This window comes from Canis lupus, chromosome 15 (genome assembly GCF_003254725.2).
Source record: "Canis lupus dingo isolate Sandy chromosome 15, ASM325472v2, whole genome shotgun sequence".
NCBI lineage: Eukaryota > Metazoa > Chordata > Mammalia > Carnivora > Canidae > Canis > Canis lupus.
In genome coordinates, this window is record NC_064257.1 from 8,605,075 (window position 1) to 8,722,856 (window position 117,782).

The following is a 117,782-nucleotide window of genomic DNA, read 5'->3' on the forward strand; positions in this document are numbered from 1 at the left end:
GCTACTCTGCCCCGGCCTGGTTCAGGGCTCAGTTGGGGGCTGTTTACCCCGTGAGGCCCCAGGAGGAACCACAGTGGTGGGGCCAGCTCTGGAGCCCTGACTTCAGCCCTCGCAGTAACTCCAGAGCTCTCGGTCTGCAGGGCCTGGAGGCTCCGGGGCTGGGGCCGCTGATCTGCTCAGCTCCGAGCAGGAGCGTCCTTGCGGTCCTGGGCCCTCCCGGCCTCTGCCTGTCCCGGGGTGAGGCCGGATCCTGGGCTGTGACCCGGCGCCCTGTGCTCTGGGGCCTGCGCTGTTGGATTCGCTCCCGGGCAGCGCAGCCCCCTCCGTGGAGTCGCCGCCGGAGCCCACCCGAGCTGCTCCGGGTCCCGCCGTGCGCGCTGCAGCCCTTAGGGAGCTCGGCGCACTCTCCCGGGGCGCAGGTGTCTGTTAGTGTCCCAAGGAGCCTGAGGTCATCCCCGCCCTCCTGGGGTCCTGCTCTAACTCCCTGGGAGCCCCTTTCCGCCCGGGAAGGTTGGTGCAGCTCCTGCTTTTCCAGAGGGAGCTCTCCTGTCCTGGGGACACTCGCCCCGGCCTCAGCCCGGCTCCTCGCGGGGCCCCTCCCCCTTGGAGGCCTTTTGTTTCTTTTTCCCCGTCTCCTACCTTGATAGAAGCGCGAACTCTTCTCACTGTAGCATTCCAGCTGGTCTCTCTTTAAATCTCAGGCCGAATTCGTAGATTTTCAGGATGACTTGAAGGTTATCTAGGTAATTTGGTGGGGACAGGTGATTTGGGGAACCTACTCTTCCGCCATCTTGCCCCTCCCCTCTCTTTTAAGATTTGTTTATTTATTTATTCAGAGAGAGAGAGAGAGAGAGGCAGAGACACAGGCAGAGGGAGAAGCAGGCTCCATGCAGGAAGCCTGATGTGGGACTCGATCCCAGGTCTCCAGCATCACACCCTGGGCTGCAGGCGGCGCTAAACCGCAGCGCCACTGGAGCTGCCCCCCTTTTATTTTTCTTTTGGTTTTTTTTTTTTTTTTCTGCTTTTTCCATTACAACTCGTTTTTATATCAGACTAAAAATTTCCAATATTTTTTTTCTTTTACCATCTTAACTACAAGATTTTACCACCTCTTCATTGTCAAGTTTCTTCCTTTTTGAATTTCATATTTCTACAATTACATGTCTTAGATATAGTTTTCCCTTTTGGATTCATTTTCAATGTATTCAATTTAATTTTGGGAGATAGTTGAGATAGGGGTTTTCTTTTTGTTTTTTGTTTTTTTTCTCTACCTCATTTTGTTCTACAATGGTGGAAATTAATGCCTTATAAAACATGACCATCATGCATCTAGAACCAAGTGGTACACAGTGTTGGTTCATTCTGTGAGATTATATTCTCTCTTCCTTCCCACTCTGCCCCTCTTTTACCTTATGTTTTGGTGGTCAATGGTAGGGCCTTCAAGTATTGCTGGTTTATATAAATTTGGTACTGAGCAGCTTCCAACATACAGAACTTAATACAATCAAAACCAAAAAGATCACCCTCTACGACCCCTCAGGTAGATAATGTTCTCTCCACTACAACTTCTTCACCACCACCTATCCCCCAATTTTTCTCTTTTTCCCCTTTTCTTCACTTTCTTTTTTCTTTATTTGTGGTATTTGCCTCTTTATTTTTACTAATTTGTTTTAAAATTTGTTTTCCACTTTAGTGGTCCTTTTGTTTTATTTTGTTCTGTTCTTTTTTTACTTTTATTTTCTGGTCTCTGATGCAAAAATTCTCAACAAGATGCTAGCAAATAGGATCCAAAAGTATGTAAAGAAGATTATTCACCACGACCAAGTGGGATTTATCCCTGGGATGCAAGGCTGGCTCCACACCCATAAAACAATCAAGGTGAAGGATCACATTAACAACATAGAAAAAAAAAAAGAACCATATGATCTTCTCAACAGATGTAGAGAAAGCATTTGACAAAATACAGCATCCATTCCTTATCAAAACTCTTCAGAGTGCAGGGATAGAGAGAACATTCCTCAGCATCTTAAAAGTCATCTGTGAAAAGTCCACAGCAAATATTCTCAATAGGGAAACACTGGGAGCTTTTCCCCTAAGATCAGGAACACCACAGGGATGTCCACTCTCACCACTGCTATTCAACATAGTCCTAGAAGTCAGCCTCAGCAATCAGACAACAGAAAGAAATAAAAGGCATTCAAATGGGTGTAGAAGAAGTTAAAATCTCCCTCTTCGCAGATGACATGATACTGTACATAGAAAACCCAAAAGACTCCACTCCAAGATTACCAGAACTCATATAGCAATTTGGCAGTGTGGCAGGATACAAAATCAATGCCCAGAAATCAATGGCACATCTATACACTAACAATGAGACTGAAGAAAGAGAAGTTAATTAGGGAGTCAATCCCATTTACAATTCCACCCAAAAGCATAAGATACCTAAGAATAAACCTAACCAAAGAGGTAAAGGATCTATACCCTAAAAACTACAGAACACTTATGAAAGAAATTGAGGAAGACACAGAGATGGAAAAATACTCCATGCTCATGGAGTGGAAGAATTAATATTGTGAAAATGTCAATGCTACCCAGGGCAAGTTACACGTTCAATACAATCCCTATCAAAATACCATGGGCTATCTTCAGAGAGTTTGAACAAGTCATCTTAAGATACTGTGGAATCAGAAAAGACCCCAAATAGCCAGGGGAATATTGCAAAAGAAAACCAGAGCTGGGGGCATCAAAATGCCAGATTTCAGGTTGTACTACAAAGCTGCGGTCATCAAGACAGTGTGGTACTGGCACAAAAACAGTCACATAGATCAAAGGCACAGAACAGAGAACCCAGAAATGGGCATTCAATTCTATGGTCAACTAATATTTGACAAAGCAGGAAAGACTATGCACTGGAAAAAGGACAGTCTCTTCAATAAATGGTGCTGGGAATATTGGACAGCCACATACAGAAGAATGAAACTGGACCATTCTCTTTTACAAGACAAAAAGATACACTCAAAATGGATGAAAGATCTAAATGTGAGACAAGACTGCATCAATATCCTAGAGGAGGACACAGGCAACAACCTTTTTGAACTTGGCCACAGTAACTTCTTGCAAGATACATCCATGAAGGCAAGGGAAACAAAAGCAAAAATGAACTATTTGGACTTCATCAGGATAAGAAGCTTTTGCACAGCAAAGGATACAGTCAACAAAACTAAAAGACAACCTACAGAATGGGAGAAGATATTTGCAAATGACGTATCAGATAAAGGGCTAGTTTCCAAGATCTATAAAGAACTTATTAAACTCAACACCAAAGAAACAAACAGTCCAAACATGAAATGGGCAAAAGACATGAACAGAAATCTCACAGAGGAAGACATAGACATGGCCAACAAGCACATGAGAAAATGCTCTGCCTCACTGGCCATCAGGGAAATACAAATCAAAACCACAATGAGATACCACCTCACACCAGTGAGAATGAGGAAAATTAACAAGGCAGGAAACCACAAGTGTTGGAGACGATGTGGAGAAAGGGGAACCTTCCTGCACTGTTGGTGGGAATGTGAACTGGTGCAGCCACTCTGGAAAACTGTGTGGAGGTTCCTCAGAGTTAAAAATAGATCTGCCCTATGACCCAGCAATTGCACTGCTGGGGATTTACCCCAAAGATACAGATGCAATGAAACGCCGGGACACCTGCACCCCGATGTTTATAGGAGCAATGTCCACAATAGCCAAACTGTGGAAGGAGCCCAGTGTCCTCGGATAAAGAAGATGTGGTTTATGTATACAATGAAATATTACTCAGCCGTTAGAAACAACAAATGCAGGGGATCCCTGGGTGGCTCAGCGGTTTCGCGCCTGCCTTTGGCCCAGGGTGCGATCCTGCGGTACCGGGATCAAGGCTCGCGTCAGGACTCCCAGCATGGAGCCTGCTTCTCCCTCTGCCTGTGTCTCTGCCTCTACATTAATAAATAAAAATAAATCTTTAAAACAAACAAAAAAGAAACGACAAATGCCCACCATTTACTTCAATCTGGATGGAACTGGAGTGTATTATGCTGAGTGAAATAAGTCAATCGGAGAAGGACAAACATTATATGGTTTCATTCATATGGGAATATAAAAATACTGAAAGGGAATAAGGGGAATGGAGAGAAAATGAGTGGAAAATATCAGAGAGTGAGACAGAACATGAGAGACTCCTAACTCTGGGAAACAAAAAAGGGGTAGTGGAAAGGGAGGTGGGCAGAGGGTTGGGGTGACTGGGTGACGGGCACTGAGGGGGGCACTTGATGGCATGAGCATGGGGTGTTATGCTATATGATGGTAGATCAAACTCCAATTTAAAAAAATACCAAAAAGAAAGCAAATTTCTTTTTGTGTTTGAGTTCTAGTTTCAAAGTGTTTCAAAGTGTTGTGGTTCCCTGAAACTATGCTGAGGACAATCCCAGTCTTTTGGTATCCGTTGAGACCTGATTTGTGACCCAGTATGTGGTTTATTCTGGAGAAAGTTCCATGTGAATTTGAGAAGTTGTATATTCAGTTATGTTTGGATGGAAAGTTCTGTGTATATCTGTGAAATCTATTTGGTCCAGTGTATCATTCAAGGCCCTGGTTTCTTTGGTGATGTTCTGCTTAGAAGGTCTGTCATTGGCTGAGATTGCCGTGTTGAAGACTCCTACTATTAGTGTATTATTATCTAGTTATCTTTTTACTTTGTTATTAATTGATTGACATACTGGTGGCTCCCACTTTATGGACAATTCGGCAGTTTGGCAGGATACAAAATCAATGCACAGAAATCAGTGGCATTTCTATACACTAACAATGAGACTGAAGAAAGAGAAATTAAGGAGTCAATCCTTTACAACTGCACCCAAAGCATAAGATACCTAGGAATAAACCTAACCAAAGATGTAAAGGATCTATACCCTAAAAACTATAGAACACTTATGAAAGAAACTGAGGAAGACACAAAGAGATGGAAAAATATTCCATGCTCATGGAGTGGAAGAATTAATATTGTGAAAATGTCAATGCTACCCAGGGCAAGTTACACGTTCAATACAAATCCCTATCAAGATACTATGGACTATCTTCAGAGAGTTGGAACAAATAATCTTAAGATTTGTGTGGAATCAGAAAAGACCCCAAATAGCCAGAGGCACTTTGAAAGATAAAACCCATGCCTGAGGGCATCACAATGCCAGATTTCAAGCTGTATGACAAAGCTGGGATCATGAAGACAGTGTGTACTGGCACAGAAACAGACACAGATCAATGGAACAGAATATAGAACCCAGAAATCGGTCCTTAAATCTATGGTCAACTCATATTCAACAAAGCAGGAAAGACTATCCACTGGAAAATGGACAGTCTCTTCAATAAATGGTACTGGGAAAATTGGACAGCCACATGCAGAAGAATGAAAGTAGAGCATTCTCTTACACCAGACACAAAGATACACTCAAAATGGATGAAAGATCTAAATGTGAGACAAGAGAGGAGCCCTGCGTGGTTTAGGGCCTGCCTTTAGCCCAGGGCCTGATCCTGCAGTCCCAGGATGGAGTCCTACATGAGGCTCCCTATATGGAGCCTGCTTCTCCCTCTGCCTGTGTCTGCCTCTTTCTCTCTGTGCCTCTCACGAATAAATAAATAAAATCTGAAAAAAAAGAAACATAATGAGATACCACCTCACACCAGTGAGAATGGCGAAAATTAACAAGAAACTAGACGATGTGGAGCAAGGGGAACCCTCTTGCACTGTTGGTAGGAATGTGAACTGGTACAGCCACTCTGGAAAACAGTGTGGAGGTTCCTCAAGACATTAAGGACAGAACTACCCTACAACTCAGCAATTGCACTACTGGGTATTTACCACAAGGATACAGACAGAGTGAAACGCCTGAATGCCTGCACCCCAATGTTTATAGCAGCAATGTCCACAATAGCCAAACTGTGGAAGGAGCCTCGGTGTCCATCGAAAGATGAATGGATAAAGAAGATGTGGTCTATGAATACAGTGGAATATTACTCAGCCATCAAAATAGACGAAAACCTACCATTTGCTTCAATGTGGCTGGACCTGGAGGTTATTATGCTGAACAAGTCAATCTTAGAAGGACATTCATCATATGGTTTCACTCATACGTGGAATATAACAAATGTGAAAGGGATTATAAGGAAAAGGAGGGTAACTGAGTGGGAAAAATTAGAGAGGGTGACAAAACATGAGACACTCCTAACTTTGGGAAACAAGCAAAGGGTTGTGCAAGTGGTGTTTCGTGGGGGGATGGGGTAACTGGGTGATGGGCAATTAGGAGGGTACTTGATGGTTTGAGCACTTGCTGTTATACACTATGTTGGCAAATTTAATTTAAATTAAAAAGTGTAAAAAGAAAAATAGTTAAGAAATAAAAGCTTGTTTCTCACATTTAAGTACAGTGCATTTCCAAAGTCCCTCCATACCTACTTTTGAGAGATGTCCTAACTCCCATATGTGAGAGGCTAGGCTACTTGAAAGCTGCATTCAAGGAAAGCTCAGAGTTAAGTATATCCAATATCCACTGCACCTCCACATCTACTGTTGAAATAGGTTTTATCTCCTTTAAGTGAGAGGATAATGAAAGCTGCATTCTAGGAATGCTTGTTTCTCAGAGTTAAGTACATCGCATTTCCATTGTGCCTCCATTGTGCCTCCGCAGCTACTGCTTGAAAACGATCTAACTCCCTTATATGAGAGGCTAGGTAAAAGCTTCACTCAAGAAAAGATTGTTTCACAGAGTTAAGTACAGCTCATTTCCATTGCACCTTCGAGATACTTTATTTTTGCTTTAATTTCAGACCATTCTTGTTTTACTCAATGATACCAACATGCATCATTATACTCTAAAAAAAAATGTAATTCCATTTCCTTTGGTAGATCTAAACCTTGCTGCTGCTTGTGGACTGGAGTAACATTTTACCATATCTGAATGTACCAATGATTTGAGCAATGAGTGGTTCAACCCTACTCTTAAATTGTGCTTGAAACAGCACCTCTAAACCACTGCAGAGGTAACCTTGAAGGCACCAAGTACTGTTACATTCCAGTATACTCATGTAAAAGGGAGGCCTAATAGATTCTAACTGTGGACACTAGGTCAATTATGCCTCATAATTTTAATATACACATCTACTATATTTTAGCCAGATTCAAGACCTTACAGATGATTCTGTGCTTAAGTTAGATACATAATTTTAAGAACTATCCCAACCACAAAGGCACTACAATTTTTCTATATGGGATGTGATCAATTATTTTGCTTTTAAGAAATATTCCACCATTACCAATGCTCAAAGTAGTAAATTTAAAATTAATTTTAAGTATTTTTGAGTCTTCATCTATCAAGTTATTCTGAATAATGAAGGGAGTTATTATTTTCTGTATCTTTTTAGCTAATTCAAAACAATTTGTAAAGATAAAAACCTAAGATTAGCCTATAGGGAACATGCATTTTTGTCTTGAATAGGATATAAGAGAAACTTCAAGCCAAACTTCTCAAACAGGTTTTCCCTTAACTATACAAGCTAAGAGACCTGGAGATAGTTAACATAGCTAGCAATTCCAAGCTAGTGTAGGCCATCCTATTTTCTAAATTTTGCCTTAGACATTAAAATCTGGAAAAAAGGGGGAAAGTTAGAAGAATTTTCCACTTCCCCTGAAATAGACAATCTGTGAAAATTTCTTGTGCCTATAAAAATTCCTTAAACCAATTAAGTCAGAAGTAATCCAGAATATGGTTTTTAATGGTTCTAAATACCTGTTTTCTTTTAGTTTAAGTTTTCATCCCTGTGAAGGAGTATGAAATAATTCAAGTATGATTTCTGTGACAGTGGTTTGAAATACATATATCAAAAATGTTATCAGCGTACTAATAAGCCAGCTCCTCTCTAAATAAAAATGCTTCTGAATAATCACCATCATTTTAAACATACCATTTAAATCTCTATTGAAAACATTTTGGCCATCTATGAAGAAAACAGTCATCGGAAATTGTCACTAACCTTATTCACAAACTAAAATTTTAAATGGAAATTAAGTTTCTTGGTGACTTGCTGCCTCCCAGCTGTCATTATTAATATAATGAGAACTGATTCTTTACTATGCTGTAACAAGTATCATAAAGGAAAGGCAACTGTCTAAAAAATAACTCATTAAAAAATATTTCCTCTTATGCACCACAACTAGAATCATTACATTTAACAATAGCCTAGTGCTTCTCATTCAATTTTGGCAGTGAGATATGGACATCTTTCTCTAACATGAGAACGTTAAGATACAGGTATTTTGAAACAAAAGAAAAATTTAACTTCTTGTGACAGAATTTACTGTTGTTAACTGTATTTTAACTGAGCAAGTAATACCATGTGTAATCTCTATTTCACTGAACAAAATGACTTTGAAATAGAGGGAAAAGAAAGGTCAGTTTTAACAAGAGACAATTTTATAAAAATTCACATTTTCACAACAGTATGATGTATAGAGATTCAGACAGTTAATCTTTAACACAGAATGCTGTAATATTTTACACTGTGATGCCTGGGGAAATATTTCTAGAGTAACCAGCAGTCTGTGTAGGAAGCAGCAGCCCATGTTCCCAGGAGTAAATGTGAAGAACAAGCTACTGCTCACTACCTCAGGAGAGGCAGGCTCTGGAAGGATAGCTTGTCCCAGTTTAAAAACTATACTATAAGAGCATGACCTTTCTCCAGTTCCTAATCTCCCCTTACTAGTTTTCTTTCTAATATATTTTTCCTGCCAGCTACCCAGGCTCCAGTCAGTGAGTAGCTTTCAAAGAGGACTCAGATTTCTGTTCTTTCATACTAAGAAGGACATCTTATAAAAGGTACACAGACACAGAATAAAGGCATTTTATACAGAAGCAGTATAAAACTTACAACTGAAGCAGTGCCAGAAATCAGGTTAACAGCTTATCTGAAGCTGCAAATTGACTGGAAGGGACCTTAAGATCAGAAAAGTCTGGCCTAAGGGTTCATGCAAACTTTATCATAAAACTGTAGAATTCCAAGCACAGATAAGTTGAAACACAGAGAGATGTGGGAAATTTCCTAAAAGGCAATGATGAAGGAAGAGATCCTTCTTGCCCCAGAAGTTAAAAATCACAAGACAAATTAGAGACTGTTCACATGGGCAGTACTGTACACCATCAATCCCAAAATGATCTTATGACTCTTGTCATAGAAACCCCTAAAACATCACAGAGGATAAGATATTGCAAATGAACCTATCACAAAAAGGATTCCTGTGATTCAATTATCCAATTACCTATGGCTATCAATTTAGTCTAGCCTGGGGCTGCTTTTTACAGGGAGGAGGTCTCCCATGGCGCACAATGTGTTTTTCTAAGCTGTCCAGAATGGCCACAGCAATCTGTTGGACATGGGGATCAGTCTGTTCATGTTCTTTGATGTTGTATAAATGCTGCAATCCTCCTTCCTCAATCAGCATGCTGCAATACCTTGAGGCTGAAAAAGAGGAGAGACACTTAAAAATTATCCCACATGCAAAAAAGCTTTTTTCATTTAAATTTTAGATATTTTGTTATTTACTACTAACATATGCTACAGCTTGATAAATACCTTTGTAATGATGTTATGTCTATATTGTGAGGCTCCACAAATAATAAAGATTTTCTCATTCCTATATATATGTGTGTGATTCTCATATTCATATATATATGGTTCTCTTATCAAGGCTACCATAACTGGGGGCAGGGGCTGTTGGTCCCTCACATCCACAAGTCTCTATTTGGTAAGAAAGGAGAGCAGAAAACTGCTTAGAGAGCTGTTTTAACCAAATCTCCTCCTCCGTATCCTGGGATGAGGAATACAACTGGGATGGAGGAAATAATGGAGGTATGTGCAAATTTAAAGCAGTTATATGGAAAAGCGTAGGCAATTACTTTAGACATGGTAAAAGAAGCATTTCGATGTTCTTAAAATCAGTTTGATAAAAGTACCTTTCCATGGGGCAGGTAGTATGTTGATTGGTTAGGTTGGATAGATTTCTACCATGTATTTTATACAAAAATGGAATTGATAAACCATTTTTTATCAAAAAAATAAATAAAAATCATAACCTTAAAGTGCAGACAATCCAGAAAAGAAGATTTCTTTGATCTCAAATCACAGGTAAGATAGGTACTGTTACACTTTTATGCATTTCCTATATGTTTTTCTTTTAATTTAATGGTATTCATATTACACATGCAGTACCCTTTATTTTTAAATATATTCTTTGCCTTGTTTTCAAGTATTACTTCTTCTTCCATACATGACTTTTTGAAGTTTTTTAATTTTGGGGTGCCTAGGTGGCTCATCTAGGCAGTGAACCATCTGCCTTCAGCTCAGGTCATAATCCTAGGGTCCTGGGATTGAGCTCCTGTCTCTCCTCGGGCTCCCTGCTCAGCAGGGAGGCAGCATCTGCCTCCCCCTCTGCTCATGATCTCTTTCTCTCAAATAAAATCTTAAAAAAGATTTTTTTTAGTTTTAGTCATATTTATAAAGCATGATTTATACACAATATACCCAATTTAACATATAACTTGATGACTTTTGGCAAATGTATACATTTGGGTAACCACCACCACAATCAGAATATAGGATATTAAAAAAAAAAAAAAAAAAAGTTTCCTTGTGTACCTTTGAGGTCAATCTCTTCTGCAGCCTTACCCGGGCAATGACTTTTCTAATTTCTATGATATAGACTATTTTTTGCCTGGTAAATAAAATCATACACTAAACATTCTTTTGAGTTTACTTTTGCTCAGCATGATGTTTTTGAGATGCATCCATATTGTTACATATATATGTAATAGTTTTAGGGTTTTTTTAAAAGTATTTTTAAAAATTTACGTATTAAGTACAAGTATTTTAAGTATTCCAATGCATTAAATATGCTACATGCTTTTTATGTTATTGTACAAATGAATATTTGTTGCATTCTTATCCCCCAGTGTTTCGTTACAATGAGTAAATATTAATTATAATTATCCTTGCACAAGGTTTTGCAGGCTTTTCAATGATCTTGAGGAAATATTTAGAATGCAGGGCAAATGCTAAACATATGCTTAACTTTATGGGAAATCACCAAACTGTTTTCTAAAATGGCTGTATAAGGGAGGAGGGGCAAGATGGCTGAAGAGTAGGGTCCCCAAATCACCTGTCCGCACCAAATTACCTAGATAACCTTCAAATCATCCTGAAAATCTAAGAATTCGGCCTGAGATTTAAAGAGAGAACAGCTGGAATGCTACAGTGAGAAGAGTTCGTGCTTCTATCAAGGTAGGAAGGGGGGGGATAAAGATACTAAAGGCATCCAGGGGGGAGGGGGCCCGCGAGGAGCCAGGCTAAGGCCTGGGGAGTGTCCCCAGGACAGGAAAACTCTGTCCAGAGAAGCGGGAGTTTCCCCAAGCTTCCCGGGCGAAAAGGCACTTGCAGGGAGTTAGAGCAGAACCCCAGGAAGGACGGGGATGCCCTCAGGCTCCCTGGGACACTAACAGAGCAACTGTGAACCGGGGAGAGTGCACCAGGCTCCCTAAAGGACTGCAGCGCGCGCACGCATCGACCCGGGAACAGCTCGGAGGGGCTCGCCCGGTGGAGAGGGGGCTGCGTGCCCCGGGACGAGCTCGGATGCGGCTCCGGCAGAGGAAGAGGCTCGGTGGAGGGGGCTGCGCGGCTGGGAGCGCGAATCCAACAGCTCAGGCCCGGGAGCACAGGGCGCTGGGGCACAGCCCAGGATCCGACCTCCCCCCGGGACAGGCAGAGGCTGGGAGGGCCCAGGACATCAAGGACGCTCCTGCCGGGGGCTGAGCAGATCAACGGCCCGTCCCTGGAGCCTCCAGGCCCTGCAGGCTGAGAGGTCCGTTGTTCCTGCGGGGTCTGAATCCAGGGATCCAGAGCTGGCCCCGCCACTGTGGTTGTTCCTCCTGGGGCCTCACGGGGTAAACAACCCCCACTGAGCCCTGCAGCCAGGCCGGGGCAGAGTAGCTCCCCCAAGGGCTAACACCTGAAAATCAGCACAACAGGCCCCTCCCCCAGAAGACCAGCTAGAAGGACAAGATCCACGGGAAGTCAAGGAACTTAAAGTATACAGAATCAGAAGATGCTCCCCCGTGTTTTTTTGTTTCTTTGTTTGTTTATTTTGCTTTTTGATTTGTTTGCTTCACCCACCATTTTTTTCCTTTCTTTCTTATTCTTTCTTTCTCTTCGTTTTTCATCCTTTTTTTTCTTTTTCTCTTTTCTTTCCTTCTTTCTCTCCTCTCTTTTTCTCCTTTTCCCTTTACAACTTGTTTTTGACCACTCTGCACTGAGCAAAATGACTAGAAGGAAAACCTCACCTCAAAAGAAAGAATCAGAAACAGTCCTCTCTCCCACAGAGCTACAAAATCTGGATTACAATTCAATGTCAGAAAGCCAATTCAAAAAAAAAAAAAAAAAGAAAGCCAATTCAGAAGCACTATTATACAGCTACTGGTGGCTCTAGAAAAAAGCATAAAGGACTCAAGAGACTTCATGACTGCAGAATTTAGATCTAATCAGGCAGAAATTAAATATCAATTGAATGAGATGCAATCCAAACTAGAAGTCCTAACGACGAGGGTTAACGAGGTGGAAGAACGAGTGAGTGACATAGAAGACAAGTTGATGGCAAAGAGGGAAACTGAGGAAAAAAAGAGACAAACAATTAAAAGACCATGAAGATAGATTAAGGGAAATAAACGACAGCCTGAGGAAGAAAAACCTACGTTTAATTGGGGTTCTCGAGGGCGCCGAAAGGGACAGAGGGCCAGAATATGTATTTGAACAAATCATAGCTGAAAACTTTCCTAATCTGGGAAGGGACACAGGCATTCAGATCCAGGAAATAGGTCCCCCCGCCCCCCTAAAATCAATAAAAGCCATTCAACACCTTGACATCTAATAGTTAAGCTTGCAAATTCCAAAGATAAAGAGAAGATCCTTAAAGCAGCAAGAGACAAGAAATCCCTGACTTTTATGGGGAGGAGTATTAGGGTAACAGCAGACCTCTCCACAGAGACCTGGCGGGCCAGAAAGGGCTGGCAGGATATATTCAGGGACCTAAATGAGAAGAACATGCAACCAAGAATACTTTACCCAGCAAGGCTCTCATTCAGAATGGAAGGAGAGATAAAGAGCTTTCAAGACAGGCAGGAACTGAAAGAATATGTGACCTCCAAACGAGCTCTGCAAGAAATTTTAAGGGGGACTCTTCAAATTCCCCTTTAAGAAGAAGTTCAGTGGAACAATCCACAAAAACAAGGCCTGAATAGATATCATGATGACACTAAACTCATATCTTTCAATAGTAACTTGGAACGTGAACGGGCTTAATGACCCCATCAAAACGCGCAGGCTGTCAGACTGGGTAAAAAAGCAGGACCCATCTATTTGCTGTCTACAAGAGACTCATTTTAGACAGAAGGACACCTACAGCCTGAAAATAAAAGGTTGGAGAACCATTTACCATTCAAATGGTCCTCAAAAGAAAGCAGGGGTAGCCATCCTCATATCAGATAAACTAAAATTTACCCCGAAGACTGTAGTGAGAGATGAAGAGGGACACTATCTCATACTTAAAGGATCTATCCAACAAGAGGACTTAACAATCCTCAATATATATGCCCCAAATGTGGGAGCTGCCAAATATATCAATGACTTAATAACCAAAGTTAAGATATACTTAGATAATAATACACTTATACTTGGTGACTTCAATCTAGCGCTTTCTACCCTCGATAGGTCTTCTAAACACAACATCTCCAAAGAAACGAGAGCTTTAACTGATACACTGGACCAGATGGATTTCACAGATATCTACAGAAGTTTACATACAAACTCAATGGAATACACATTCTTCTCAAGTGCACATGGAACTTTCTCCAGAATAGACCACATACTGGGTCACAAATCGGGTCTGAACCGATACCAAAAGATTGGGATCGTCCCCTGAATATTCTCAGACCATAATGCCTTGAAATTAGAACTAAATCACAACAAGAAGTTTGGAAGGACCTCAAACACGTGGAGGTTAAGGACCATCCTGCTAAAACATGAAAGGGTCAACCAGGAAATTAAGGAAGAATTAAAAAGATTCATGGAAACTAATGAGAATGAAGATACAACCGTTCAAAATCTTTGGGATGCAGCAAAAGCAGTCATAAGGGGGAATACATCACAATACAAGCATCCATTCAAACACTGGAAAGAACTCAAATACAAAAGCTAATCTTACACATAAAGGAGCTAGAGAAAAAACAGCAGATAGATCCTACACCCAGCAGAAGAAGAGAGGTAATTAAGATTCGACAGAACTCAACGAAATTGAGACCAGAAGAACTGTGGAACAGATCAACAGAACCAGGAGTTGGTTCTTTGAAAGAATTAATAAGATAGATAAACCACTAGCCAGCCTTATTAAAAAGAAGAGAGAGAAGACTCAAATTAATAAAATCATGAATGAGAAAGGAGAGATCACTACCAACACCAAGGAAATACAAACGATTTTAAAAACATATTATGAACAGCTATACACCAATAAATTAGGCAATCTAGAAGAAATGGACGCATTCCTGGAAAGCCACAAACTACCAAAACTGGAACAGGAAGAAATAGAAAACCTGAACAGGCCAATAACCAGGGAGGAAATTGAAGCAGTCATCCAAAACCTCCCAAGACACAAAAGTCCAGGGCTAGATGGCTTCCCAGGGGAATTCTATCAAACGTTTAAAGAAGAAACCATACCTATCCTACTAAAGCTGTTTGGAAAGATAGAAAGAGATGGAGTACTTCCAAATTCGTTCTATGAGGCCAGCATCTCCTTAATTCCAAAACCAGACAAAGACCCCACCAAAAAGGAGAATTACAGACCAATATCCCTGATGAACATGGATGCAAAAATTCTCAACAAGATACTAGCCAATAGGATCCAACAGTACATTGAGAAGATTATTCACCATGACCAAGTAGGATTTATCCCCGGGACACAAGGCTGGTTCAACACTCGTAAAACACTCAATGTGATTCATCTTATCAGCAAGAGAAAAACCAAGAACCATATGATCCTCTCATTAGATGCAGAGAAAGCATTTGACAAAATACAGCATCCATTCCTGATCAAAATTCTTCAGAGCGTAGGGATAGAGGGAACATTCCTCGACATCTTAAAAGCCATCTATGAAAAGCCCACAGCAAATATCATTCTCAATGGGGAAGCACTGGGAGCCTTTCCCCTAAGATCAGGAACAAGACAGGGATGTCCACTCTCACCACTGCTATTCAACATAGTACTGGAAGTCCTAGCCTCAGCAATCAGACAAAAAAAGACATTAAAGGCATTCAAATAGGCAAAGAAGAAGTCAAACTCTCTCTCTTCGCCGATGACATGATACTCTACATAGAAAACCCAAAAGCGGGGCAGCCCCGGTGGCGCAGCGGTTTGGTGCCGCCTGCGGCCTGGGGTGTGATCCTGGAGACCCGGGATCGAGTCCCACTTCGGGCTCCCTGCGTGGAGCCTGCTTCTCCCTCTGTCTGGGTCTCTGCCCCTCTTTCTCTGTGTCTATGAATAAATAAATAAAGTCTTAAAAAAAAAAAAAGAAAACCCAAAAGCCTCCACCCCAAGATTGCTAGAACTCATACAGCAATTAGTAGCGTGGCAGGATACAAAATAAATGCCCAGAAATCAGTGGCATTTCTATACACTAACAATGAGACTGAAGAAAGAGAATTTAAGGAGTCAATCCCATTTACAATTGCACCCAAAAGCATAAGATACCTAGGAACAAACCTAACCAAAGAGGTAAAGGATCTATACCCTAAAAACTACAGAACACTTCTGAAGGAAATTGAGGAAGACACAAAGAGATGGAAAAATATTCCATGCTCATGGAGTGGAAGAATTAATATTGTGAAAATGTCAATGTTACCCGGGGCAATTTACACGTTTAATGCAATCCCTATCAAAATATCATGGACTTTCTTCAGAGAGTTAGAACAAATTATGTTAAGATTTGTGTGGAATCAGAAAAGACCCCGAATAGCCGGGGGAATTTTAAAAAAGAAAACCAAATCTGCGGGCATCACAATGGCAGATTTCAGGTTGTACTACAAAGCTGTGGTCATCAAGACAGTGTGGTACTGGCACAAAAACAGACACATAGATCAATGGAACAGAATAGAGAACCCAGAAGTGGACCCTGAACTTTATGTTCAACTAATATTTGATAAAGGAGGAAAGACTATTCATTGGAAGAAAGACAGTCTCTTCAATAAATGGTGCTGGGAATATTGGACATCCACATGCAGAAGAATGAAACTAGACCACTCTCTTGCACCATACACAAAGATAAACTCAAAATGGATGAAAGATCTAAATGTGAGACAAGATTCCATCAAAATCCTAGAGGAGAACACAGGCATCACCCTTTTTGAACTCGGCCACAGTAACTTCTTGCAAGATACATCCACGAAGGCAAAAGAAACAAAAGCAAAAATGAACTATTGGGACTTCATCAAGATAAGAAGCTTTTGCACAGCGAAGGACACAGTCAACAAAACTAAAAGACAACCTACAGAATGGGAGAAGATATTTGCAAATGACATATCAGATAAAGGGCTAGTTTCCAAGATCTATAAAGAACTTACTAAACTCAACACCAAAGAAACAAACAATCCAATCATGAAATGGGCAAAAGACATGAAGAGAAATCTCACAGAGGAAGACATAGACATGGCCAACAAGTACATGAGAAAATGCTCTGCATCACTTGCCATCAGGGAAATACAAATCAAAACCACAATGAGATACCACCTCACACCAGTGAGAATGAGGAAAATTAACAAGGCAGGAAACCACAAATGTTGGAGAGGATGTGGAGAAAGGGGAATCCTCCTGCACTGTTGGTGGGAATGTGAACTGGTGCAGCCACTCTGGAAAACTGTGTGGAGGTTCCTCAAAGAGTTAAAAATAGATCTGCCCTATGACCCAGCAATTGCACTGCTGGGGATTTACCCCAAAGATACAAATGCAATGAAACTGCCGGGACACCTGCACCTCAATGTTCATAGCAGCAATGTCCACAATAGCCAAACTGGATGGAGCCTCGGTGTCCATCGAAAGATAAATGGATAAAGAAGATGTGGTTTATGTATACAATGGAATATTACTCAGTCATTAGAAACGACAAATACCCACCATTTGCTTTGAGGTGGATGGAACTGGAGGGTATTATGCTGAGTGAAGTAAGTCAATGGAGAAGAACAAACAGTATATGGTCTCATTCATTTGGCGAATATAAAAAATAGTGAAAGGAAATAAAGGGAAAGGGGGAAAAATAAGTGGGAAACATCAGAAAGGGAGACAGAACATAAAGACTCCTAACTCTGGGAAACGAACTAGGGGTGGTGGAAGGGGAGGAGGGCGGGGGGTGGGGGTGAATGGGTGACGGGCACTGAGGGGGGCACTTGATGGGATGAGCACTGGGTGTTATTCTGTTTGTTGGTAAATTGAACACCAATAAAAAGAAATTTATTAAAAAAATAAAATAAATTAAAATTTAAAAAATAAAAAACAAAAACAAAAACTGAAATAAGGGGAAAAGGAGAAAAAATGAGTGGGAAATATCAGAAAGAGAGACAGAACATGAAAGACTCCTAACTCTGGGAAATGAACTAGGTATGGTGGAAGGGTAGTTGGGCGGGGGGTGGGGTGCCTGGGTGGTGGGCACTGAGGTGGGCACTTGACGGGATGAGCACTGGGTGTTATTCTGTAAGTTGGCAAATTGAACACCAATAAAAAATAAATTTATAAAAAAAAAAGATTATTGCTGGTACATTACCATGGTTCTAGGCATGAAAACTATAGAACACTTGACAAATTTAAGTGTCATTCTTGTGTATAGGCCATGCTAATCTTCTCTTTATCTTTCTAATATTAGTATATGTGCTGCCAAAGTGAGCACTTAAGTTACTTTTCTATTATTACCATTCACTTGGGGTCTACTTTAATCGTCTGATTTTTCTCCTGGTTATAGGTCACATTTTTCTGATTCTTCTTTCATCTAGCAATTTTTTAAAAGATTTTATTTATTTACTTATTTACTTATTTATTTATTTATGAGAGAGAGAGAGAGAAAATGCATGCGTATAAGCAGGGGAAGCGGCAGAGGAAGAGGGAGAGAATCTCAAGAAGATGCCCCACTGAGCACAGAGCCCAACATGGGACTCAATGTTACAACCTGAGATCATGAAATGAGCTGAAATCCAAGACCAGATGCTGAAGAGACTGAGCCACCCAGGTGGCAACTTTTATCAGATATCAAACATGTTAAGTTTCTAGATTTTGTCATCTTTTTTTGTAAAGGAGTGCTTAGTTTTTCTCTGACAATAGTTAGCTGCCCACAATTATATGGTCAACTAATCTTCAACACAGCAGAAAAAAATATGCAATGGAAAAGTCTCTTCAACAAATGGTGCTGAGTCTGGGAAACTAACAAGAGGTAGTGGAAAGGGAGGTGGGCAGGCGGTTGGGGTGACTGGGTGATGGGCACTGAGCGGGCCACTTGGCGGGATGAGAACTGGGTGTTATGCTATATGTTGGCAAACTGAACACCAATAAAAAAAATTTTAAAAATACACACACAAAAACAAATCGTATTGAGAAAACTATACTACTTTCTTACACTACACACAAAAATAAATTCAAAATAGATGAGGGACCTAAATGTGAGACAGGAAACTATCAGAATCCTGGAGGAGAACACAGGCAGCAACCTCTTTGACCTCAGTTCAAGCAACTTGTTACTAGACATGTCACTGGGGGCAAAGGAAATAAAAGCAAAAATTACCTACTGGGACTTCATCAAGATAAAAAGCTTCTGCATAGTGCAGAAAACAACAAAACGAAAAGCCTATGGAATGGGAGAAGACATTTGCAAATGACGTATCTGATAAAGGGTTAGTATCCAAAATCTAAAAAGAACTTATCAAACTCAACACCCAAAAAACAAATAATCCAGTTAAGAAATGGGCAGAAGACATGAAGAGACACTTTGCCAAAGAAGACATTCAGATGGCTAACATACACGTGAGAACATGCTCAACATCACTCAACCTAAAGGAAATACAAATCAAAACCACAATGAGACAGCAACTCACACCTATCGGAATGGCTACAATTAACACCACAGGAAGCAACAGATGTTGGCAAGAATACAGAGAAAGAAGAGCCCTCTTACATTGTTGGTGGGAATGCAAACTGGTGCAACCACTCTGGAAAACAGTACAGAGGTTCCTCAAAAAGTCAAAAATAGAACTACCCTATGATCAAGCAATTGCACTACTAGGTATTTACCAGAAGTATACAAAAATACATTCCAGGGGTGCATACACCCTGATATTTATAGCAGCCTTATTAACAATAGCCAAACTATGAAAAGAGCGTAAGGGCCCATCAACTAATGAATGCATAAAGAAGATGCAATACACACACATACACATACACACACACACACTGGAATATTACTCAGCCATCAAAAGTAATGAAATCTTGCCATTTGCCATGACATGGATGGAGCTAGACTGTATTATACTAGACAAATTAAGTCAGAGAAAGACAAATACTATAGGATTTCACTCATATGTGAAATTTAAGAAACAAAACAGATGAACATATGGAAGGGGGAAAAAAAGAGCAGAGGAAACCGGTTGACGCAGGGAGGTAGAAGGGGGTTGAGCTACATGGGTAATGGGTATTAAGGAGGGCACTTGTGATGAACCCTGGGAGCTATATGTAAGTGATGAATCATTAAATTCTACTCCTAAAACCAGTATTACACTATGTGTTAACTAACTAGAATTTAAATTAAAATTTTGGGGAAAAAAAGTTAATTTATTTTCAGAGCAACTTAACCATTAGCTATTTCAAGACTTGTTTTTAAGCTTTGTTAGGACTGTCCTAGAGAAGCCTTTATTTCAGGGCTCATTTAATCTTTTCTACCACCTGTATTGAATGCCTGGGCTATTAAGTACTCTAATACTAGAGTTTCAAACAGTATTGGAACTCTAGTATTTCTAAACCCTGTGTGAGCTCCAAGTGTTATTTGGTTAGCATCTCCTTGGTATTTGTTCTTTCTTAAACCTCAAGGAGTCTTACCCGAGGCATTCACTGCTCACTAATCAGCCAAAGACTCAAGAAACACTTAGGAAGATTTCTGGAGGCCTTTCTAGATGTAGCTGTCATCTCTGCATTACTTTGCCTCATAAATTCCATAAATTTTGTCCCATACCGCAATCATACCAAACTCTTGATTTCTGTCTCCTCAGTTCAATGAAATTGCCGCACTGTATACTTGGTTCTCTTTCAGGGATGGGAATCTTTGCTTCCTTCTGCATAATGCCTAGAAAAACTTGTTTTGAATCTTTCCTACCCCACATTTCCTATTACAAATGGCTAGAGGGCTAGTCTCGTATAAGTGACTATGTCATGGCTCCGAGAGCGTAAGTTTCTACTTATATAATTTTCTATCATGTCTTTTTCACTTATAATAACATGCAAATATACTACTGTCTGGTTATTTCAACATTATTTAACATTTCTCTATTGCTGGATCACTTGGTTAGAGTTATTTGCTATTGTAAATAATAGTGTGATGAAGATCTCTTACTCAAACAAATGTTTGGATATAATTTTAAAATTAAAAAGGTAGACTACTTAAATGTTTATCAATAGGGAAGTTGCTATTTAAATTACTCCTAAAAAAATTAAATAAATAAATTACTCCTACATTCATTTATTATTAAGTATAGAGGCATATGTTAAGGGTTGAACTATGTCTCCTAAAAAGAGAGGTTAAAGTCCTACTAATCTCCAGTATTTCAGAATGCGACCTTATTTGGAAATAGAGTTGTTCCTACTGTAGTTAAGATGAAGTTATTAGGGTTACCTTAATATAATAGGACTGGTGTTCTTTGATGAAAAGGGGAGATTTGAACACAGATATAGAAAACAGTGTAAAGACACACAAGAAGAAGATGGTTATCTGACAGGAGTGATGCATTTACAAGCAAAGGGATGCCAAGGGTTGGCAGCACATACCAGAAGCTAGAAGCAAGGAAGAACCCTCCCCTACAGCTGTCAGAGAAAACATGGCCCTAATAACACCGTGATTTTAGACTTCTAGCCTCCAGAACTGAGAGACAAACATTCCTGTTGTTTTAAGTCACCGGATGTGGAACTCTGTTATGAGTACTAGGAAATTAACACGTCATACAATAAAGATTATGTGATTATTAAAAATCATGTTAAAAAACTTTCTAAAATATGGGAAAACGCTCATCACAATGTCTGAAATAGGTACTATTATTATTCCCATTTAACAAATATGAAAAATGAGATCCCAGGCTTAATAATTTGCCTAGGTTGGCTGCAACATGATTTGAATCCAGGTAGACCCCTATGTGCACTTAACTTCTATGCCATACTATCTCTTAATTATTAAAAGTTGTAAACAGCATTAGAACTCTCAATGCAAACTGAGAAGTCAGTTCTATTTAAATATAAACAAAATAAGCCTGGGAAACAAGAATGCAGAAACCTGAACTGAGCTGGAGATAAAATACTCTAACATTCACCAAATACAGTGCATTTTACTCATTGTCTTTTTTTTTTTTTTTAAGTAATCCCTATTCCCATTGGAGGGCTTCAACCTATGATCAAGAGTCTCATGCTGTACTTACTGAGCCACCTAGGTGCCCCTACAGTGCATTTTATTTATTTTATTTTAATTTAATTAGTTTATATTAGTTTTTTTTTTTTTTTTTTAAGTAATCTCCACACCTAATGTGGGGCTTGAACTTACAACCTCAAGATCAAGAGTTACATGCTCTACCAACTGAGACAGCCAGGCACCCCCATCTACAGTGCATTTTATTTTTTTAATTTTTAATTTTTTTTCAAATACATTTTTTTTTAATGCATGAGAGACAGAGAGGCAGAGACACAGGCAGAGGGAGAAGCAGGCTCCATGCAAGGAGCCCGATGCAGGGCTTAATCCCAGGACCCAGGGACCAGGGACCATGCCCTTGGCCGAAGGTAGATGTTCAACCACTAAGCCACCCGGGTGTTTTTTTTAAGATTTTATTTATTTATTCATGAGAGACAGAGAGACAGAGAAAGGCAGAGGCAGAGGGAGAAGCAGGCTCCCCATGGAGCAGGGAGCCCAAGGTGAGACTTGATCCCAGGACTCCAGGATCACAACCTGAACTGAAGGCAAATGCTCAATCAACTGAGCCACCAGGTGCCCCTACAGTCCATTTTAGAATAAATTTTTCAGAGTGGCCAATCCACAGGGTAAACTTAAAAGAACACCTATACCTAAAAAGTAGTCAGAATAATAAACACTTCTATGAAAATACACTATTCTTTGTTATGTTTTATTTTCTCTTATAAAACTGTGAAAAGTCCATTCCTTGAGTAACGAGGAAAAAAGCCTAGAGATTAGAGGCTGAGTATACCATGGGACAGGCCGTTAAAAAAACTAGAGAGATCTCAGAACCTGTAGGGATAAAAAAAGGAAATTTTTCTATCACAGGCAGCTTATGTTTATAAATGAACTGGGAAATTAGTAGAAAGGGTCAGAAAAGCTTCTAGGTAGAAGTTTAGTTGAGAACAAAGCAGTTTTATATGTCACATCCCATTCCCTAAACCCTCCTCCCCTACCAACTGGACATAAAAGAGCTTTTACTGAGTTGTCTTTTTGAAGTATGCACTGAATTTTCAGCAAAGAGTAAGAAAGTATCTAATAAAATGTTACTGCTATTTCTTACAATACTATTGTTAAAAATAACGCTCATGTTGAGGCCGTTTTTAATATCATCCCTATTGAGGTCCTATAAAAAAAATTTATCTCCCTATGAGGATACGGAATGGTTTTTCCTCCTTATATAGAAAGAGAATCATGTAGCTGATTATTCGCAGCGCATCACAAAAAGAACATGAATCACCATGTATGGTCTACATATTTATATTCTACTATTTTCCTTATAGACTTTAAATTCCTTTTCAAATTATTTTTCCTTGATCTTGATTTCTTTTTTTTTCTTGATCTTGATTTCTAATTTCAAATATTGTAATTAATACTCAATTAAAGTGTTTCTACTATTAAAGTGTTTCTTGTATAATATTTCAAATCATTTATGGAATAAGTTTTTACTAATAACCAACCAAAGAGTTGTAGCACAACCTTCAAAAGAGTGATACAGAATCTGATCTAAATTCTTGCTACTCTAGGGACGCCCGGGTTAAGCAGTTTGCCTTTGGCTCAGGGCATGATCCTGGAGTCCCCGGATTGAGTCCCACGACGGGCTCCCTGTATGGAGCCTGCTTCTCTCTCTGCCTGTGTCTCTGCCTCTCTCTCTCTCTCTCTCATGAATAAATAAATAAAATCTTAAAAAAAAAAAAAGTTTAAATTCTTGCTACTCTAGAGACCATGGGTGCTGAGAGCAATGTCTTAAACAATGGAATTTTACATAGATGAGGGTTGGGCACTGGAATGAACCATAAACATTGGATCACCATAAAATTTTTGCTTAGCCTATGGGTCCACTGTAGGCTCCTAATCTTCATATTCCATGAGGTCAGAACAGTGCCTCATTCAGTGTCATTCAGTACCTAGTATTACTAAGCTAATTCTAAAAGAATAAATTTAGTTTATACTCTAACCTTCTCTCTCTTTTTAAGTAATCTCGCTGCCCAATGTGGGGCTTGAACTCATGACTCTGAGATCATGAGTCACATGCTCTAATGACTGAGCCAGCCAGGCACCCCTGAAGATTCTCTTATACTGTATCTTTTAAAATCTGTGTCCTTAAAAAAATCACTTCAATATACTATTTAAAAATGGTTTTCCTGTCTAAAGAGAATTTCACCGGAAAAAGAAAAGCATAGTTCTTTTTGGTACATACGATTCTTGCTGCAGACATGTTGCATGGCCCAAACTGCCCATAGCTGGACTCCTGGTGTTGTAAAACAGCCAAGTAATGGGAAAAATGGATTAAAGGACCTAAAATTTCAAAAGATAAGAGAAAAGTTATATCCTATACTTAGTGTCATTTTCTAAAGCAATAATTCCTAAGCTTTTCATTCTAGAAATTTCATCCTACCATTATACTAATATAAGTGAACCACAGAACATCTTTTCTTTGTCTTAGCCATTTGAGAAAGAAGTATATTTGGATAAAAGTCTTGGTACAAAAGATGGAAAGTGATCAGAACAAGGTACTAACAAAAGTATTTTTTTTTTCAAAATTACTCTTTTGGGGGCATCTGGGTGGCTCAGTTAAGCGTCTGCCTTTGGTTGAGGTCATGATCCCAGGTTTCAGGGATCGAGCCCCCTAACCAGACACCCTGCTCAGGGAGAGTCTGCTTTTCACTCCATCCCTCCCTCTGCTCATGCTCTCTCTTAAATAAATAAATAAAAATCTTTTTCTTTTTTTAAAAAAAAGGACTTTTTTCTTTGGTCTTGAAGATAAACATTTGAAGAGTAGCAGACCTTGATTTGGAAACTTAGATAAGGAGAAGTCAGTTGATAACAAACTGATAGAGAACACCATGACGGTCTAGAATTAGCCTATTTTTACTGGTCTTCTGGTCCAAATAGGTAGAACACAAGTTGGGGGAATCAAAAATGTTGGCAGTATCAGCATTTATGAAGTAGAGAACAAAAATAAGATAAAATAATATTATTTATGTAGCAATATGGAGTACTTCAGGTAATCTGTAACTTAGCTATCAAGTCACCTAGTTGTCATAAAGAGTTAGACATCCTATATGCACCTTAAGAAATTATTATAAACTGTTTCCCCAAACTAACCTGCTGCTACTTCTAGTCCTTTCAATGTGTCATCTTATCCTGGACCTCTTTTCATTAACACATATTTCTTCTTCCTAAAATCTCCTGCCCCTTAGTTATCTCTCAAAACTCAGCTCATAATCTACTTCTTCTAGAAGCTTTTTACCACTTTCCAATGCATTTAAGTTTTGTCATCTTTACTTTCATAGAATTCTATTCATATAACTAGCTTAACAGTGAATTATATCTGATTCACATTTTGTTGTCCCTCACTAGACTGTAAGGTTCTTTTATTTTCTTAAAAAAAGACTTATTTGAGAGTGAAAGCATGAATGGGAAGGACAGAGGGGGAGAGAAAATCTCAAGCAGACCCCACCCTGGCTCCTCACAGCTCAAACTCACAACCCTGAGATCACAACCTGAGCTGAAACCAAGAGTTGGACACGCAACCGACTGTGCTACCCAGGCATCCCAGCTGTAAGGTTCTACTGTGTAGGCAACATATCTTACTCATCTTTGAATTTCAAGAGCACAGAACAAGTCCTTGGCACTTGGCTTCAATAAATGTGGAATGAAGGAAGAATTAATGAATAATAGGTAGCAGAAAAAAGTAAAAATACTTTGATCTTTTTAAAAGCCAATAAAAGGATAGATGCCTGAGGGAAAATGCATTATACATCTAGTAAGAATGATCTCTAAGCAAGCAAAATGACAGTTACTAGCTTTATATTAGTTTTCTTGCTAATTACCTGTATGCTACCATCTCACACTCTGGAGTTGGCCATTTCAAAATAGCTGAATGCTGCAAGACATAAGACACACACACAAAAAATACAATATTTATTTGGCACTGCATTATTGCATATGAGACTCTGATAGTTTAACTATTATTAATGCTGTTTGTATGCTTCTAGAAAATACCAAATGACCCTACCAGATCATCCAGAAGAGAATTCCTCTGGCTACGGCTCAATGTCCAAGCTTGTTCCCCTCTAGATATTAAATGGGCAATAATTCCAGCTGCGAAGTAACTAACTTCCACTTCAACACTATGTAGGAGGCTACTGATGTGGTCTATAAAATCTTTCCACATTAATTCAGAATGCAATTCTTGTACTTCAGCTATATTATTCTGGAAAAAAAAGAAGATATAAAAATTAAAGTCATATGAATATGATCCTCTGCATTCTAAGAAAAATCCTGCTCTACTAAAATAACTTCACCTTTTGTGCATATGCCAATACATGTTTAAATCATTGCAATCTTAGAATGGCTTCCCTTGGAAGTACATAACAACACCTCTATTCACACGGGAAACAACTGAGGTGGCTTCCAATTTATTTATTTATTTATTTATTTTTATTTATGATAGGCACACAGTGAGAGAGAGAGAGGCAGAGACACAGGCAGAGGGAAAAGCAGGCTCCATGCACCGGGAGCCCGATGTGGGATTCGATCCCGGGTCTCCAGGATCGCGCCCTGGGCCAAAGGCAGGCGCCAAACCGCTGCGCCACCCAGGGATCCCCCGGTGGCTTCCAATTTAGACTGTGGTTGATCTTCCAAAGGATGTAACATCTAACTTACTACTCTGGAGATTAATCCTCATTCTTTAAACTTCATTTGATCTACTATGAAATAGTAATTTTCCTCCTAACATGTTGATTCCATTTCTTAAGAACCAAGACCCTGAACCTTTGATTGTTAAGAGACTAGTCACTCCCTCAACTTAAGTCATTCTAGAATAAATCAAAGTGAAAGGCATCTTTCAAGTATATACTTTGTAAGAACTAACAAGTTTTCTTCTTCAATATGAAAAAGAGTGAGGGTAGAAGAGACAAGTTTAACTCTAAGCGTTTTTGAATGTGTATAATCTATTTAAATGTGTATAATCTATTTTCTACCAGCATCAACAGTTAATCATTGCCCTTCTCTAATCTCACATATTCAAATAAGAAAAGACATTTCAGGGGCACCTGGGTGGCTCAGTGGGTTAAGCATCTGCCTTTAACTCAGGTCATGGGAACCGGCCCTGAGATGGGCTCCCTGCTCAGCAGGGAGTCTGCTTCTTCTTTCTTCTCTGTCCCTCCCCACTGTTTATGCTCTCTCTAATGAATAAAACCTTTAAAAAAGAAAAGAGGTGCCTGGGTAGCTCAGTCAGTTAAGCATCTGCTTTTGGCTTGGGTCTTGATTCCAGGGTCCTGAGATCGAGCCCCATGTCAGACTCCCTGCTCAGCAGGGAATCTGCTTCTCCCTCTCCCTCTGCTCATGCCCTCTCAAATAAATAACTAAAATCTCTAAAAAAGGGATTTCACATTCATTTTTCATATTCTTCCCTATTCATATGTTTCACATAGGATTTTTTAAAAGATTTTATTTATTCATGAGAGACACACAGAGAGAGAGAGAGAGAGAGAGGCAGAGACATAGGCAGAGGGAGAAGAAGCAGGCTCCCTGTGGGGAGACTGATGTGTGACTCGATCCCAGGACCTGGGGATCACGCCTTGAGCCAAAGGCTCACCACTGAGCCACCCAGGTGCCCCCACAGTATTCTTATAGTGACCAAAAAAAAAAAAAAAAAAAAGAAAGTAAAGAAACAAAGACCCTATGAGAAGGACACACTTTGAACTTAAAGCCCCACAGAAGATGATGCATCACAGTGCTAAGTTACAATTTGCAATGAAAACAATCCATAATAAGTAAGAATCATCAAACACAATAGTAGACTCCCCTCCCCAAACCTCATATGGCTGCAACTCTTTTTAAGATTTTATTTATTTACTCATGAGTGAGCACAAGCAGAAGTGGCAGAGTGAGAGGAAGCAGACTCCCCATTGAGCAGGGAGCCCAATGCAGGGCTCCCTCCCAGGACCCTGGGATCATGACCTAAGCCGAAGGCAGACATTAACCGACTGAGCCACCCATGCACCCTGGGCATGCAATACTTGATCTTGGGATTCTAAGTTGGAACTCCATTTGGGGGTAGAGATAAGTTAAAAGAAAAATAAGGTTCTTAAAAAAAAAATTATGGCCATTCTTTCCTGCCATAAACAAGTTATTAGAAAACCAGACAAAAATATATGGAGAACTATTTTCTGACAGTGAACAACAGGTATATAAATAAGCATGTATATATCTGGGAGAAGGTACTCATATGGGGCAGTTTCCAGGATTGCTGTGCAAGTAAAAAGAGCCGAAAGAGAATATGGCAGTTACTGCCATATTGCCAAGTTGCTGAGTTGAAGAGACAAAGATCTGTGATCAAGGTGGCCAAGGCAGCAAAAATATGTAGAACAGAGTACTAGAAAGGAAAAAGCTCCAGAGAGAGAGAGAAAGACACCTATAGAGGGATTCCCTCAAATCTTGCTGAGTAATGAGGCAGTGAAACTCCATGAGGCTAGGGAAAGAACTATCAGAAAGCAATACATGAACACATCCCCAATCACACAGGGTTAGAACAGTTCACATTCCCATGAGCCAGAGAGAAGACATCACATAGTAAACAAAGCATTGCATAGGAATGGAGCTAAATTATATATCAGTTCTAGGATAAAGTCTAATATGGAGCCCTATAACAAAGCAAATAAATAAGCTTTGAAAAGAACAACTTGATCTGTGAGGAGCTTAACCGCATGCCAGAAAATAGTCCAAGACTCTTTAAAGAGAAACAATAAAATCCAGTGATAATCAATGTAAATTCCACAATGGCATCCAGCCAAAAAATTATCAGGCATACAAAGAGTCAGGAAAATATGATCCAAAAAAAATATATATATGATCCAAAACCAAGAGAAAAATTAATCACTAAAAATGGACTCAGAAATGACAGGGATAATAGACTTAGCATACAAAGACTTAAATCAGCTACTACAAATGTTATAAATATGATTCAGGATGAAAGGAAAAGATAAATGTGAAGAGAGAAAATGAAGCTATAAAAAAAGATTTAAATGTAGCTTCTAGAAATAAAAAGGATACATATAATCTGAAATGAAAAATATGCCAGATGAAATTAGCAACAGATGAGATGCTTCAGGAAAAAAAACCCCTAGTGAAATAAAAATCATAGCAATAGGAAACATCCAAGCCAAAGCACAGAAAGAAAAAAAAAACTGGGAGAAAGGCCAGTAGGTTATTTCGCAACCAATGAGACAATAATAGCAATCTCACATACCTTTTTTTTTTTTTAAAGATTTTATTTATTTATTCATGAGAGAGAGAGAGAGGGAATGGCAGAGACACAGAGGAGAAGCAGGCTCCATACAGGAAGCCTGATGCGGGACTCGATCCCGGGACTCCAGGATCACGCCCTGGGACAAAGGCAGGCGCCAAACCACTAAGCCACCCAGGGATCCCAATCACATACCTTTTATTGGAGTCCCAGAAAGAGGAGATGAGACAGGGTACCAAAGCAAAACAAAACAAAGCAAAACAAAACAACCCACATATATATTTAAAGAAATAAGGGCCAAAATTGTTCCAAATTTGATGAAAATCATAAGCCAAAAATCCAAAAGAAAAAAACAATGTCCATTTAAATCTCAATAGCCAGCAGATATCCCATGTCCTTTTTTTTTTTTAAGACATGTATCTTTTGAAAATAAAGCAAGGTTCTTTTTTATACAAACAAAACCTGAGTGGAAAATTCATTGCCAGCATACCTACACTAAAAGAAATATGTAGGTAAATAGAAAAGACACATTTCTCTTTTTTAATTCTATTTGATGGAAGACTAATGAGGATACCTACTTCTGGCCAAAATGAAGTAAAGGGGGCCAGAGTTACTTTTCTATCTGAAACAACTGGAAAAACAAACATCAAACAAGTTTTCAAGACACTGGACATTAGGTAATAAGATATATTGACCTTTAGATATGGAAAACAAGGTGAGATCTGCTTTGAGTTCCTAGGCTGTGGCATATGGATGTAGAACTGAAGCAGAACCCATGGAGTTGAAGAGATGGAGCTGAGAGTTCAGGGAGACCAAGGCAATTCATAGGACAGAATGCCAGGTAGATGAGAACTACACAGAGACAGAATCCAGAGAGCCACAGAGAACACCACTGAAACCATCTGAGAGCAGGAAATGATAAAAATTTACCCGTAAGTGACACAGGTGCTATAATTAGCAGAGTAGAATGGTGAAACAGTTATTGTATTTCTTACGTTCAAAAGTTAAGCAGAAACATGAAAGATATAATAAAGACCCAAACTGAACTTCTAGAGAAGAAAATGACAATGTCTAAGATTTTTAAAAAATCCACTGGATGGTATTAATAGCAAATTAGACATTGCAGAAGAAATGATTACTGAATTAGAAGGCACAGCAATGGAAAACTATCCAAATTGGAACGTACACAGAAAAATGAACAAAGAAAATTAAGAGCACCAATGAATTATGAGACAATTTCAGGCAATTTAATATATGAGAAACTGTAGTCTCAAAGTCTCCAGTGAGTTGGGGGCAAGAAGAGCAGTACAAAAAAAATTTTTTTGAAGAAATAATGGCCAAAAACTTTTCAAACCTGATGAAACTATAAACCTATAGATCAAGAAGCTCAATGAATCCCAAATACAGGAACCACGATGTAAATTACATCAAGACACATCATAATCACATTACTCAAAATCATTGCTAATCTATATCTTAAAAGTAGCCAGAGGAAAAATCATGTACATAGAGAAGAATAAAGATAATAATGACATTAAAATTTTCATTGAAAATGAAAGTAAGAAAAAAGGTAATCAGTATCTTTAAAGTCAACTTAGAATTCTATATCTGGCAAAGATGCCTTTCAAAGATGAAGGTTAAAAAATTTATTTGTAGGGACACCTGGGTAGCTCAATGGTTGAGCATCTGCCTTGGCTCAGGGCATGATCCTGGAGTCCAGGATCGGGTCCCAAACTGGACTCCTTGCAGGGAGTCTGCTTCTCCCTCTGCCTATGTCTCTGCTTCTCTCTCTGTGTCTCTCATGTATAAATAAATAAAATCTTTTAAAAAATAATAAAATAGGGATCCCTGGGTGGCGCAGCGGTTTAGCGCCTGCCTTTGGCCCAGGGCACGATCCTGGAGACCCGGGATCGAATCCCATATCGGGCTCCTGGTGCATGGAGCCTGCTTCTCTCTCTGCCTATGTCTCTGCCTCTCTCTCTCTCTCTGACTATCATAAATAAATAAAAATTAAAAAATAATAATAATAATAAAATAAAATAAATGTAAATGATCTAAATAGCCCAAATAAAAAGCAGATTTTTAGACTAGATAAAATAGTAAGATGCAAAGTACACAGCTGTCTACAAGAAACACATTTTTTTTTTTTTGAGAGAGAGAAAGACCGTGTGCGTGTAGGTGTGTATATGTATGTGTGTGTGTGACACATCTGGAAGGAGGGGCAGGGGGGGAGAGAATCTTCAGTAAGCTCCATGCCCAGCACAGAGCCCAACAATGTGGGGCTCGATCTCATAATCCTGAAGTCATGACTTGATCTGAAAGCAAAAGTTGGACACTGAACTGACTGAGCCACCCAGGTGGCCCTCAAGAAACACACTTTAAATTAAAGGCATATACATGTTAACAGTAAAAGAACTGAAATATTAGTATTAGTTAATATTAGTCAAAAGAAAGCTGGGAGGACTATATTAAAGGAGACAGGAGATTTCAAAGTAAAGAATATTGCCAGGGATAAAGAAGGTCATTTCATTACTTAATCAAGAGGGCATACAATTCTAACAGCTTAAGAACCTAGTAACAGAGCTCAAAATACACAAAGCAAAAATTGATAGAACTGTAGAAGAAAAAGATAAATCAACAATTATAGTTGAAGATCTCAAAATTCCTATCAATAACTGCTAGAACAAGCAGGCAGAAAATCAGTAAGGATTCTTGAACAATAACAACCAACTAGACTGACTGACATTTATAGGACATTATACTAAGAACATACACATTCTTCTCAAGTGCACATGGAACATTTACTGAGATAGATCATATTCTGGGCCATAAACAAGTCTCAATAAATTCTAAAGGATTCTAATCAAAGTAGTGATTGGAGGCTGGGGATAGAGCCTTAAGCTTTTTAAATACACTTCTGTACTATTTTGTTAGTTATAAAAGCATGTATTCTTTTTGGAATTTAAAAAAAAAAGCAATTTTAAAGCCCTATGAAAACTCTCTAAATACTTAAACTCCACTTCTCCTCTTGAGTGACATGAACCAATTTTTGTATCTAATAATCCTGTGAATCCTGAATAAAATGATCAAATACTATGATCTATTTAATACTTCCCAATTTCTGGGCATTTAGGTCTTTTTATATTTTCTACTTATATAGCTAAAGCTATAGTGAATAGATAATTCACTATAATTCTTTAAATGCCAGCCCTTAGCTTTCCCAAAAATCCACTCATTGTTCAATATTTCATACTCTTACATCTGTAAAACAAACATTAAATCTATATCATTTTTTACTCATTCATCTATGCCTTCTATTATCTAATTCCTCAAGAGCAGAGAGGTCTACTCTAAAACAGCTTTTACCACACAGGCACTTTTCCTATTGTAGTGATTAAAATTAATGAAATATTTGATTCTTCACTTTTGCCTCAAAATCCTACAGGGCTCCCTTTAATCTATATCCAATATATTTATGAAATGTCTAATTTGTTAAGCAGTCTTTTAAGTAGTGATTATTAATTACCAGACACAGCATGTAAGAATATGCATAGGTTGGTGACATTTTTAAAAAGATTAATCATTTATTTCTTTGTTTGTTTGTTTGTTTGTTTATTTATTTGCATGGGGGCGGGTGAGGGGCAAAGGGAGAGGGAGAGAGAGAATCCCATGCAGACTCCTTGCCAAGCATGGAGTCAGGCACAGGGCTCAATCCCATAACCCTGAGATCATGTTATGAACTGAAATCAAGAGTCTGATGCCTAATTGACTAAGCCACCCAGGCACCTCAGTTAGAGACATTTTTTCATGAGATTTTTTCTTCTGTTTATAAAAGTAAAATTGTTCACAGTGAAGCTTTGTATTATACCAAAAAATATATATAATAAAGTATATAACATGTTTTTCCTTTTCATGTGTTGAGAATCTTAAGTGTACGCATTGCTTAGAGTCTACTTTTCTTATTTTATTATATTGTGTATATTTTCTAATGTCATTAGGTGTTTACAAATAGAGAAGCAACTTTTTTTCCTTTTTCAGATTTATTTGAGAGAGAGTGTGTGTCAGGGTAAGGGGGTGGTTGAAGGGCAAAGGGAGAGAGAAACCTAAGTGGACTCTGTGCTGAGCATGGAACCCCACATGAGGTTCAATCTCACAATCCTGAGGATCAACCTGAGCTGAAACCAAGCATTAGTCACTTAACCAACTACACCACCCAAATGTCCCAAAAAACAACTTTCAGTGTATTGCCTCAGAAGAAGAAGAATTAATTACACCTTGGAATTTAGCAGGAAATGTTATCTTACCAAAAGTCCTAGGACTTTCTGTTGAATGGATGACTCAGTTGGGAAAGACTATAAAAAGAAAGAGAAACCTATAACTACCTAAAGAATCAAATATGGTAAGTGAATACTTAAATCAATCAAGCAATGGCAAAACTATAGGCTAAATTCCCATTCTAACCTCTAGAACCCGCATGAAGAGTTCTAACCCTTGGTTTTCAATAAAATGTCTGCAAGTGGTTGGAGATTCATCTGTGAGGTTCCAAAGTGCACTCAAAGTAAACTTCAAAGTGGTGTCCACTGAATTTTGATTGGTTTTTTGCTTCACTATTTGAAGAAGTTGCTGAAAGAAGGAAAATAAAATGAATTTCTCATCATGAAACTCTTATTATAATTAGTAGGGATAATGATGTCATGAGGATTGGTCTCATGGCTTAAAACATTTCCTATAAAGGTTATTTTAAGTACAAGAAACAGCTTCTTAGATTAGATTTTTCCTTCAACAAGAAAAAAGTAAGGGATCTTCAGAAATATTTTATCACTCTGATGATACCTATAATCTAATACCGTGTAAATAAAATAAAAAGCAAAATGATTAAATCTTAGGAAAACTATCTTACCCCATCAGTCAAAACATATATTCAGTTCAGATCCTGGGATAAAAAAAAATTAGAGGGGCAGAAGAGGAAAGGAAACTAACATTTATTAAGTATCAGTAAAATATATCCTATATTATAGTATTGTTATGTCCATTTTGGGGGAGAGGAAACTGTGAGAAATATTAAGTAATTTGATCCTAGTCAACTTAGTAAGAGAAAATAAGAATTGGAAGAACTACTTCTAATTCCAAGTTTTCCTTAAGAAAAAAAGGAATGGACAAGTTACATACAAATAGTAAGAGAATTAAAGTCTATATTGAATTTGAAAAGACAATAGCTTTGAAATTCCATTTGTAAATTATTTCTATCATAGCCTTAACCTGAGAAATTTAAGTTTCAAAGATAAATGTTTTGAGACCTAGATAAGTCAACCATAATTCCATTTTTAGATTATAATTTGGGGGGTAAAAGGAAGTTCTGCTCAAACAGATATAAGAAAACATCAATGATCACTATTACATAAAGTTACACACAATTCAGGAAAAAAATTTTAAGAAATGAAAACATTTAGGTACAATTCTTTAACTCAATAGCACAGTGGCTAGGAGTGTGGCACTAGAATCTGCATCTGCGTAACCTTGTTTGCCAATTTAATCCTTTGTTTCCTCATCTGTAAATTGTGAGTGAAAAGAGATTAAAAAAGCTAGTGATCATCATAATCACTACTACTACAGCTGCTACTAATTCCTGCTTAAACTAAATTTTCCCCAAAACCATATAAGTGGACTTAAAATCTTCCTTAAAATCTTTGAATATATCTCCAACCAAAATTACTAAAACAACATATAGAGCAATAAAAAGCTCTATTTAAGATTAAAATGTCATCCCTGAAAATAGTAAAAAATAAAATCAGTATCCCTTTTCTATTTATCTAACATATTTTGTGCTAAGCACTTAGCATATATTACTTCAATTAATTTTTTTTTTAAATAAGCTCTATGTCCAGTGTAGGGCTTGAACTCACGACCAGGAGATCAAGAGTCACATACTCTACTGACTGAGCTAGCCAGGTGCCTCCCCTTCAGTTAATTTTCTTTTCCTTTTCATTTAATCTTCTATAAGGACTGTATAAGGTAGTTTATCACCCCTAAGTAAATTTATGTGACTGCCCAAGCTAGTAAGTGATAGAATTGGGAATAAATCCAGACACACTGGCTCCACAATTCCTACTCTTTCCATTATACCACCATATCCTTCTCCTCTCTTTACATTACTCTGTTCATTCATATTGCTATTATTATACTTATTAGACTGTATTACAACCAACTACATAGCTATTCTCTCTAGTACTTCTTATAGACAGAAATTATAGATATAATTCAATGTGAATCCTAACATCTAATAAGGTGGTGGGTACCTGATAAGTACTCTACACATAATTATCAAAGAAATGATCTTCTCATTACAGACATAATATATAAATCATAGAAAAAGGGAGCCTTTTGGGGCACCTGTCTGGCTCAGTTGGTGGAGCATGTGACTTTTTGATCTCAGGGTTGTGGGCTCAAGCCCCATGGTGGGTGTAGAGATTACTTAAAAATAACATTTAAAAAGAAAAAAGAGAGAGTCTTTCATTTGACTTTTCCATCTATCATTATTGTTCAAACACTTCATGCCAGGATTTAGCAAGAAACTCTGAAGTGGATTTTTTTTTTAACTCCAGTCCTCCCTTGTTTAGATTTATTCTCTTTAAAGCTTTTTAACTTTTCACTGTTCATTGTATCATCTCCTTAACTGTAAGCAAATAAAATAATTTGTCAGTTATTTAAATCATCTTTCTCCCCAAAGCATCTAGAGCGATTTTATGCCTACAACAGTCTCTACATTTTCTTCACAAATAACAAAATAACAGAATTTTAGGTCTAGATAGGATCTTAAGGCTTATTTAGGCTCAGTGGTTCACATAATTTGATAAGTACACAAACTGAGGTTACAGTTAGATCCTAGGTCATCTGACTCCTACTTCAGAGCTCTTTCCATCTCAGTTAAGGAATAAAGTTGCCTCTACAAAAATAAACGAAGATAATGTTTTGAAATATAAAATGTCAGAAGATACACAATACTGCCTGAAAACAATGAAAATGAAAACTGTCTAGTGGTCTGCACAGAAGATAATAGACTTACCCTGACAATGAAGAGCTCAGCACCAAGCTGTGCAGTTTGTTCTGTAGAAAGCTGAAAGCAAGCAAAAGACAAAGTAAATGTCCAAGAACTCACTAGCGTGACTTTAATACCATTCACTGTAACAGACTCCAAAGGTCAAACTAAAATCTCTGATCAACATGGAATTCTGCAATATTGAATGGAGCTTGAATAAACAGGCTGGCAAAAAGGCTTACTAACTTTTCCTGCACATAGATTTTGAGGAAAATAGTAATTGTTAACAGGAAATAGGTGCCTATAGAAAATTGTTCAATAATAGGAGTTCAGGTACCTTGGCAGCCAAGATGGAAATGATAGCAACTGCCATCCTTTGCATGTTTTGATCTTCATGGTTGCAGAGCCACTGCATGACAAGCTTGGCTGCTTCAAACCTGAAAATACACAAAGGGTTTCATGAATGGATTCTGGAGGTACAGGCAGTTTCATAGCTCTAGCTGGGAACTGATGCTACAATTTAAGTAGGTAAAAAGAAAGTGGAAACTCCTCTTAACCAATAAAGAATAACAATTATACTTGAGTGTTTTGGAGACGGTGCCTCACTGTTAATTCTGACATTTTGTAAAGCAACAAGATTTTGGGAAATATGATTAAAACTATCTGGCATTTATCTTCTAGAATTTTAACATATTTCTATTCTATAGTAATTTCTATATTGTATTATTTTCTGGATCCCTATAGTACCTATCACAATAGAAATATTCATTTATTCATTCAGATTTATTGAGTCCCTGCTTTGTGCCAGATAGTGTTCCAGTACAGCTTAGTATGGAAGACAGATAATAAATCTAACAAGTAAGTAATATATGTGGTATATGCTATAGAGAAAAAAAATTAAGCAGGTAAAGAGAGGATATGAAATGTTGAGTTAAAAAAAAAAGAAATGTTGAGTTTTAGGTAATGTGACTAGGCAATGCCTCACTGAAACTTCTGAGAAGTAAGAGAGCTGGCCATGTGGCTATCTAGGGAAAAGCATTCTAAGCAGAGGGTTAGAGACATAAGAGACCCTGAATTGGGAGTATGCCTGAAGCTTCTGAGAAATAGCATGGAAGCCAGTGAGAACCAGAGCAGAGGGAACAAGAGTAGTACTAAGAGATGAGGTCAGAGGTAAAAGTGAAGCCAGGTCATAGAGTCTTTGTAAAGAATTAGCTTTTATTTGGAGACAGAAAGCCATAGAAATATTCTGAGCAGATATATGGCATGAACTGACTTATGTTTTTAATAGGATTATTCTATTAGCTGTGTTTAAAATAAACTTGAAGAGGGCAAAGAAAGAAGCAAAGAGAGCAGTTCAGAGGCTACCACAGTAATTTAGGAGAGAAATCACTTTTAGTCTAGTCCAAGTGGTAGAAATGGAAATGAAGAGAAATGGTTGAAATTCATGATATATTTTGAAGACAGCTGGATTTGTCAAAGGACTGAATGCGGTGTATGAGATAAGGAGAGAAATCAGGATGACACCAAGGAATGTATCTGATTGTCTTATCCATAATTTCATCTTTCAAGACTTGGCTCAAATATCACTTCCTCTGAGAAGCTTTCCTTGACAAGTTTATCACTGCTTTCTCACTGCTCCTTAGCATTTTTATGTAACTCTGTCAGACAGCTGTAATTATCTGTAGCCCCACCTGAATCCCCCATTGGCCCATGAGTTCCTTGAGGTAAAGGACCATATCCTATTCAGCACTCATACCAAGAACCCAATACAGAGCTTTATACATGGATGATATTAATATATGTCGGCTGAATTAGAGAAATATAAATTACTCCTCTGCAAATTTCCTCAAATTTACTATTACCTCCTTTCTAGTCTCAAAGCCACCTCAGATTCTTTTACAATAGATTCCTAAGGAGCCATTCTGCCTCCACTGTTTTCCCTTCAATTTGTGCCCACACAGTGGTAATATATAAATCTGTCAGAGAATTTAGGTAGGATTTCATTCCTGAAATCACAGTATTTTTGGACTCTAACAATGGGCCGGTACTTTCAAACTTTTTTCCTGCCTACCCTGTGCTTACTGCAAAATGGATTGCCCACAATTATGATTAAGATAGTCTGACTGTTAAGAGCACGGATTCTGAAGCTCCTTGTATTTTGGGGTTTGAATTCTCATTCTACCTAATGTTGTTGATAATAATAAAATACATTATTTTATCACAGGAAGCAATGCAGGAAAGTCCTTAAGAATATCACACACTCTGGAGACAGCCCAGTTTTAAATATCACTTCTACCACTTACTAACTTTGGGAACCTGGGGCAATTTCCTTAATCTCTCTGAACTTCAATTTTCTCATCTGTAAAATATAAGATCTATTCAATAGGATTGTTGTGAGGATTAAGTAATATTACACATAAAACTTAATACAGAACTTAGCACATACCAAGATTTTGATGAAGGCTTTTTTTTTCTAGTATTATTAACTTCCTCTGTGCCTATAATGGTGCAGTTCCTATAACATAAAACACTTCAACCAGCCCTCATCTTCAGAGCAACACAGCAGGGATGTAAAAAGTAGAGGTTCTAAAGTCATTCTGGATTTAAATCTAAACTTGGTACTTCCTATCTTATCACCTGGAGAATTACTAAACCTCTCTGTGTCTCTGTTTCTTCATCTATAAAATGAAGACTACAAGAGTAACAATTTCACAGGACTGTTGTATGGACTGAATAAGCATATATAAAACACTTAGCACAGTGCTTGGCAATAGGAAGTGCTTTATACAGGTTAGTTGTAATCTTTATTATCTCAAATGCCGTCACTAACATGAAATCTTTAATGATCACCAATCAGATGAAATCTTTCCCTCCTCGTTTGGGGGCCCAATGCATTGTGTCATCCTCTTCTATGAAAAATTCTGTCTTCTGTCATACTCATTTTTCATTCATTCATCCATCAAACATCCACTTAAGCACTAGAGACAAAGAGATTAACCAATCACAGTCTCTGACCACAAAAAAGCTCAAGTCTAGCAGAGTGTATTGGCTATATCAGAGGTAAGTAAACCACAGCCTACATATAGTGATTTTATAGCTGTGGGGCCAGCTGCCTCTCTTCTAAAGTTTTACTGGAACATAGTAAAACCATTTGTTTATATAAACTTCATCTACTGTTTTGGAGGTACAATGGCAGAGTTAAGTAGTTGCAACAGAGACTCTATGGCTAATAAGCCCAAAATATTATTAGTTAACCCTTTAAAAAGTTTGTCAACCCCTAGATTAGTCGACAAGTTTCTTTAGGAGAGTGACTATGTCTTTCCTACATACAATTTCATGTAACCAGTACAGATGCTCAGTATTTATAAAATAAAATTCGTAACCTGCATGAGATATATGTAGTTATATTTTTATCCAAACTATTTATTTCAAATAGTAAATAGTAAACGAAACACTTCATTCCTCAGCTGTGTCAGGTAACAGTGTACTGTTACCCAAATAAATCACAGTAAAATTGCTGCTTGAGAAATACACTTTTCATTAAGTCATTTTTTTAATACCATCATTAAAAATTACATTTAAACTAGTAAGATGACAAAAATCCCTTTTAGCTCTCAAATCACATCTTAGACAAGGGAAGAACACTTTATACTTACTTGAATCCAGCTATATAGCCTCCCTTAACCTCCATTTAAAATTTTTCTTCTATAATTCAGTATCAAATAACAGTAATAGTAAGAGGTATGATACAGAGAAATGACGCTGGACCTAGAACTAGAAGACTTGAGTCTTTCTAGCCTTGTAGTTCCTAGACACAAAACTGTGGGCACTGACATTGACTCTCTATGCCTCAGTTTCTTTAGCCTACAATAGTGTGTGGATATTCTAAAAACTGTAATATAAATTTTTAGGCAAAGGGCTATGAAAACAGGGGTCAATCTGCTATCAGGAATGTCAAAGCACTAAATTAAAGAAAATAGTCAGTATTCTAAGGTAATGCAGAATCCCACCCACTTGATTAATTGTGGACGTGAGACACCAAAAATATGCCAACTGGTAAGAAATGGCCCAAGACACAGTTCTATTTTGCCCCATTTTAAGTTCTAGGGCTATCACTTGCCTGTTGAATGGAACATCTTGAAGGATCCGGTCACTGCAAAGTGAAAGGAGGCAATTCTTCTGCAACTAAAGAACCAAAAGGAGAAAAAAAAAATCCTGAATAAAATACTGTTTTGTGGGTTTTATTGTTTTTGGTTTTTTTTTAAGATTTTATTTACTTATTCATGAGAGACACACACGGGGTGGGGGGAGGTGCACAGAGACACAGGCAGAGGGAGAAGCAGGTTCCACACAGGGAGCCTGATGTGGGACTCGATCCTAGGACTCCAGGATCACGTCCCGGACCAAAGGCAGGCTCTAAACCGCTGTTTAAAGGCTACCCTGTTTTGGTATTTTTTAACTAGGGGGTAGCCTTTTATAAAAAAAGGAAGATCAGTGATGAAACACCAATAATTTCTTACATATTTTGCTCTGCCTACCTACTACTGAAAGATTGACTTCTACTGGACCCATATAAGTTTACTTGCACATATTCTTTGTCTTTTCTATTTGATGAGACAGGATAATAAATAAAATATCAGCTTATCTCCTTCCCTTCTGGTGGTCTTTGGGTGGGTCCTGCTTTGTCCTCTATCCACCTGTCATGGTCTCAGGGTCCTGGGATCAAGCCCCCTGTCGGCTGCACTCTCAGCTGGGAGTCTACTTGAGGTTCTCTCTCTCTCTCTCCCTCTGCCCCTTCCCCCATTTGTACAGGTACATGCTCACTCTCTCTCTCTCAAATAAATAAATCTTTAGGGACACCTGGATGGCTCAGCAGTTGAGCATCTGCCTTCAGCTCAGGGCGTGATCCCAGGTCCAGGGATCGAGGAGCCTGTTTCTTCATCTGCCTCTATCTCTGCCTCTCTATGTGTGTCTCTCATGAATAAATAAATAAATAAAAGATTTAAAATAAAAATTAAAATTAAAATTAAAATTAAAAAATTATCTTTTTAAAAACCAACCAAAAAAAAAAATAAATAAAAGCTTAAAGTTCATCCAGTTTGGCAAACTACCCTCAAGAGGGAAGCTGGCTTTAATGATCCACTCATCAATCTAGATTGCCATTTTCAGTTGGTTTTTGACCTCTATTTTTTATTAATTTGCCAATTGGCTGCTAAGTTTTAAGAATTAAAAATATAATTTGGGGGATCCCTGGGTGGTTCAGCAGTTTAGCGCCTGCCTTCAGCCCTCAGGGCGCCTCAGGGCGTAATCCTGAGGTCCTGGAATCGAGTACCGCATCAGGCTTCCCTGTGTGGAGCCTGCTTCTCCCTCTGCCTGTGTCTCTGCCTTTCTCTCTCTCTCTCTCTCTCTCTCTCTCTCTCTGTCTCTCATGAATAAATAAATAAAATATTTTTAAAAATAAAAATATAATTCAAGCAGCATTTTTAGTTTTCATCCTGAGGATAGAACAGGTTATGTAGTACCATACAACTAGAAGTAGAAAATCCACGTCTTGCTCATTTCTGTATTCCAGTACTCGATAGTGCCTGACCCAGAAAAGATGTGCTATGGCTATTTGCTGAAAGTACCACAACCTCAAGATTGAGGTGGAAGATGAGTTTTTTTATGGTCTGCACTATTTCCCACCAACAATTGGATTTAAATACTTTTAGGCAGGAAGTATATTCTTTACTTTTCTACTTATCTGTTTTCCTATACTCAGTCATACCATAAAATTATTACTTTACAACCTGCAAAGGCATTTGAATTTCCAGCCTTGGTCTACTAAATTGAACTATAATGGAGGATGGGACAGGATGGGTAGGGGACACTAAAAGGACTATGTGAATAGGAATCCCCACATGCTTACCTGCTGGTGATTGGGAAAATGTTCCATGGCTTTGAGCAGCAAATGGGTCACATCAGCCAGGAGTCGGACAGGCATTCCTGCAGCAAGATCCTGTTTAGTTAAGTTAAACACACAGGCACTTGCAGCAAGTTGTACTGGCAAATTCATAGGGTGGTTTCTCATCCCAGTAACCACAAGCTGGAAAAAAAATTAGTTCTCTTTACTCACATTATTAATACAAGATAACAGGGTGGTTAAGTCACTTCTGGCTCTGCCACTAACTTACTGTTATTTAACCTCAAAGATCTTTAGGTAAAAAAAAAAAAAAAAAAAAAAAAAAAAAAAAAAAAAAAAAAAAAGATCTTTAGGTACACAATTTGTAAAATAAAAGATAAAACTATTTCTTGGGAGTATTGTGCACACTAAATGAGGCATCAAATACAATACAGTCCTACTACATTCACTGGTTTCAAATGTGTATTAGGATTATCTTGGGGGATTATTAAACATGCAAATTCCTGTACCTCATCCAGTCCTACTGAATCTAAATTTCTCAGAGTGGGATTCACAAATATGCTTTTAAAAATAAATAATATTCCAGGACCACATTCTGATAAACACGGCCCTAAGCAATCAACAAAAATTAAGAATCTTCCTTTCCTGCTCTTCAAAAGCTATCTTGGTTAAAAGATTTTAATTGGGAAATATCATGAATTAATTATGAAAGCACAGGTGGGTCATAAGCAGCATGGGAAGGTACCTTATGGAATTCCAATATTATACTTCTTTTAAAAGTCTATATGGAAGCAATAGAATGCAGCACCATGATTCCAGTCCTAATACTTCCATTTTCTACTGTAAATGGTGAAAAAAAAAAAAAAAATCACAGTGGTCACTGGTTTTAGGTAAATATGAAGTGGAACGCATTTATATTGCTTACTGAGACTACTATAAAACGTTAATAACACTATACAACTATCTTCTCTCTCGTTTAGGGTTAACAACTGAAATCATACATCATCAATCTCATTATCAAAAAAAAAGCAGAAGACTAAATTCAAATTTTCACTGATTTTCTTCACAAAGCCATCATGTGTATCTAGGGAAATAATTTCAAATTTTTCATATCCAGTTTCTTACTCTTACCTTTAAAATTTCTGGCTTTGTTTTTTCCATCACATGAGTCAGGCTAAAAAGGTGAAATAGAGCTTCCCGGACGAAGAATGCCCGTTCACTGTACCGCTTCAATGCTTCTGCAATTTGAGTTTCATTGGCTTCTCCAGACACCTTTGAACACAGCCAGAAGATTAGCTTTTAGGATTTCTTCTGCCTTCTAACTTTCTCTTTCTCTATATGTATAGATGGCATCCAGAATAGCTATGTAAGGCTTGAAACAAATGGGAATGATTACTTTTTCAACCCACCCAGAATAGTCATCCTATCAAGGTATACATATGCTAAAGAGATGTATGTTAGATAGGCTTAGACTCTGCTATAAGCTTGTGAGTAACATTTTCACATTTTCACCTAAAGAAAATCTTTTTTTTTTTTTACCTAAAGAAAATCTTAAGATATTTCACACTATAAAGCCTTACCACATGATTAGGCTCTCATCTGTCTCAAGGTAACTCCTTAATTTCCCTTAACTCATATTAAAGCTACATTGGCCTTTTTTTCCTGATCTTTCAATAAACCAAGCTCTTTCCCAGCAAAAGGCCATTGTATGTTTGTTTTTAAAGGCCGTTATATGTAACAACCCTCTCTGACTGAAACCTTCCTCTCTCTGACTAATCTCTACTCATTCTTCCCAATTCAAATGAAATGACACTTCTTTAGAGAAGCCTTCTCTCTCTGACCCACCAATCTAAATCAGGTCCCCCTGAAACTTCTCCTTCATAACCATTATCATAATCCCCCCCCTCACTCAACTGACCCACTCACCACTGTACCAGAACAATTAGCAATATCTGGGTTCAGAATAATCACTCATTAAATATTCATCAAATAACTGTTAATTAATTCCCCCAGATTTATCTAGCTCCCATCCAGCATCAAGATTCTGTTCAAGGGGATCCCTGGATGGCGCAGCGGTTTGGCGCCTGCCTTTGGCCCAGGGCGCGATCCTGGAGACCCGGGATCGAATCCCACTGTCGGGCTCCCGGTGCATGGAGCCTGCTTCTCCCTCTGCCTGTGTCTCTGCCTCTCTCTCTCTCTGTGACTATCACAAATAAATAAATAAATACCTTAAAAAAAAAAAAAAAAAAAAGATTCTGTTCAGGGACACCAGGCTGTTCAGGTAGAGTATGACTCTTGATCTCAGTTTTGAATTTTAAGCCCCACATTGGGTGTAGTGTTTAGAAGAAAGAAAAGAAAAAAAGAAAAAAAAAAGAAAAGAAAAGAAAAGAAGAAAGAAAGAAGAGAAAAGAAGAAATTCTGTTCAAAATTAGGTCTATCAGGCAGCCGGGTGGCTCAGTGGTTTAGTGCTGCCTTCAGCCCAGGACGTGATCCTGGAGACCCAGAATGGAGTCGCACATCAGGCTCCCTGCGTGGAGCCTGCTTCTCCCTCTGCCTGTGTCTCTGCCTCTCTCTCTCTCTCTCTGTGTATGTGTCTCTCATGAATAAACAAACAAAATCTTTTTAAAAAAATTAGGTCTAAGGAATGTCCCATTTCACAGATTCATACATTTATCTTAAAATTGTGGTTCACATAGTACTGAGTAACCAAATGTACATAATGGAGAGTGACTTTCCGTAAATGTAATCCAACTAGAAAGTGAAAAATAAATTACTAGAATATCACCACTGATCTCTAATGAATTAATGGAACTAGTGTCAACAACCACTAACATCACAGAATAAAAAAAACAACCATACATTATGTACTTCCTTACTGAAAGAGCACAATACCTAAGAGAGCTGCCAAAGTGATCAAATATGAGTCTCAATTAAGCCTCCAAATCTAGCTACTAATTTGCAGAAAATACAAAGACACAGAAATATGAATCATGAGTATACAATCAGGAATATCCAGGGGGTGGGGATCCTTGCGCGGCTCAGCGGTTTAGCGCCTGCCTTCGGCCCAGGGCATGATCCTGGAGTCCCAGGATCAAATCCTCTATCAGGCTCCCTGCATGGAGCCTGCTTCTCCCTCTGCCTGTGTCTCTGTCTCTCTCTCTCTGTGTCTCTCATGAATAAATAAATAAAATCTCTAAAAAAAAAAAAAAAAAAAAAGGAATATCCAGGGGCTGGCTCAGTTGGGAAAGCATGCGATTCTTGATCTCAGGGTTCTAAGTTCAAACTCCTCACTGGGTGTAGAGATTACTTTAAATAATAATAATAATAATAATAAAGAATATCCAGACTGAGACAAAGTCTACAAGTCAAAAATGCTGGAATTTTTTTTAAGATTTTATTTATTTATTCATGAGAGACAGAGAGAGAGAGAGAGAGAGAGAGAAAGGCAGAGACACAGGCAGAGGGAGAAGCAGGCTCCCTGCAGTGAGCCTGATGTGGGACTCGATTCCAGGACCCCAAGGTCACACCCTGAGCCAAAGGCAGGCGCTCAACTGCTGAGCCATCCAGGAGTCCTGGGCTGGATTCTTTAATAGACAAATTATAAGGAAAAGAAGGAATGGAAAGGGAATCTGTAAATTAAAGGATATTCAAAAGACATACAATTTTGAAAAATAAGCAAGATTAACTAAATAAATGCCTAGAGATAAACAGACGGGTCATAAATCTATTTAAAAAGCAAGACATGATTATTATTAATATCAGGACAGAAGTACTTTTGTGGAAGAGAGAGCTGTGATCAAGATGGGGCATGTGGAAGAACTTTAGGGCAGCTGAACATTCTATTTATTAACCTGAGTAATGGCCTCAAATGTGTTCATCTTATTTGCCAATTCTTTTTTTGAGGCGGGAGGTAAGGGACAGAGGGAGAAGGAAAATCTTAAGCAGGCTTCATGCTGGATGTGGGCCCCACGCCATGGGGGCTCAATCTCAAACCCTGAGATCATGACCTGAGCAGAAAAAATCAAGTCAGATGCTTAACTGACTGTACCACCTAAGTGTATCTTTATTTGTACTTTTTTTTTAAAGATTTTATTTATTTATTCATTCATAGAGATGCAGAGAGAGAGAGGGAGGCAGAGACACAGGCAGAGGGAGACGCAGGCTCCATGCAGGGAGCCCGACGTGGGACTCGATCCCGGGTCTCCAGGATCACGCCCTGGGCTACAGGCGGTGCTAAACTGCTGCACCACCGGGGCTGCCCTTTATTTGTACTTCTTAAGCTACACATTTGTTGTTTATGATCTTAGCAATTGTCTTATTTATAAGAAGGTTAAAAATGCAAAAACAACAACAAAAGAAACCTGTCATTCAGAGATATAACCTCTAAATTGGAAGACTCAGACTACAGTACAGATGTGTGCCAACTGACACAAGAGCACATATTAAGTAAGCATATGTAAGATTGTAGAAATAACAATGGAAGTTTCTTTTTTAAAAAGAAATATATTTTTAAACAATCTGTGACCATTCTTCTGTTTCTCCTCACTCAAATAGCTAACACACGTCACCCTTGTAACAACTGCAGAAGCTGACTGAGTGGGGTAAATGAAGCTGGTACTGGGTGTACGGCTGTTCAAGGACCAGGTCAATGTACTACGAAGACAACTCAGTGCCCAGCGAAGTCAGCCCTGAAATGCTATGCCCTCAGGCAGACACCCACATCCTAGCCTAGACAATAATCATTGTTATGTTCACACACCAACTACTAACTGGGTGCTGCCTGGCTGTGAGAAAAATAACTAGCGGTCACTTGAACTGCAAAGCATCTTCTCTCCCTGAGGGCAGAACAATGGATGCTTCTTGACAAATGCCTTTTAAACTATGTGAAATAGGGGCACCTAGGTGGCTCAATCAGTTAAGCATCTGACTCTTGGTTTTGGCTCAGGTCATGATCTCAGGGTCATGAGATGGAGCTCTAAGTGGGACTCCTTGCTCAGCACAGTCTGCTAAAGAGTCTTTCCTCCTCATTCCCCCTCTGCTCCTCTACCTGCTCATGCTCTAATATAAATAAATAAATAAATAAATAAAATATTTTAAAACAAAAACCTATGTGAAATATACATACATACATATTGGTCTTGATTATGTATTCACATTGTAAGCATATTATTATTATTGAATAATAAAAATTTCCCAAGTGTTCAGTTCTTTTTGAATTATCCTGAACTTTTTCTTAGATTTTCTTATATTTGTAAAGACACTGAAATATTATGTGAAATAAAAAAGATTGTAAGAGGGAAAATGTTTAACAATGATCTCTGTAAGCCTTCATTTACCTATATTTGGTTGATTCAACTGCTTTATAATATCTATATAAAATACAGTCTCAAGTTATCTTTGAATATAAAATTAAAGAAGTTTTGTTACTGGAATGTTAATTACTCTAAACAAATTTCATTGCATATATGTTTTATTCAGTGATCAATACTTCTCTAGCCAGTTATAAACCCTCACATCAAGAAGTCTGGCTCCACAGGACACCTGGGTGGCTCAGCGGTCGAGCATCTGCCTTCAGCCCAGGGCGTGATCCTGGAGTCCCGGGATCGAGTTTTAGGCCACACTAAGGAACTCTGGAAAGAGAGACACTGTGACTCCCCAGTATTCTCCCTCTGCCTGTGTCTCTGTCTCTCGGTGTGTCTCTCATGAATAAATAAATACAATCTTAAAAAAAAAAAAAAGTAGTCTGCCTCCTCAAATTACAAGTATCTTCATTTCAACCAATTTTATATGCTAGATGTTTAAAAAAAAACAACAACAACAAAACAAGTACCTGCATGTACTACTTACTGCAAACAATTTAAAACAGAGATGGGGCACCTGTGTGGCCCAGTCAGTTAAATATCCAATTCATGGTTTTGATTTAGGTCATGATCTTGGGGTCATGAAATCGAGTCCTGTGTCGAGCTCCATGCTCAGCACAGAGTCTGCTTAAGATTATTTCCCTCTTCTTTTGCCCCCTCCCCTACTCGCCCTCTAAAACAAATAAATAAAAGAGAAAATTCCATAACCACTAAATTAAGCCTTGTTAATATTTAATATACTGAGTAAAACTGAAACACTGGGAAGTCACAGTGTCTCTCTTTCTGAATTCCTTAGTGTGGCCTAAAATACCAAGGCATATAAAACCAAAAACCCATCCTCAAGTACTTTTTTTTTTTTTAAGATTTACTTATTTATTTATTGAGGAGGGGGTGACGCAGAGAGAGATGGAAAGAAACCCAAGTGGACTCTGCACTGACCGCACAGCCAGATTTGGAGGCTGGGGGTGGGAAGGGGGTTGATTTCATGACCCTGAGATCACAACCTGAGCCAAAACCAAGACTCTGACACTTAACTGCCACTCAAGTGCCTCCTCAACTAATTAAAAGCATTACAATACTAAGACAATCATTTCAGACAAGTTTTTCAACAATTTTGCTAAACTGGATGATTTTTAAAAAGGAGATGTGGAAATCTCAGCTCTCCTCCCTTAACGTGACTATTTTTCATTCTCAAATCAGTTGTTAAATGATTTAAAAGGAACATCGATTTTTGTATATAGTTGAACAGGGAAAGTTCCAATGATCTCTTTTTAAGTTTAAGTTTTGTTTTTTTAGTAATCTCTACACCCAATGTGGAGCTCAACTCACAACCCTAAGATCAAGAGTTACATGTTCTTCCAACTGAGTCAGTCAGGTGCCCCGAACGATCTTCTTTAAAAAAAAAAAAAATTTTTTTTAAACAATGATTCTCAACATTGGCTGAATATTGTAATCACCTAAGGAGATTTAAAAAATACTGATGACTGAGTCCCACCTCCCCGTGGTTCTGATTTAATTGTTCAAGCTCCACATGTGATTTAACTAAAAAATTTTCCCAAGGGTGTGTGGCTGCCTCAGTTGGTAGAGCATGTAACTCTTTTTTTGGTGGGAGGTGGGGAGGAGAGAGAATGGGAGAGGAGGGAGGGGGCAGAGAAAGAATCCTATGTCCAGTGGGAAACCCCATATGAGGCTCCATCCTACAACCTGGAGACCATGACCTCAGCTGAAATCAAAAGTCGGAGGCTTAACCTTCTGAGCCACCCAGGTGCCCCTAGAGCATGTGACTCTTGATCCGGGCATTGTGAGTTTGAGCTTCACAGTGGGTGTAGAGTTAACCTAAAAATAAAATCTTGGGATCCCTGGGTGGCGCAGCGGTTTGGCGCCTGCCTTTGGCCCAGGGCGCGATTCTGGAGACCCGGGATCGAATCCCACATCGGGCTCCCGGTGCATGGAGCCTGCTTCTCCCTCTGCCTATGTCTCTGCCTCTCTCTCTCTCTCTGTGACTATCATAAATAAATAAAAAATTAAAATAAAATAAAATCTTAAAAATAAATAAATAAGTAATAAATATAGATAGATAAATATTTCCCCTTGCTTAATCAAGATATAATTGACATATGACATTATGTAAGGTTAAGATGTACAACATGACGATTTGATACATGTATATGTTGCAAAATGACTACCATGATAAGGTTGGTTAACCTGTCATCTCACATAATTACACCCTAGGTGATTTTAATTGTAGTCTAGGTTGAGAATCACTACTTCAATGTTTACAGAGGTAGAAACTAGATAATGATAGCAAATAAAGTCGGTGTTTCATATTGCCAAGACTTCAAACCAGTAACAGTTCCATTTGTGAAATCAAACTTGTTTCACAGAGGCATTGTGGAATACAGATGTCTTACTAGCCTCAATTTTGTAACTTAGGCTAATTCAGTGGAGGGTTTGTTGGCTGTAAGAAGAAATCAGCAAAAACTGTATTGCTTCTGGGATCATACCTATTATAGGATCTTCCCCTTGAAACCATTATTTAGCTTAACATACCAGGGACACATTCCTTTTATCTTTCAGGATGAAGGTCAAGATCACCTCTTCTGGGAAATTCTCCCTCAACTCCCAGCACACAAGGATTTCTTCCCCTTTTAATATTTATAATTCTTTACTACTAGACCAATTTGTTAGGCAGTTAAGTAACATTACAATTTACATTTTTATACTTTCTTCATCAACAAGCCCTATGCTAAAAAAACTGTCTTGTTCAATAACAAGTTGTTAAGTAAGGTCTGGACACTTCTTTTTGCCCTGCACCTGGCTTATGCGACCCTCAAGCCTGGCGCTGGTATCTACTTTTCCAGCCCCATCTCACTGCTCTGTGACTTCCTACGGTTGAGCTCTAGCTACAGTGCCCTTTCTTTCAGTTCCTTGGATATGCCATGTTCCTTCCTACCACACATATTTTTGTATATATTATCCTCTCTGCCTGGAATGTTCTCTACCAAGCTACTCACCCTTAAGATCTCCACTCATTCATCAATTCTTCAGAGAAGCCTTAAGTCTATTAAACATTCTCATATATAATATTGTGTATCTTCTAGATTGTTAGCACAATACAGTTTAAAGCATATATATACAGGTATGTATCTATAATATTCATAAATATATATGTATGTGATGTATATTTAAATGTATTATATGTATATACATATTTAAAGCACGTACACTATTGGCACATGGCATTTGATTGATTGACCCTCTCTAAATTACAGGCTCCATGAGGACAAAATCATGCATGTTTGGTCTCACTATCAAATCCCTGTGCCCAGCACACAGTGCCCAATGCACACTCTCACTTGATAAAATATTAAATAATAAAAAAGAGTAATTCAAAATCATTTTCTACATTCTATTTTTTAAGGTCTAAGTTTACAAATAACCTAAGAACTGAGATGTTTATATTTACAACTAACCTTTTCTTCTCCTTTTTTGAGTCAGTCATGATTACTCAAAAAAAGATACCATGTGGGTCACAATATCTACTTCTAGGCCATCCCTGACTCTGCTCATGGCAGGATCAAAGGATGCGTCTGCTCAAGCAGTGTAGGTAGTAGGGGGAAAAATGGGGCTCTGGAATTAGATGTAAACCCAAATGTTCGCTCTTATTAACTGTAAATTGTCAAATTTCTTTTTAAAGATTTTATTTATTTATTCATGAGAGCCAGAGAGAGAGAGAGAGACAGAAAGAGAGAGGCAGAGACACAGGTGGAGGGAGAAGCAGGCTTCTCAAAGGGAGCCTGATGTGGGACTCAATCCCAGGACCCTGGGATCACGCCCTGAGCCAAAGGCAGATGCTCAACCACTGAGTCACCCAGGCGTCCTGTAGATCATCAAATTTCTGAGTCTATGTTTTTCATCTATAAAATGGGGGCTACTACGACCCAGCAATTGCACTGCTGGGGATTTACCCCAAAGATACAGATGCAGTGAAACGCCTGAACACCTGCACCCCAATGTTTATAGCAGCAATGTTCACAAGAGCCAAACTGGAAGGAGCCTCAGTGTTCATAGAAAGATGAATGGATAAAGAAGATGTGGTTTATGTATACAATGGAATATTACTCAGCCATTAGAAATGACAAATACCCACCATTTGCTTCAACGTGGATGGAACTGGAGGGTATTATGCTGAGTGAAATAAGTCAGTCGGAGAAGGACAAGCATCATATGTTCTCATTCATTTGGGGAATATAAATAATAGTGAAAGGGAATAGAAGGGAAGGGAGAAATGGGTAGGAAATATCAGAAAGAGAGACAGAACATAAAGACTCCTAACTCTGGGAAACGAACTAGGGATGATGGAAGAGGAGGAGGGCGGGGGGTGGGGGTGAATGGGTGATGGGCACTGAGGGGGGCACTTGACAGGATAAGCACTGGGCACTATTCTGTATGTTGGCAAATTGAACACCAATAAAAAATAAATTTATTATAAAAAAAAAAAGAAACGACAAATACCCACCATTTGCTTCAACGTGGATGGAACTGGAGGGTATTGTGCTGAGTGAAATAAGTCAGTTGGAGAAAGACAAACATTTTATGGTCTCATTCATTTGGGGAATATAAAAAATAGTGAAAGGGAATAAAGGGGAAAGGAGAAAAAATGAGTGGGAAATATCAGAAAGGGAGACAGAACACGAGAGACTCCTAACTCTGGGAAACAAACTAGGGGTGGTGGAAGGGGAGGAGGGCAGGGGATGGGGGTGAATGGATGACAGGCACTGAGGGGGGCACTTGATGGGATGAGCACTGGGTGTTATTCTATATCTTGGCAAATTGAACACCAATAAAAAATAAATTTATTATATAAAAAAAAAAAGAAACGACAAATACCCACCATTTGCTTCGACGTGGATGGAACTGGAGGGTATTATGCTGAGTGAAACAGGTCAGTTGGAGAAAGACAAACATTTTATGGTCTCATTCATTTGGGGAATATAAAAAATAGTGAAAGGGAATAAAGGGGAAAGGAGAAAAAATGAGTGGGAAATATCAGAAAGGGAGACAGAACACGAGAGACTCCTAACTCTGGGAAACAAACTAGGGGTGGTGGAAGGGGAGGAGGGCAGAGGGTGGGGGTGAATGGATGACGGGCACTGAGGGGGGCACTTGATGGGATGAGCACTGGGTGTTATTCTGTATGTTGGCAAATTGAACACCAATAAAAAATAAATTTACAAAAAATAAAAATAAAAAATAAAATGGGGGCTAATATCTATCAATGTAAAGCATTTAGAGTATAGTGTATATTAGGAAAATACTAGTTTTTCCTTAAACTTGTCGTAATTCTATCCTTTAAGATCTGACTCAGGTACCACCTTTTCCATCAAGCCCCAAATTCTCTAGCTAGAAGAAATTTCTCCTACTCTCTTACAGCAATTACACTGATCTTTGGCTTTATACTTATTTATGACTGTATCATCATCACTCCTATCAGACTAAGCTGCTTGGAGGCAGATCTTGTATCTTTTTCATCTTTGAATCCCAAGTACCAAGCAGATGAATTTAAACCATTAAGCATGGAAAACCTTAAGAAAAGCAAAATTACATCATTTTTACAGAAAAGATCTCCTTGGAGAACTTGACTTCTCAATATATATCAATTCAACAAGGTGTATCTGATCCATTAGAAATGGCATGTTTCAGTTGTTCAAAATATCGAAATATTACCATCATGAGAACTATCATTTATCCAGGGCCTACTAAACGACCTGTACTTTACACATACAATTAATCTTTAAAAGAATTCCATGCAATAGAATATGTTTTATAAATAAAGAAATGGAAATCCAAAAAGTGACATCATATCTTGGTCTGGGTCATGAAGCAGGTAAGCCAGGATTTTAATTGGGACTCTCTGACTCTAAAGAAGGTTTTTTCCACAATACAATGCCATCTTTCACAGACATGTGCCATATGTTGTTAGACATGCAGCTTAATGTAGCTTTATGCACCTAAGATGTTGGTCAGCCTGATATAATAATACATTTTTAAAGTCTAACCTTCAAATGTCCTTCGCCAGTGAGGATTTCAGAGTAACCTGCATCAGTGGCCAGCAAACCTACAAACTGCATGCTGGGCCGTTGTTGTATAAAGGCTTCAACAGCTTTATCTGTCACATGCTTTCTCCCAGAAACATCTAGGGAGACGAGGTTGGGTAGGATGTCCTTTTGTTCTAGTAAGCGAAGAGCTATGTCTGATGTAAACTGTTTATCATCTGAAATATCAAGATGATTCAGATGTTTTAGTTCCCGAACAACATCCAGTATTTGGGTAGTTGTCATTTTTAAACATTTCAAGTGGTGCATGGTTAGAGACTTGAGTCGGTCTTTGCAGGCCAGCAAAGCTGTGATGTCAGTGATCGAGGTGTTAGAAATATCCAGGCTCTCTAATCTTGGCAATGAGGCAACTTCAGCCAGGTCTTCATTATAAAAGAGAACATTGGTGATGCTTAATGCTCGAAGGCCAGAAAGCCGGCTGAAGCACCGCTCATAAGGATCTTCGAGGGAGAGAGTTAATGAGTTCAGCACTAGGCACTGGAGATTTTGCTGGATCCATTTGTTACTGCCAAGCCCACTGATGATGTCTGTAATTGTGATGTCTGCATTCACACCTGTAGCATCAAGTTCCACTAACTTGTGATGGCAGAAGGCTTTCCGGAAAGCAACAGCAGAGATCTTGGCTTTGCGAATACAAGCACGCTTTAAGCGCATCTGGTTGCCCCTGAAAATACCTACAGTTCCATCATTCAGTAGACCTGGAAAAAAATACAAGCAGCACTTTAATTTCAAAAAATGATTAAAGAATAGCTAAAATTCCAGCATACTTTACATTTTCAGCACATCCATATAACAATACTTCATTTAATATACATAACGATTCCATGAGGTTAGAATATTATTATCTACAAATTTTAGATGAATAAACTGGGACTCAGAAAAGTGGCTTTCCAAGATCACAGAGCTCGCAAGTGACAGTACAGATATTCACTAACATCTAGTTCCACTTGCCTTCCTGGACATGCAGACAACTACATTTCCCAGCCTACCCTTGGAGTTAGATGGGGCCATATGCCTAGTTCTGACCAACGGCCTATAGATTAAGGCACCTGAGAGTCAGTGCATGATTTCCTATACTATCTTTTCCTGCTATGACAAATAAAGAGTCTTCAAGTTCTAGACAGTACAGATTTCTGAGAGTAGAGCCTCCATCAGCTTGGATCCAAGAGTGACTGGAGCAGAACCCTCCATGGACTTGCAGCATTTATGTACCATGAGCTAGGTATAAACATACTTTGTGTTAAGCTATTGAATCTGGGGATTACACTCTGGAAAACTGTGTAGAGGTTCCTCAAAGAGTTAAAAATAGACCTGCCCTACAACCCAGCAATTGCACTGCTGGGGATTTAGCCCAAAGATACAGATGCAATGAAACGCCAGGACACCTGCACCCCGATGTTTCTAGCAGCAATGTCCACAATAGCCAAACTGTGGAAGGAGCCTCGGTGTCCATCGAAAGATGAATGGATAAAGAAGATGTGGTCTATGTATACAATGGAGTATTACTCAGCCCTTAGAAACGGCAAATACCCACCATTTGCTTCGAGGTGGATGGAACTGGAGGGTATTATGCTGAGTGAAATAAGTCAATCGGAGAAGGACAAAGATTTTATGGTCTCATTCATTTGGGGAATATAAAAAAATAGTGAAAGGGAATAAAGGGGAAAGGAGAAAAGAATGAGTGGGAAATATCAGAAAGGGAGACAGAACATGAAAGACTCCTAACTCTGGGAAATGAACTAAAGGTGGTAGAAGGGGAGGTGGGTGGGGGTAGGGGTGACTGGGTGACAGGCACTGAGGTGGGCACTTGATGGGATGAGCACTGGGTGTTATTCTATATGTTGGCAAATTGAACACCAATAAAAAGTAAATTTATTAAAAATTAATTAATTAATTAATTTTTAAAAAGAGAGAAGAAAAGATCAGCTAGGGGCATTGGGACCCAAAAAATGATGCAGTGAAGTTTCTGAGTTTTTCTTGCTCCATATAACTCAGACTTAAAGTGAAAAAGTTGGTAACCCAGAAATGCTGACATAGACCAAAAACCCCCACAAAAAACGAACAAAAAAATACCTCCAAAAAAACCTCCTCGTTCTAGCTAAAGAATCAAGAAGGAAGCAGTTTAGCAAAACAGAAAACATCTAGACAAGAACTACTTTACTTCAGCAAACACCACAGAAAAGATTGTGTTCTCATCTTCCCCCACACCAGCAAATGCCAAGAGGGGAGCCCAGACTTTTACCCTTGCTAGTTGTAACTAGTTGCTCCAATCTCCCCTTAGGGAGGTGTTAGAGAAGGCTGAGTAGGGAGCCAGGACTTTCATCTCTGGTGGGTGGTAAGAACCACTCTCCCCTGTACTGTCAACAGATACAATGTGGGGGACCTGGACTTTCACATTCATTTGGCAGTAATGAGGTGCTCCTCCTCCCTGCTGGGTTTCATAGAAAGCCTGATAAAATCAAGACTTTTACTACTGTGCAACAGTAATGAGGCCACCTCACCCCAATATGGTGTCAGTGGAGGCCAACTGGAGAGACAAGTAAAGTACTCACACCTAGGGAGTAATTCTGTAAAATCCTAGTGGGGAACCAAAATGCCATCCCCTGCATCACAGTAAGGAAAAGCCCCATGTCTTGGATGTCAACAGAAGACAAGTGGAAACCAGAACGTTTACCCCAAACTGGAAATAACAAGGCAATGCCGCTACCCTCCACTGCTAGAGTGGTGTCAGAGACACAAACTAAAACAGAAAGGTCTCAAAATACCCTAAATGTCCAGATTAAAAAAAAAAAAAAAATCACTCATCATACCAAGGACCAGTAAGATCTCAAAATGAAAAAAAGATTATATATGTCAACACTGAGATAAAAGAAATGTTATAATTATTTGACATTGTAAAGAAGCCCTCATCAAAATGCATGTGAGCAATTACAAACATGCCCAAAAGAAATGAAAAACAGAAAGCCTCAGCAAATAAATAAAAAATACAAAGAACCAAATGGGGCACCTGGGTGGCTCAGTCGGTTAAGCGTCTACCTTGGGCTCAGGTCACGATCTTGAGGTCCTCAGATTGAGAGCCCTGTGTCGAGCTCCCTGCTCAGTGGGGAGTCCGACTGTTCCTTTTCCTCTGCTGCTCCTACACCTCCACTCCTGCTCGTGCTCCCTCTCAAATAAATAAATAAAATCTTACAAAGAAGAAAAAGAAGAACCACCAAAGGCAAATCTTAAAGCTGAAAATAAAATAATGGTTGGGTTCAACAACAGAATGGAAAGAATAATAGAATCAGTGAACTAAAGGATAAAACAATAGAAATTATCCAAATCTAAATAACAAAATAACAGCGGAGAAAAATAGACTGAAGAACAAATTGATCAGAGCTACTTGTGTCACTGAAGTCCCAGAAGAAGAGAAAGAGGACAGGGCTTAAAAAATACTTGAAGAAATAATGGCTACCTATCAGAATGATTCAAAAAACAGTAATAATAGCAAATGCTGGCAAATCTGTGGAGAAACTGGATCAGTTATATATAGCTGGTAGAAACATAAAATGGAACTGGGACTCTGGAAAACAGTTTGACAATTTCTTAAAACTTAACATCCAACTACCATACAATCTGGCAATAGTATTCCTGGGAATTTACCCCTGTACATTAACACAAGACCTGCAAATGGATTATTTTAACATTATAATAATATTCATGAGATATTATATTCATAATAGCTAAAAATTGGAAACCCAGATGTCCTTCAGCAGATGAATGTCAATACAAATCAATGTATTCCAAAACATGGACTACTACTCTGCAATAAAAAAGAATGGACTGATAAACTCCATGTGAATCAACAATTATCTAAAAATACAAAGTTTAATGGGACACCTGCCTTGCTCAGTTGGTAGAGCGTGCAATTCTTGACCTTTGAGTTATAAATTTGAGCCCCACATTGGGTGTAGAGATTACTTAAAAACAAAATCTTGGGTTGCCTGGCTGGCTCAGATGTGGGGCATGCAGCTCTTGGTCTCTGGGTCATGAGTTCAGGGACCCATGTTGGGTTTGGAGATTGCTTAAATAAATAAACTTAAAAAAAATAATCTTGGAGATCCCGGGTGGCTCAGTTGGTTAAGTGACTGCCTTCAGCTCAGGTCATAATCCCAGGATCCTAGGATCAAGCCCCAGATCAGAATCCCTGCTCATCGGGGAGCCTGCTTCGCCCCCCGCCCCCCTCCAGCTCTCTCTCAATATCTCTCTGTCTCTCAAATGGATAAAATCTTTAAAAAGAAAAATATCTTTAGGAGGTGCCTAGGTGGCTCATTGCTTAAGTGTCTGACTCTATATCTCAGCTCAGGTCTTGATCTCAGGACCGTGAGTCCAAGCCCTGAGTTGGATTCTATGCAGGGCACGAAGCCTACTTTAAAAAAAAAAAAGAAAGGGGGGGCAGGACAAGATGGCAGAGGAGTAGGAGTCCTCAACTCACCTGGCCCCACCAACTTACCTACATAACTTTCAAACCATCCTGAAAACCTATGAATTCGACCTGAGATTTAAAGAGAGAACTGCTAGAATGCTACAGGGTTTTCACTTCTAACAAGAATCATCTAGGGTGAAATTTACTTAGGTCATGGTTGATATTCTTGACTCAGCCAGCCCATACAGCCACTCTGCACAGAGCAAAAAGACTAAAAAGAAGAACTCACCACAAAAGAAAGAATCAGAAACAGTACTCTCTGCCACAGAGTAACAGAATTTGGATTACAATTCCATGTCAGAAAGCCAATTCAGAAGCACAGTTATAAAGCTACTAGTAGCACTATAAAAAAAAAAGCATAAAAGAATCAAGAGACTTCATGACTGCAGAATTTAGATCTAATCAGGCCTAAATTAAAAATCAATTAAATGAGGTTCATCCAAACTGAAGGTCCTAACGACGAGGGTTAAGAAGGTAGAAGAAAGAATGAGTGACATAGAAGACAAGGGCTTGGCAAGGAAGGAATCTGAGGAAAAAAGAGAAAAACAATGACAAGATCATGATGAAAGGTTAAGTTAAATAAATTTGAGCCTCAGAAGGAAAAATCTATGTTTAATCAGGGTTCCAGAGAACATCAAGAGGGCCAGAGGGCCAGAAAGCATATTTGAACAAATCATAGCTGAGAACTTCCCTAACTTGGGGAGGGAAACAGGTATTCAGATCCAAAGATACAGAGGTACCCCCCTAAAGTCAATAAAAAATGTTCAATACCTCGACATTTAATAGAGAAACTTGCAAATTCCAAAGATAACAAGAAAATTCTTAAAGCAGCAAGAGACAAGAGATTCCTAACTTATATGGGAAGAACTTTTTTTTTTAATAAGAAATTTAATTTTTATTGGTGTTCAATTTGCCAACATACAGAATAACGCCCAGTGCTCATCCCATCAAGTGCCCCCCTCAGTGCCCACCACCCATTCACCCCCACCCCCCGCCCTCCTCCTCTTCCATCACCTCTAGTTCGTTTCCCAGAGTTAGGAGTCTTTATGTTCTGTCTCTCTTTCTGATATTTCCTACCCATTTCTTCTCCCTTCCCTTCTATTCCCTTTCACTATTATTTATATTCCCCAAATGAATGAGACCATATAATGTTTGTCCTTCTCCGATTGACTTCCTTCACTCAGCATAATACCCTCCAGTTCCATCCACATTGAAGCAAATGGTGGGTATTTGTCATTTCTAATGGCTGAGTAATATTCCATTGTATACATAGACCACATCTTCTTTATCCATTCATCTTTCGATGGACACCGAGGCTCCTTCCACAGTTTGGCTATTGTGGACATTGCTGCTATAAACATCGGGGTGCAGGTGTCCCGGCGTTTCATTGCATCTGTATCTTTGGGCTAAATCCCCAACAGTGCAATTGCTGGGTCGTAGGGCAGGTCTATTTTTAACTCTGAGGAACCTCCACACAGTTTTCCAGAGTGGCTGCACCAGTTCACATTCCCACCAACAGTGTAAGAGGGTTCCCTTTTCTCCACATCCTCTCCAACATTTGTGGTTTCCTGCCTTGTTAATTTTCCCCATTCTCACTGGTGTGAGATGGTATCTCATTGTGGTTTTGATTTGTATTTCCCTGATGGCAAGGGATGCAGAGCATTTTCTCATGTGCGTGTTAGCCATGTCTATGTCTTCCTCTGTGAGATTTCTGTTCATGTCTTTTGCCCATTTCATGATTGGATTGTTTGTTTCTTTGGTGTTGAGTTTAATAAGTTCTTTATAGATCTTGGAAACTAGCCCTTTATCTGGTAAGTCATTTGCAAATATCTTCTCCCATTCTGTAGGTTGTCTTTTAGTTTTGTTGACTGTATCCTCTGCTGTGCAAAAGCTTCTTATCTTGATGAAGTCCCAATAGTTCATTTTTGCTGTTGTTTCTTTTGCCTTCGTGGATGTATCTTGCAAGAAGTTACTGTGGCCGAGTTCAAAAAGGGTGTTGCCTGTGTTCTCCTCTAGGATTTTGATGGAATCTTGTCTCACATTTAGATCTTTCATCCATTTTGAGTTTATCTTTGTGTATGGTGAAAGAGAGTGGTCTAGTTTCATTCTTCTGCATGTGGATGTCCAATTTTCCCAGCACCATTTATTGAAGAGACTGTCTTTCTTCCAGTGGATAGTCTTTCCTCCTTTATCGAATATTAGTTGACCATAAAGTTCAGGGTCCACTTCTGGGTTCTCTATTCTGTTCCATTGATCTATGTGTCTGTTTTTGTGCCAGTACCACACTGTCTTGATGACCACAGCTTTGTAGTACAACCTGAAATCTGCCATTGTGATGCCCCCAGCTATGTTTTTTTTTTAAATTCTATATGGGGAGAACTTTAGATTAACAGCAGACCTCTCCACAGAGACGCGGCAGACCAGAAAGGGCTGGCAGCAATCGGAGAAGGACAAACATTATATGGTCTCATTCATTTGGGGAATATAAATAATAGTGAAAGGGAATAGAAGGGAAGGGAGAAGAAATGGGTAGGATATATCAGAAAGGGAGACAGAACATGAAGACTCCTAACTCTGGGAAACGAATTAGTGGTGGTGGAAGGGGAGGAGGGGCGGGGGGTGGGGGCGAATGGGTGACGGGCACTGAGGGGGGCACTTGACAGGATGAGCACTGGGCGTTATTCTGTATGTTGGCAAATTGAACACCAATAAAAAATAAATTTATTATTAAAAAAAAAAAAGAAAGGGCTGGCAGGATATATTCAGAGTCCTATAGGAGAAGAACCTGCAGCCAAAAATACTTTATCCAGCAAGGTTCTCATTCAGAATAGAAGGAGAGATAAAGAGCTTCCAAGATAGGCAGAAACTGAAAGAATATGTGACCACCAAACCAGCTCTGCAAGAAAATATTAAGGGGGACCCGTTAAAAGAAAGAGGAAGCCCAAAGAAATAATCCACAAAGAGGAACTGAATAGGTATTATGATGACACTACATTCATAGCTTTCAATAGTAACTCTAAATGTGAATGGGTTAAATGATCCCATCAAAAGACACACCATTTCAGACTGGATAAAAAAGCAAGACCCATCTATTTGCTGTCTACAAGAGACTCCTTTTATTTTTTATTTTTTTAAAAGATTTATTTATTTATTCATTCAGAGAGAGCGAGAGAGAGGCAGAGACACAGGCAGAGGAAGAAGCAGGCTCCATGCAGAAAGCCCAATGTGGGACTCGATCCCGGGTCTCCAGGTTCACACCCCAGGCTGCAGGCGGCGCTAAACTGCTACGCCACCAAGGCTGCCCAAGAGACTCCTTTTAGAGGAAAGGACACCTATAGCTTGAAAGTGAAAGGTTGGAAAACAATTAACATTCAAATGATCCTCAAAAGAATGCTGGGGTAGCCATCACATATCAGATAAAGTTTATCCCAAAGACTGTAGTAAGAGATGAAGAGGGACACTATATCATACTTAAAGGATCTATCCAACAAGAGGACCTAACAATCATGACTATTTATGCCCCTAATGTGGGAGATGGCACATTATATATTTTATCAATCAATTAATAACCAAAGGAAAGACATACTTAGATAATAATACACTAATAGTAGGAGACTTCAACATGGTTCTACTGCATAGGACAGATCTTCTAAGCACAACATCACCAAAGAAACAAGAGCTTTAAATGATACACTGGACCAGGTGGATTTCACATATATTTACAGAACTTTACATCCAAACACAATTGAATACACATTCTTCTCAAATGCACATGGACTTTCTCCACAATAGATGATGACATACTGGGTCACATATCACGTATCAATGGATACCAAAAGATTGGGACTGTCCCCTGCATATTTTCAGGCCATAATGCTTTGAAACTAGAACTCAATCACAAGAAGAAATTTGGAAGAACCTCAAACATGTGGAGTTAAAGAGCATTCTGCTCAACAAAACCAGGAGTTGGTTCTTTGAAAGAATTAATAAGATAACCCATTAGCCAGCCTTATTAAAAACAAAGAGAAAAGACTCAAATGAATAAAATCATGAATACAAAAGGAGAGACCTCAACCAATACCAAGGAAATACAAATGATTTTAAAAACACATTATGAGCAGCTATACACCAATAAATTAGGCAATCTAGAAGAAATGGACACATTTCTGGAAAACCACAAATTACCAAAACTGGAACAGGAAGAAATAGAAAACCTGAACAGGCCAATAACCAGGGAAGAAATTGAAGCAGTCATCAAAAACCACCCAAGACACAAAAGGCCAGGGCCAGATGGCTTCCCAGAGGAATTCTATCAAAAGTTTAAAGAAGAAACCATACCTATTCTACTAAAGCTGTTCCAAAGGATAGAAAGGGACAGAATACTTCCAAACTCATTTTATGAGGACAGCATCACCTTAATTCCAAAACCAAAGACCCCAACAAAAAGGAGAATTATAGACCAATATCCCTGATGAACATGGATGCAAAAATTCTCAACAAGATACCAGCCAATAGGATGCAACAGTACATTAAGAGGATTATTCACCATGACCAAGTGGGATTTATCCTCGGGATGCAAGGCGAGTTCAACACTCGTAAAGCAATGAGCATGAGAGATTATATCAGCAAGAGGAAAAACAAGAACGATATGATCCTCTCAATAGATGCTGAGAAAGCAGTTGACAAAATACAACATCCATTCCTGATCAAAACTCTTCAAAGTGCAGGGATAGAGGGAACATTCCTCAGCATCTTAAAAGCCATCTACAAAAAGCCCACAGCAAATATCATTCTCAATGGGGAAACACTGAAAGCCTTTCCCCTAAGATCAGGACCACGACAAGGATGTCCACTCTTACCACTGCTACACAACATAGTAGTAGAAGTCCTAGCCTCAGCAGACAACAAAAAGAAATAAAAGGCATTCAAATTGGCAAAGAAGTCAAACTCTCCCTCTTCGCAGATGGCATGATATTGTACATAGACAACCCAAAGACTCCATACCAAGATTGCTAGAACTCATACAGCAATTCGGCAGTGTGGCAGGATACAAAATCAATGCAGAGAAATCAGTGGCATCTCTATACACTAACAATAAGACTGAAGAAAGAGAAATGAAGGAGTCAATCCCATTTACAACTGCACCCAAGGCATAAGACACCTAGGAATAAACCTAACCAAAGATGTAAAGGATCTATACCCTAAAAACTACACAACACTTCTGAAAGAAATTGAGGAAGACACAAAGAAATGGAAAAATATTCCGTGCTCATGGATTGGAAGAATTAATAATGTGAAAATGTCAGTGCTACCCAGGGCAAGTTACACGTTCAATACGATCCTTATGAAAATACCATGGACTTTCTTTAGAGAGTTGGAACAAATCATCTTAAGATTTGTGTGGAATCAGAAAAGACCCAAATAGTCAGGGGAACATTGCAAAAGAAAACCAGAGCGGAGGGCATCACAATGCCAGCTTTCAGGTTGTACTACAAAGCTGTAGTCATCAAGACAGTGTGGTACTGGCACAAAAACAGACACATAGATCAATGGAACAGAATAGAGAACCCAGAATGGGCCCTCAACTCTACGGTCAACTAATATTCGACAAAGCAGGAAAGAGTATCCACTGGAAAAAGGACAGTCTCTTCAATAAATGGTGCTGGGAAAATTGGACAGCCACATGCAGAAGAATGAAACTAGACCATTCTCTTATACAAGACACAAAGATAAACTCAAAATGGATGAAAGAGCTAAATGTGAGACAAGAATCCATCAAATTCCTAGGAGAACACAGGCAACAACATCCTGTTTGAACTTGGCCACAGCAACTTCTTGCAAGATACATCCATGAAGGCAAGGGAAACAAAAGCAAAAATGAATTATTGGGACTTCATCAAGATAAGAAGTTTTTGCACAGCAAAAGAAACAGTCAACAAAACACAAAGACAACCTACAGAATGGGAGAAGATATTTGCAAATGACCTATCAGATAAAGGGCTAGCATCCAAGATCTATAAAGAACGTATTAAACTTAACACCCAAGAAACAAACAACCCAATCATGAAAAGGGCAAAAGACATGAACAGAAATCTCACAGAGGAAGACATAGACATGGCCAACAAGTACATGAGAAAATGCTCTGCCTCACTGGCCATCAGGGAAATACAAATCAAAACCACAATGAGATACCACCTCACACCAGTGAGAATGGGGAAAATTAACAAGGCAGGAAACCACAAGTGTTGGAGAGGATGTGGAGAAAGGGGAACCCTCCTGCACTGTTGGTGGGAATGTGAACTGGTGCAGCCACTCTGGAAAACTGTGTGGAGGTTCCTCAGAGTTAAAAATAGATCTGCCCTATGACCCAGCAATTGCACTGCTGGGGATTTACCCCAAAGATACAGATGCAATGAAACGCCGGGACACCTGCACCCCGATGTTTATAGGAGCAATGTCCACAATAGCCAAACTGTGGAAGGAGCCCAGTGTCCTCGGATAAAGAAGATGTGGTTTATGTATACAATGAAATATTACTCAGCCGTTAGAAACAACAAATGCAGGGGATCCCTGGGTGGCTCAGCGGTTTCGCGCCTGCCTTTGGCCCAGGGTGCGATCCTGCGGTACCGGGATCAAGGCTCGCGTCGGACTCCCAGCATGGAGCCTGCTTCTCCCTCTGCCTGTGTCTCTGCCTCTACATTAATAAATAAAAATAAATCTTTAAAACAAACAAAAAAGAAACGACAAATGCCCACCATTTACTTCAATCTGGATGGAACTGGAGTGTATTATGCTGAGTGAAATAAGTCAATCGGAGAAGGACAAACATTATATGGTTTCATTCATATGGGAATATAAAAAATACTGAAAGGGAATAAGGGGAATGGAGAGAAAATGAGTGGAAAATATCAGAGAGTGAGACAGAACATGAGAGACTCCTAACTCCCTAGGACCCAGCAATTGCACTGCTGCGGATTTACCCCAAAGATACTGATGTAGTATCTGTATCTTTGGGGTAGGACACCTGCACCCCAATTTTATAGCAGCAATGTCCACAATAGCCAAACTGTGGAAGGATCATCAGTATCCACTCGGTGTTCATCAACAAATGAATGGATAAAGAAGATGTGGTCTATGTATACAATGCAATATTACTCAGCCATTAGAAGAGATGAATACCCACCATTTGTTTCAATATGGATAGAACTGGAGGGTATTATGCTGAGTGAATTAAGTCAATAGGAGAAGGACAAACATTATATGGTTTCATTCATATGGGGAATCTGGGAAACAAGGGGTAGTGGAAGGGGAGGTGGGGAGGTAGTGGAGGTAGTGGAGGGGTGGGGGGGAGGGGTGACTGGGTGACAGGCACTGAGGAGGGCACTTGACAGGACGAGCACTGGGTATTTTATGTTGGCATATCAAACTCCAATAAAAAAAATATACAAAAAAATTAAAAATAAAAATAAAAATAAATAAAGCTTTACAAACAAATACATAATACAAAGTTGAATTTAAAAAATCACTCTGAGGAAAATTTGAAGGCATGCTGACATGGAGTTAAGGCAATTCCATCTGATGACTTCAATTTTCTTGCTTAGAGTAAATGATAGAAAATCTATGAAGAGCAAAGAACATATGAAACAACTGTTAGGAATACTGAGTTGCTAGCTGATCAGGGAAAAATCAAAAACTCCTGGGCAGTGCTGCGAGGCCCTATCTTTTATTATTAACCTGCCTCTTCACCACACAGGTCTCAGCCTAGTTATCACCTCCCTGGAGAAGCTGTCTCTGACCATGCAATCTAAAGCAGACACCTTCTCTTTATTCTCCATGAGAGAACTATGTTCTTTCCTCTCAGAGAACTCATCGCAAGTTGTAATTCCATTAATATTTATTTGCTCCTTAGCTATAGTTAAGAAAGAAGTCCCACCGAACTATGTATGATCCACAAGAGCAAGATTCCTGTGTTCAGTATTATACACTCAATACCTAACATAGTGCCTAGCACACAACATGTGTTTAATAATTTTCTTCTCTGGAGCTTCCTTCCCATACATTTTATTTCTATTGGGCCTCTTCTGAACTCACTAGTAACTCCTTCCACACATACATTAAGGATTTTGAAGAAGCCTTGTACAAACCAAAAATGGAAACAGACCCTGAGTTAGGATCAACGTTTTCCTGTTTACACCACAAAATATATTTACACATATTTTTAATGTTAGTTTTGTCTTTTAAGGATGAAACTTTATAGACTCCTCAGTTAATTAAGACTGATTTTAATCTTATAGTGACTATGACAGAGTCTTACAAACTTTGTTCTCAAGTCTGATATCATACACATACATGTAGTAAAATAATAGGTTACTCCTGGCCTCTCAGGGTCAATCTACATTAAGTAAATTTTTCTAGTAACTAAGTTTAAGTTTCTACATTTAAGAGTACTAGGATTAAAAGAGCAAAAATCTTTTAAAAGAGCATGAGATATAGAATCAGTCCAATGTTAAGCCCCGGTTCCAACATTTATTTCCTATTTCACAGTAGATAAATTATTCCACAAAGCTAAGACTCCTTATCTGTAAAAGATAAGATTCTTTATCTACTGTGTGCCATGCACCTATGCTAGGTTTTGAATTTCTCTCACAGGGACTGCTGTGAAGATTAAATAAGACAATATATATATAAATCATCTTGGAAAGTGAAAACACCACACAAATGTCATTATTATATCTGAAGGAAATCTTTCTAGATTATCTTCCCCTTCTTTCAAAAATAAACATACTGAAGAATCACTTATCTTTTTTCCAAGTCCAATAATTGTACTTGCTACAATGTATTTAAGCTAAATCTTCCATTACTGTCATATTATCTAGTTGGGCTGTTAGTCAGCAGCCTGTGCCCTTTAGATTACTGTTTCTTAATGTGTTATGGTTAAAAAACCAAGGTAATTAGAACCATGTACACCTAAGAATATGCTCTAGGTTATCTACACTGATATGGGTGTTACTAGATTATCTGTGGGATGAGGTGAGCTTTAGGATCCTCCTATTCTGCCATCTTTCTCAGTACTCTCATTTAATAATATGCTCTAAATGAGGGTTCCTCAAGAGCTTCTTTCAAGGAGTGAAGTACAGAAGCCTATATGTAAGGATTTTGCCCCAAAGTATTTTTTGTTTCTTTCTGGTTTAGGCTATAAACAGCTGAGATGACCAGCAATGTGACCTCCAGAGAAGTAGGGTACTACTTTGGGAGTATAAGCCCTCACCTAGAAAATCTAGTTGACTATTCAAGGAGGCAATCCATAATATTTCAAAAGATAGTACTCTTTTTTTCCTCCAAAAAGTATTACTCTTTTCAATTTAATCCCAAAACAGAAGGCTAAACACGTCAAGGTGTATCAATTTAGGTTAGGTATACAATATAACACAGAGGCATTATCATTAGATGGCAAAAATCTTATTCTGATTCCTAGCTCTTACACATTTCCTGGAGAACTTTTAGCACCATGACACAGAATAAGCAATGATTGTGACATGAGAATCAAAGATCTTATAAGTAAAACTCTTTAGCATTGGGCTTATTTTAATAAAAACTGCTACCAATATTATTACTCCTTTGAATTGGGCAAATAAGAAAAAAATCTTGAATGTAAATAAGTTAAGATTTTCTAAAATTATTAGAAAAAATATATTATAAATTTTAAAAGTAATCATAGAACTTTTTTCCATTTTATTATGAAAATTTTCAAATACAAAAAAAACTGGTGAAACAACTTTTAAAATTGTGACAAGAATTGGCAGTATGTTCTTTTGCATATTGTCAGTAGTATCTCTACTCTTTTTTCAATTTTTTATATATATATTTTTTATTTTTTATATTTTAATTATTACCTATCTTAATCTACATCTGACAAATTCCTAAATTGAATTTCAAACTTGTTATGTAAGAGTTACCATAAGGCTTTATTTTTTCACAAATTGCTTTTTTAATTTTTATTTTTACTACTGAAGTATAGTTGGCATACAATATTATGTAAGTTTCAGCTGAGAAGTACCTACTCTTGCTTCTTTTGCAAAGAGATTAAATAACTCAGAACACTTTTTGGTGAATAAGGCAGGAAATCACATTGGTATGATACAACTGGGGGCAGCCACTTATTTCTGACTCTCAGTTTCCTTATCTGAAGGCAGCTTGAAAGAGGTATTTCTGACCTTCAGTTTCATTATCTGAAGGCAGCTTGAAAGAGGTAGAAAACACATTCTAATTATGCATATAGTCCCTCCAGGACACCACCCTGGAGGATAATTATTTAGTTACACTTACTTAAAAACTACTTCCATTATTTTACCCATATAAACCATTTGCCACAGTGCTAGTAAATAATAAGTATTCAATAAATGTTGGCTACTATTATTAGCTATCAATAGTTATATTTCAAAAAGAATCCGGTAAAGTTAGACTTTAGTTAACACTTATTTTTTTTTACTTATAAGATTAACATCTCTATATGTATATATATTTAAAATGAATATGTTAAGCACAGTCATTAAATTGAGACCAGAAAGAAATTAAAGCAGTGGCATAATCTCTTAAAATTATTGTGCAGCTTTGTAAGGGTCTTTTAACCTTACCATATATAGCACCTATTGAAATTAACCCAGTTTCTTTGGCAGGCTGAAAGAATTTAAAAAGACTACAGACTTGAGCAATTTAGTTAAAATCACGGAGTACAAATGTCTTCTTTCCAAAATTATTCCAAAATGTCTCTACAGCCTTACTTCTCCCACCTTTCCTTGGATTTATACTTTATATGTATATATATAGTCACAGCAAAAGTGAAAGTATACACCATTATCTGGCATCTAGGAACAGGGATAGCTCTAATGGGGATGTATGAAGATTGTGTGGCAGTGAAAACACCAAAGATTTGGAATCACACATACTTTCATTTGAACTAGACCTGTACCATTTACTAGCATTATGACCTTTCAGTTACTTTCTGAATTAGTTTCCTCATCTGTATATAAGTAGGATAAAAATGCTATTTTATAGGATTTTTGAGAAAATTCAAGGAAAACATAAAATGCCTGGCATGTAACAGCAATCAGTAAATGAGTTATTATTATTGCCACATTTTCATTCCATTTTATAGCTGTGAACTAATTTTATTAGTTAAGAGAGTATAGAGTTTATAAGCTAGAAATAAAAAAGACATTAACTCAGGATGCCTCAGTGGCTCACTGGTTGAATGTCTGCCTTTGGCTCAGGTCGTGATTCTGGGGTCCTGGGATCAAGTCCTGCATCAGGCTCCCCGCAGAGAGCCTGCTTCTCCCTCTGCCTGTGTCTGAATCTCTCTGTGTGTCTCCCATGAATAAATAAATAAAATCTTTTTAAAAATGGCATTATCGGGATCCCTGGGTGGCGCAGCGGTTTAGCGCCTGCCTTTGCCCAGGGCGGGATCCTGGAGACGCGGGATCGAATCCCACGTCGGGCTCCCGGTGCATGGAGCCTGCTTCTTCCTCTGCCTATGTCTCTGCCTCTCTCTTTCTCTCTCTCTGTGTGACTATCATAAATAAATAAAAATTAAAAAAAAAAAAGAAAATCTTAAAAAATAATAATAATAAAAAATAAAAATAAATAAAAATGGCATTATCTCTTTTAACTTAAAACTTAATCAGAAATAACAAAAATCGGGATCCCTGGGTGGCGCAGTGGTTTGGCGCCTGCCTTTGGCCCAGGGCGCGATCCTGGAGACCCGGGATCGAATCCCACATCAGGCTCCCGGTGCATGGAGCCTGCTTCTCCCTCTGCCTGTGTCTCTGCCTCTCTCTCTCTCTGTGACTATCATAAATAAATTAAAAAAAATAAAATAAAAAATAACAAAAATCCTCAATATACACAAACAGAATTTCACAGTAAGAGTTTTCCAATTTATTTTCAAAATTTGTTTTTGTTTTGTTTAATAAATCTTTAAAGATTTATTTATTTATTCAGGAGACACACGGAGAGAGAGACAGAGACAGGGAGAGAAGCAGGCTCCTCACAGGGAGTCGGATGTGGGACTCAATCCCAGGACCCCGGGATCATGACCTGAGCCAAAGGCAGATGGTCAACCACTGAGCCACTCAGGCATCCTTTGTTTTTGAAAACAGAAGTACTGAATTAAAACTATGCTTTCCCAATTAAAAGGTCAAAAGCAGAAATTAGTTTTCCCATAATAGTATTTACTTATTTTTCCCACTGCCAGATGAGGATGTAAAGTATTTTATACCAGCAAACTTCTAAATGGATATTTTGAAAGAGAAGTTATTTTTGCCATGAGAAAAGTTGAAAGAAAAGAAAGAGAAAGAAAGAAAGAAAGAAAGAAAGAAAGAAAGAAAAGAAAAGAAAGAAAGAAAGAAAGGAAAGGAAAGAAAGAAAGAAAGGAAAAGGAAAGAAAGGAAAGGAAAGGAAAGGAAAGGAAAGGAAAGGAAAGGAAAGGAAAGGAAAGGAAAGGAAAGGAAAGGAAAGGAAAGGAAAGGAAAGGAAGGAAATGTTCCTAGATTAGAAAAGAAAAATGCTTATTTCAAATTACATAGTAAGTAGCAGGACAGACAAAAACAAATGCATTCCTTTTCCTGGAATTAGGCTCATCTGTCCTTTTCTAAGAAAATAATTAAATGGCCACAGCAGCACTTCAAAATCCAATGCCAATTAACAGCACATAATTCTGGTTTACTCTGCTTATTTTATTTGTTACCATGAAAAGCCATGGTCTGAAGCAGTCGATCAGCCACTTCCTGTGGGAATACTCCAGGTTCCTGCAGACACAATGTTCCATCCTGTCTTGCTGAACAGAACTTCTCAAGGTGAGTAGTCAGGAAATTCAAGCAGATATCAAGTAAGGAATAGGGAGATGCCTCCTCCTTGGAGCCCAGGAAAAAACATAAAGGGAACACAAAAGCCAACAAGTTAGTTTCCAGAAAAGTAGAGAATAAAACATTCATTTACTTATTCAACAAATATTTTTACTCAGTGTCTACCATATGTTAGATACTATGTTAGGCAGTGAGAATATAACAGGTGACCCATGTCCTCAAAAAGAAAAGAAACATTTAAACAGGTATTTACATAACATTTATAAGTATTATATTACATACTATATTAGAGAAAGTAATAGATAGTATGTAAGTACAGGCAGGGTGCCCTAATCAGTCAAGGATGGTCAGGGAAGACCTCAGAGGTATAGCAGATTAATCTTCCTAAATTACTACCCATGACCCTCCCCTGCTCAAACCTTCCACAGACTTCCATGGGCCTGAAGACAAAAGATAAAATTCTTAGACTGTTAGACGATGCCTGAGTCCTTCCAAAATCTAGACCAAATTTACTTTGAAACTTGATCTCCCACAAAATCACCATCCCAATCTGAATGAATCTATTGGGTAAAAGAATTTGCTATAGGTGTTAGCATCCTCAAAATAGAGAAAGGTTAACCCAGTTATTCCGGTTTGAAGAATAAAGAGCTAATCAAACAAGCACAAAGATTTAAGAGTAAGGGTTTTAACTACAGAAATAAATACTCTATATGTTAATAATAATAACAATAATATAATTAAAATATAATTATAGTAGCTATCACTCATTAGATGCTTTCCATATGACTGTACTGAGTATCTTACATGAATTTTCGAATATTTATTCTTTCAACCCTATCTTAAAAAGTAGTCAAGTATTATCTTCATTTTTAAAGTTTTAATTGAAAACTGGCTGACATTAGAAACAACAAATACCCACCATTTGCTTCAACGTGGAGGGACCCGGAGGGTACTATGCTGAGTGAAATAAGTCAATCGGACAAGGACAAACATTATATGGTCTCATTCATTTGGGAAATATAAAAACTAGTGAAAGGGAATAAAGGGAAAGGAGAGAAAATGAGTAAAAATATCAGTAAGGGTGACAAAACATGAGAGACACCTAAATCTGGGAAATGAACACGGGGTTTTGGAAGGGGACGTGGACGGGGGGTGATGGGCACTGAGGCGGGGCACTTGGCGGGATGAGCACTGGGTGTTATGCTATATGTTGGCAAATTGAACTCCAATAAAAAAAAATTTTTTAAAAAAATGGCTGAGAAAAGTAACATCTTTCTCAGCATTCTGTACCTACTGATAAAAGTATATAGTTTCAAATTAAAAGCTGACTCAGGAGCACAACTCTTCTAATATATATATATATATATATATATATTTCATTCATTCATTCATTCATGAGACACAGAGAGAGGCAGAGACATAGGCAGAGGGAAAAGCAACTCCCTGTGAGGAGCCTCATGTGGGACTCGATCCCAGGACCCCAGGATCACAACCTGAGCCAAAGGCAGACTCTCAACCACTGAGCCACCCAGGCATCTTAATCACCTTAATTATACATGTGATATTTTAATGAAAGTCATTAAAAATTATAGTTCAAAGATATACTAATCACACAGAAAAGTATTCATAACGGGAAGGTAAAAAAAATAGTTTATAGAACTTCCTCAACATGAAAAAAAGAACTTACTTAACCTGATAAAGATCATCAATACTAAAAGATAACCTAGAGAATGGGAGAAGATATTTGCAAATGACCTATCAGATAAAGGGCTAGTTTCCAAGATCTATAAAGAACTTATTAAACTCAACACCAAAGAAACAAACAATCCAATCATGAAATGAGCAAAAGACATGAACAGAAATCTCACAGAGGAAGACATAGACATGGCCAACACACACATGAGAAAATGCTCTGCATCACTTGCCATCAGAGAAATACAAATCAAAACCAGAATGAGATACCACCTCACACCAGTGACAATGGGGAAAATTAACAAGGCAGGAAACCACAAATGTTGGAGAGCATGTGGAGAAAAGGGAACCCTTTTACACTGTTGGTGGGAATGTGAACTGGTGCAGCCACTCTGGAAAACTGTGTGGAGGTTCCTCAAAGAGTTAAAAATAGACCTGCCCTACGACCCAGCAATTGCACTGTTGGGGATTTAGCCCAAAGATACAGATGCAATGAAACGCCGGGACACCTGCACCCCGATGTTTATAGCAGCAATGTCCACAATAGCCAAACTGTGGAAGGAGCCTCGGTGTCCATCGAAAGATGAATGGATAAAGAAGATGTGGTCTATGTATACAATGGAATATTACTCAGCCATTAGAAATGACAATACCCACCATTTGCTTCAATGTGGATGGAACTGGAGGGTATTATGCTGAGTGAAGTAAGTCAATCGGAGAAGGACAAACATTATATGTTCTCATTCATTTGGGGAATATAAATAATAGTGAAAGGGAATAGAAGGGAAGGGAGAAGAAATGTCTGGGAAATATCAGAAAGGGAGACAGAACATAAAGACTCCTAACTCTGGGAAACGAACTAGGGGTGGTGAAGGGGAGGAGGGCGGGGGGGTGGGGTGAATGGATGATGGGCACTGAGGGGGGCACTTGATGGGATGAGCACTGGGTGTTATTCTGTATGTTGGCAAATTGAACACCAATAAAAAATAAATTTATTATAAAAAAAAGATCATCAATGAAAAACCCAGTTACTATCATACTTAATTTTATTTTTTTTAATTTTTATTTATTTATGATAGTCACACAGAGAGAGAGAGGCAGAGACATAGGCAGAAGGAGAATCAGGCTCCATGCACCGGGAGCCCGATGTGGGATTCGATCCCGGGTCTCCAGGATCGCGCCCTGGGCCAAAGGCAGGCGCTAAACCGCTGCGCCACCCAGGGATCCCTCATACTTAATTTTAAATGTCTGAATATTTCCCCACTAAAATCAAGAATAAGACAAAGATAGGGGCTTTCACCACTTCTATTCAACACTGTACTGAAGGTCCTAGAATTAAGCAAGAAAAAGAAATAAAAAGCATAGAGATTAGAAAGAAGAAGTAAAACCATTTCTATTTGTAGGTGATATAATTTTGTATAAAGAAAATCCCCCCCAAAAAATTTAAAAAAGAAAAAGAAAATCCCAGGAGCATTTGGGTGATTCATCTGCTTTGGGGTCAAGGTCATGATCTCAGGGTCCTGGGATGGAGCCCCGCACTGGGCTCCCTGCTCAGTGGGGAGTTGGCTTCTCCCTCTCTCTCTGCCACTCTCTCTCTTTGTGCTTTCTCTCCCTCTCTCTACCAAATAAAGTATTTTTAAAGAATTAAAAAAATACAAAGAAAGAAAATCCTAAGGAGGGGTGTCTGGGTGACTCAGTTGGTTAAGTGTCTCCCTTTAGCTCAGATCATGATCCCAGGGTCCTGGGATGGAGCCCCATATCAAGCTCCCTGCTCTTCCCTCTCCCTCTCTCCCTCCACTCCTGCAGTCTCTCTCTCTCTCAAATAAATAAATAAATAAATAAATAATATCATTGAAAAGTATTAAGAAAATCCCAAGGAGTTGACAACAAAAACTATCAGAACTTAAAAAAAAAGGTTAAGCAAGGTTGTAGGATATAAGATCTATTTTATTTACAATATATAATATCAATTATGTCTATACACTTATACTGAACAATCTGAAAGTGAAATTATGAAAACAATTCCAGGGATGCCTGAGTGGCTCAGTCAGTTAAGGGTCTGCCTTCAGCTCAGGTCATGATCCCCGAGTCCTGAAATTGAGCCCTACAACTAGATCCCTGCTCAGTGGGGAGTCTGCTTCTCCCTCTCCCTCTGCCTCTCCCACATGTCACTATCTCACTCTCTTTCTCTCAAATAAATAAAACCTTTTTTTAAAAAATTCCATTTACAATAGCATCAAAAAAATAAAATATTTAGAAATAAGTTTAACAAAAGAAGTATAGAATTTTAAAAATAAAGACCTAAATAAATAGAAAGACATATTCATAGATTAGAAGACTATTGTTAATTGGTCTACAGTTTCAACACAATACCTATCAAAACCCAGCTTTTTTTTTTTTCACAGAAGTTAACAAGCTGATCTTAAAATTCATATGGAATTTCTTTTTTCCTGAGTTTTAACTATGAGTTCTACCTGCTTTTTCTATTTTCATGTACCATCTTCCTAAATATTTAAAATTCATCAGCCAGATGAAGCAAGCTACACTTTCACCTGAGTTCATAAATTCCAAAATAATCTATTTAGTTTGCAGAAGAGAAAATAAATGCAAGTTGTGTAGCCATCAGAGGGAAGATATATAAACCTTTTGAGAACATATTTTTTTGCAAGACACTTAGCAAAATAAACCCAGGAAGTAATATATGAACACTTAAAATATTTAAGTAATCATTCTTTATCAATTAGTAAAATGTGTTCAACAAGGAGATTTTGGACCCCACAAATTTTCCGTTTCCAAGGAAACTCCACTTTACCTTAATTCCTATTGATAAGCCAAAGAATTTTCTTTCTTTCTTTTTTTTTAAAGATTTATTTATTTATTCATGATAGAGAGAGAGAGAGGCAGAGACACAGGAGGAATGAGAAGCAGGCTCCATGCCAGGAGCCTGACGAGGGACTCAATCCCAGGACTCCAGAATCGCGCCCTGGGCCAAAGGCAGGCGCTAAACCGCAGAGCCACCCAGGGATCCCCAGCCAAAGAATTTTCTATTTAGCTACTCTTCTGTTGGGAAGTGTATCTGCCTAAGAGTTAATAACTTGGGTTTTGGAGCTAGAGTGCACATCCCAAGTTTCCACTTGCTAACTGTGGCACTATACACATTACCCAACCTTTCATTCCTCAGTTTTCTCACTTACGATACTGATAAGCATAATACCTATCTCATGAAGTTTTTGTAAGGATTAAATGAGATAAAGCAGGAACCAGAGAACTTAAAATAATGGCAGTGTGTCTGGAAATACACAGCTTGCAAAGCCAGAACTGAGACCCATGAAATGTGGCTCCAAGAGCCTATGCCCTTATCTACCACACTATACTACCTATTCAACTTTATACACCAGTTTTGAATATAGTATCTCACTTGATACTCAAAGCAGGCCTGTGATATGAACAAGGATAATCACTTCCATTTAAAGATGAAGAACAGAGAGGTTATGTATCAAGCCAGTGACAGAACCAGAACTGTACTTAAGTTATCTGAGACCTACTCCAAAAACCTAAACTGCCATGATTCCCCAAATCCTAGTAATTTAAGCTAACACAGAAGTATTGAGAGATCAGTGCGCTCCTACTTTATTTTTATTTTTTAAAGATTTATTTATTTATTTATTTATTTATTTATTTATTTATTTATTTATTCATGATAGAGAGAGAGAGAGGTAGAGACACAGGCAGAGGGAGAAGCAGGCTTCATGCCGGGAGCCCGATGCGGGACTCGATCCCGGGATTCCAGGATCACGCCCTGGGCCAAAGGCAGGCACTAAACCGCTTAGCCACCCAGGGATCCCCTCCTACTTTATTTTTAAACAAATAGCAGCACAGGAAGACTAAAAAAGAAAGGACAAAGCAGAAGCTGGAATTCAGTGTCTAAATAATTCATCTCTCAGAAATTTCTGCTCAGAGAGATTTTCCTCTTTACCAACTAGGTACACTCCAGCCAGAATACAAATACTGCTCCTAGTAAAATAGCAAAAGACAGAGGAAGGAGGTCAAGTCTGACTTCATTTGGATCATTAAGTAAAAGTTCTTTTTAATTAACTGTAATAATGCATTTTACTCAATCCAGCCTAACTCAGGTCTTTAACACACAGCTCTTATTGGTACACTAAACTGTTACTTAATGCAACCCACTACTTAAAATGGTTCCTTAAGCAGGCACTTTGACACCTCTAAGCCTTTTTTTAGATTAGTACTTTTATGTGACAAAATCTCACATGACCTTCAAAATTCAGTCAAACATTACTAGTTCTGTGATGCCTTTGTTGATTTCAAGGCAGAATTTTACTTTCAGCACCTGACAAATTCCAAATTTCACATAATAGCTATTAGGTACTGAATGAAAGCTGTGTGGTACTAGGCACTAATCTAGCTTTATATATGTTTGCAATCTTCAAAAGAAGTTTGTGTGGAACAAGGTAGGCTCAGAAAAATTAATGTACATGTCAAAGATAAAACAGCCAGCAGATAGCAGAGCAAGGATAAAAATTATAATAGCTATTTTTCATAAAATACTAAGCCTTAGGTTCTGGTTCAGAGTTTGTTAGATACCTCAGTTCTTTCCATTTCTACATGCTATGAACCAAGCACCATTATAAGAAGCATTTTAAAAATGAGGAAACTGAGGTTTAGGTTAAATATCTTCCTTTTATTCACATGGGCAAGAGATTGCTAAACTGGGACTCCCAATCAAGAATGAGGCAACAGTCTGTATTTTTAAGCTTTAACCTCTATGCTATCATATCATAATCATAATTATTGAACTCATATTACCTTTTAATATATGCTATATGCTATAACTATGTTAAGTGCTTTACATAATTTTTTTCATAATTTCATTTACATCTCATAAAAATTCTAAGTTAAATTCTATCAGTATCCCCATTCTATAAAGATGAGGACACTGAGGTTTTGAGGGGTTAATTTACCTACATTGATATAGCTAAGAAATGCCAGAGCCAGGATGATACCAGGCAATCTGATTGTAGAGTTATTTGTGCTTTAATAAATCACTACATAAGCTTCCATTTATATCTGACTCCAAATTTAGGTTTCTTTTACAATCCCATGTTAACCACTGTTTTTTATGACTGCATGTCTCCCCCACTAGACCATGATGTTCTTCAAGTTCAAGAAACCTAGGGCAGCCTGGGTGGCTCAGGCTCAGTCATTTAAGTGTCTGCCTTGGGCTCAGGCCATGATCTAGGGGTCCTGGGATCCAGCTCCACATCAGGCTTCCTGCTCAGCAAGGAGTCTGCTTCTACTCCTTCTGCCTTCCCCCACCCACACCCCTCTCACTTGTGTTTTCTCAAATAAATAAAATCTTTAGAAAAAAAGAAAAAAAGCAGGGCCAAGACACAACCCAGATCTGTTGATAATGAAGTCCATACGTTTTCCACTATACCATACCATCTCTCAGAGCAATTATTAGTTCGGCACTGATATAAATTCCAAAAAACAATTGGGACCCATTGGTTGTTAACAATGGCTCAGACATGAGGTGATGATGCTGTGGATTAGGGTCGATGCAATGAAAATGGAAAAATAAATCAACGGTGAAAAATAATTTGCGGGAAGAATTAACATGAGGTGAGCATTTCTGAACCCCCGTATCTAGCACAATGCCTAGCTCAACAGGCGAATGTTCTTTGAAGGACTGACCAACACTCATACAGCATACTTCTGACACATATTATCTCAGCCCTCACAACATGGTGTAGTGGACATCATTTTGTACAGGAGGACACCAGAGCTCAGAAAGAGTAACAGACCCAAACTCATCAAGTCAGAATGTGAAAGAATTAAGCCTTGAATCAAGATATTTAATTCCAAACATTACACTCTTCTTCTCATCTCATACAGCACGCTCTAGTGAGGGAGCAAGGGAGGTGGAAGAGGGGAAGCGCAGATAAAATAATAATAATAATAATAATAATAATAATAACTCCAAGATTTAAAGTAGAAGTTAACCAGGGAGAAAAAAGTGTGTGTGTAGCAGACGAGCAAGATAAAGCAAATGGGATAAAATGCTACACATTTTAAGCAATTTTGGTGATTGCTACGTGAGAATTCTTTGTATTATTTTTGCCATTTTTTATGTCTGAAACTGTCAAAATGAAAAGTTAGAAAATAAAAATTTAAAGAAATGGTGATTAATACTCCTATAATCTCACTGACAAAACTGGTAAAAAGACTAAGCAAAGGATTATTTCTTCAGAGGAAATTTGTTGTAGTCATGGAGAGTCCTGTCTGCTCAGGCAAATACAGAAAAGGAACTAATGCTCTGGTGAAAGAACTAAGCTGAATGTGCAGATTTAAATAGCATCCCCTAGTGGTGACAGCTGAATGGTAAGAATAGATAAATTCTCAGGAAGAGTGATCTCTTGAGGTAACTAAGCCCTGTAATTAACTATCCCAAGTACAGCAGGCAGAATGACATGGTTCCTGAACAATGGCTAAAAAAAAAATACCCTACGGCAAATAGGAAAAACAACAATTCCAGTATGAAACAGCACAGCTCTTTTTAAAAAATTTTAAAAGATTTTATTTATCTATTCACGAGAGACACAGAAAGGCAGAGACACAGGCAGAGAGAGAAGCAGGCTCCATGCAGGGAGCCCGATGTGGGACTGGATCCCAGGACTGCAGGTCATGCCCTGAGCCAAAGGCAGATGCTCAAACTGCTGAGCCACCCAGGCATCCCTTTAATTTTTTTTTTTTTTTTAGTTAATGTGGTGTTATCTGGAACAGGATATAACCTTGACATAATAAGTTAGCCCAGAATGGTCCTCTCATACACTACTGGTCAGAGTGTAAACTGGCACAATTTTTCTGGATATGAATATTTTAATAATAATCTTAAAAACACCCACACTCCAATACTTCTTCATCTAAGAATTTACCTAAAAACTAATAAATGAGATATTAACAACAGTATTTACACAAAGGGATAGATTAATTTTTCTAGCAAAAAAATCCATACAGCCCACGAAGCTAGGCGTTGGTGAAGTCCAAGCTGTCCTAGAGGAATAAAAGCTTACGTTTCAAAAAAAAAAAAAAAAAATCCATACATACAAACACCTAAAATAGGAGGAAATGGTAAGCAAATCATGGTATATCAATTCTATATAATACTACACAGCAATATGTATGTTTCTGATAATTTTCAATGACACAGCAAAATGCTAAGAGTAAAATATTATTAAGCCAAATAAAAATTATATGTAGCAGGATTTCAATTAAACATCTATACAAGTATAGGAAATTATATTGTCTGAAAATCATTTCAGAAGATTAGAAAGCTACCTCTGAACTAAATATGTTGTGGTATATCTATAAAGAAGAGCAAGGGAAAGATATGAAATAAAAAAGGATAGAAAATACCTTGAGGTCATAGAAAGGGAGGTGGGCAGAGGGTTGGGGTGACTGGGTGACGGGCACTCAATGGGGCACTTGGTGGGATGAGCACTGGGTGTTATGCTATATGTTGGCAAATTGAACTCCAATAAAAAAAAAAAGTATGACTTAAGAACCCAAAAATAAATAAAGAATAATAAAGTAAAAAAAAAAAAAAAAGATACCTTGAGGGTAAGGGCATGTGGCATAGAGGAACACAGATGAGATGGCAGAGGTCATGTTTTACTTCTTGAGATGGGATGCCAGGTTTTTACATATTTGTTATATTCTATGTTTCATGACTTACATAAATGTTTCATATGGCTTTTTGAATATATCAAAATTTTATTTATTTATTCATGAGAGACACAGAGAGAGAGAGGCAGAGACACAGGCAGAGGGAGAAGCAAGCTCCACGCAGGGAGCCTGACGTGGGACTCGATCCCGGGACTCCAGGATCAGGCCCTGGGCTGAAGGCGGTGCTAAACCACTAAGCCACCCAGGCTGCCCTCAAAAATATTATTAATGCAAATATACATCACCACACACTAGATTAACCAAATAAAACACAAGTGATACCAATAATAAACTTAATAACAATTCATAATTAAGATACAAAACTAGCAACCATAAAAAAAAACTACCAACTGAAGACACTGGCTGATGTACTTACTACAAAGCTCTAAGAAACTACAGGAATTCCAATAAACTACATTCATACATCTACAGTAGGAGCTTTGCAACAGTTGCAAGTGTCAAACTTCTTCATAAAAGACTGGAGTCTTGGGCAGCCCTGGTGGCTCAGCGGTTTGGCGCCGCCTTCAGCCCAGGGCATGATCCTGGAGACCCAGGATCAAATCCCACATCTGGCTCCCTGCATAGGGCCTGCTTCTCCCTCTGCCTGTGTCTCTGCCTCTCTCTCTCTCTGTGTGTCTCTCATGAATAAATAAATAAAATATTAAAAAAAAAAAGACTGGAGTCTTCAATAAACTCTTAATCTGCTAACTTTAGCTTCATGATTACTAAATTGTAGTAATTCTTAGTAACTTACTAAGTAGTTCTCTAGTATGGAGCCCTTAGTATATAAAAATTAATGTTTGAGGGACTGCATCATTTACCAGCCCCTAGGAGGTAGAAAGGATTTTTAGAACAGTTCATCATCTATCAGAAGGAGCTCAATGCCCCATATACTAAAAAGGACTGGGGTTAAGACTCGTGCCTTATCCATTTTTGCGTCTCCTACTCTGGCACAGAGCAAAAGATCAGTGTCTAGTGAGTATGTGAATAAATGAAGTACCTGATAAGCAGATTCCTTGCTTTTGAAACACTGCTTATTATAAGAACAGGATACAGTTAGGGGTATGGGATAATGAAGACAGGGCAAAAAAAGAATAGCTCCTCAAACCAGCTTTTCTACTTGACTACTTTCTAACAGCAAGGAAATGTCTTACTGAGATATCAACTCTCTCTCTCTCCCTCTCTTCAGAAACGACATGCATGCACTTATAGCAGTATATCTTTTTGGATGGCTTTCCATTTCTTCAGAACCCAGCTCCATACCTCCCCAACAACTAAAAGGATCTCTTCCTTATCTATTATTCATTAAAATCCTAGGTCCAGTATTCCTTCTGCTAACTACAATGCCTCTGTAAAAGTCATTTCATTTTGTGCCTCGGCTTCCTTTTTCTGTAAAATGACATTTGTAATATTTTCCCTTTCACTTCCTAAGTTATTTTATCAAAAATGAAGGATTTGAATATGCTTTGTTTACTCTAAGACATTCTTACCAGGGACATCCATAAAGTGTATTTTCTTTGTAATTAATCAAAAGAGAAACCTCATTACTGAGAGATTCTGGAGGCCACAGGGTCTGGTCTGTCTTTGAAGAATCTCATATTGACCCTCATTAGCTCTTCTTAAACCTTCTCATGGCTTTCTTTTTTTTATTATTAATTAAAAAAATATTTTTTATTTATTTATTTGAGAGGAAAAAGAGAGCACAAGCAGGGGGAGCCAGAGAAGGAAAGAGAGAAGCAGACTCCCCACTGAACAGAGAGCCCAAGGTGGGGCTCCATCCCAAGACCCTGGGATCAGGATCTGAGCTGAAGAGAGATGCTTAACTGGCTGAGCCACCCAGGTGCTCCTCGTGGCTTTCTTTTAATCATTCCTAATTTTTTTCTTTTTTATATTCTCTTTCCTTGAAGTATTTAGTCATCTATACAACACTCAGCTAAAGACATTTTTAGTCATTTCCCCATGACTTAGTTATCTATTTTGTAGGTTGTTTCATGATTTTTAAAGTTTCATCAATTACTATGTTGCCAGGGTCATGGTAAAGCAGCATTTCGATACTCTAAGCAATGGCTCATCTATTTCTACCAAGCGGGGAGGGGGAGGACACTGAGAATTGTCCATATATCACAACAGACTATTCCACAGTCTGTTGGAAGAGACTGGGGCTTCCACTGCTGCTAGTATGACAAAAAAATGAGAGATCAGGCATCTTCTATCCTTGGAACTGAAGCCCAATAAAATGCATCCAATAAATTATTTCTTGAATGAATTAGTAAATTACTAGATTGTAACATGTTTCAAAACTCATTTTATTTCTCCTATTGACACTACTTCAGGAAATATCTGGTATTAAAAGTATTAAAATTGTCTCCTCAGGACAGACCTTGTGGGATTCAGGATCCCTGAATATTGAGGTCTCTCTTTTGGTTAATAATAAGAAAAAAAATAGCTTATGGATGATACTGGTAACAATGTCTTACAGTAAACAGAGCGAGCTCACATCCTTTATTTCATTTGATACAATAATCTTATGAAATGAAAGGAGAAATATTACAAATTTCACTTTACAGATAAGGAAGCTGAGGCACTTTGGGACTTTCTGAAGTCCCTTTTCCAGAGGCATTGTAGTTAGTAGGAAGAATAGACCTAGATTTGAATTCTAGGTGGTGTTACACTACAAATTATCTGGGTTTCCTGATCCTCAGTTCTGTCCTTGGTAGAATGGGGATAATATTGGTACTTATCTCATGACGCTATTATCAGGATGAGGTGAGAAAGTGTGTTTAAAACCTGTAACACAATGCCTGACAGAGTAACTACCCAGTAAGCACTCCTTTCCTATTAGCAACCATCTCACAAAGTAATATAAATTTAAATTTCAGGGATCCCTGGGTGGCGCAGCGGTTTGGCGCCTGCCTTTGGCCCAGGGCGTGATCCTGGAGACCCGGGATCGAATCCCACATCGGGCTCCCGGAGCATGGAGCCTGCTTCTCCCTCTGTCTGTGTCTCTGCCTCTCTCTCTCTGTGACTATCATAAATAAATAAAAATTAAAAAAAAAAAAATTTAAATTTCAGACACATAGGACAGCAGGTTCATGGTTATAAATTCTCAAGAGAGTTTTCCCATCCAGAGTCCATATCAAGACAAATAAGCTATTTTGTCTCCCTATACCATCAAGCAGACATTTTTTAGTCTACCTTTTGGGATCCTGGCTTTTTGTAGTTGTCTCAGTTCTAATTCATGTGAAACAGGCTCAAAATCTCATCTCCTACCTGAAATGTTCTTAAACCTGACAAATCCTCCAAGAGAAGACAGAGCTCTAATAGTGCTTTTTTTTTTTTTTTTTTGTATACCTGGATGATTTTTTTTCTTAAGACTGAGCCAGAAACCAGTGAATACAAAGATTACAAACTTGATACTTTTATGATTAAAAACAGTTTATCGACATTTATCTGGAGGATTGTGTAATATTGTTCTGAAAAGTAATGGTATGGGAATCAGCCTTCCTAGTTTAAAGTGCCAGCTCTATTACTTACAAAATGATATAATCTCAGGGAAAGTACCTAATCTCCCTGCACCTCAGTTTTACGAACTGTAAAATGCAGACATTAACAGTATTTACATCATAGGATTATTGTCAGAATTAAATAAATTCTAAGTGCAAGACACTGAGAACAGGGATAAATTAACTACTCAGTAAATACTACCTATTATTATAGAATATAAAGTCTATAGAACAAAGCTGTGTTTTGTTCACTGCTGTATTCCCAGAGCCTAAAATAATCCTACAACATAGTGGGCACTCAATGTTTATTGAATGAACAAATGAACAGTCAAGCACAAATTTATTGATAAGTATATTTAAAATACATTTTCCCCTAGATAAAAAAAGATTGTGTGTCCATAGAGAAATATTAAGTCCTAAGTCTAGCCCTGAAATTAAAGCATGGGAATGAAAGACAGACAAGTGTCATGAGTTCATGGGTATAAGAAACTTCAGGTATTGGACAATCTTTGACTCCTCATTTTAGTAGTAGTCCATGGGAAATCTCTTGTTAGTTTATTGGTTTGGGGCTGGGGGCCGGGAGAGAGGAGGTGTTTTGTTTTGTTTTGTTTTGTTTTTGTATTTTCTACTACTGATTCAACCACCTCAGACTTTTAGCAATGAACATCTAAGATAACCTTAGATACGATCTAAATCCTTTATCTTCTCCTTCCCCAAACACAACCAGTATACAAATAAGGAAGAAGTTCAAGAAAGTAATACCAAAGGCACAGATATATTGTGTTCAAAGGTACAGATATATCAAACTATTTGGCATGGACTATGGGGACTTATTTTTCTTTTTTAAAAACCATTAACTACTCCTAAAAGATCCCTAGATGCTGATAAAAATGCACGTAAGGCAAGCTTCTTACATGTATCACTTCAAGGTCTGGCCAGTGTGACAAGCAGCTATGTGCTAAAGGGCAAGGAGCTATAGTTCTATCTTTTTAGATCAAGGCCTGGAAAGGTAAATAAACTCCCTTCCCTTCCACCTTAACTCATGTAATAAAACAATCTAAGAAACAAAATAAAAATTCAGGTCAGTAATCACTAAGTATATGAGCAGATCATAGGAATGGCAAACTCAGAGATACTTCAGCATTATTTTTCTCTTAACTGCTAGCATGAGTTTTGAAATACAATACGGTAAACAGAGAAGCCAGGTTAATAATGGAAAGAACTGGGCTTGCAGTCAATTCTGGCTCTGCTACTTACTAGCTGTGTGATCTTAAGAAAATAACTTCTCAGTTTTCTTATCTGTAAAACTGGTGCTAAACTTCTATCTTGATTACTTCACAAAATGGTAATGAAGAATAAGTGGGATATGCATATGAAAATGCCTTTAAAATGCTAAAGTACTATGCAAATATTAAAATAAAATTTTTTTTGTGTAAAAAGTTAGGTAATATATTCATGGAGATCAGAGCTCAAGTACCCTGCTCCCACAGTACCATAGATAATAGAATGTATCTTTATCTTGCTAGAATCTTGCCATATTTTTTGAAGAGGTGTAGGGGATCATAGAGAAGAAATTTACTACAATTTTTTCATTTTAGAGATTTTTTTTTTTTACATTTTTATTTATTTATGATAGTCACAGAGGGAGAAGGAGAGAGAGGCAGAGACATAGGCAGAGGGAGAAGCAGGCTCCATGCACCGGAAGCCCGACGTGGGATTCGATCCCAGGTCTCCAGGATCGCGCCCTGGGCCAAAGGCAGGCGCCAAACCGCTGCGCCACCCAGGGATCCCCGATTTTAGAGATTTTTATATGGAAGCATAGAGAGTGAAATGATTTGCCAAAGGTTAGAAGTTCTATGAAAAGAGAAAAACAAAACAAAACAAAAAAAAAAAAAAAAAAGGGATCCCTGGGTGGCGCAGCGGTTTAGCGCCTGCCTTTGGCCCAGGGCACGATCCTGGAGACCCGGGATCGAATCCCACGTCGGGCTCCCAGTGCATGGAGCCTGCTTCTCCCTCTGCCTGTGTCTCTGCCTCTCTCTCTCTCTCTATGTGACTATCAAAAATAAATAAAAAATAAAAAAAAAAGAAAAGAAAAGAGAAAAACTGATATTATATAACCAAGAATATTCGGACTTTAAAAATGTCCCTAGCAAAGGAGAATACTACATTGCACAGGTATTAAGATGCTAGAGAGCTAAGAAAAATGTTTGTACAAGGGAGAACTAGAGAGTTAAAAAGAAAAAAAACAGATGATCTTTATACAGAGCTAACAAAATGTCTAAATAATTAACTACCCCTCTAGATTTACGAGTAACTGATTCTTTACTATCTGTGTTTAAATATTCTATTCTCTGAAAAGACATCTCCACAAATTAGACAAATAATTTGAAAGTGGGCAGCCCGGGTGGCTCAGCGGTTTAGTGCCACCTTCAGCCCATGGTGTGATTCCTGGAGACCCAGGATGGAGTCCCGCATCGGGCTCCCTGCGTGGAGCCTGCTTCTCCCTCTCTGCCTGTGTCTCTCCCTCTCTCTCTCTGTCTCTCATGAATAAATAAATAAAATCTTTAAAAAATAATAATAATAATTTGAAAGTGTTTATACAAAAACATTGCTTAGCAATTCATCTCAAAATCATTTGGCTTCCTCCCCAACTCTTCCTCCTTAACTCTTCTAGACAGAAACATACATATAGCCCAGATCGAAAGTATCACTTGGACTAGTAAGAGAAACTATCTGATCCAAAATTTCTTGCCCACCAAACCTCTTTTTTCCCTAAGGGGATCTGCACAAGAGTATTCACCTTTTTTTCTCTCTTTCATTACTCACATCTCAGTTAACATTACCTTATGCTATTCTCTACAAAGTGCACACACTCTTTTACTAAACAAATATTTATCTACTTCTCAGGCATTATGCTAAGTGCTTAAAACATGCAGTTAAGAAAAACAGGAGGCTCCGTTACTGTCCTTGTCCTCAAAGAGCTCACAATCTGAAGAGATAGCCACTTTCCTTAACAAACAATACGAAGTACAGGAGAAGCATATAAAAAGGAGCAACCCAAGGCTGCTTGGAGGTAACCGAAGGCTTTGCAAAGAAGATAGGCCTTAAAGGGATTCTGAAGGTTTAATAGTCAAAGAGTCAAAAAAGGGAGACAGCATTCTTGACAAAAGAAACAGTGTAAGGGGGGTGGGGTAGAAACAGTGTAAGCTAAATTTAAGGGCACAAAAAACTCATAATGTGTGCTCAGTGTTACAGAGCAGAAAATGCAAAGACTTTTTTCATAAAATGATTAGGTCATTAGATTAAAAGATTAGATAAGAGTCCTAGTATACTATGCAAAACAATCATTTTACAACTATTTGCTGAGCCCCTACCATGTGCTAGACACTGCCAAGAACACAGGATACAGATCTTTGTAGACCCACTGTTGTACACATATATGGTTGCCACCTGAGTTGAGCAGTACAACCTGTGTGGCCCTAGCAATCCTATAAGGCCTCTATAAACTAGGAGGACTCAAACTGCAGGCTCCTTAGTATGGTAGAGTGCACAATACTACACACATACCAAGTATGCTCTCTACACAATAAAATTTTGAAATATACACAACTTTCAATGTTGTTAAAATTAAGAGTGCAGTATCATTTTAAAAGTTAAAAACAGAACTATCATGTTATCTAGCTATCACACTACTGGGTATTTACCCAAAGAACACAAAAACACTACTTCAAAGGGATACATGCACCCCTATGTTTACAGCAGCATTATTTACAATAGCCAAGACATGGAAGCAGCCCAAGTGTCCATCAATTGATGAATGGATAAAGAAGATGTCATAGGGATGCCTGTGTGGCTCAGTGATTGAGCATCTGCCTCTGGCTCAAGCATGATCCTGGGGTCCTGGGATTGAGTCCCACAACAGGCTCCCTTTGGAGAGCCTGCTTCTCCCTCTGCCTGTGTCTCTGCCTCTCTCTATTTCTCATGAATAAAATCTTAAAAAAAAAAAAAAACAAGATGTGATATATGCATTGTGTATGTATACACACATACATACACAATGGAATACTATTCAGTCATTAAAAAAAGAAAATCTTGCCATTTGCAATGCCATGGATGGAGCTAGAAAGTATAATGCTAAGTGAAATAAGTCAAAGACAAACACCAAATGATTTCACTCATGTAAAATTTTAGAAACAAAACAGAGACAGTCAAAACAAAAAACAGACTTTTAATTATAGAGAACAATCTGATAGTTACCAGAGGGGAGAGGATCGGCGTATAGATTAAATAGGTGATGGAAATTAAGGTGTGCACTTGTGATGAGTACCAGGTGATTTACAGGAACTGTTGCCATTACTATACTGTACACCTAAAACTGTTAATTAACTGGATTAAAACAAAGACTTGGAAAAAAAAAAAAAAAAAAAAAAAAAAAAACAAAGACTTGGGATCCCTGGGTGGTGCAGCGGTTTGGCACCTGCCTTTGGCCCAGGGCACGATCCTGGAGACCCGGGATCGAATCCCACGTCGGGCTCCTGGTGCATGGAGCCTGCTTCTCCCTCTGCCTGTGTGACTATCATAAATTTAAAAAAAAAAACAAAACAAAACAAAACAAAAAAAAGACTTAAAAATGAAATAAAAAAAAAACAAAACTAAGAAATGCAGTGATAGTTACATCCAATTTGACTTTAAAAAAAAAAGAGAGATTTTATTTATTTATTCATGAGACACCCAGAGAGAGGCAGGGACATAGGCAGAGGGAAAAACAGGCTCAATGCAAGGAACCTGCTGTGAGACTCAATCCTGGGACTCCAGGATCACACCCTGAGCCAAAGGCATCTATCTGCTCAACCGCTGAGCCACCCAGGAGTCCCCAATTTGACCTTTCATTTATTGAAAATGAACGGTCTATTCTTCCAATATTTTATTTGTGGAGACAGGCCTACAAGTAGCAGCCTAAAACTACTCCTTTTGTCATACAGAAATAAAACAGAATAATTTAAAAAAAAACCTTTTGATGTTTTAAGTATAAAAATGTGAGAAATTCACATTTGTTAAAGTCAGTTATCTATTTTAATGCCATAAACATAGTTAAATTCAATCTACATGGTAATATATACTCATTTTAAAATATGACAAATAATGCTTTATCTTACATTAATGTGTCGTTAAATAGAAAAAGGCTGAAATTTGTTTTATTATATTTTGTTCAATATACTATTAAGTGAACTACATAAGTAATTTATTTTTTTTACATAAGTAATTTAAAAGTAAAGTATATTTTACTTAAAATTACTCCTTATACCAGAGAAAATCTATTTTAAAAAAACAAGTAAGTTTGTGAAGTGCTGATTCTTTTTACATGACCTAATATATGACCTTTGGGAGACCTGTTTGTAAATAAAAGACTTTGTATAGTAAATTTTCTTTAGAATTCGCATAAATCCCTAATAGCAACATATATGAAAACTGAGGGAATGCCTGGATGGCTCAGCGGTTAGGTACATCTGCTTTCCGCTCAGGGCATGACCCCAGGATCCGGAATCGAGTCCACATCGGGCTCCCTGAATGGAGCCTGCTTCTCCCTCTGTGTCTCTGCCCTCTCTCTGTGTCTCTCATAAATAAATAAATAAATATCTTTAAAAAAAAATAAAAAGAAAACTGAGGCTCAGTGAGCAAAACTGCAAAAGCTATTAGTGATTCTGTGCTTCTTCTACAACTCCGTAATAATCCCTCTATGGAAGATTCACTTAGCCAAAAAGTGGTGTACTTTAGCACCACTCTAACTTCATATTTTTTTTTCCTTATATTCTCCTTCCTCCATTTAAATCACCACCACCAGTGGAGATGCAGATCACCATGCATCTCTCATGAATAAAATAAATAATAAATAAATAAATAATTAAAAATTGAGAAACAAATCACCACCATAACAAGCCTAGGGTGAAAGTTCACACACTTATTTTCACCTGGAGTAGTGTAAAGCTCTTCCCACCCCAAACCATGTTTCATATTGATTTAGAGTAATAACCTTCAAAATCTCTTATTATATTCCTTCAGACAAGAAAACCTTCCAAGATACTTTGAGTCTTTACAGTGAGGCCAAAACTCCTAAACCTATGACTTTTTTTTTTTAATTTTTATTTATTTATGATAGTCACACACACACACACACAGAGAGAGAGAGAGAGAGAGAGGCAGAGACACAGGCAGAGGGAGAAGCAGGCTCCATGCACCGGGAGCCTGACGTGGGACTCGATCTCGGGTCTCCAGGATCGCGCCCTGGGCCAAAGGCAGGCGCCAAACCGCTGCGCCACCCAGGGATCCCCTAAACCCATGACTTAAGGTCCTCCATGATCTGACCCTAGCCAAAGCTCAGCTAGTCTCTTCTTCTCCCGTCCCCTCAATACTAGAGCCATCCATTTCCCAGAATACATCATGCCTGTTCTGGTCCCAGTTTTTATGCTTAAGCTGGTCCCTTTGCCAAGAATAACCTTCCTTCCCAAACTCTTAGCCAAACTTAAACCCCGCTTGTCAAAACCCCCAATTCAAATGTTCCTTTTTCAACAATGCCTCCATGACTTTCTGATCATCCCCAAAGTCATTAATTCACTTAGCAAATATTTACTGAGCACATATAATGTACCAGGCACTATGTGTTTTTCTTTTAAGATTTTATTTATTTATTCATGAGAGACACAGAGAGAAGCAGAGACACAGGCAGAGGGAGAAGCAGGCTCCCCACAAGGAGCACAATGTGGGACCCGATCCCAGGACTCCGGGATCATGACCGGAGCCGAAAGCAGATGCTCAACCACTGAGCCACCCAGGTGCCCAGAAGTATTAAAGATACAATGGTGAGCCAAACAAACATGGTCTCTACCTTCACAGAGGTAGTATTTTTCTCACTGGGTTCCAATGAGGGTTAAATGACAGAAAATAAAGCACTTAAAACAGGGCCTATATATATACAATCTTGTTCAATAAATATTAGCCTAATCATACTACCTAAAAGAGTTGCCACTCTCATACCTTTGACCCTTAAACAGCACGGGTCTGAACTATGTCCGCTTATACACAGAGTTTTTACAATATGGTCCTGTAAATGTATTTGCTCTTCCTTATGATTTTCTTAGTAACATTTTTTTTCTATCTTACAAGGGTACAGTTTATAATACATACAACATATGTATTAATTGACTATGTTATTAGTAAGGTTTCTAGTCAACAGTAGGCTATATTAGTAGTTTTGGGGGAGGTGAAAGTTATACTGGGATTGTTAATTTTTTTTAATTTTTCAATTTTTAATAAATAAGAATAAAAAGTGTGAACTACATCTTAAGCCTGTGTTCCTCAAAGTGTTGGTTACGGAACAGGAACATCAGCATAACATTAGAAATGCAAACTATCAGGCCCTATTCCAACCTAATAAATCAAACTCAGGAAGTGGTAGTACAAGCCCTCCAGCTGATTCTGATTTATGTTAAAGTCTGAGAACCCTTGTTTTAGATATCTTACCTATCTTACCTACTCAAAACACAATAATGAAAATTTTGAAAAATATAAAATACAAAGCTTTATAATAATGTTTAACTCTATTTACTTAGCACTTATTACATATATTACACAAGGAAATAAAAAAGAGTAGCCTCTACCGGTAATTCTCAGTTCATTATAAGCTAATATTATGCATTCTCTTCACTTCTCCCAGACTTATACTCTTATTCTGCATGTATATGTTTTAACAAGTAAAGAAATTCAAGTTAGTTGCAGGCAAAGTTGAAATTATAGTCATGCCTAATGTATCTTTTTGGTCAAACTTTCTACTATACATCCTCATTTCCTCATCTCTCCATGCTAAGTAAAGGTAATCTGCTACCTATAATACATCCTAATTACTTTCTACTCACATTCACAACAAAGCATTCTTTGCCTTCCCAGAATGATCTATACAAATCATATTTTTATTTCAGGCCCAGCTCAAATGACACTTTTGGATCCTAAATACTCAAAAACAGTTTAAATCTTCTCCCTCAGTACTCATACATTCATTCTCAGTGGAAAGGCCAATGCTTCCAAAAACCTAGAAATTTGGTATCTGAGGCAGGACAATTTACTTTATTCTAAAGAGATTATCACATCTTACTAAACTTATTTTTTGCACCAAAAATAAAATTCTCCAATTCAGTCTTTCTATGTAGTCCCCTAGTTGTCCCAAATTTCAGTTTAAGACCATACTTGTCAGATAGGAAAATAGATCACGAATCATTCAAGCACGTGTATGGCCTGGCACTGGGTATATCAGGAATAAGCAGGCACAAGGGCTGCCTGGGAAAACCCACATTTCAGAGGGAGAAGCAGGTTACCACAGGGACAGTGTGCTGGATTGTTAGTGAAGGGCTGTTGGGGAGACAGGCACAGAAGAACCTAAGAACGCAGTCAGTTAGGGAAAGCTCACAGATTAAATGATTTTATAATAAACCACTTTCCTAAAAATTAATGAGGTAAAAACAAAAATTGACTAACCTCCTAGAACACAATTACCAGGGCTTGGTTTTGATTAGAATAATCGTACTGCTCCCAGAGAGCAAAATTTAGATTGCTGTCTATGACAGAGCGATGTATTCATCAAATGTACAGCAAATCATGTGCAGCCCAACTCCACAAAAAACCAACTGAAGCCTCCACTTACTCTGAAACTGGGAGGAAAACATTTGCAAATATTCGAAGTGTCTGTCAACTAAAGGCAGAGAGAGCAAGACAAACCAGGTGTCGGAAGGTATCGCAGACACTGTCACAATCGGGCCGCCAGCCTGCTTTTCAGTCTTCAGATGCCCTCCCTGGTCGGCCTCCCAACAAATACAAACCGTTTGCTCTGAGTAATAATTAAGCCTGAAAATAAACATTTTTGGATTTCCCGACCTGTACCTCTACATTAAAACACGCTCAAAATAAAAATACACTTCAAAACATGTTTGATTATTCTTCAAAGGCTAGCAGCTATCTCAAAAGGTCACGGGACGGACGCGGCCGCCACCCCGCCTCGCTCCTCAGCACCGTAGCCCAGGATCGCCACGACCCTGGGCGGTAAGCGTCCAGGCCCTCCCGGTGCCGGTGCCGGTGCCGCTGCCCCTGCCCCTCGACAAAACCGCAGAGCAACAAGAAAGCCTACGACTGTCTACGTGCCCGCCTCGAGTTGCTCTGCTCCTGGGAGGCAGCCGCGCTCGAGCTGCTCCCAGCCCGGACCCGGAGCCGCGGGAGGCCGCGGGGCGAACCCCGAGGGACGGGAGCCAGGCAAGGAGCAGCAGCGAAGGCGGGAGGGAGGGAGGACCGCAGGGGCAGAGCCCAAAACAGGCGAAGAGGCAAGACGGTAGAGGAGAAACGGAAGGTCAGGTTAAAGGACGAGGAGGGGCGGCAAGGGGACGCGAACGCGGCTGTCACCGGGGAGCGCTGGGCGGGGGCGCGCACGCACCCCGGCAGGCCCGGAGCGCGGGAGGACGAGCGGGGCGCCGGCGGGGCAGGGCTGAGGTAAGCGCCGGCCGAGGCGGCCCCCGGGCAGCGACGCGCAGGCCGCAGGCCGTGGGGCGGGGGCGGGGGCGGGCGCGGCGGCGGCGGCGGCGGCGGCGGCTCCGGCTCGGCAGGCCGCGCTCCCTCACCATGGCTGCGCCGGCCTGGTCCTCGGGCACGCAGCCTCCGTCCTGGGCGCGGCGGCGGGCCGGACCCGAGCCCGCCCCCAGGCTGAGCCGGCGCGGGGGCTCCAGGAGGCTCCGGGCGGCGGCGGCGGCGGCGGCTCCGGGCTCGGCCCAGGCCTCGGCCTCCTTCCCTCAGAAGCTGGAAGTGCAGCAGCCGCAGCCGCAGCCCGAGCCCGAGCGCAGACTCCGCCCCCGCGAGGCCCCGCCCCCACTGGCCGGCCGGCGCTTGGCCCCGCCTCCGCCCGCACTGCGCAGACTCCGCGGAGTCCCGACCGCGCGCCTGACCTCTGGGTTCTGCCCGTTGCCAGGCCCTTAAAGGAGCCACAGCCCCTCAAATCCTAGCTTCCCTCTAAAAATTGTGGCCTTAGACGTTACGTCATAGCAGGAGATTGGAGCAGTCACTCGTTTAAGTAACCTATAGCCCCTTGCGTTTCCGGTTCATTGTCTTTCGTTACCATTGTCAGGATTTTTGGAGATTTCCGTTCCCAGATAATTCTGGAAGCGCCTTCGCACTTCAGGTTCCTCGCCACTGGGGATCACCCGTCCTCAGCCTCGGTGCCCTGCTCTCAGCCCGGCCCTCGTTACCTACGGTTGCGGCCCCTGCGTAACCTCAGTTTTAGTCATTCACCCCTCCCATCACAGCCCCCTTCATTTCTAGCTTTCTTCTCTGAGACCCCAATCCAAACCTTCCTCGACTCCTCCAAGACTCAGAATCCACTGATCCTACTACCGTTTCACTACTCCTCGCGGTTCTAAAGCTCTCACTTCCGTCCTTGAAGGTCCTTGAGTGTAGACGGTCGTCCAGGGCGGCCCGGGTGGCGCAGCGGGTTAGCGCCGCCTGCAGCCCAGGGCGTGGTCCTGGAGACCCGGGATCGAGTCCCGCGTCGGGAGCCCGCTTCTGCCGGTCTGTGTCTCTCGACGAGTATATAAATAAAATCTCTAAAAAAAAAATTCCACCAGGAAAATAATCGTCCATCAGGAAAGTAATTCCTAGGTATTAGCCTTTCTTCCTCCAATCCTGCTCTCCTTCCCTTGTGCTCACCTGATGAAACTAAGCCTAAACGTACAGCAAAACCCAAGGACGGTGGGGGGGAAATCCAGAATCATACTGACTCGGCTCTCTTTAAATCTGATAATCTGTTATCCTCAAATAGTCCTCCGATGCTTAGCTACATTTCTCCAGTTTTACACACCGTCCCACCCTACTAGATGACGATCTCGTACCTCTTTTCAAACCTTCCTCCCTCATCCTCACTTAACTGGTAATTTTGTTACTAATTCACTGAGGAAACGAAGCCCCCCACAACAAAGAGAGAACATCCACAAGTTCCCCACCAGCCACCAGGACTTCCAGCCTACCTCTCCTGCTCTGCCTGTAGTTCTACTCCTGGGTTCTGCCTTCCTTTCCTTAGTAGGCATGAGCCATTTCGCTTTTAATTGAGGTCAAACTCTTAGTTCTTCTCAAACTACCTGTACTAAAAGACTTTTTTTCTCTGATCTCAAACCTCATTTTTATAAAATGCAATAAAAATTAATGACTAAAGCAACTTAAATTTAAAAAGGGATCCCTGGGTGGCGCAGCGGTTTGGTGCCTGCCTTTGGCCCAGGGCACGATCCTGGAGACCCGGGATCGAATCCCACATCGGGCTCCTGGTGCATGGAGCCTGCTTCTCCCTCTGCCTATGTCTCTGCCTCTCTCTCTCTGTGACTATCATAAAATAAAAAATAAATAAATAAAAATTAAAAAAAAATAAAAATAAAAAGAGACCTACAGGGCAGCCCTGGTGGTTCAGCGGTTTAGCGCCGCCTTCGGCCCAGGGCGGGATCCTGGAGACTCTGGACGAGTCCCACGTCCGGCTCCCTGCGTGGAGCCTGCTTCTCCCTCTGTTGTGCCCAAGATTGCGAATCCGAGAAACTACCAAGGAGCCGACACCGATGCAAGGCGCACGAGGGTTTATTAGCAAGCTCGAGCTTGGGTCCAAGTATACCCAACACAGCGGAGCAGGGACTTGGACCCCCAAAGTGGGTTACAGCTGGGTTTTTTATAGGCTGGTCTAGGGGATTTTCAGAAGGGATGGAGGAATTTCTCAAGTTCTATTTACATTCTGATATGGGGCTTTCAAGGGCACTGAGCTCTGTTCTCATTCTAATATGGGACTTTCTACCACGGGTGTGGGCTCCGTTGTCTTTCTGATATGGGATTCCCTGCCGAGGACATTGAGGACATTCTGCAGTTTTTCCTATAAAGTTCAGCTCTTATTCACAGGGGCCTAAGATGGCTGTACTTGTGCTAATGCTAAACTTGAGGTGGAATGGCCTTGATTTTTCTCGGTCTCCACACCTCTGCCTGAGTCTCTGCCTATCCCTCTATGTTCTCATGAATAAATAAATAAAAATCTTTAAAAAATAAATAAAAATAAAATTAAAAATAAAAAGAGACATACAGAATGCAAGCCCAGATTTTTTTTTACCATATTCACCATTTTTATTTTCTTTTCTTTTATTTTTTTTTAATTTTTATTTATTTATGATAGTCACAGAGAGAGAGAGAGAGAGAGAGAGAGGCAGAGACACAGGCAGAGGGAGAAGCAGGCTCCATGCACCGGAAGCCTGATGTGGGATTCGACCCCAGGTCTCCAGGATCGCGCCCTGGGCCAAAGGCAGGCGCCAAACCGCTGCACCACCCAGGGATCCCCATATTCACTATTTTTAACTGTACAGTTCAATGGCATTAATTAAGTGCATTCACATTGTTAAGCCACCATCAAACACCATCCAGCTCCAGAACTATTTTCATCTTGCAAAACTGAAACTCTGTACCCATTAAACAATAACCCCTTATTCTCTCCTCATCCAGCCCCTGACAGCCACCATTCTACTTTCTGTATCTATGAATTTGATAACTCTATGTCAGACTTTTTGTTATTAAATTCCATAGACAAAATTTTTCTGTTAAATTGCTCTAAAACCTTATAAATATTTATTCTGTTTCTACTGTGAATTGGTAACAAGCTGTCCACAGACCTTCTCTAGTCCACAGATCATACATTCAGTAGCATAATGCTGAGTCCCACATGGTTTCATTTCTTTAAAGACATCTATCCAGGAATTCATCCTATCTTCTACATCATAATTTTGTTTTTCTTTCCTATTGACATACCAACACAGACTTATTTCTAACATATCAAAAAAATAAAAACAAAAACACCTCTCTTGACCCAGTTCTGATTCTCCAGCCTGCTTCATTTCTCTGCCCTTCTTTCCGCCAAAATCTCATAAAGGTAGCCTGTGCTGTGCTGCTCAATGTCTTGATTTCCTTTCTCCCATATTCTATGGGCCCATCCTCTACCACTCCACTGAAACGTTCTTATCAAGGCCACCAGTGACATAATTTTTAACATCAATTTTCACTCTTACTTGACCTACCATGAGCACTAGAAACAGTTTTCTTCCTCCTTGGCTATCATGGCATTCCACTGCCCTGGATCTTCTATCTCACTGGCTGTTCCTGGCTTCTCCACATTTCTCTGACCTCCTAAACACTGCCTCAGTCAATACTTTGATATTTTATCTTTTCATTTATACTCACTCCTTGATTATTTTTTTTAAAGATTTTATTTATTTATTCATAGACACACAGAGAGAGAGAGAGAGACAGAGACAGAGACAGAGACAGAGACAGAAAGACAGAGACACAGGCAGAGGGAGAAGCAGACTCCATGCAGGGAGCCCGATGTGGGACTTGATCCCAGGTCTCCAGGATCAGGTCCTGGGCTGAAGGCGGCGCTAAACCGCTGAGCCACCTGGGCTGCCCTCACTCCTTGATTATTTTATCCCATCATATTACTTTAAATATGATCTATGTAGGGTTAATCCCCAAAATTACACATCCATTCCAGCCAGACCTCTGTTCTGAATTTCAGACTTAGATATCCAACAACCAACCACACATCTACCCTTATAAGTCTAGTAGATTTCTAATATACATAGTAGCCACCCAATAGACTTCCCCTCAAGTCCTGTAGGCCATAAGTAAGCCAAGAAATAGCAAAGGGAATAAGACTACTAATATTAGCTTTGACCAGTCATGATTTAATCTCTATGTCTGATCTAGGAGTCACCTTACCTGGAGAGCCGGTGGTAGTGGAGGAAAATCACCATTAAAAAAATTAGGGTTCTGGGACACCTGGGTGGCTCAACGGTTGAGCATCTGCCTTTGGCTCAGGGCATGATCCTACAGTCCTGGGATCGAGTTCCACATCGGGCTCCCTGCATGGGGCCTGCTTCTCCCTATGCCTGTCTCTGCCTGTCTCTGTGTCTCTCATGAATAAATAAATAAAATCTTTTTTAAAAAATTAGGGTTCTGCCACCAAGAAAGAATGGAGCCATAGCTGATCTGTAATCAATGACATAAAATAGAAAGTCCAAAAATATGTTCAAATATTCATAGGAATTTAGTATGATAACAGTAAAATTTTAGGTCAGTTAAAAAAAAAAAGGTAGTAGCATTTTTGGTGTTAGAATAACTGCATAGCCATTTAGAAAAAAATTAACTTGGATCTATACCTCACAGTATTTACCAAGATAAATTTCAAATACTTCAAAGATTTAAATGTAAAAAAATAAATAAATAAACTGAAAAATACTTAATGGAGTCATGGGAGAAATTTTTATAATCTCAAAGTGAGGAAGGTCTTTTAAAATATATATTAAAAGGGTGCCTGGGTGGCTCAGTGTTTGAGAGTCTGCCTTCAGCTCAGGGCGTGATCTTGGAGACCTGGGATCGAGTGCCACATTGGGCTTCCTGCATGGAGCCTGCTTCTCCGTCTGCCTGTGTCTGCCTCTCTCTCTCTGTGTCTCATGAATAAATTTTAAAAATCTTTAAAAATAGGGGATCCCTGGGTGGCGCAGCGGTTTGGCGCCTGCCTTTGGCCCAGGGCGCGATCCTGGAGACCCGGGATCGAGTCCCACGTCGGGCTCCCGGTGCATGGAGCCTGCTTCTCCCTCTGCCTGTGTCTCTGCCTTTCTCTCTCTCTCTGTGACTATCATGAATAAATAAATAAAAAATCTTTAAAAAAAAAAAATCTTTAAAAATATAAAATAAAATATATATTTTTTAAAAAGTGGTTGCTATAAAAGATTGGCAAATTTAACTATGTAGAAATAAAAAGTGTTTATAAGGCAAAAGCCACCTTAAGAAAAGAAAGATGATTATAAACATGTTTGCATTTCGTATCATAGGAAATTAAACAAAATTTTTAAAAAATCCAAGGGGTAAAATATGCAACAAATATAAACTGGTAGTTCATAGAAAAAGAAATAGAAAGGGCTCTTAAATGTTCACTCTTACTTGCAATAAAATAAATGCAAATTTTTTGAGAAATGCAAATTAGAATTTGTTTGAAATGCTGTTTTTCATCTATCAGATTGGCAAAGATATACAAAACTGATAAGACGGTAGTGGCAAGGGCAGCTTGATACATACTCTTCTATTTTGTTTGTGGGAGTGTAAATTGGAACAACTTCTATGGAAGACAATTTGAGGGAGGTATTTATCAAACTTTATTTTTTATTTGTTTAAGATTTATTTATTTGAGAAAGAGCAAGAGAGCATGTGATGGAGTGGGTGGAGAGGCAGACTTCAAGCAGAGTCCCTGCTGAGCCCTACCAGGTGCTCTATCCCAGGACCCTGAGGTACAGGTCTGAGCCAAAAACCAAGAGTCTGATGCTCAACTGACTGAGCCACCCAGGTGCCCCTATCAAATTTTTAAATGGCCATTCCCTTTGACTCAAAAATTCCACTTCTAACAAGCTCTGTTTATAACAAAAGACTGAAAAAAAACTTAATTGTTTATTGATAAACTGTTAAATAACAATGTATTCCTACAGCACATACTCTGCTACCACAAAGAACAAGTTCTTTATGTAATGATATAAAATTGCTTTCAAGCTCTATAGCTAAGTGAAAGAGTAGTCTTAATGTATATTGCATACTATCATTCCTGTAAGAAGTGATGGTAGTAAGACATATACATCATTACTTATATACACAGAGAATATCCCTGGAAGAATTTAAAAGAAACTGATACTATCAATTGTCCTATTGCTGCTGGAAAGGACAACTGGATGGCAAGAGACAGGTAGGAGGAAGAAGCCTATTCATAATATAAAATTTTGTGACTTTTGATTTTTTTAGGCTTTTTAAAAATTTTTTATTATTTATTTAAATAATCTATAGATCCAACATGGGGCTTGAACTCACAATCCTGAAATCAAGAGTAGCAACACTCTTCCAACTGACCCAGCCAGGTACCCCCTGTGTCTTTTGATTTTTTAACCATGAGGCTGTATTATCTATTATAAAAGTAAATAAGATTTGAGATAATCATTTGGAGGCACTTATTTATTTTACAAGTAAAATCATTTTTTACAATGAGGAATGACTTTAACTGATGTTCCTAATTAAAAAAAAAATTCCTACAGTCTTTTATTCTTGTTGAGTTAATGAGAACTAGATCAGTAGTTACTTACCATCAGTTTGATGATTATCTTGAGTTTGGTAAATTGGCCTTCTTTGGCAAATAGTTTATAACTTTAAGTGAATAAATATCATTTTCTACAACAAACATTCTAACTAATATAGTTTCTGATGTCAACTCATCATCTCAAGGTCACAAATAGAGATTCCTTGAAACTATTAAAATAAACCTTTTGATATTATTGGGAAGCTCTGCTCCTTTTGATAAACATAGAAACTCAACTTTATGAGGAAAGATTAAGTATAGCTTTAACTTAAATTAAAAGACAAATGGTATATAGTTGTGTGCTATTTTTTTCTCTGTGTAAACAGAAGTTAATGGTTAATTCAGTGTTTTGCCCTCTCAAAAACACTTGTACCCTTCAAAATTCCTGCTTTGAGTTTGTGGCCTTTTGTCTTAATCTAAGTACAATCAAGGCTTGTGAGTATCTATTTATTTATCCAGAAAGTCAACTGTTTACCAAATAGGGAAGATTTCTTCATGTTCTTGAATGATAGCTGTTATTATTATTATAAAGAGAATATCAATTTATTCCATTTTGCTTTAGAAATTAGAGCCAGAGGCAAAGGGATGTGAAAAAAAGGGGCCAATTGACAGGATGTTGGGGATGGATAAACAGGAGTTCCATGATTAGTTTAAAAATGGACTTGACAATCGGAGAAGGACAAACATTATATGGTCTCATTCATTTGGGGAATATAAATAATAGTGAAAGGGAATAGAAGGGAAGGGAGAAGAAATGGGTAGGAAATATCAGAAAGGGAGACAGAACATGGAAGACTCCTAACTCTGGGAAACGAACTGGGGATGGTGGAAGGGGAGGAGGGCGGGGGGTGGGGGTAAATGGATGACGGGCACTGAGGGGGGCACTTGATGGGATGAGCACTGGGTGTTATGCTATATGTTGGCAAATTGAACTCCAATAAAAAAAATTGAAAATATATTTTTAAAAAAACAATTTAATAAAGGGGATGGGGTACCTGGGTGGCTCAGTGGTTGAGTGTCTGCCTTTGGTTTAGGTCATGATCCCAGGGTCCTGGGATCCAGTCTCACATCAGGCTCCCTGCAGGGAGCCTGCTTCTCCCTCTGTCTGTGTCTCTGCCTCTCTTTCTGTGTCTCTTAATGAATAAATAAATAAAATCCTTTTAAAAAATTTAATAAAGGGGAAAACAAACACTGAGTATGATGGAAATTTCAACTGGCTACTCCTGAGTATGAGGTACATTCCAACCACTCAGAACCCAAGATTCGGGGCAGAAGTTCCCAATAAGCATCATCTATTAGGAAAAGTCCACCCTGGTTGGTGGCTGGCTACTCTCTGTGTAGAGCTAAGCACCATCAAAGGGATGTTTTCAGAGCTCAAAGTTGCAATCCAGATACGAACTCTAGCAATCCTCCTCGCAAAGTCAGAGCAGACAGTTTTTTTAAAAAGCAGTTTATCAGCCGGCCTCACATTTAATCCTCATAACAATACCCTGGAGCTGATAGAAGGGGTTACTATCTCATTTGATAGATGGGAAAACACAGGCTCAGAGATAGGAAACCCCACAAGTCAGCCATGAAAGAGCTAAATCTGAGCCCAGAGCTCATTCCACCGCCTCACAGCCTTGGAGAGGACTAGAATTTCTCCTGAGGATAAAAAGGGATAAAAATGGGAACCGAGGGTCTTTTTTTTTTTTTTTTTTAAGATTTTATTTATTTATTCATGAGAGACAGAGAGAGAGAGAGAGGCATAGGGAGAAGCAGAGAAGCAGGCTCCATGCGGGGAGCCCTACGTGGGACTCAGATCCCTGGGCTCCAGGACCACACCCTGGGCTGAAGGCAGACACTAAACTGCTGAGCCATCCAGGGATCCTCCCTGAAGGTCTTTCTAATGAGGAATTAATTTGTTACTATAATGTTTCTTGAACTTTAGTGTCTATCATAATCATCTAGAGCACTTGTTAAAGCAGTTTGCTAGGATGCTCCCCCAGAGTTTTTGATCCAAAATGCCTGGGTTGAGGCTCAAGATTTTGCATTTCTAGCACATTCCCAGGAGATGCTGATGATGCTGGTCCAGGAAGACACTGAGAGAGCCACTCTTTTTTTTAAGATTTTATTTATCCATTTATAGAGACACGGGCGGGAGGGGCCAGAGACACAGGCAGAGGGAGAAGCAGGCTCCACGCAGGGAGCCTGACGTGGGACTCGATCCAGAGTCCCCAGGATCAAACCCCGGGCTGCAGGCGGCGCCAAACCGCTGCGCCACCGGGGCTGCTGGAGAGTGCCACTCTTACTCTATTTTTCCTTTCAACTGTCTTCTGTCAGATGCCAGAAGCCAAATGAGGATGATTTGAGCAGGAAACAGAAGGGTTTTATACCTCTCTTGCCTGCTGCTGAGAGACAAGTGTGCTACCTCAGAATGAGACTGAGGAGCACTGTGCCAAGAGTTGGGTTGAATGCTAACCTCTGGCTGTGACATTGGGGAGGCGGGATTTAATACCTTTAAAACCATTTGGATGGGGCACCTGGATGGCTGTGTCGGTTAAGTGTCAACTCTTGGTTTTGGCTCAGGTCATGATCTTGAAGTTGTGGGCTCTGTGCTTAGTGTGGAGACTGCTTCAGATTCTCTCTCTCTCTCTCTCTCTCATTCACTCTCTCCCTCTCTATCAAATAAATAAATAAAATTTAAAAAGTTTTTTTTTTTTTTTTAAATTAGAGAGGGAGACAAACTATGAGACACTTTTAACTCTGGGAAACAAAGGGTTGTGGAAGGGGAGGTAGGCAGGGGGTTGGGGTGACTGGGTGACGGGCAATAAGGAGGGCAACCGATGGGATGAGCACTGGGTGTTATACTGTATGTTGGAAAATTGAATTTAAAATTAAAAAAAAAAAAGACCCCTTGGAACTCTGAGATGCTGAGGCCTTGGGCAAATCTTTCTTCTCTCTTGGCAGCAATTTGATCATCTGTAAAATGCCCTAAGGGGATGAGTGGTCAGGATGCGTAAGGTTCAAGGTGTCTGTCAGTTCAAACATTCTGGTCTAGCTAGAATCTTGATTTCTATATGTGCCTATGCTTCCAAGGTGGACGGAGAGTAGCTGATATTTAATATAGGCCACAGGACTCTGAGAAATGAGATCCAAAATTTATCTTATCTCTCCCCCAAACATGTTCTCCCCCTTCTGGTGCTCCCAGCTCAGAAACAGATGCCCAGAGTTTTTAAGGGTCACCCAGGAGTCATCTTTGACACCTTCCTTTCCCTCACCCCTTACAGCCAAGAAATCATCCAAATCCCACCAATTTTATCTCATAGGGGATCATAAGTTGGCACTCCAGGCATTTTTGTTCCCAGGGCAATATTCTTGCAGTAATATTCAGGATAGGTGAGATGTATATCTTTCCTTTAAAGGTGAAAGAAACATTATTGTCAAAGAGAAGAAATAAAAGGCAGATTATTGGGCAGATTAATTTTAGGAAACAGTGCACATATAAAAGTTGGGGATGTAGAAATTGTTCATGCTCTGCACCCCCTGGAAAGTCTTCATGAACCTCCAGGGGTGTGGGGTTGCAGTAACCTCAGTGGTCACTCTTCCACCCATCTTTATATATATATGAAACTCATCCTTTAAAATGTACAACTCAAGGGCACTTGGCTGGCTCAGTTGGAAGAGCCTGCAACTCTTGATCTCAGGGTCATGGCTTTGAGCCCCATGTTGAGTATAGAGATTATTAAATAAATAAGTAAATAAATAAATAAATGTACAGTTCAGTGGTTTTTAAGTAAAATCACAAAATTATGCAACCATCACCACTAATTGCAGAGATCCATACCCAACGGCAGTCATTCCCCATTCCTTCCTTCCCCTAGGCCCTGAAAACCACTAATCTCTGTTCTATCTCTATGGTTTTGGCTGTTCTGGGGATTTCATATAAATGGTACCATATAATATGTAGCCCTCTGTATCTAGCTTATTCCATTTAACATTATATTTTCTTTTTTTATTTTATTTTATTTATTTATTTATTCATGAGAGACAGAGAGAGAGAGAGAGAGAGAGAGGCAGAGACACAGGCAGAGGGAGAAGCGGGCTCCATGCAGGGAGCCGGATGCAGGACCTGATCCCAGGACTTCAGGATCACGCCCCGAGCCAATGGCAGGCACTAAACCGCTGATTCACCCAGGGATCCCCAACATTATATTTTCAAGACTCATCTATGTTGGAGCATGTACCAGGACCTCATTCCTTTTGTGGCTGAATAATATTCCATGATAAGGATGAGGCATAATTTGCTTATCCATTTGTTAGCTGATGGACACTTGAGTTATTTTCATTTTGGGGGCTATTATGAATAATGATGTTATGAACATGCATGTGAAAGGTTTTATGTATGTCTTCATTTCCTTTGGGGGTATACCTAGAGGTAGAATTGCTAGGTCATATGGTATCTCTATGTGTAACTTTGATCAACTGCCAATCTGTTTTCCAAAGCAGCTGCATCATTTTACATTCCCACCAGCAATGTTTAAGAGTTACAATTTCTCCACATTCTTTTTTTTTTTCAATTCCTCCACATTCTTTCCCATACTTGTTATTGTCCAGCTTGTTTATTATAGACATCCTAGTAGATGTGAAATAGTAACTTGTGATTTGAATTCACATTTCCCTAATGATTAATGCAGTCAAGCATCTTTTCATGAGCTTAAAAGCTGTCTTCAGTCTTAAATCTCTAATTTGACCCCCTTCTGCTACCAAGTTATTTTTTTTTAACTATATTACACTCCTGTTAGGAGCTTTTTAATGGCTCTATATCTCCTACACAGTAAGGGCCAAACTTCTTCATTTGACAACTGAGGCACTTTCTTACCTGGCCTCTGGCAATACCTTGAGCAACAACACTTCCATTCTGTGTCTCCTAGCTCTGCTGTAGCCATATTAAACTACTCATAGTCCTTGGAATATATATAATGTTATTTTTTTCAAGCCCCTGTGCATTTGCTCATAGCATTCCCTCTGCCAAAAAACCCTATCCTGTTTTCTTCAAATATGCCTTCCACTGGGATGCCTGGGTGCCTCAGTGGTTGAGCATCTGCCTTTGGCTCAGGACTTGATCCTGGGGTCCTGGGATCGAGTCCCAAGTCAAGCTCCTACATGGAGCCTGCTTCTCCCTCTGCCTGTGTCTCTGCCTCTCTCTGCGTGTCTCTCATGAATAAATAAATAAAATATTTTTTTAAAAATGTCTTCCACATACTCTTTGATACTAAGCTTCTCTTTCTGGAAATCTTTTCCTTTTTTTAAAAAAATTTTTATTTATTTATGATAGTCACAGAGAGAGAGAGAGAGAGAGAGAGAGGCAGAGACACAGGCAGAGGGAGAAGCAGGCTCCATGCACCGGGAGCCCGATGTGAGATTCAATCCCAGGTCTCCAGGATCGCGCCCCAGGCCAAAGGCAGGCGCTAAACCGCTGCGCCACCCAGGGATCCCCTGGAAATCTTTTCCTGATCCATCCCTCCATAATTAAATTAGATATCCCTTACGAGTTTCCCTCTATAGCAGTACTATCAGAGTTGTCTCCTTTGCTTGTATCCTCAACTGGGCTCTGAGCTCCTTGAGAGTATTGACTGGATTCAATTTACATCTGTTTTCAGGACCCAAAACATGGCATGAATGGAGGAATTAATTTCATGGGATCCTCATGTCCCTCAAATGCCCTCTGGCTCAAGTGCTAAGGACTTGTTCTGGTTCCTCTGGAGAAGGTAAAGCCAGTTTACCTTTAGAGCATCTCAAAATAGCCCAGACTAGTCAGACACAAAATCTTCTTCCAGTGGCAGGAGTATGTAATAATCGAAATATATGACATTTTAAAAATGAATAATATTGGGACACCTGGGTGGCTCAGTGGTTGAGTGTCTGCCTTTGGCTCAGGTCGTGATCCCAGAGTCCTAGGATCGAGTCTCACATGGGGCTCCCCGTAGGGAGCCTGCTTCTGCTTATGTCTCTGCCTCTCTCTCTGTGTCTCTCATGAATAAATAAATAAAATCTTTTTTAATGAATAAAATTAAAAATTGATTAATATTCATCTATTTGGGGCAACCTCATCAACTACAGATAATAGATTACTTTTTTATTGTCAGTATTTATCATGCACTACTAGGAACCAGACACTTTCACTCTCACATAATTATCTTATTAAAGAGGCAACATAGAGCTTGATAAGAGCATAAACTCTGGAGCAAGTCAGTCTGCCTGGGTTTCACTCATAGCTCCATAATTACTAGCTGCATGATCTTGGAAAAGTTATGTGACACTTCTGTCTCTGTTTCTTTATCTATCAGATTTGATTGTACTTACCTGATAGAGTTCTAGTGAGGATTGAGTTTCTTTCTCTCTCTCTCTCTATATATATATATATACATATATATCTATATATATATCTATATAACTCTCTCTATATATATAACTCTCTATATATATAACTTTATATAAATAAATAAATATATATATATATATATATAGAGAGAGAGAGAGAGAGAGATCTTAGAACAGGACTTGCAAGATATGAGTGTCATGTAAGTATTAACTATTATTATAATAGCCTCCTGACAATCCTGAAAGCTAGATATTATTATCCTTATTTTACAGATGAGGAAACTGAAGTTTATTTTTTTTTAATATTTCATTTATTTTTTTGAGAGAGGGAGAGAGAGAGAAAATGAGCAGGGGGAGGGACAGAGGGAGAAGCAGACTCCCTGCTGAGCTGAAGGCGACAGCAGGGCTTCGATCCTGGGACCCCAAGATCATGACCTGAGCAGCAGGCAGTCGCTTAACTGACTGAGCCACCCAGGTGTCCCAGGAAACTAAAGTTTAGAGAGATGGTATAGAATTAACTTGATTCCCAGGCCTGGTAACTGGTCAAGGTCTCATACTTGGTGTGCACATTTTGTCATCTTTAACCTTTCTGCCACTCTCTCTCTCAGGGTGGTGGGGAAAAGAAGTGGCAGTTTGGAACAATCACTCCAATCAGACTACTGAGGCCTTGTCTCCAGTGACCTGTAACAGGTCACCTGCCCATGTCCTCCAAATCACACAAATGCCATGGACTGGGCGGAGGGGTGGGGCATATGTGTGTGAAATCCACTTCCCTAGGCATCCTCGCCTGTCATCTATTCAGTGCCCTAGCTCTTTCCTAGGAGGTCATATGCATGTAAATAATTTATTCTTCAATAAATATTAAATGAGGCTTTGCAAGGCCCTTTCTAAACCTGGAATTCTGTGGATGGCAAATTCCCTGACTAATGATAATTCTTTCACTATACATTCTTTTCACTGGCTTATGTGCCCAATAAATAATGTCTCCATTGTGTCATGCCATATGCTGGGCACTGAGGACACAAAATGAGTAAGACTCAGTCCCTGGTGCTTAACTCTTACAGAGATAGACAACAGCAAGATACTATCAGCACTCATAAAAGAGGCATAGTGTCTACCAGAGCACAGAGGAGGCATCCAGCCCAGTTGACCTGGGCTTTGAAAGGCAAATACGAATTACCTAAATTAAGAAGGGAAGAAAGGGAACCACGTGTGTAAAGGCACTGGAGGTTTAAACCACAATGACGTGTTTAGGCTCTACAAATAGTTTTGGATGAGGCACAAAGAGCGTACATATGGTAAGGGAAGAGACAAAGCTGGAGAGGCAGGCAGGGGCAGATTAAAGCAGGGCTTGTGTGCAAAGGTAAGGAGTCTGTAACTCAACTTTAACATTATGTGACATTTGGTTACAACCCTCTTCCGGCACAACAGCTTTTTTCTGGCAGTCAGCATTCAGTTACATTTAGAAGTCCAGATTAATTTACCCATTCATTCATTTATTCAATCGTCAACATGTCCCAAGGACTTGTCAATTATTATTATTATTATTATTATTATTATTATTTTTGGACTTGTCAATTCTTATGTAGGGACAGAAGACCTCAGGAATAGACTTTTGGGGTCACAGCCTAAAATCTTCTGAGCTTGCACAGAAGGCACTAAATCTTAGCCCAGGCTTGAGATGATTTACCCTGAAACCCTGCCCCTTCCCTACTTTTGGTATTGGGTCGTTTGGACTTCCCTAAGCACGCTGCCATGAGCCAGGTCCGGGACACAGTATGGGAACAGCTACAATCACAACAGCCGAACCAGTGAGTCTGGGTAGTGGACAAGTGCCTGCTGGACTGAGACGCATGGAGCCTCATGAGTGAGATGGAGAAAGAAGAGAAAAGAGGGATCCCTGGGTGGCGCAGCGGTTTGGCGCCTGCCTTTGGCCCAGGGCGCGATCCCGGAGACCCAGGATCGAATCCCACGTCAGGCTTCCGGTGCATGGAGCCTGCTTCTCCCTCTCTCTCTCTCTCTGTGACTATCATAAATATCTCTGCCTGTGTCTCTGCCTCTCTCTCTCTCTCTGTGACTATCATAAATAAATAAAAATTAAAAAAAAAAAGAAGAGAAAAGAATATTAAGCCCTCACTCTCTGGGAAATCGCGGTCTAAAAATGCAAAAAGTTAGACTTGGAAGACATGTTACAAATCATTAGTCACAGGGGATACATTGAGCTCTTACAAAGTGCCTGACTCTGTGCTGGAACCTGAGACCCAGTTCCTATCCTTAAGGAGCTCACAGTCTGGTAAAATGCATATGGCCATAGTGCTTCAGGAAGTGGGGGAGATAACTGGCTAACCACAGCCCAGTGTCAGCCAGTGAAGGTTAGAAAGGCATCCTAAATAGAGACAAGAGGGGTCTCTGTCTGAGCTGGTGTTATAGTATGAGCTGGGGCTAGAGAGAAGTGGGAAGAGCAACCCACACAGAGAAAACAGCCTGAGGATAGAAAAAGGTAGTAGGTGAGAGTGATTGGTTTGTCTACTATAGGTGGGGAATTGTCAAGTAGAGAGTAAGAAGGGGCCAGATGATAGGGCCTTGAATGCTGAGTTAGACATGTGGTGGAGTCATTGGTTTCCAACATGAGGGTGACATGGTTAGATCTGCCTTTTAGAAAGACAAGTCCCTATCATTGCTGAGCTCCCGTGTGTTCATCTGTAAAATGAAGGAGTTTAAAGATGATCTTCAAAGTCTTTTCAGGGCATGTGTCCTATGAGTCTGACTTAAAGCAGTGCTTCTTAAACTTTATTGTGCATCTAACTCGAGGATCTTGTTAAAACACAGATTCTGGTTTAGTAGGTCTGAGTGGGACCCAAGAGGCTGCATTTCTACCAAGATCTCAAATGCTGCCGACCTTTCGGTAGGAAGGATTTAGAATAAATAATCCTTCCTACTGAAGGATTTAGCATAATCCTCCCTACTTTCAGATCACACTTTCAGTAGGGAGGATTTTGAATAATCTCCAACCTATAAATTATATAAATTGTAGATTATATGATTAGACATAGATATCTTACTTAATTTTTACATTGTTTTAAGGTTTGCAAAGAGATATACTTACATTATCTCTTTGTACTGTGTTTGGCAATTCTTCCTGAAAGATAAGATAAGAAGATAGCACTTTTGTGGTTGTATGAAGCATCCTTAAAACTTCAGAATTACAGTTGGTCTGTCACCGGTATCGTGCGGGAGTTGGGATTGGGAGTCTCATCTTACAGACAAGAATGAGGATCTGAAAAGAAAATGGACTTAGCCAAGGCCAAATACTGCAGAAGTAGAAGAACAGTGCACTCATTCATTCATTTAACACAGATTTATCATACACCAACCATATTTCAGACCCACCACAACATGTGAACACGACTGGAAAAAGTGAAATACATAAATGTAGGGGGAGAAGGCTTCTTGGAGAGTGTGGCTTATTGTTGAGCTGTCAGCTCTAAAGATGGATTATATAGGAAAGGCATTCATTCAGGCAAGAGAGATATCAATATTAATAATTATAATTAATATTAATTAATTAATCTCTGACTTCTGTGAGTACATTTATCACATTCTTACTAAGCCCTAACCTGCACCAGGCCTTATGTTAGATTCTGATGGCAGAGGTATGAGTCAGACAAGTCTCAGAGATCTCACAGCTTCATCTAATAGAGCATTTCACTGTTTACAAGCCCTTTCCCCATCATTACTAATAGCTGCCATTTGCTGAGTGTTTAATATGTACAGTTTTGTACTGAGCTTTATACACCATTATCATAATTATCTTAATCCTCAAAAGTCTCATTAAAATGTATACCCCATGAGGGCAGGAAGTTTTGTCTGTTTCATCTACTGATGTATCCCTAGAACCTAGAAAAGTCATTGTCACATAATGGCACTCAAAAAATTGTGTTAAATAAATGAATAAACAACCCTGTTATGTAAATACAACTATTAGTCCCATTTCACAGATGAGTAAACTAAGGAGCAAGTAGGTAAAATGCTTTGCTTAAGGCCTCTCAAATAGTAAAAGGCAAAACTAGGACACTTTTTTTAAATTTAATTTCCTTTTTAAAATTCTTTTTGTATATTTTTTATTGGAGTTCAATATGCAGAAGTAGAAGAACAGTAGTAGAAATGATGCGAACATATAGCATAACACCCAGTGCTCAACCTCAGTGCCTGTCACCCAGTCACCCCAACCCCGGCCCATCTTTCCACCACCCCGTGTTCGTTTCCCAGTTAGGAGTCTCTCATGTTCTGTCTCCCTCTCTGATATTTCCCACTCATTGTCTCTCCTTTCCCCTTTATTCCCTTTCACCATTTTTTTATATTCCCCAAATGAATGAGACCATATAATGTTTGAAAACTGGGACACTTTTAGAAGAACTCAGAATTGTCCAATCCAAACAGATTTTACCCTCCGTATATCAGTGGTTGTCAAACTGTAGCATGCATCAGAGTCACCTGGTGAATTTGTTAAACCACAGATCGCCAGGCCCCAAAGTTTCTGACGCAGTAGATCAGGGGTGAGGCCAGAGAATATTCATTTCTAACAGATTTTCAGATGATGCTGATGCTGCTGGTTCAGGAACCATATTTGGAAAACCACTGCTCTATTCCAAACTGCCTCCCAAGTTATTTATTCCTATCAGGTAAATCAAGTAGAGGTTAATATCCAGTGGCAGATGAGGAAAATGAGGGCCGAAAAGTGACACAACTTCTCCAAGTTCCCACAGCAAGTGTGGGATTCCAAGGTAGTGTGATTCCAAAGTCCTTATCGTTTTTTTAAATAAACAGTTTCTTTTATTTTTATTTTTAAAAATATTTTATTTATTTGACATCGAAAGAGAGAGAGAGGGGCAGCTCCGGTGGCGCAGCGGTTTAGCGCCGCCTGCAGCCCGGGTGTGATCCTGGAGACCCGGAATCGAGTCCCGAATCGGGCTCCCTGCATGGAGCCTGCTTCTCCCTCTGCCCGTTTCTCTGCCTCTCTCTCTCTCTGTTTCTCCCATGAATAAATAAATAAAATATTAAAAAAAAAAATAAAGAGAGAGCACAAGCTGCGGGGGTAGCAGAGGGAGAGGGAGAAACAGGCTCCCCACTAAGCAGGGAGTGATGCAGGGACTGATGCAGGGATGATGACCTGAGCCCAAGGCAGGCGCTTAATCTACTGAGCCACCCAGATGCCCTGTCCATATCATTCTTGATAAACCTTGCTGCTGCAGATGATGATACACAGGCAAAAAACACAGAGGAACTCTGAGGCAGGGAAGAGAGAGGATATTTGTCAGGAGGAGGTGACGATAAGGTTAGAAAGGTTACCATCCAATTTGCTTCCCTGGAGGAACAGTCCATGCCAATGTTATTAACTTGCTCTGTGCCCTGAGCCAAGCCCCTTCCTCCGTCTGGACCCCAGCTCTCCGCAGGAGCCTTTCCAGCTTGAAGCACAGTGGGGGCGCCCCAAAGACAGGCAAGGAAGTAGAGGTTGCATTGAATCCTATTTCCGACTGCATTGCTCTGGCTGGAGGCCCGAGGCCCGGCAGGTCAGGCGGGGACTCTGTGACATGTACTCACCGCTGAAACGCGGAGTCTGAGCAGGGTTGCCACCTGTCACTGCTTTTTCCTGATTTCGGGGGGGGGGGGGGGAGGCTGGGAGCGCTGTGGACAATGCGGGACGGGCTTAGGGGATTGACTGGCCACAGCAGGAAGGTCAAGACGCCTCCACGGCTCACTATCACCTGCTAAGGGTCCGCAGGAGACCCGCAGAGGACGGAGCACTGGTGCCGGAGTGACCCGGGGAACCACCCCAGCCCCCCAGCCTCCTACCCGCCCCCCCGCCCCCCGGCGCAGCTGCCCGGGACCTGTGCACGCTAGAGCCCCAGCCCCGGCCTTCACCGAACCGCGCGGCCGCCCTGCTCGCCGAGGGGCGCGGAAGGCCGGGCGGGCTGCACGACCTTGAAGAAAGCGCTCTATTTCTCTGGACCTCGTTTATAGAATAGATATATTAGTGCTTATCCTGAAATGACCCATAAGACTGCGAACATGCCTAGGGAAGACATCGAGTCTTTAAAAAAACGCTTTTATTATTTTGTTTGCTTACAAACGTAGTATATCATTATAATAAAAATAAAGATGGAATACAAACACTGGAAGTTCCCTGTACATTATTCCCGTCCTCCTTTCCAGCTCTTAGCTAACTATTAACAGTTCAAAGGGGTGGTGGAAGGGGAGGTGGGCGGGTGGTTGGGGTGACTGGGTGACGGGCACTGAGGGGGCACTTGGCGGGATGAGCACTGGGTGTTATGCTCTATGTTGGCAAATCGAACTCCAATAAAAAAATACGGAAAAAAAAAAACTATTAACAGTTCAGGGTATCTTCCCTCGGATTTTTTTTTTTCTGTGAACCTACAGAAGGTTATTTTTTAAACAACAAAAAATTGTTATACTATAAAATGTTTTGGGTTTTGCTTAACAATGCACTTGAACATCTTTCAATGTTGAAATAGATCTATTTCATTCTTTTTAATGTCTACATTGAATTCAAATCCCCTAATCTTGGATATGTTATTTCTATTGTAACAACAGTGGCAACAACAAAAACTGTAGCAAATATTTACTTGTGTAGGAATTTCTATAGGATACATTCTTAGAAGTTGAATTTCTAGGTCAAAAATATATGCACATTTTAATAAATATAAAAAAAATTTAAAAAAAATTTAAAAATATATGCACAGTCAACAAAAAAAAATAATCTAGTACATCACACTAGAAATTGCACTGGGGCACTTGGCTGGCTCAGTCTGTAGAGCATGGGACTCTTTTTTTTAAACTTTTTTTTTCTTAAAAAAAAAAAAGCAAGAGCATGGGACTCTTGATCTCAGTCATGAGTTTGAGCCCCACTTTGGACATAGAAATTACTTAAAATAAGTTTTTAAAAATATCTGCAATGCAAAGAAATCAACAGAATGAAAAGGTAATCTATGGAATAGGGAGGAATGTTTACAAACCCCATATCTGATAAAGTTAATCCTGGTGATTAACCCCTAATCCTCAAAGAGCCTGCTTCTCCCTCTGCTTATGTCTCTGCCTCTGTGTGTGTGTGTGTCTCTCATGAACAAATAATATCTTTTTAAAAAATTAAAAATAGAATTACCCTATGATCTATCAATCCCACTTCTGGCTATTTATCCAAAAGAGTTGAGATCAGCATCTTGAAGAGATATTAGCCTCCTCATGCTCATTACAGCACTATTCACGGTAACCAAGATGTGCAACAATGTAAATTAAATGTCTTTGACAGGTGGACAGATAAAACACACTGGAATACTATCCAGACTTTTAAAATAATGAAACTCTTCAATATGCTACAACATGGATAAAACTTAAGGACAGGGGCACCTGGGTGGCTCAGTCGGTTAAGCGTCCCTCTTGATCTCAGCTCAGGTCTTGATCTCAGGGTCATGAGTTCAAGCTGTGTATTGGGTTCCATGCTGGGTGTGGAGCCAATTAAAAAAAAAAAAAAAAAAAAGCAAACAACTTGAGGACATTGTGCTAAGTGAAATGAGCCAGTGACAGAAAGACAAGTACCGAGTAAGTCCACTCCTATGAGTTATCTAAAACAGTCAAATTCTTAGACTCAAATTGCAGAATGGTGGTTGCCAGGGGCTAGGGAGAAGGGGAAATAGGGAATTACTAATCAAGGGTATATAGTTTCTGTTAAGCAAGATGAATAGGCTCTAGGAATCTGTTTTACAACACTGCACATTGTACTGACAGTCGACATTAATGTATTGTATACTTAAAAATTTGTTGAGAGTAGATATCATGTTAAATGTACTTACCACAATCGGGAACCCTGGGTGGCGCAGCGGTTTAGAGCCTGCCTTTGGCCCAGGGCGCGATCCTGGAGACCCGGGATCGAATCCCACATCGGGCTCCCGGTGCATGGAGCCTGCTTCTCCCTCTGCCTATGTCTCTCTGCCTCTCTCTCTCTCTGTGTGTGACTATCACAAATAAATAAAAAATTACGACAAAATTTAAAAAAAATAAAAAAAAAATAAATGTACTTACCACAATAAAATAAAATGCAAGCAAGCAAACAAAAAAGGAAGTGGTTACAGAATTTTGCATTCCCACCAGAAATGTATATAAGGGTTCCAGTTTTTAAACATTCTCATCAACACTTGGTATTATTTTGTTTATTATAGCCATTCTAATAGTTGTGCAGTGATATATCTGTGTGGATTTTTCTTTGCATTTTCACATGCTGGATGTCTTTTTGTGTGCTTCTTGTCTATCCTTATGTCTTTGGTAAAACATCTACTCAAATACTTTGCCCATTCTTATTATTTTTTATTTTTTAAAATATTTTATTTATTTATGCATGAGAGACATATATAGAGAGAGGCAGAGACACAGGCAGAGGGAGAAGCAGGCTCCATGCAGGGAGCCTGATGTGGGACTCGATTCCGGGTCTCCAGGATCCCACCCTGGGCTGAAGGCGGCGCTAAACCACTGAGCCACCGGGCGCTGCCCACTTTGCCCATTTTTAAAACCATTCCCTTCTTATTGTTGAGTTGTAAGAATTCTCTATATGTTCAGGATGCAAGTCATTGTGGGATAGGCTTGCAAATTTTTCTCCCACCCCCAAAAGCATATAAAAGACATTAAAACATTAATAAATATTACCAAATTGCTCTCTAAAGAGGAGGCATCAATTTACATTCCCACCAATAATATATTAGAAAGCCCATTTCTCAACATTCTTTTTTCTTTCAAAGCCATTTAGGGGATCCCTGGGTGGCGCAGTGGTTTGGGGCCTGCCTTTGGCCCGGGGCGCGATCCTGGAGACCTGGGATCGAATCCCACATCGGGCTCCCTGCATGGAGCCTGCTTCTCCCTCTGCCTGTGTCTCTGCCTCTCTAGTCTCTCTCTGTGTAACTATCATGAATAAATAAATAAAATCTAAAAAAAAAAGCCATTTAGGTTTTGTTTTTTTTTAAAGATTTTATTTATTTATATGAGAGGGAGCGAGAGCATGATGGGGTGAGCAGCAGAGGGAGAAGCAGACTCCCCACTGAGCAAGGAGTGAATGTGGCTCCAACCCAATCCTGAGACTCTGAGATCATGACCTGTGCTGAAGGCACACCTGTCTCTGCATTCTTTCAAACACAGGATGCCAATCTTTGTTGACTGAAGAGATAAAAAATGATTACCATCCTTTAATCATTAGGAGGAGCATCTCATCACGTTTATTGACCAGTGTTTTCCCTTTTCCAAGAGGTGCATGTTTTTAAGCATCCAGGGAACTTTTGTTGAATGAATGAAGAATAAATGAGATAATGAACCTAAAGCACTAAACTCATAATTAATGATCAATTAATAATAGTTGACTCTAGCTCCGGAGTCAGGAGTTGAGTGCTATAATGCTCTTCAATTCCTCCCTCCAAGATCCAGGATGGTTATTGTGAACTCTAGGATTCTAAGAGAGCAGCTGGTTTCTCCTTCTAGTCCTCTCACTATGTGTTCAAGTAAATAACTTAATTTCTCTGACCTTCTATTTCTCTGTAACAGTCTAAACAATGTCTACAAGCTATATCATGCTTAATGAAAAGGAATATTAGATGAAAAATATGAGATTAATTCACAATAAGCACGTATTCAGGTATTACTTGAATAATTAATTTAAAAAGTAAATGTGCACATTTGTGGCCTGTCCCTCTCTAAATTTGGCTATCTACATCACCCTCACCAAGCTTTGCTCTATTCTTTGTTTGTTTGGCTTGTTGGGTTTTTTTTCCTTAATATTTATGTATTTACTTAGTTATTTGAGAGAGAGAGAGCACAAGTGGGGGTATATAGTAGGGGCAGACGGAGAAGGAGAAGCAGACTCCCTGGTGAGCAGGGGAGCCCAATGCAGGCTCTATCCTAGGACCCTGGAATCATGACTTGAGGTAAAGACAGAGACTTTTTTTTTAAATAATAAATTTATTTTTTTATTGGTGTTCAATTTGCCAATATACAGAATAACATCCAGTGCTCATCCCGTCAAGTGCCCCCCGCAGTGCCCACCACCCAGTCACCCCCACCCCCTGCCCTCCTCCCCTTCCACCAGCTCTAGTTCGTTTCCCAGAGTTAGGAGTTTCTCATGTTCAAAGACAGACACTTAACCAATCAAGTCAGCCCCACTTTGCCCTATTCTTGACCCTGTGACTGGCAAAAGGGATACAGAATGCACAGTGTCACGGAGGACACAGACTTTCATGCCATTATGGGCATGACAAGAAACATTTTGGAAACAGGAATGACTCTGAGCCAGGCACTCTGCTAAGCACAACTGCATAGATGAACTTTTAGTCCTATTGACAACCACAAGAGATTTTCATTTACAGAAGAGAAATCAGGCTCATAATTGTGATTGGTTCAAGGTCACAATTTAGTAAACAGGGGACATGAATTCTTTTTTTTTGTATATTTTTTTTTATTGGAGTTCGATTTGCCAACATATAGTATAACACCCAGTGCTCATCCCGCCAAGTGCCCTCCTCAGTGCCTGTTACCCAGTCACTCCAACCCCCTGCCCAACCTCACTTTCCACTACCCCTTGTTCCTTTCCCAGAGTTAGGAGTCTCTCATGTTATGTCTCCTTCACTGATATTTCCCACTCATTTTCTCTCCTTTCCCCTTTATTCCCTTTCACTATTTTTTATATTCCCCGAATGAATGAAACCATATGTTTGTCCTTCTCCGATTAACTTACTTCACTCAGCATAATACCCTCCAGTTCCATCCACGTCTAAGCAAATGGTGGGTATTTGTCGTTTCTAATGGCTGAGTAATATTCCATTGTATACATAAACCACATCTTCTTTATCCATTCATCCTTCGATGGGCACCGAGGCTCCTTCCACAGTTTGGCTATTGTGGTCATTGCTGCTATAAACATTGGGGTGCAGGGGGACATGAATTCTTATTAAGATCTGTCTATCCTCGGGGATCCCTGGGTGGCTCAGTGGTTTAGCACCCGCCTTTGGCCCAGGGCGCGATCCTGGAGTCCCGGGATCGAGTCCTGCGTCGGGGTCCCTGCATGGAGTCTGCTTCTGCCTCTGCCTGGGTCTCTGCCTCTCTCTCTCTCTGTCTCACATGAATGAATAAATAAATAATCTTTTTTAAAAGGAAGATAATAAGAATCCCTACTCAGTAGTGTCACAATGAGGGTCATAGTGAGAATTGAATTGGACTTTGTATCTTAGAATAGAATCTGGAACAAAGTTCAACACGGTTTAAGCGTTTGCTATTGTAACAGAATCATTACAACCTCTGCAGCTGCCGTGCTGCGGTCATCATCTCCCCACAGCCATTCCTTTCTTAGGTCGTTCAGGTTG

The 117,782-nt window shown here is 39.3% G+C and overlaps 1 protein-coding gene and 1 non-coding gene across 6 annotated transcripts; both read right to left on the reverse strand.

Moving 5' to 3' along the window:
• Window positions 1–6,813: 6,813 nt before the first annotated feature.
• ZYG11B (zyg-11 family member B, cell cycle regulator) lies at window positions 6,814–94,475 on the reverse strand. Of its 5 annotated transcripts, none has more exons than XM_049093888.1 (14): window positions 94,215–94,475; window positions 70,734–70,899; window positions 53,470–54,224; window positions 43,182–43,322; window positions 42,057–42,233; window positions 40,269–40,333; window positions 36,486–36,585; window positions 36,176–36,226; window positions 33,574–33,735; window positions 33,417–33,464; window positions 25,879–26,076; window positions 25,694–25,746; window positions 24,058–24,155; window positions 6,814–9,543 (listed from the first exon to the last, which is right to left on the reverse strand). In XM_049093888.1, the coding sequence occupies exons 1-14, from the start codon at window positions 94,458–94,460 to the stop codon at window positions 9,353–9,355; spliced, it is 2,451 nt and encodes an 816-aa protein (XP_048949845.1). In that variant the 5' UTR covers window positions 94,461–94,475; the 3' UTR covers window positions 6,814–9,352. The 5 variants fall into 5 exon arrangements, with proteins under 5 accessions (XP_048949845.1, XP_025275818.2, XP_025275817.2 ...); XM_025420033.3 differs by lacking the exon at window positions 94,215–94,475 and adding an exon at window positions 93,940–94,079; XM_025420032.3 differs by lacking the exon at window positions 94,215–94,475 and adding an exon at window positions 93,449–93,645.
• LOC112642672 (U6 spliceosomal RNA) lies at window positions 17,950–18,056 on the reverse strand. Its single transcript, XR_003125375.1, has one exon. It is a non-coding gene; the product is annotated as a U6 spliceosomal RNA (small nuclear RNA).
• Window positions 94,476–117,782: the final 23,307 nt, after the last annotated feature.

Coding starts and splice junctions, on each gene's coding strand:
- ZYG11B (XM_049093888.1), bottom strand. CDS start 94,460: ATGGACGATTATTTTCCTGGTGGAATTTTTTTTTTAGAGATTTTATTT. Junction 43,323..53,469: donor CTGGCGAAGGACATTTGAAG/GTTAGACTTTAA, acceptor CTGTGTTCAAAG/GTGTCTGGAGAAGCCAATGA. Junction 33,736..36,175: donor CTGAGCTCTTCATTGTCAGG/GTAAGTCTATTA, acceptor TCCTTCTTTCAG/CAACTTCTTCAAATAGTGAA.